This window comes from Bacillus rossius, chromosome 1, assembly GCF_032445375.1.
Source record: "Bacillus rossius redtenbacheri isolate Brsri chromosome 1, Brsri_v3, whole genome shotgun sequence".
Lineage (NCBI taxonomy): Eukaryota > Metazoa > Arthropoda > Insecta > Phasmatodea > Bacillidae > Bacillus > Bacillus rossius.
Genome location: NC_086330.1, coordinates 371,174,683 through 371,318,861, shown reverse-complemented (window position 1 = coordinate 371,318,861; position 144,179 = coordinate 371,174,683). Strand labels below are relative to the sequence as shown.

Genomic DNA, 144,179 nt, shown 5'->3' with positions numbered 1-144,179 from the left:
CCGATCCCCGATCGTAATAATCGGCCGATTTTGTTAATTTTGCCGATCATAATGATCGGCAAAACAGCCAATTATTTGAGCCGATCATTGGTCTCCTACTGCAAACTTATAACATTGAATAATTACCTATATCTAACAAATTTCCATGTTTGTTTACGGTACTTTTCGGGAAGAAAATTCAATTATTCATCGAAAAATAATAGGATTTAATAATTTAATACTAACCGCACACGAAAAAAATATACCAATAAAGTAAACAAATAGCGTATGTTTTATAAACATTGAACAGTTACATAACATACCTAAGTATCAATTTCCACGTATATTTACGGTACTTTCGGTAAAATAATTTTCCATTATAGGTACTATTTGCAAAGTTATTTATCATTTACGAACCGAAAACTATGTATTTGTTTACCATTTACGGTTAATATTACCGCAATGGCGAATGGCGACTGTTTAGGTTGGTTATGTGACGCCAGAGATTAGAGTTACGCGCGTCGCGCGACGGAAATCGTACAGATAAATAGCGCTAGTAGTCTTGTGGTTAGTCTACCTCTTCGGGAATTCATCTAATTAGTTTTTTCTCGCTAAATATGGCCTATTGAAAGTTTTGTTTAGAGAAATTAATATTCTTACCCTGTTTAGCGGGAAATAGAGCTTATTTTTCTTTTGTACAAAAACCTGGTTGATGAAGAGTTTTGTTCCCCATTTAGTGGTACAGTAGAACCTTGTTAATCCGTGACACGCTAATTCGGGAATCGGATAATCCGGGACGATTTAAAAGTGCAGAAAAAAAAGAGAATCTAAAATGTCAGAGCTTAAAATTTACGTCACGCGGGCCGGTGGCCGACAAACACTGCAAGCCATCGCGTGGGCCGTCAAACTCTGCTACGCTGTTTGTACCGACCCTTTGTGTCGCCCCCCTTTCAGCTGTCACATTTGTCACTCTTTAAACTTGAGGGGATGTCCTGACTTCTGCTTCCCGTCTCCCGTTTGTTTGAATGTTGTTTCACGTGCTGCTGAGTTACTTTCCGCCCGCCAACGCACGGCAGGCGCCTGGCGAGTGACGTGTCTGGCTGGCATTCGGCTGGTAGAATGTAGTGAGGGGGGTGGGGGGCTACCCAATATTTATGTGTGCAAGGTCAGCACGATCTTATCTTTCTCTCTTCGGCTGTTGTAAATGACCGTGAACTAATGGCTAGGCAGTGCCGTATTTTTTTAAGCCGAGACACTAATTCGAAGACGACCCTTACCGTGAACGGATTATCCAGGTTTATTATTAGTAGTATTATTTTTTTTACAGAATTTCAATTATCCGGGCATCGGCGGGTCCCAATTAACATGAATAATGGGGAGTTTACTATTTTTATCCATATGCTGCCAAGGCGCAGTAAGCCTCGGGAGATGTTACATCACATGACCTTGGCCTTAACCCAGCTGCACGCTGGTGTCTAAGAAGCTTGACAATACCTTCCGGGCTTATAATCGCTAGTCCGTGAAATTCGGTAATCCGTGATTATCTTGGTCCCGACCATTACGAATTAACGAGGTTCTACTGTATTTCGTATTCACAAATTAACTTACAATCGGGAATTATTGAAAGTTTGTTGGCGGCACTGGGGGGAATAAAATTATCATCGCTGACGTCTACCGGCACACACGGATCACAGAATGACGTAGTTGTGATTAGGTTGAAGATTTGGTTTGACCTTATTACATTTTAACGCAGTTAATTGTGTGTACGTGTGTGTGGTGATTTATAAGTAATCATGTCAATGAAAAGTAGTTTTTTCTGGGAATATTTCACCGTTTATAGTGATCCGTCAAAAGCAACGTGTAATCAGAGGTACTTGAAAGGCTCTAATCGGCTCAGAAGATCGGCAAGATCGGCAGCAGATGATCGGCATCGGCATGATCGGCAAAATAGGTGATCGGCCCAGCTCTAATTCTTTTTACCGTCAAAAGTAAATAAACGAAAAATAACGAGTGTGGTGCATCAAAGATTACTACGTATCATTTAGTATCGCAGTTGCTAAAGCTGGAACGAAATTTTCTCACTTTCTATGGAAACATTTTGTCCACAGAGTTCTATCTAGTGGTAGTCTTACGAACCTTATCCGATCAAAATGTCCGAAATGTGAACGATAAAAATGAGACGTAAAAATATTGAATTTGCTGCTATAATGTACATACGTATTTGTGTGGCGGTAATTTATTTATAAATTTGATAACATAATTAATGTACACGCGTTCGCCCATTCTTTAACTATGCAGGGAAAACTATTTTTTATTTTCACCAAACTGATCACCTTTTTTGGTTACTCTGATCACAAAATTGTAATATTTTAAGATAGTCACTTCTATTATCATTTATTGGCAGGATATTTGTAACAAAATTTATCTACTAAATAGATTCATTTCATATCCTGCATTGGCACTTTTTTTTAAAGTTATACTTCTTTAGGCAGCTTATAAAAAAATGGAGAGTGAAATTTTATGATGTGCGCGCATCAATGTAACAAAAAGTTAACAGGTTGCAGCTGCCCGCTAAACTGCTCATTAAGTCATGAAAAAAAGCTACCAACAAAATAGAAATAGAACCTCTATTAGTCGCGCATTTTGGCACGCTCGTCGCCTCTGATCACTGTTTTCATATTTATAATATTTATCCACATGTTTCTAGTTTCTACATTCACAACACCTGTTTTAGTTCCATACAAGTGCAAATTATATATGTGCTAATAAATTATAATCAGTAGTAATTAAATTGAATAGTTTGATTAATATTATTTACTGTTCGTAAATATTACGTAGTAAAAAAACTTGTGCCTTTATACTTTTTCAAGTGCTCCAATATAATTGAGGTTAACTATCCGTATGTGTTATTTATTGATATAAATTAAAATATTATTTAATATAACATTTAATAAAAATTTGTGATAAATTGATAGGTGAATATTTAATTAAGAAATAATAAATATTTATAATTAAGATTTTATAATATTAATACAAATTGTCATATACATTTATTATTCTCTAAATTTTATTAATTTAATTTTTCAAATTTAAACTGAACCATTGACTGTGTTGACTATCTTTTTCCAGCCCTTTTATTATTTTATTGTAATTAATTATTTGCATGCAATTAAAAACTATTTTTTAATGATGCCAAAGAAGTATAACTTTTCACGTGTGTACGTAAGTACTCGCACCCATTTTTTTTTTTTGGTCCGAGTAGTTAGACATGCTTATTACAAATTATTATATCGTAAGAGTACATCTATATCAGTCAAAATGATTTTTTTTTTTGTGAAATAAGTATTATAAATCATTTAAGGGTGTAATTTGTTTTATAATATGCTATCGCTATGAAAAAAATCAATAAGTATAATAAAAAAATTAAAAACAATAACACCTGAAACTCTTGTGTTGAGAATAAATAAGCTCTAAAAACCGTATACCGTTAATATTGTAATACCCCAAGTGTCTTAAAGAATAATTAAATAATAAGGTTAAAAGATTTGGAAACTTTGATTACTGGGGCCCTCAATTAATAACTATAAAAGTCAACAGAGGCGACACTAGGAGTAAACAAAGAAAATTTAGGGACTCCCTACAAATACTTGGGAGTAAAAGGATCGTTATTATATATTAAATAAATAAAAACAACTGTTACATCTATAGACTTCCTTATTTTATTAATCATTGTTCTTTCTTTTTTATAGATTAAATTTTCCTTAGTAAAGTCTGTTTTTCATTGATAAGTGATCTTATTTACATAACTCACAATTACACTTATTATATGATATTCCTTAACGTTATTTACGATAGGGCCGGCCCTGAATGTATAACAAAAATTAAAATATTTAAAAACAAGAATGAAATTAACATTGGTAACTTTAAAGGTTGTACATATAGTCCTTCCAAAACATAATATAAATTTCTTCTCCTCGAACTGCTTTTTACTGTCCGCTGTCTTAACTGGGTTACACTATTTCTGAGTTCGTGAATAAAACTATAGAATTATGCAGGTATCACCCGGGGCTGTAGGTAGACGGTGATCGAGGTAGTAGGCCTAATGATGTTGGATTCTGCGCAGGAACCGACTCCAGAGGTTCTGGCAGAGGATTTTGGTTGCCCCAAACTTGGAACCCTGTCTGAAACAGATGTCCAAATTCCAAAGAATTAGACCTGTTTCCAGACAGTATACTTAAATGGCGCAAAAGGCCAATAGAGGGAAATTAAAAGGGGGGGGATGACGTCAAGACTTACCAAAACAGGGTGTTGGTCCTGGCGCTCAGGAGAGGGAGTCTCGTCTCCGAAGACTCGAACCACGTTTCGCGGTAGCCACGGAAGTCATCATGATTAATTTAAAAAAAAAAAATAAAAAAATACTAAGTTTCTCTACTTTCAACTAAACTACTGACTGGTTAATAATTTTAGCTAGGGACTCCATCCCTCTAGTCTGAGAAGACTACATAATATACGATGTCGATGATTCGCCGAAGATCGCAGTTACAAACGGTACCAGTCAGTCAGGAGGCGCGCACCGAAGTAAGTTCAGCGCGGGATATCACCAGAATATCATAAGCGCGGGATCCCTAGAGAATGGGAGGGGGGTAGGCTCTGAGCCGAAAATTACCGAGTCCACCCGAAGGTGTCCGGCATAAAAAAATTAGATCTTACTGGAGTGACTGCGCGACTGAGGCGCTATCTTTGGGTGGCGAGAAGAAGTACTAATAAATCGACTAGTGACCGACGAGAGTGTCAAGCTAGGGGGTAATGGAGTAACCAGTGGTGCCACCTAGCGGCCTGAGACATAAGGAGGGGAAAGGTTGTCGTTACCTCCGCGCGAGCGCGGTAGTGTCGGCGCTGCCGACGCCTCACAAGTGGCATTAGTTACCACAGCCGTCGCTAGGTGTCGCTAAAGTCCAGAATCGTAACTGCGGCTGTCAAGCCTGAGATGGCCTTGACTTCGGTTAACGTACCCGTGCGGTCGTCGCCCCTAGCCACACTTCTGAGAAGAAAGTGGTGGGTGAGCAGGAGGAGGGCTTCAAAAAATGCATGGTCTGTGGGACACAAGGCCCACGGGATCCTCCTGTCGTGTCTTGCTGCTAGTGAACCCTAAACCGATTCGTGACAGAGTTAGCAGGGCTCAGCATTGCTTCACAAGCTGCTGTAGGCAAAAGTAGACCCGCGAAGAAATAAAGTTACCGGCCCCGACGTGCCTGGAGACGGGAGAAATATTAGCCAGAATGCTAGCCTAGCATGAGGCTGGGAAAGAGAATCAGCTCGCCTCTGAGAACAGAGGCTGAGGGCCTGGCCGTAAGGAAATAAGATGAGAGAAAAAAAAAAAAATATTTCCAAAAATATTTAATATTACAAAATTTTAAATAAAACGTGCCTAAATCCCTAATACACGGCACAATATGGTCCTCTGTAATATCTAGTAGCAACTGCTTGATGATAAAATATTTACTCCTTTGTCTTCCTTAAATTGTTGATACAAAATTTTATTTAAATTTTTGTGATTAAGTGCTACAAATAATTGCATTAACACAGAAATTACTTTCTATTAGTGGTGCACCGATATGGATACCGATGAATCGTAATCGGCGATTATGGGTACTTACCGATTAATCGTAATCAACGATTATCTTAACGATTACTTTGCCGATTATTTACGTCCCGGCGTAAAGTAGGTTTTTACCGTGTAATATTTTGTTACACATTTTAGGACGAAATACGGTAATATTTGTATATATTACAAAATTCATCTAACTCCGTCATATCATAATTACAGATATTTTGTTAAGTTTAATAAATCTCATTGCCTCGAACAATAAAAAATAAATTTTTCCTACACGTTTATTTACATTTTGTCTTTTGTTCTGTCTTTTTTTTAGTGGCCTTGTACATTACCTATAGCTAGAGATGGTGATTTATAGCATTTAAAATAAAACATTTAGCATTTTGAATTTGAAATTTAGCATTTTGTAGCATTTTTAAAAACAAGATTTAGCCATTTCTCTCATTTTACATTACTGAAGAAAAGTAAATTTTTAAAAAGCATTAAATAATACACATATTAATTATTAACCATCACAGAAATAAAGATCTAACACAACTACATAGATAGCCTATCTTGGCAGGTTTCCAAACAACTTTTTAGCACTTATGAGTGCAATAAATTGAATACATACTTAAAATTACAATAAATATTTTTTAGCCGTGTTCATGGCCATAGTTGATGTAGAGTGCACAAATAATGTTATTGAAACTTGTTTTTTTTTTTTCAATTTTCGCCTTCTTTTGGTTTTCGATCATGCCAGAAACCGTTGCTTGCCGTTTTACCGACTTTTTTTCTTCATCCGATTTCTCGGTGAATCTTTTTTTTTTCTTTTTTTTTTGCAGCCTGGCGTCCCTCAGATTTAATGTGCTTTTCAAGTACATCTTTTTTTTTTCCACTCCAGACGGCGATTACATAAATTGCACATTAAAATATTCGTATCACTTTCGTAGAACTGTTCATTTTTGTATTCATATATGCGATCGCGAATGGAAATTACGTTATGTCCCATTTTTACCACGAGAAATAACAGTATACAATACATTCACGAGTATGCACGTATTTGTAAATACACCACCTTCCACAGAATACACAAGAACGCGGCTTTCACGTGAAACACAGCCAGAAAATGGGCGCGGCGAAGCAGAGATGTCGCATTATGGTGGCCTAAAAACTTGTACTCTGCAAGATGACGGACACTCTTCCAGCTAGTTGTTCTTTGCTTTGTTTACAATCGCGAGGCACACTTGACCATTTTTCATTCAATATTTACGAACAATAGTGTTGTGAATGACGTGACAATAAGATACTTGTGCTGAATACGCCATAAAATGATGGTTTCTTTTGATACTGAACTGAAACAAAATACAATCGGTAAATAAATTGTGTAGAGTGAAGACGAATCTACGTTTTTTACCTTGATTTCGCATTTATCTCGGAATAGTCTAGATTTCGCATTTTATAGCGGAAAAAATATAATTTAGCATATTTTCGCATCTATTTCGCGAAAACTAAAAATAACCATCCCTACCGATAGCCAGAGACGTAAAATATATGTGGCACACAATCAAAATACCACAAAAAGTTGCAGTGGATTCTATGACAATCAATCTTTTCGGGTCGTAGTAGCGGTTCAAAATCGTAGTCCCGATACCTTCTTGTTTTTATCACTGCGTTTTACAAACTCGTTATGGGCGTCTTTGGTAACATTATCCGTTTGTTATTTGTATGTGACGTGAAAAGTGAAAAAGTATTTATAATTTTATATATTCAGTCAACATAAATAAAATCACATGTGCTAGAATTGGTTTTTAGTCATTTTTATAAATTATAGTGAGATGGCGAGTAGGGAGAAAAAAAGTTAAGTGTGGAAACATTTTTTCTATAAACTCAAGTGAAAAAATAAAGCAGCATGTTTACATTGTTAAACGGTAATTTCTTGATGCAACCTTATGTGATAGTCGATAATAATGCTAGTTTTCCGCAACAAAAACTTACCCATTGTAAATTACAATTATTAGACTGTAGTTCAAGTTGTTTACAATAACAAATATAAATAGAAGTTAATTTAATTTACACTTTGCAATGACTTAATTGTGTATTTTATATATTTTTATACTGTTATTATAACTGTATTCTCAATTTTACCTAATCTTGTTATTAAATTCACATGGGAATAAAAAATTTTGTGTGCATTATTACACCTAAAAAAATTTCTTCATTATAATCGGTAACTAAATCTGTATCTGCCGATTATTGCTCTCATAATCGGTAATCGGTAAAGTCATATTGGTGCACCACTACTTTCTATGATCCATTTACTGTATTATGTGTCTCATTGCCTCAATTACAGCAATTAAAAATTATTAAAATTGTTACATTTATTTTGTGTTTCTGTTGTAATTTGAATCAGAGTTGAACTGTTTGGGTGTATGCTCATCCTGACTGCTATTCACTTTTCTTTCAGCGTGGTCACATGTCGGCGTAGTGCTGAATACTCACCACTTAATGTGATATGCACGAATTGCTCCACCAACTTATTGTGCAAGGCTTAGATAAGCATTACTTGAGGATTTCCTGTTCTATCAGCTTATGGTGCTGTGTTCATTAGCATAAAGCACAAGGAATTTCTTATTAAATTGTCTTGTAGCAGTAACCTAGAATGAAATATCAAGTATAATATAATTATTATTAAGTTAACTTGCAAAATAAATTTTATCAGTTACATCATGCCTCAAAGTAGGTCACTTTTTTCCACAAAGGTCACTTAACTTTAAATTAAAAAATATATATATTTTTTCGTCTCTAAATTTCAATATGTCACTTTTTGCTAGTTACAAAATGTAGCATATACCAGATCGATATAATATATATTTATTTAAAATATAAGTTTAGTTTATTAATTTTTAAAAAATTGTCCGTTGCAATTGAACGGCAAGCGGAGACGTTAATTTTTCGTAATTGCTTTTCTTTATATATACGTGAACTTGTTCTCTCAATTTGTTATAAACCTGATTTTTCATTTAAAGAGTGTTTTATTGTAATTATTGTAACATTACTCGTTAAAAATACTTCATACACACTTGCTTCATTTGAATGATTCTTTGATTTTGTGATACTCAGTTCACTCAGGCGTTATGGGTAGTTCGAAAAAAAATGAGTGAAGAAAGCTTCGAAGGGAATAGAGACGAGAACTGTGCGTACGAGGTAGTTGGTGGGGTGGTGTCGGAGCAGAGGACTGCCCTGCAGGCGGCGCTGTGTTGTCTGCGCAGTACTACAACGCAGAGGTGACGGGCGTGTCGGAGCGGACGTGCGTCGTCAGGTTCACCGAGTACGGCAACTTCGAGGAAGTGTTGCAGGCCGATTGTATTCCCTTCACCGAGGTACGTGCCTGTCCCCGCCGCTTCCTGGCCAAGTGTTGCCTGCAGTACAGCTGTTGCATTCAAGTCTGAGGTCTCCAGACACGGTTGAACCATTCCACTGTCCTGCCTATCCTGCTCTAGTCTTGCATCAATTCTCCGTATTTCACCTCCTGCCTGTTCCGTCTGTCCCTCGACCCTCGGACACGCCACGAACTGCAACTCTCCCAAGCTGATCCGCATAACATTTTGATTACAACCAATGGTCCATGTTCCTCTTCCATACGACACTTCAGAAGAATTTTTTTCAATTACCTAATTTGGTTTTGTTAACATTTCACAACATTTTGTTTGTAACAACATACTGCATTATTTGTTTTTCAACCCGTTATAACATTCTCTGTTAATCTCATCACACATTGCCATACTGTTTTTTTTTGGAATGAACATATAGTTTTGTGCTTGGTTATTTTTAGATATGATTAATGATGTAAAGTAGATCTTAATTTGCTAAATACAATTTTAATTTATTTAGAAATTTAATTCAGTGAGTTTGTACAGTCATTTGATCGAACAGAACTAAGAACTACGTAGTGACGTATCTCTCCCTGTATTTGGTTTTGTCGTTTCTCGGCAGTTTAATCAACACCGAGAACTGTAAATATAGTCTGGAACCACAGAAAGCTTGACACTTTTCCCAGTGAAAATGCTTTAGACCTCCGATACGCCATGCTGTGAAGGGGACTGAAGGTAACATGTATGTGCATACCAAGCGAAACACGCACCGGTATTTCTAACTTCCCTTTAAGTCTGTGAGTAGATGCACATTGTGTGACACCAAAGCAAAGGTACGTAAATCTTTGCAAATTGCTGGATGCTGGGTGCAGTCTGTCCTTCCCTTCCCTCACCTTGTCTAGCCCGCCCAGATGGAAAGATAACGGCAACGAGAAGTGTCTCCATTGTAAACAGAAGAGTAATTCGTGCCGAAATTCCAACCACTTTTTTTGTCCCATTTCCACTAGAAGACAGGGTTGGTTGGGGGTTGATAATTTTAACTGATATAAGACCTATGGAAAAATAACATAGGCTCAGTATGCTTTTAGAACTAGTCTAAGAAGATCTAGGGTCTAACAACGTTTTTTTGTTTATTTTTTTCATGACCCATACCATTTTTGAGCCCTGCATCATTTTTGACTCAACCGTCAAATCATGTTTTTATATCCTTTCATTTTTTAATAGACTTCCATTATAATACATACATAACTTGAAAGTGCATTGGTGTGTTGCTATTGCCGCATTATTTTTTATTATTTACTTTTTCTTAATTTACCTGATTTCTTGTATGCAAAAATTTTTACCTAAAGCAATTTTTTAATAGGCGTGCCTTAATTAAATATTGACTCAGCAAAACTAGTTGTTAGTACGTATCACTTATATCTCTGTGCCTCAGGATGTCTGTACAGTGCTGCTCCAACATCTAGTGAGACGTGAAGCCATGTGCTACCTAGCGGCTGGGATTTGTTTGTGATTGAATTATGATAAAGTGGGGCACTGATAATTCATATTGAACACACAAACTCACCATGTATTAGGACATAGTTTATCTTTGGTGTGACTTGAAATTGTGTGGAAGTTAATGTTGAATTGAGAACCAATTTTTAAGGACCGAAAACAAACTGTGAACCAGACTCAATACAGGATTTGGTTTGAATTGGGGTTCGTATTAAATTGATAATATCTTGGTCAAACTTCAATCACGAATTTTTATTACTACCAAGATCAAGCAAGAGAATGCCCAAAAATATTACAAACTGAGAACCGAAGCAAACATGACCAATCTTAATAAGGTTATTTTGAATATCAAGGTCAATTGAACTTCATTAAGTTCTGCAAGATACAGTGCTCTCATCCATTTTTAGTTATATACCATTAAGACCTATACAAATTTCCAGTGTCAGAATACTAATAAAGTAACATATATTGATTTTATAATCATCTAAAGAAATAAACTCGAGTACTTCAAAAATATATACATTCTTAAGAAAATAAAGACCATTTTATCTTAAAATGTCTCATAAGCAGGAGTTTTTTAGGCTGCAATATTTTTTTAAGCATGCTTATTAATCTACTTCGCTGCACGGTTGGCTTGCAATAAAAGTCCGCTTCTTTTACACGTGTATGATAATTATTTTTTTTAGAATAAGTTGTAACCACAAAGAATTTCGAAAATTTCGTTTGTTTTTTTCTTTTGAGTTTTTGCTCTACACCAAAACCTAATTACTTTAACATAATTTTTATTCTGTAAAGTTAAAGTAAATGTTCATAAATGTTGGGTTATTTTCTGTTTACCTTTTGAAACCGAAACCGTAAACAACAAATATCGCAAGTGTTCATTCTTCTATGCTACCAAAGGACACAGATCAAGTTGACCAATGTGTTCTGAGCAGGGAGATATGGACCATCGCTCACACCACACATGACGTCAGAGGGTCATGTGGGCCAATCAGTGATCATTGTCCGTTGGACACAGGTTAGGGCATTGCAATAATAGACGGGCCCTTACTCCAGGCGCAGTCGGAACACTAGTCCCGTCATCATCGCAATTCACCGGTCGAGACCATTCACACACCCACGGAGTCCTTCATGCGCGCAACACTTGACTGTTGTCTCTGTGTCACTTTCACCTGCGGTTCAGCGCAACACATCCTAGGACACACGACTCCCGCGAAGCTCCCACCCGGTCTTTTTAAAACTTAAGTTACAAAACATCTGTAAATGGAAACCTAAATTAAATAACTGAAAATGCATTCATTAAAGTTGACACAATGCAATTACATTATAAAACTTTAATATTAAATAATTTAAAAATTTAGATTTTTTTTTCAGTAGAAGCCAATATAATTTCTAAGGTCAGGGAACTAACTGGCTACACATTGCTTTTATTATATGTCTATTAATTATTTCCATACAAAAATAAAGTTAGTTTTTCATCACCTTAAGTAAGTAGAACATCAAACTTACGTACATAAGTACAGGCACTCATTATTATTCCTTACTAAAGTTGAGGACCCAGTTTAGTTTGTATGTTGTCATGCATAATTTCCAGCTATGAAGTTATTTCTCCATACATAGGCCTAAACTAATTTTAATTACTAATAGATTATGAGTAGTTATTATTATCAAATGATAGAGGGCTAGTTACACTTATTGTATAATAGCCTAAATTATTTTAATTATTAATTTAAAAACAAGTGATGTCTTCATAGTTTTTCAGTGTGATAAGATTTGTTATACTGAAATCAAGAATTTTTATATGAAATCAGATAATTTGATTTATTTAAAAGTGTGTCCAATGCATAATGCATTATGCCAACAACACTTTTGAATCATTTAAACACTAGACTTTCCACTAGCGCAGAGTTCTAGGCACGAGATTTAACTTGCCCTGAAAGCTTCTAGCTTCTGGTGACTTTCAGTACCGTTTAATACAAACATGGCTGATATTCTTAAATTAAGGGCATCGACAGTATTTTTACATCATACTAATCACTGTACCATTTTATTTGGGCCTAAGTAAATAGGCAGAGAATTAAGTAAATATTGGTTAAGGAAAGTGTAAGCTATCAGGTTTGATTCATCATACAATTAATTAAGCGCATTGTATTTAATTTCACACGAGTGCTATTGTGCCAGGTATAAAATGGAATAGTAATTGGAGACAGACAGAACACCTTTGCCATCGTGAGTGAGCAGAAATAGGTTCACTGAAATTAAAAGATTCAGGTGGAAGAAAATGAAAGCACTAATTCCATTCGTGCTATAATTCATATGCGTCATTGCTTCAAAGCCATGCAGAAATGTTCCTTGTACATAATTTTAAATCTAAAAAAAATTTGCTTAAAAAGTTAAAAAATAAAACATTTTTGTTGTGGCAGCAGTGAAGTTCAATGCAGGTGCAAGATAAATGTTTGTTTGGTCTGCATTTGTCTGTGAACGTTAGCAGACATTAGCTTGGCCCTTGTGTGCGAAAATGAAAACTGTCACGTACAGATACTGAATGTGTATAGTGAAATTTGAGGAACAGTATAATGAAAAAAATTAGTTTACTTACTAGAGTTAAAAAATTTTTTTAACAAAGCTGTGTAACAAAATTATGTCATATTTAAATAAAATTGTTTATTTAGTGTGTTGGTGAGAACTAAGCTTTTGGCATTGGTGACGAGTGTTGGCTCTCTTTGCGAGAAGTGTGAGCTGACGGCAAACTGTTGTGTTGCTCGGTCAACCGGCCAAATGTTCTCTGTTAATAATCATGGCGTTGTTTTGTTTTTAACAGGCATTTGAAGATGTGGGTAAACTAACAAAGCCTGATGTCTTCAACTATCACCTCTGACTGCGTCGTTGCTAGCTATCTTACCGGCAGAAGATATAAAAACACATGTGTACATGGAAGTTGTGGTGTGCGTAGTATTACTAACGGCTTGTTCTGGAGCAGCTGACTTGTAGACGGGCTGAACTCTCAAGAGCCACATGCGCGTGCTCGTAGTTGTGTGTGAAGTGCGTTGGGCAGAGGCGCGCTAGAGCGCCCCGTGTCGAGGGGACCTGCCTGCAGTTTCCGTGGGCCACGTGAGCTTTGGACGGTTGCAATCTACCGAGAAGCGCTTTTCTCGATTCTTGTGGGGTGGCTTCCTTCGCGATGGTGTTTCTCGCAAAGATGTGCCGTGAAAGAGACTTGGGGCGTGCTCCAGCGCGGTCTGCGACTGCCAACAGGGGCTAAGCCTGAGGTCCGCTAGACAAGAACACACACCGGTGGTCGGCGTTGGGACATAACGATACCGTAGCATTACCTTCCCCTCCCCTCGCACTATTCTCACTTACAAGACCGACATTTCAGTCCAACCCACGGTTGCACTTTTTAATATCAACTTAAGAATTAAAAAGAGAATATACCTTCAAAGTAAAATTTTAAATCATTAGTTGTGTGTGTACCGGATACATATTATGAAATATTGTGTGACCACTATGCAAGTATCAAAGTTAGTAAATTTAAATTGCAAAGCCATTTTTTAAATTTTGCAGTTTGCAGTTAACTAATTATTTTATTTCATGATGTCTCAAATTTTGACAAACATATTGTCAACTGCAACATCTCTGTTGATAAGAAATATTTTTTTTATTATTTCCTGTAAAATGAAAAAAGTGGCACGATGAACTGCATATTTCTACGTTTGAGGAAAACTTGCTTTTGAGTGCACCTAACAGGATCCACTTCGAATAGGGAACATCAGCATCACTATCAGTCATATTTCTGACCATTTTCCGTAATGACTTAAAGTGGGTATGATTTTTAATCATAAATTTAATGTGGCGTTGATAATCCTTATCTGATTGTTACTAACATTATCTAGACGTAAGGGATACAAAAACACTGTGAGTTAATATGAAGCAGAATAAAAAAAAAGAATAGTATCTCTCCTGATCACAATTAATAATGTATTGTTTTAAATTTTTATCACTTAAATGGTGAGCTCGTTACACATTGTCAATGATAACAGTGCGGCTTTGCATTGAGCAGGGAAACCTTTTATAGCCAGTTATCATGTTTCGTATTATATTTCTTGACGTATGTTATAGTAATGATATTAAAATATTAATGCTTATGGAAATGTGTCAGGAAGGGGAACATTTTTAATGGAATCAGGAAAACTAGGAAATTAATTAAAGTAGCAAATTGGGTATCCTGCCTAAGCTTGTCTGCAGTGCTTTAACTGCATTATTGTTTCATTCTTTCATGCACTTTCATGCATAACATAACTGATCCACACTAGCGAGTGCATTTCCCTAGCCTTCAAGTTGCCCTGCCGGTGGAGTGCTTAGAGCCACTGTTGGGTTCATGGAGATTATCTTAGAATCTCATTTGCCGTTCAAACCCGCGAGATTGCGTGGGCCGTGTTTACGAACACACGGGTCTTCTTGGAACAGCGCACGGGCCATCTTCACACTGCGCTTCGGTTCCGTTGTGAGCAAGATGCTTCCAGTTTGTCGATGTAGCGCAAACCATGTAGCCTGTTGGGTTTTACTTATTGACATTCTGTGTTACTTTGCACTGTCTTCATCAAATCATCCATCTATCTTCGCATTTTAACAAAACTTAAAAAGCCTGCTCCGCCTGATGGTGCAATATTTATCTACCTCCAACTTCTGTGTCTCTTGAGAGTTTACCTGCGGCATTTTGGAACTCACTTTTTGTTACTACCATTACGTATATTTATTTGTGCTATTTATTTATTTTAAATTTTAATGTTTCTTTCTGTAGAAAAATTATGGTTGTGTTCTGTTAGTTAGGCTAAGTGAAACAAAGCAAGCAATAATATTCATCAGTACTATTTTTTTTTTAATATGATTAAATAATAAAAAATAACAGTTGTTTTATATTGAATTATTCAATTTACATTTGTTGTTTCTGTGTTTGTCTGTTCTCTCTTTATCTTTATAACATTAATATTTACTGCTCATTGAGTTTAGTTTTGCCCAGAATGTATCATGTCACTATTAAAGTACAAAAATATTTGTGCAATGTTATGTGTGGCTTCTTATTTATGTTTATAGTTGAAATTAAACATTTTTAAATTTTAACAACATGCTGCTATGTGTTTACTCTTAAAAAAATTTGCCTTGCATAAAAGAGATTAAATTCTAATTTTCAGTATTTTTGTTTTCATCATTTTCTTGTGTGTTTTTTTTTTCTTTACCTTGTTATTGTTTTGCTTTTTTAGTTATTGTTTTTTTTTCCCCACCTATTTTACCAGTCGTCACAAACAGGCAGTCTGGTAAACTGCAAAGTCCTCTGAACACCTTGGGCTTGGTGTAGTGCATTGCTCGTCCCATGTCCGCTAGTGACGGTCGACTCTGCACCGCGCTGCTGGGTTTGCAAGTCTGCAATGGTTCTCCTTCGCCTGATTCAGTTGACCCTGTGCAGTTGTGGGATCGTGTTGAGTGCCGGCTCGACGACAGTGTGCGTCTTTCAACGTGAACATTTCCAAATACATAAAGAAGTTCAAGTTGTGCCTCTGGCAGCCGAGAGGAACCGTCATTCCAGCTGTTGCCGATTGGTCGGTTGCTTGCGACCACCGTGTCTAGTCGTCAACGCAGTGTCGTTGCTGGTAGGGATGATACAGCGCTTCGATGATACAGGGTGACATTTACTACTTTTCATAATGCATTTATAATTTATTAATTTTGAAAACGTAGGACGTAATTTTTGACGTGTTTGCTCTACGTTAGTAAGTGTGACAGTATTGTCTTGTGGATGAAACACGCTAGCATTGTTTACCGCTGTGAACGTTAAGACAGTCAGTATGCAAGAATGAGTTGTGTTGTGTCGTGTCTGGTTTGGGTCCTGTGCAACTTGTCACCAGTCGAAGCTTGAGATATTCCACAGTTGCACATGCACTGTTGCACCAGTTAGGCTTGCTTCCACCAGAGAGGTCTGCATTTTGGCAGCAGTGAAGGACCAGCTACTCAGGAACTTGGCTCATCTTGAAACAGCATCACCAGTCACAGTTCAATTTTTTTTTGTATTTATAATCAAGTTATGTATTTAAATATCTTCTTTAAATTGAAAATATTTTTCTTATCTTAAGACAACAACTGGGATAAGCTTTGTTATTTTTTTTTTAATATAACAGAAGATGTAAACATTTGATTAAGAATCAATTATTTTGCTATGACGCTATGAGGCAAACATTAATCGTATGGCAGGTATTTTCTCTTGAGTTCCAGAAAGTAAATTCTGTTTGTGTGGCTCTGTGTGTGTATGCACTTTCTGTGCGTATGGTGTGTGGTCACTGCATTAAAGATTCCGGGAAAATACTGCACTTATAGTCTGCAGTTGGCAGCCCTGCTGCTCAGTTGAACACAGTAACACCACATCTGCGAGTAGCAGGAGAGGGGTGGACATGGCATAGAGGCCGGGCAAATGAGAGTGAAGGAGGCAGTAGCATGAAGACATGCTAGACACTTTGTTACAGCACTACCTTCAACCACGTGCTGATTGTGTTCCCTTTTGTGTATGAATAGCGACATTACATTCCTACAGAAATCTGGTTAGGAATGTTCAGTTCTTTGTTGCCAAAGGTGGTATCCAGTGGAACTGTGTAAGCACTCAAATTTATTTGTTAAATCTATCTGTAAGAAGTTATGAGAACTTGAAATATGCACAAAAAAAGTACTAAAATCTGTATTTTATCTAATAATAATATTAACACTGCTGTCTTTCATACACGTGAGTCCGACATACTTTCACAATATTATTTATGATTTATCTGTGGTTTTGTTATGACTTGTCTTTAAAGACATACCAAGAATAAAATCTAGTAGGTACTGCGTAGTAACTACTACACGATGCTTCAAGGTGTGAAAATCCTGGTCAAGAATTGTGAAGTTAAGAAAGAAAATATATTACAAATAAACAAATAAACAAATAAACAAATAAATTTTAATATCCTAGATTTTTGAAAAGGATAAACAATAGTTAATTGAGAAGGTGTAAGTAGTATATGAAAAGATTTTTTGTTTGGAAAAATTAGCAGAACTATCAAAAAACTTATAACCATTAAAATGGTTGCAGAACAATCACTTATTTAAATTCGAATTTGGGTTATAGTTCTGCATTCTTAACAGAATTAATTATACTAACTGTGTAAAAACAGTTAAGACTACTCACAGTTCCTTGGAATAGGGTCGAATTTGGTGGAGGAGGGGGGGATTGTAATAAACATTTTGGACCGACTGAACCGTGCTCCCCAACCTTTGCGAAATCGACAAGTTTTTATACTCAAGTGTAAATTAATCATAATAGTAGAAGTCGTCCAAAAATGAAAGGGACCCACCTACTGTTACCAAACAAATCATACAAATGGAACGATGACCGAGACGAGCGCCAAGTCAATTTGACACCACTACTTTTAGGAAAATGAAAGGATTTGTCATTAAAAGGTTTAGGTGCTGGACGTGGGCAGTAACTACAGCTCGCCAGAGGTCAGGTGGTGTGAGGCAGTGGAATGCTGTGTTATGCTTCGTCAAGGTGGTGTTGGAAGTGATGTGGCCGGAGGGGAATGCAGGTTGGATGGACGGCGGGAAGCTTTCATTTCACAGACTAGAGAGCCACACCCGAAGTTCTCAGAAGTTCATGCTCGTTTTTTTTTCCGTACCACAACAGGTGTTTTGATTTGGGATGTAGCTTACTCATACGTCATACGCCGTTCTATCTCCTTGTTTTGTCTAGAGACGTACGAGAATGTTAAATCCATATAAAACGAAACAATAACGATTCACCTGCGAACAACTCGATTGGCAGCAAGCGTGCACGATGGCACAACTTACCGCCATGATGGTTCAACAACAACTGTTGCTTCGTTGCCGGAAGCTGCAGGGCTACCTGCCTTGGCAGGCAGCCAACTTGAAAAACTTGGCGCTGCTAGCAAGCAGCGCAGGAAGTTCAAAATTGAAATGTTTCAAACACTATACACTAAATTACACACAATATTTACAAGTCCAAACATTACCGCCCGCCTTGAAATGTCCCATTTAAACAATAATATGGTAGCGGGCAGAGCTTCACCACAGGACGTTTCAAAGTTCCACTAGAAGTCTGGATAGTAGCCACTCTGGCAACACCATCTTTCCCAGGATAGAGCTCCACGATGCGCACTAAGCGCCACTGTAGAGGTGGGAGTCTGTCTTCTTTCAGGAGCACAAGTTGGTTGGCAGTGGGACTAACTCCCTGCTCGTTCCATTTCTGCCGCTGCTGGAGCGTGTGTAAATAATCCCTGTGCCAACGATGCCAAAAGTCCTGTTGGAGGCGTTCCACAAGTTGCCAACGTTGAAGGCGGTTCAGCCGTACATCCCTCAAGTTAGGCTCTGGTAATGTGACCAGTGGCTCCAGGGTTAAGAAATGGCCAGGGGTTAGAGCACTGATGTCATTGGGATCAGAACTCAAAGGGCACAGGGATCTCGAGTTTAACGTAGCTTCCACCTGCACAAGAAGGGTGTAAAGCTCTTCAAATGTGAGCACTTGTTCACCAATAACTTTACTTAAGTGAGTCTTGAATGACTTTACCCCGGCCTCCCACAAACCACCAAAATGGGGAGCAGCAGTAGGGTTGAAGTGCCACATGACACTGAGCTGGGACAACGCATCAGTGACAGCCTGCTGGTGTGGTGCCGACGACAGAAGTTGCTGAAGTTCCTTAAGACGATTGTGAGTTCCGACAAAGTTGGTCCCGCAATCACTGTAGATATCAGATGTTCTCCCACGCCTGGCAAGAAAACGTTTGTAGGCTCCAATAAATGTATCTGTGGACAGGTCTGAAGCTAGTTCTGCATGAACGGCCTTTGTCGCGCAGCAGACAAAAATACAAAGGTAACCCTTCAAAACCTTTGCCCCACGGACCCGACCAAGCTTAACCATAAAAGGACCAGCATAGTCAACTCCTACTTTAGCAAATGGTTTAACCTGTTGCACTCTCATAGAGTGAAGATCGCCCATGAGAGAGGTGCGCTTGCTACGGGTCTTTGCTTGAAACAAGGAACACAGTTACGCAAGCAGCGAGAGATGGCATCCTTATCTGCAAGAATCCAGAATTGTTCTCTAAGAGTCTGAACTCCAGGATGATGATTCTTTTCATGATAATGGTAAATAATGAGATCAATCAAATGGTGAGATTATGAAGCAGCACCAGGTGCTTCTGCTCAAACGGAACACTGGAGTGAGCTAAATGACCACCTACCCTTATCAGTCCACTGTCATCAAGAAAGGGTACTAGTTTGCGAATCTGAGGGGAAATGCACTGTCCCTTCTTCAGAGAACTTATATCCTCTTTGAAATGATGTGATTGTACCCAGAAGAGCCAAAAATGTAAAGCCTTATTCAGCTCATCAGGAGACATATTGTCAGTCTTGTGCTCTTTCAGTGACACGCGACAATTGTGGGCATATTGCAATAAGCAGCACGTGACACGCATAAACCTGGTTAGTCGACTGAATCGCGTTGCCAATTGGCCGAGATCATCAGAGGACATTACAGTGGTCAAGGTGACAGTCTTCTTTTCCATCACGGCGGGATCCACTTCCACTGCATCTGGTGACTGGGAAGGCCACTGTCTGGGTGACTCTATTAACCACGGTGGACCAGTCCACCACAAGTGATGATCCAATAGTTGAAGAGGGAAGATACCACAAGAGGCACAGTCGGCAGGATTGAACTCAGACGGTACGTGTTTCCACCAACTTGGACGGGTAAGCTCTTGGAGTTCGCTTACCCGGTTAGCTACAAAAGTCTTCAACTAATGAGGAGATGAGTTAATCCATGCTAAAACCACTTGTGAGTCTGTCCAGGCTGTGATGGAAGATACAGGTAAAATTTCTTGGTAAGTCTCAATCACATGATTGAGCACACGAGCCAACAGTAGTGCTCCACAAAGCTCCAGATAAGGTACGGTTTGGCTTTTGACTGGTGCAACCTTGGATTTACTGATCAGCAGATGAATGATGGTTCGATCATCCGGGCACACTATGCGCAGGTACACCACGGCCGCGTAACCAATCTCAGAACTATCACAGAAACCATGCAGTTGATAGGTAGAGCCTTCTGGACCCTTAATGAACCGAGCGACAGCAATAGACGACAACCGAGGGAGCTCCCGGCTAAAATGATCCCACTGAGAAGCAAGATCAGGGGGAAGGTGATCATCCCAGTCAATGGACCGGACCCACAACAGTTGCAATAGATGCTTTGCAAACATTAACAGTGGAGTAAGCCATCCGAGAGGATCAAATATTCTGGCTACGTTGGCAAGGATGCTCCTCTTCGTAACAAGACTCGAGTGGCCTCGGATTACATAGGAGAAGGTGTCCGAGACTGGGATCCATTGAAGTCCTAAGACCTTGACCACAACTTGACTCTCAGGATCCAGATCAAATGATTGGGGCATATCAACATCTTCAGGTGGAAACCAGTCTATGAGAGCTGAATGGTTGCTCATGTACTACCTCAACTTGAAGCCCCCTTTGGCAAGAAGAGCTCGAAGGTCCTTTTGGATGGCCAGAGCAGATTCAAGAGAGTCAGAACCGGTAACCACATCATCAACGTACACATCGGATTGCAAAACTCTTGAGGCAACTGGAAAGTGGTCTTTCTCATCGACCGCCAGTTGTTGAAGAGTTCGAAGGGCCAAGAACGGAGCTGAGAAGACGCCATACGTCACAGTCTTCAATCGATAATCCTGCACAGGTTCCGAATCACAAAAGCGCCAAACAATGTGTTGGTAGTCCTGGTGCTGGGGCACAACAGATATTTGATGGTACATTTGTTTAACATTTGCCGTAAACACAAAGGCATGTAGCCGAAAGTTCAACAGTAGGTCAAAAATGTCTCTTTGCAACTTGGGGCCGGTTAGCAGTGTGTCATTCAATGAGACACCAGATGAGCTCTTAGCAGACCCATAAAACACTACCCGCAGCTTCGTGGTTGAACTCTCTGGCTTCACGACACAATGGTGGGGGATATAATAAGCTGGCGCCACATTAATCTGATCATCAGGAATCTTTTCCATGTGACCCATGGCAAGATAATCTTCCATGAACTCTGAGTACATTAGTTTGAGCTTTGAGTCACCTTTCAAGCGTCTCTCTAGGCGCATCAACCTATTTATAGCTTGGGGTCTAGAGGTGCCCAACTCAGGTCTCGAGTGGTGAAATGGCAGAGACACACTATATCGGCCTTCTTCATTTCGGACGTGAGTTTCGGCAAAACATGGTTTCGCAAGAAACATCCTCAGGAGATGTGTTCTACATGTGGAAATACTTCAATTTCCCAGAACTTTCGTACAACATCATCTAATGGAGGGTAAGAAGTGAACAGTGTGACACAATGCGATGCCAGGCAGGATGGTGGAAGTTTGGTGTCCACCCTTCCCATGAGAATCCATCCCAAAACAGAGTCGAGAGCCACTGGAGACCCTTCAATCTTGCCTCCAGTTACGAGAAGAGGAAATAGGTCAGCACTAATAAGCAGGTCAACAGGACCAGGGGTGTCGAAAGAAGGATCAGCAAGCTTCAGATGAGCCACTGATAGCCGCACATCCGATGAGATTTTGGCACTCGGCAAGTTATTGGTAATGCGTGGTAACACAAATACATCCAGGGCAAACTGATCATCTGGATTGCCCACTGGGGAGATGACAACTGATGTGTAGGATTTAGCCACATTCACAGGTGTACTGGACAAACCATGTATCGGAAGATGGGCCTGTCTGCGAACCAGCCGGAGCTTTTGTAGGCACTGTTCGGTGATAAATCTGGCTTGACTGGCAGTGTCTAGCAAAGCACGTACAACACAAGGCACACCAGAACGATCGAAAATCTGTCCTTGAGCAATTGACAACAATATTGTTGTTGTTGAGGTAGGTTTAGCAACAGTTACTGCAACAGTGGAAGGATTAGAGTCAGATGATGGAGGTTCCTTGTCTGAGTTGGATGGGATGGAGTCCTCATCTGACCACTGACCCGCAAAATGCAGTATGGAATGGTGACGTGCCTTACAATGATGACATGATGACTTAGATGGGCACCAATTTGATCGATGTGATGGGGAAAGACAATTTAGACATAACTTATGCTCCTTTACTATTGCATATCGTTCCTTGGGGCTACCCTGCGAGAAGATTCGGCATGACCTAACCACATGAATGTCACTACACAAGATACAACTTTGTGACTGTGGAGAACTTACTAATGTGATTACAGACTGACCTCGAGACTGCCTCCAGCTGTTTTGGTACCCTTGAGCCGTCTGTTTGGGAACCTGATTTCCCGAACTCCTAGAACGGGAAGCTATCACAGCCTCATGAGCACGACAATGTTTTTCAAGAAAAGAAATGAAACTACTAAGAGTGGGAAACTCGTCTGTTAATGTCATTTCCCATTGTGTTTGTAAGGCAGTATCCAAACGTTTGCATAAAATGGGCAGCAGCATCAGATCCCACTGGTCTACAGGGACAGACAAGGCCTTAAGAGCAGACATTCTCTGTAATAGTGTTCAACAGTTGGCGCAATGCCTTGGGAGAGTCAGCTGATGCAGAGGGTGCTTGAAGTAAAGCCTCCACATGGACAGACACAATGAGCCTCTTGTTCTCGTACCTACCAACAAGTAGTTTCCAAGCCACATCAAAATTTACTTCAGACATGGGCAAGGCCTGAATCATGCTGAGGGGTTCACCACTGAGAGCAGTCTTCAGATAAGCCAGTTTCTCAACAGGTGAAAGGTCACTATTGTTAGCAACGAGAGTGCAAAATAGGTTGGAGAAGTTAGGCCAATGTTTAATGCTACCCTCAAAACTTGGAAGCGTAATTTTTGGTAAAGCCACCCTAGAATTGCTCACCTTGGGCCTTGACGATGTTGAGCTCTCCATCGAACACCCATCCAGGGAACTTACCTTCGCCATGACTTCAAAATATTTCTCTTCGAAATCGTCCATACGTGCCGTCAGTTCTGAGAGATCGATGTCAGAATTTTGTGTTGACCCAAGAACCACAAAATACGCCTCGAACTTATCACGGACTTGGGGTAGATCACGAACTGTGGCCCGAAACAAGCCTTGCTTAGAAACATCTTCAACAACCCTTTGAGACAGGTCGACGGCACGTTTGAGCCGAGCCTCTGCTAGGCGGATACGCACGAGTGCCGAACCTATATCAGCCATGGTCACACACAGAAGCAACGGACGAAATAACCAAAAAGGCACGACAACAAATAAATAAACACAATGACGACCAATATAACCAAAGTTAGACACAGCAAATCAAAATTTATATCCAGCAAAAACACCTAACGCAACGAAAAACATGAGCAGACGCCGATAAATAATACAACATAACCCCAACACGAGATATTCCACGGAAATAAAGAATAAATAACAGTTTCTTAGATCACAAAATCTCTGCGAATTTCTTCTAAAACACGTTGCCGAAGAGATCTTGACAATGAAAATAATCTAAATAACGAAAGTATAGCGCACGAAATAACATGGACGAAGTGTGAATGTTTACCACATGCACACGAAACACGTTTCATACAACACCAAAAAAACCAGAACTCTCCGGCCCGGAGGACCAAACGTTTTGTCTAGAGACGTACGAGACTGTAAAATCCATATAAAATGAAACAATTAATAACAACTCGATTGGCAGCAAGCGTGCATGATGGTTCAACAACAAATGTTGCTTCTTTGCCGGAAGCTGCAGGGCTACCTGCCTTGGCAGGCAGCCAACTTGAAAAACTTGGCGCTGCTAGCAAGCAGCGCGGGAAGTTCAAAATTCAAATGTTTCAAACACTATACACTAAATTACACACAATATTTTTTACAAGTCCAAACACTCCTTGTATAAACCGGTGTGGCATTAAATTTTGCGGTCGATTAGGATAGGTTAGCTACATTATTAATTACTTTAAAACATTGTGGATGTTAGGTTATATTAGGTAAGTATAGCTACATTAAAAATACTGTAAAATCATTTTATGGTTGCTTAGCAAATAACTTTTTAATATGTAGCTATCCAGGGCTAGGAAACCGTTTACATGATTTCACAGTATCTTTAATGTAGCTATGCTAACCAAATCAACCGTCCACAATGTTTTTAAGTATTTATAATGTAGCTAACCTAACCTAATTGACCATTTGATATCATGAGTTACAATGAACAAAAAAAAAACGAAGATGCACGATCGGGAGTTTGGCTCTCTCGTCTGTGAAAAGAAGGCTTCCCATGGACGGCTGCTAGCGTGTCTCCTGCTTGGGGATAAAGAGGCGCAGGGTGTTTTATTACGCTGCAATGCTACCTTTTTTTGTCAACCCACGGGGGAAAAAATAAAACTGCTTGAGGTGTAAACATAGCCAGCAGCAATTGAAAGGATGACGGAGGGGCGGGTTTGCGTCAGTCACTCTGTGTTTCTACTAAAAAAATGTCATAGCATTTCAAGATAATCAAGTCTTTATATCTTACGTTTATAGCGAGACGTTTTCTACCTTATCTATAAAAGTTCCATAGTTGTGTTTTGAGTGAAACTAACCACTTGCTGGCCAGTGTTGTGCCCTTTTTTACAACACGTATAGAGCTTTTATCAGTTTACGACAGTTTTATATTTATACTTTCTTCTTGGTAAAATTTTACTCTTCTCTCTAAAATTGGCTCTATAACGTGGTTGTTGTGTGTCTGACCAACCATGTTGAATCAGGCTTTCTGTATTAGTTTTCTATTAATTTACATCTATGATTGTAGTGGAAAATTAAAAAAAAAAAAAAATGTAAATTTTAAAAAAAATCTCAAAAATTAATTTTTCGTATCCAACCAAAAAAAACAGTCATAGCAATCCTGCAACTTTTCCCGAGTTCTGCTATCCAACACAGCAATACATTTTATTCACTTTACACAAATCTTATTACAAACATTTTTATTGATGGCCACTAATGTCACAATTAATATTGTTACGATTTCCCTGCGGGTTCGTAAAGGATAGCCCAATTAATAGATTTTATTTCACACACACAGTTTTATTTATTATCACTACTTGTCACTTACAAATAATCTTCTAAATAATTAATTACACTTAAATAAATGTCAATTCCCTGGTCACTCGTTCCGCACACCTCGCTGGGCCGCACCTCTGGCGAAACTCACGCCGCAGCACCCCTCGTGGGTCTCCGCCGCGGGACTCCGTCACCACACTCCGACGCCGCCGTCACACCCTTCGCCGAGATCCCACTCGACGACTCGCTCGCAACTTCACTCGGGACTCCGCCGCGCCCGCGACTCTATCGCCCGGAAACTCCCGACTCCACTGATCTCACTCACTCCCTGCCCTGGAACCTTCGTCCAAGGACTTCGCCCGGAAACTCCCGACTCCACTGATCTCGCTCACTCCCTGCCCTGGAACCTTCGTCCAAGGACTTCGCCCGGAAACTCCCGACTCCACTGATCTCGCTCACTCCCTGCCCTGGAACCTTCGTCCAAGGACTTCGCCACTCTGCCGCACCCGCGGCACTATCGCCCGGATCTCCGCCGCGGGAGAACTCCCCACTCCGACTCTGACTCAGACTCACTCGAAGGTTGGCCCAACCTTCTTTTATAGCCCTTGGGTTCCCGTCCAGAACAATCGGGCATGTCTCCGAGATATCGCGCGACCTTCGCCGTCGAAATGTCCAGAAACGCGTCGTGAGTCCTCGAAGGACGCGGCGGCTGCACAAAGAACGCCGATAAACGCAACAAGCATCGGGTTCCCACAAAACGCGCCGATAAACAGGCCTGAGTCCTTTTATTCCGCAGTGCGGCCTCCCTTAAGTAACTCGATCTGAGGCAGGTGCGCGCAGCGACGGTCAGGATGTCGCGAGATAGTATGGCACGAGATACCAGGGAGAGGATGCGGGTGGAAGGGGGCGCAGACAGGCCGAACGAGCGCGGCGACGCCAAGCACTGCAGCCAAGCGCGATCGTAACAATATTATAAAATTGCCAAATAATCAATTACACTTAAAAATGTTGCTTCACCAGTCACTCGTTTCTTACAATCCACACACCTCGCTGGACCGCACCTCTGGCGTAACTCTCGCCGCAGCGCCCCTCGTGGGTCTCCGTCGCCGCACTCCGCCGTCGACGACACACTTGCCTTCGCCGAGATCCCACTCGATACCTCGCTCAGAACTTCGCTTGGAACTCCGCCACGCCCGCACGCCAGTCGCGTCATTTCGCGCCGACACGACGGCAGAAATCTCTCGAAACGCGTGTCGGCGGCTCGCGTAACTCCGCAGCTGTCAGTTTTCGGATGTCAAGCTAACAGCGCCGCGCGGGAAGCTGAGGGCTGGAGGGAGGGGAAGCGGCGACCCAGGTGCGCACTGCACATCTCATGTTACGGTGGCATGTGATGCAGCCACGTGGCCTTGCTCACGTTCGTAACAATATACTACTTTTATTTTAAAAAAAAGTGTGTTAACAACTATTCACAAAATCACTTCTAAAGTGCAACTGAAATGGAGTAAAGAAAAAGGTCGACAACAGTATCAAGCGGGGTAGCATGTCCAAGAGCAAGCGACATCACAACAGTTGGTAGCCAGTGTGCAGACATGCCGGCGCCACGGAACCGTTGTCTGTGGTCTGCGTAGCCGACCTCCGTAGCGTAGTTGGATGCACACCGGCTTACGGTGCGAGGGGTTCTGGGTTCGATTCCCGGGCAAGGAATGGGTGTTAATTTACATTAAGAGAATTGATTGCTACGATTAAGGACACATTACTCTATGGCCGTGGGCTTCAGGCTGTAGGCCACTCAACGCTAAAAAAAAAAAAAAAAAAAAAAAAGTCTGCGTCTTGTACAAAACAGCACTCTTCAAGAGAAACGCAGTGCAACGTGTTATAAAATAATTTTCATAAAATTCCTTTCCAATATTTGACTAAATATTATCACGGTTCCTTCAAAAAGGGAGAAGGTGGTCATTACTATGTAGTTCTCTTCAAGATGTATTTTTTTTTTGATAAAATTGTTCTTAAATGCTGCGCAATTTGTTTTGCATTTTAAAACAAATATTAATTGTTGCAATACACCATTTATGAAACTTATTTACTCCACTGCAGCGATATGAGAGAGAGGATCAGAGGTTGCGAAGCCAGTGACGTTGCGAAGACTTGAGACTGCCACTGGAGAAGCTATCATAGCTCCGTGAGGATGGAAAATCCTTCCAGGGATGAACTTGAACCCACTGCATGCCGTAATGGAAACTAAAAATAAAAAAAACCAAATTATGGCTACTAGGATATTAAAGAAGTTTACGGCTGTATTCCGCTTAACGTTAGACGGTGAGGTTTTCAGAGGTTAGAATATGTTGATTAAAATTTAAAAGAAAAAATCCTAACATATGTCTGAGACCTTCAGAAGATAGAAAGCAAATACTAAAACACTACCAAGGCCATGAAAGGTAAAATGTGGGACTTAATCTCTATGCACTGGTTTACAGTCTGTAGATTTGGCATCAACGTGCAGAGAAATAACGTGAAGCACTTGGTCGGGCGGAGGGCAAGAGAGACAGCCTGCAGTTCAATGGACCCCGGAGTAGAGGGAGTGCTGGGTTCAGGTGTAGTTCCGGGTTTGGGCAGGAGGATAACATAGCGGTACCAGAGTGGGTGTATCGCGACCTGGACTTTAGGTGGCAGCACTGCGTAAGGGATGTAGGAAGTTTTGCGGGGGGGTGGGGGGGGGGGGCTTGTTAGAAACTGCAATGTCTTCAAGGGCTAGAGGCGAGGAACGTGAAATGGAAAGTGTGCCAGAAGTCAACCATTCGAGCACAAGGCCAAACGTAATCTCTGGTAACCACACAAAGTGGGTAATTGTGCGGAAAGACGGTGAAAAATTAGTCAAGAGGCAGTCGGGCTGAAAGGTTCCTTAAAAATGTTAACTGCATTTAATAATTTTTAAAGTTGTATCTTGATAACCGTCGCCAGTAATAACTTGAGATACTATAGTTAACAAGTCAATCTGACGGAAGTAGTGGCGGATCCAGAGGTTCACCTCGGAGGGGACACTCTAGGATTTCAGAATAGCCAGAGAAAAAATGTCTTAAAATTACTAAATTTGTATTTAATCTACTCACACTGCACATAACATCCAACCACAGACAACTGGTTTTAGGGGGGGGGGGGGCACTTGCCACTGGTGCCCCCCCTTGGATCTGCCACTGGACGGAAGGGCTATCGTGCCGTGACTGGCGGGACTAGGCGTAGGGAGAAACGGGAGGGTGTTAAGCTGGGCGTGCTGGTGTGCCTTGCAGGATGGGCTCGGGCACACGCTGCAGTCTTCTGGTGCCTTCTTCAACTCGACTCCCGCGGAGAGCCTCCCTCCCCAGCCCTACCCTCACAACCACTTCTCAGGTGAGCGGACTGAGCGGACCAGGTCTCCACTGCCGCTGGGCGCTGCAGTACGGGAGACCTAAGATGCACATAAAGTTCTGCCATTCCCGATTACACCCGAACAATTCACCTTCGGCCAACCTCGGGATTTGTTTTATTTCTGCGCAGGAAAAATAAATTCAAATATTAAAAGCGGTCGGTTAGGTTAGCTACATTAAAACACTTTAAAACACTATGGACGGTTAGTTAGGTTAGTATAGCTACATTAAAATAAACAGAGAAATATAAATATATATAAATAAACCCGAGGTTGGCCGAAGGTCAATATTCGGGCGTGTTCGGGCAGGGACAGAACTTGATGGCTTCCCCTGCAGTACGAGTGAACCTAGACCACCCCTGGTGCGGCATTGCTGTAAGGTCACGTCCTGCCCCGCTGGTGCATCACAACTAAGCTTCGGCCACACAGGGCGCTGTGCTCCCCATGTTCGCCATGTTCACTATGCGAATGAAATGAAACCAGCTGCATCTCGGTTATCACCGGCCACACCTAGCCGTTCGCACACATGTTGGTGATCCTTGCGACGTTGCCAAGTGTTTGGTTCTCTGCTGTTTTTCTAAATTTCGCTGACTTGTGCATGCGCAGAGAACCGAAAGCATCCGTTCTCGCACGGAATTGAGCTGTACGTTTTGCGTTCGCTTTTTATGAAAGTTTTGTTCCGCTCAGTATTGCGCTCATTGAAAGATTACGAAAATATCCATGTGTATGGAATAAATATATGGAAGAATGTAGAAGGCAGGATATTCAGGAAAATACCGGGCATTTGATTTCAAGGGAATGCTATCAAATTTGAGTTGTATCTATTCTGAAATGATCCATAATTTTGTTTTCGTCTTCACAAGCAACTGCTTCATCAAATTATGAAATTCTTTCATTGTTTCTTTTTAGGTTAACTTCATGAACCTATTTATTTTTACGTTCACATACTGTGAGAGCCAAAAAATATCATTGTCTGAATCGTCACTGGAATCCCACTCGATGCGTCTCTCCGACATCGCGACATAGATTATCCTGTCTGGCCGCCTGGCTCAATGAACATGGCGAACATCATGTAGCTTTCTGTTTGGTTTCGGCTTTAAAGTTAAGACTTTTTGGTTTTATTTTTAAGGGAGTTTGTTTTTTGAAACTGGAGTATTTTTGTTTTTATTTTATAAATTAGAAAATAGATAAGTAAGTGTGTTATCTATATAAAAAAAAGGTAAAGAATTACACATCTTAATACTAATTTCACTAATATAGTGCTCTTTCGACTTATACATGATCCACTTACGCAATAAAATGATTTGTAATAAGCATATATAGGGCAGAAATATTAGGAGTAAAAATAAATTGACAAATGTTTGTTTGAAAACTGTACCATCAGCAGCAAGAAAAAGATTGCGAGCTCAAATAAAACAATTTTTTTTTTTCCAAACCATCTAAATAATACATTTTGGTACAAACTTCATGCCAGATATATCATATCCATTGAATTTATTACATCAAAAGAAGAAATATTTGTGATTAAAGTTTTGTTCTAATGTTATTTAACTTCATGATTTTGGTTGCATTTCGGTGCTCTTTGGTGTACTACTTTCATTTCAGTGTTGCATGGTGCACCAACATTGTTTTTAGTGTCATTTCGGTTTTCATTGCAATCCACCATAATAATCTTGTCCCTAAAACTGATGTAATAAATTACCAAACTGATCACTTTTGATTTGAATTGCGTGAGTTGGCTAGGAACGTGGGGCATGAATACTGGCATCTAGGAAATGGGTCGTGCCAGCGGGCCATCCAAACACAACCGTGTCACTGTTAAGCCTAGTCTACAATTTCAATGTCCTAACCTGTGTCCGAAGGACACTCGTCGGTGATTGGTCCACGTGACGACCCTCTGACGCCATGCGTCATGTGGGCGAAGGTCCGAACCTACTTTGTCTGAAGACATTCGTCAATTTGAACTTTTCGTCCCAACCTGTGTCCTTTGGTAGCATTGAACAGCAACAGAACACTAACGATATTCGAGTTTCCGGTTCCCGTTTGTAAAACATGCACGAAAACAATAAAAAAAAAAATCGAAAGGCATTTACTGCGCTCTGGTGACAACTTAAGAAATCAATAGTTTCGGACGTAGGACACTACAATTGTAGACAAAACTGTTTTCCGTGCACACGCACAGGTTAGGACAATTGTAGACGGGCCTTTAGTGCCACAGTGGCTTGCGGTGCGCAGGTATCCTGGAGTTCCGGCGCGGGGGCACGCGGCCCTACGTGAAGAGCGGCGACGCGGGAGGGGCGCGCGAGCGCAAGCCTGCGCGGGTGCAGCAGCAGATGTACGTGCCGCCGGCGCAGCGCAAGTGACCCTGCCCGCCACGTAGCCCTCCCAGCGCTCTGCAGCGGCGCCCTAGGGGAGGATAAACTAACCAACCTTTTCTTTTTTTACTTGTGTTTGTTACTACGGTTCAGAAATTATAAATTATAATGTTTTTGCAGAGTGTATAATGATTTGAATATTCTGTTGTTAACCTGTTACATTAATAATACGTATTGTTACGAATGCATTGCTGCGATTTGCCGTTCGGTAAATAGCAAGTATTTTTTTATATCATAGATGAAGTCTTACACAAATCCTTTCTAAAACAATTGTAAACGTTAATAATTTTTAACTCCTTCCCTGTTCAGTATCGTGTTTGTAAACTGACTTCCTTGCATAATAAAATCTCGCATAACAAATATTATTTCTTGCAATTGTGGTTTCTTTTTGGTTTAACCATATTATGCATGACTCCATACCGACCAAAGTGCAGTCAAGACACGTTTGCGGCCACTTTTCATTTACCCACCAGAAAGTTTTTTTTTCTATGCTCACGTGTTTTGTAGTGCTTTTTGGTTGCAATGCTGCATAGTGCATGTTTTGTTGGGCATTGTCTGGAAAAGTAATGATAAACTTGGATCAGTGGTTAAAGTGAGAGTGGAACCTGAAGGTGGTATCGACTCAAACAAGTGCTGGTTATTTCGACGTTTACCTTCCCCGTTCCCCTCTCTTATGGTGCTGGACACTGGTTGGCGTAGAGCTAGGCTCAAATTAAATTGAAACAATTTAAAAAAAATACAAACATGCTCTAACAAGGTAAGAAGTAATTTTGTGCTGTTTCTCGTTTTGTTATTACTGCACATGTTGCATTTTAATTTAATCCATGGTTCTTGCAGTAAATAAGCGTACTACTACTTTCTGTCAGATTTATCAATACCAACAAACAGTTGTTAAATGTCTTTGAAACTGTTTTGCTCAAATCAATGGTTTTTACACTACACTGATTACATATCTGGGCTAGATGTACTTCCACGGAGCACAGAGGTCAATCAATACCTTGCTGTCTAATGTTTCACATTTGGGTGGTTAAAAAGGCGGACTCCGCCTTTCCACAATTTGTGTGCGTGTTTGTTGCCTGCATGCTGATAGTCATTAAGTATTATAGTTTAACTGTAATTGGCTGGGATATCATAAACACAGGTAATACCTTACACACAGCTCAACACTTGCTTCAGATATACATTATTTTCCCACATATGGGTTGCACATTTTATGCTGTTTTTTAGTTTAAAAAATGAAGTGCAATCCTTATGCAAGTTTTTCAGTTTGGGTAAAAAATTAAACTTTATAAATTCAGTGTATCAATGAGTATGTCCTGTGTTGGTTTTTAATAAATATTACATCACGAGTAAGTAAAAACAGGATGACGATTGGTCGGGAAATTCTGGAAAACCTGGAATTACCCAGGAATATTATGCTTTGGGGAAAATGTGGTAAATGCCTAGGAATGTATACACCCCTAGGGAAATTCGCTGTTCTTCGTCCATACTGTAACCTAACAATTAACGAAGTCATTGACTTTAATAGGGAAAATATATTTGATAGCTATGGCTATGAATTTTAAGATAAAAGATGCATGGGAGTGTCAGCATCGGCAGATGAAAGCATAATCTGAATCCTGACACCATTTATATTTACGTTTGTGACGCTCGGACAAACGCTTTTAGAAGGTGATGACAGAATGCAATGAATTCAGATTGTTTATCGCACATCATCCCACTTTTCTTAATATCTTTATCCTTGATGATTTCTGGTTTCTGTTTATTAAATTTTCATATGGTATATTTTTGAATAAATGTTGATATAACAGCAAAATGATTGTTTTAGTGTAAACTTAATCATGTCAGTAGTTGGGAACACTTCATATTATATACCAATATAATTGTTTCTGCAAAGTTCATTTGCTTGGAAAGTTATATGATTTGGCATCTTGTTACGATATGTTTATCCAGGTAAGCTTTGAAGCAAATTAAAGTTTAATTTATCAATGTTGTTATAACATAACTCGTTACCACCCTACATCACATTCGTACAACTGTTGATGTAACAATCAGATGTGTCAATTGTGTAAAAAAATAACTAGAGGTTACTTAATTTAACCTCGGTGTTTTTGTACTGCAGATGACATTCATTTTCATGTTGTGATGTGTTAAGTTAATATAGTTTCTGTTCGTTAAATAAATATAAATACTGATATTTTGTTATAATTTTATATTCAGTGTTGGTGAATTTTTTCGACTGAGACTAGTATTCAAAAAAGGCCAAAACAGGTCACACAGGAATGTTTTCCTTTGAGGACCAGTGGTCGAATGAAATTGACTAATGGTTACTCGCACGGTAATGCCAGTGTTCAGATAGGATTTTCTATAAATGCAGATTGTCTAATAGACAAAACCCTCGAAGCTCACAGATGTATGATGCTGTCGGCTAACTGGGTGTTATTCAGTCAGTGCCACTTACAAAGCCTATCCTCCACGCAGTATGCAGTGCACACGCTCGCTTTACAGAAGCCCACCAGGAATGCAGAACAGCCGTATCAGTCCAGTTAGATGACATTTGTCTTCGCAAGAGAAGCGATTTGGCTGTGAAGGAACTGGAAGCCAAGGAGTGTAAAATTCTCGAAGAGGTTCGTTCTGAAGCTAGTAAAATACTTGATGAACTCGCAGGTTTAAAAAAAACTGCGGATTTCGGAACTAAAGTGCTGTGCTTGCTAACGATATAGGTACGTATCTCAGAATTGATTGGATTTTATATTATTTTACATAATTGGAACTAATAATTAATAGTTTTTAAATTTTGTTTGGTATGACAAATTATTCTTCCGTACCTTTTTTTAGATAAAAACATTCCACATTTGTGCAGAAAGTGTAATTTTTTTATTTTTTTTTATTTTTAAGTGTAATGTAGTACTGCAAAGATCACATAGAAATTGGGTATAAAATTAGTTAACACATTCTGGGAAAATTGAAAATTAATATCTGGAAATGCCCAGGAATTTTGTTTTAGAATTTGATTGGTCACCCTGATAAATGTTTGGTTACATCTCAGCGAGGTGTGAAAAGCACCATGAATGGTGCCTATGTGGTACATCTGCCGCCTGCCAGAGCCCAGCCGGCACCACCAGTGCCTGACGACAGGCCCGAACTTCCAGCCCAGGCACGCCACTTCCCCATGGACATTCCCGTGATCACAACATTCTTCATTCCTGCAAGGCATTGCAGCAAAGTGAAACTAATAAATTAATGCCAGATGTTTAATATGTAGTATTATTTTTACTATCCATTTAATGCCCTTATTTTTCATTTGCTTTATAATCATTATTGGAATATGAATTGAAAAAAAAAGATATTAATAGGGAAACATACTTGCTGTCAGATGAGTCTTAACTGAGTTTATAAGCACTAATTTACAAACAGTAATTTTCAATGCATAAAAAAAAAGGAATATAAGTGTTCAATACCTGGATCTAACTGTTATAATTTTATAAGTAGGAATAAATTAAACCTAAAATATTTTAGACTACGTAAGCCATCATTTTGACCACAGCAAATAAAATTTAATTTGAAAAAAAAAAAATTTGCAATGAGTGTGACACTAATAGCCCATTAATATTACAATTTTATTAGGCTTTAGCTCCTAAAAGGTTATTTTTGTTAAAACCTATAAATGATAAGACTTTAAGAAAAAATGGTGGTTACAACAACAAAATGACTGTGGATTTTTGTGAATTTTTGTCTATAAGGGTCATAACGAAAAAATGACTGTGGATTTTTGTGGAATTTGTGGATTATTGACTATAAGGTTTATAATAATGTTGGTAGAGAATTGAAACTTGTCCTTGCATACACTAACGTACTTTAGAAACCTACACCCGATGATAACATCCATCAGATGAAATCAAGATGGCGGTCTCCACTAAATAAGATGGCTGCCTCCGGCAGACAACGATGGTATATATTTTTTATTTTGATAATAAATTTATTTTAAAGAATGTGGTGTAACGAAAAATTGTAACAGAGATGAGTGGGGTGCTCGATGACAGGTGTTCGATGACGATGTCATTGTAACAGAGGAGTGGGGTGATAGATGATGTATTCGTAATGTAGAGGAGTGGGGTGTTCGATGCATAGGTTTTTAATTAAAATTTTATTAAACAATATATTTTTTAAATTTTAATTAAATTTTTGATCATTTAATTCTGTTATAAATTTAAAGAAATTCTCATTAAAATCGGATAAGAAATATTTTCAAGATGGCGGACGAAACTCAAAATGGCGGAATGTTCTAGAAAACAAAATGACGGAATGTTCTAGAAAACAAAATGGCCGTCGGGGTCGAAGGTCAAATCCAAGATGATTGCCGGAAGTGACACAATCCAAGATGGCCGCCGGAAGTGATGTAATCCAAGATGGCCGCTGAAAGTAACGTCAACCAAGATGGCCGCCTCGAACCCCGAATCCCCCACCGCCCACTGGTGTCCCCATACATACTATATTCACCTACTTCTAGTTGAGCGAGCAAAGCATGCACGGAGCAGACAGCGAACCTCATTAACAGTCACCGTGGCCACTGGCCTTAATTAAAGTGCCCGTGACAATGAACTAGTCAGATTAGGAGAAATCCCACTAAAACAGTTCACAGAGAGACAATATGTTAATACATTTACAGTCGCCAACTTGATGCCACAATTCAAATAATTAAGTTGTTAAGCCTTAAGCACTCAATTGAAAAGGGGGCCTAACTAAGTGTGGAGGGAGGCCAGAACTTGGCATGGACTGGGGTATACGTGAATGGAGCAGATCAGGTATGCAGGGTAAATGGTTTCAGGTACACAGACATTTTATTCAAATACAAATTCAAATCAAAACATTACTTTTAACATTAATGGTAATGTTAAGTGAGAACAAGGCAAGGCCAAATACATAAATTGAGAACAATTTCTTTTTTGACAAAACGTATTTGTTAACAGTAACTTTGTGAGGTATGCCGGCTACATGGTAAACGATCCAAACAAATGACTCTCAAATGGGGCAAAGCCCAGTTGACTCGAAATAAAAGCATTGCCAAGTATGAAGTTAAATTCACATTAAGTATAATTACAAAACTACTGCAAAGTGCAGGTACAAAAAAGGGAAAGAATTTACATTATTCTTTAATAAACAAATACGTGCGACGACGTCTCAGGGGGAGACAATTACAAACAAAAACGGAAGTGAAGATGAAGTTAATTTACAGCAAAAATCCAAACTATTTTGCTAGGTGGCGGCCGAAAAGGAATTTAGACAAAATAAATTTAAGAATAAATGACTCTACATTAGGGTGAGGGCCACCGCCTCACTGACGACTCAAACCAACTTACATTTTTCCCCTGAGGTCGCACACGCACGTAGTTCAAATAGAACCTAACGGACTACATGCTAGTAGAAATACAACAGATCAGCTACCGCTGACAACTGAGCCGACTCAACAAACCAGTAGAATGAGGGCCCCCAACATGGTTGCAGCTCAATTTATAAGCTCGCTAAACAGTGCGCGCATGCGCCACTCAATGAGGAGGGGGGGGGGGTCGAGTACAAATTGAACAAACACTAGGAGGGGGGGGGAAAGGAGGGAGAAGGAGGAGGGGAGCGGAGTGCCGGAGGCCCGCGATGACGCGCGCAGTTCGAAAGTAGCGGTCCTAACCGCTACAACTCCCCTGCCCTTAAACCACGGTACCCGCCACCTTCTCCATCTTCAAGACAATGTCAATGTCACTGTTCAATTTTAGGACGAACACACAGTTATTATTAACTGTCAGTACAATATTAATACGCCGTATATAATGGCCAAGGATTCTTGAGGGATTACATAGGTCAAATACAAAGACCAAAGGGAGCATCTTCAGCGCTGAAGACTTTTCTTGATCTTCAAGGACGTCCCAGGAAAGTTCATTTTTCAAACAATTTGTTGTGACGAGCTCCATAGCTCGTATGTCGACAGGCAGACGCATCTCCGGACGCAACTGCCGCAGGCGTCCCCAAGGCAGCTGACGCCGATAGCGCCTGGCAGGCTCGACTCTTCACCTCGTACCCCTGTCGAGCGGTTTGCATGCTCACAGGGGCGAGGTCCGGGAAGCGTTATATGAACTAGCCACTGCTTGACGAGCCTTCGTAAGATTGCAAGCCACACTATCCAGCACGGCCTCCAGTGACTCGTCATCCGAGGCAGCCTCCAGGGGTGGCAGTCTCCACAGGTTAAGGAGAGGGTGGGTCAGCTCCCTACCTAGAAACGGAATTGAAGGAGAGAATCGAGTAGCGGAATGCACAGCTGAATTAAGTCCTACATTGATAAAATCCAGGTCGCTGTCCCATAGCGACTGATCATCCCTGTAGAAAGCAGTAAGAATGCTCTTAAGCACTTTATTGACTCGCTCTGATTGGTTTCCCTGGGGACAGTAAGGACTACTGTAAATAGGCTTAATGGCCCATTGAAAACACATGTCTTTGAACAGTACAGAGCGGAAGTAACGTGCGTTATCACACGTGATCATGGCAGGAGCAACAAAAAATTTCCACACCTGATCTCGCAAGGCTTTAACAATACTATTTGCTTTCATGTTCTTTAAGGGGATGAGCAACACAAATTTCGAAAAAATGTCCAGAATAACCAGAATACAATTGTTACCTTTTTTCGAACGTGTTAGGGGACCAAAAATGTCAATGTGAAGCACATGCCAGGGGGCAACAGGAGCATCAGCACAATACAAGCCCACTTTGGCACACTGCGGCAGTTTCGAGACTTTACAGTCTCGACAAGTTCGCACGTGTTTTTGAACATCAGCTCGCAATTCAGGCTAAGTTAAATGTGCACTAATTCGACGGAACGTTTTGTCGATGCCCAAATGTGCACCCAATAAGGAGTCGTGAAAATATTTCAAAACCATAGGGCGGAGGTATGCAGAAACAACAGCCTTCCTTTGCCTCCCAGATGTCCCGGTATAGTATACAACACCCTGTTCCTCAACATATGGCACGGCTTTACCGTCACTCAAATCCTTCCGGATTTGAACACACAAATGATCCTCCTGTTGACATTGATGAATAATAAAAAATGATTCCAGAAACACTTTGCAAACGAATGCACAAATCGGCTGTGTTTCATCCGCAGACGAAAAACGAGTCGCAAACTCATCAGGCGAAAACATTCGCGAAAGCGCATCTGCCACAACGTTGTCACTACCCTTAATATGATGCAGTTTGAATTTGAAGCGGGACAGTCTTAACACCCAGCGCCCTAGTTTACCGAGCTGGTTCGGATGGTTAAACAGCCAACTGAGCGCTTGATTGTCCATGAACAGATTGAATTCGTGACAATCGAGATAAGATGCGAATTTCTCGACGCCAAACAGACATGCTAAAGCTTCCTTCTCGTAAGTACCCAGACGTCGTTCCCCGTCAGTAAGTGTTCTACTGGCATAGGCAATAGGGCGCAACCTATCGTTTTCAATATGCCCCAATACAGCTCCTACCGCGATGCTTGACGCATCTACCTGGAGGGCGAACCTGCGTTGAAAGTCAGGAAGAACCAAGACAGGGGGAGAAGAGATCAAGGCCTTAAGACTGTCAAAGGCCTTCCGTTGAGGGTCGCCCCACTCAAAAACAACATTCTTTTTTCGCAACCTACTAAGCGGACCACATACCGTGGCGTAATCGGGGATGAAACGAGCATAATATCCCGTCATGCCGAGAAATCTCTGAACTCCTCTGACATTCCTAGGAGGAGGAAAGTTTACAATGGGGGAAACTTTATCGGGATCCATTATGAGTTTGCCTTGTGAGAAAGTGTAACCTAAAAATTTTACATACTCTTTTCCCAGATGAATTTTTTCGGGATTAACTGTCAAGTTAGCGGCTCTGAGACGATCAAACACCTGACACAAATGTTTCTTGTGCTGTTCCAGGTTATCACTGTAGACGATAATATCGTCAATGTAATTGAAGACTGATTTAAATTTTAAGTCGCTTAAAATATGATCAAGCACTCGGCTCATCACCTGGCTACCAAAAGACACACCCATGGGCACACGATTAAACTGAAATTGCCCCCACGGGGTAGAAAATGCGGTATATTTACGACAATCCGGATGCAACAAACATTGGTGGGAACTAGCATTTAAATCAATGACGGAAAATATGGCGGCATTCCCTAGATGTTGAAGGGCGCTCTCTACGGTTGGCCACTCGTAGCTGTCCTCCTTAATTTTATCATTCAGTTCCTTGTAAATGTGTACCAGCCGAAATTCCCCCGCTTCCTTTTTAAGGACTAAAAAGGAAGGCGAACTGAAATCGGAAACAGACGGAGCAATAACTCCTGCTTCTAGGAGTCGATCAATAATGTTTTTCAACTTTTGCAATTTGGGAGGAGAAATTTTATGTCCTTTAGCCCTAACAGGAGTCGTGTCCTCTAATAAAATTTATAGGGCATGACGTCACACCTGCCTATCCGGTTGGAAATTACGTCAGAATACCTGTTCATGACGTCAGCAATGACCGCGTCCCTACTAATGACGTCAGACTTGTCGGCGCACGACATGACGATAGGAGCGGAGTCCTGATGAATAAGTTTAATTTTACGTGCAGGATGAAAACCAAAAACCAGTTCCTGGTTAGCGACGTCTAACAAACATCGCATCTTCCCCAGAAAATCTAAACCTAGAATAAGCGGGTGACATAACCCGGGAACAACATTAAAGTGCCAGTGCCAAGAGAAACCCGCGATCTTAATGTGCATTTCAACTTCTACGTCTGACGTAACAATCACGCCGTTGGCGACACAAATTTTCACGTCAGAGCCGGTGCATACACGGCTTAACAAATGCGGATGTTTGATGCAACATGCATCGAATAATTCGGAACTAATCAAAGAACGAGTAGCACCGGAATCAATTAAAGCCGGAATATTATTTCCAAACAGACGAATGTGTACAAAATTATTGAACGAGTAATTAGCGGCTTACCTCAAGCGACGACCGTGGCGACCATTCGCATGCCCGGTCAGGGCCCGTTTCCCGGACATTGATTTCTGTAATGCCCAGTGCGCTTACAACGAAAGCATTTTCGCTGCTCACGGCTAACAGCGGGCTGCGTGCACTCAGACACCGCGTGGCCGTAAGTACAGCAGTTGGCACACCTGGGACGGTTGGAGGACGGGCCGGGCGCATTAGCCGACTCATAACGTCTGCCGGCGGCAACACTCGCCCCGACAGAGGGATCACTTACACTAGCCGCGCACTCAACTTGCCGCGTTGCGCGCACCGCGCGAGCGGGTACGGTGTTGACTTGAGACGTAAACTGAACATTAGGAGGATTGAATTTAGAATTAGAATTAGAATTAGAAACAGGAACAAAACTGTCTGGAGTGGGCTTGGAGTGAAAGTCCTCGTGATATTTTTTGACAGCTAGCAATCTATTCTCCACTTCTGAGCTCCACTTACAGAGATCTCTCAGACTGGAGGGAGGGCTAAGCATGGCGCTATGCTGTAACACTAGCGGAGACACGTTGCCGACAATAGTTTGCGTTAATTCCGCCTCAGGGAGGTTCAACTCCAGTACCTCAGCATAGGCCGCAACAGAATTAATGCATTGTAACAGGGGCTTTTCAGGCTTCTGAAACCTGAATACAAGTTCACGTTTACACGTTTATAGCACACGTGGTGGACAGGCAAACTGTAGCACAGACGTCTTGAACTGTGCGAATGTCAGATTCTGATTTACGATGTCAGTGAGCAGTGGCAAAAATGCCGCTCCACACAGGCTCAAGAGAGCTTTCAAAAACCCCGCCTCACTGACTAACTTTAAACCAGCTAAACGTGCCGCGGCACACAGAAAATCTAGAACCGCACGCGGTTCACAACTATCAACACGTGGGAGAAGTTTCAAATTAAAAAAAAAATCTTTTCATTAAATCTGGAATTATTCCCAACTGGATTAGCGGGGGTGGGGACTTGCCGAGACGGTACCTCGTCTGACGACTCCCAGGCGCCGCGCACATGCCTGACGAGCAATCCACGAAGGGTCGCCACATTTGACTCCTCCTCGAAAGGAACGGCTTCCTCCGTCAAAACCTGGATGAGGTCGTCTCTCCGCAAACGCTATGTCCACCCGGTTGCCGGAGTCCCCATGGTTCATGAAAAAAAGAACAGAAACACGTTAACACTCACAGTCCTGCAGCAGAGTTGCGCAGTTGAAAAGGGGGCCTATCAAAGTGTGTAGGGAGGCCAGAACCTGGCATGGACTGGAGTATACGTGAATGGAGCAGATCAGGTATGCGAGGTAAATGGTTTCAGGTACACAGACATTTTATTCAAATACAAATTCAAATCAAAACATTACGTTTAACATTAATGGTAATGCTAAGTGAGAACAAGGCAAGGCCAAATACATAAATTGAGAACAATTTCTTTTTTGACAAAACGTGTTTGTTAACAATAAATTTGTGAGGTATGCCGGCTACATGGTAAACGATCCAAACAACTGACTCTCAAATGGGTCAAAGCCCAGTTGATTCGAAATAAAAGCATTGCCAAGTATGAAGTTAAATTCACATTAAGTATAATTACAAAACTACTGCAAAGTGCAGGTACAAAAAAGGGAAAGAATTTACATTATTCTTTAATAAACAAATACGTGCGACGACGTCTCAGGGGGAGACAATTACAAACAAAAACGGAAGTGAAGATGAAGTTAATTTACAGCAAAAAACCAAACTATTTTTCTAGGCGGCGGCCGAAAAGGAATTTAGACAGAATAAATTTAAGAATAAATGACTCTACATTAGGGTGAGGGCCACCACCTCACTGACGACTCAAACCAACTTACATGTTTCCCCTGAGGTCGCACACGCACATAGTTCAAATAGAACCTAACAGACTACATGCTAGTAGAAATACAACAGATCAGCTTCCGCTGACAACCGAGCCGGACTCAACAAACCAGTAGAAGAGGGCCCCCAACATGGTTGCAGCTCAATTTATAAGCTCGCTAAACAGTGCGCGCATGCGCCACTCAATGAGGAGGGGGGGGGGGGGTCGAGTACAAATTGAACAAACACTAGGAGGGGGGGAAAAGGAGGGAGAAGGAGGAGGGGAGCGGAGAGCAGGAGGCCCGCGCTGACGCGCACATTTCGAAAGTAGCGGTCCTAACCGCTATACAATTACCAGGTGTTACCTTTTAATTTGGCACCTGCAATGTGTTTTTATATTATAATAGAGCAAATTAAGTTGATATAAGTTTTTGGCGCCGACTCACAAAGGAGGTGAAAGTTTCCCTCCCTTGCGAGGCGGCCATGTTAGGCAGTCTCCAACCACTCCGCGTCGGGTCAAGACGTGTGTCCGTGAGCAGTCTTCAATTTTGTTCCACCAATCTGACGTCGTACCGACCATGACCGTTAAGCCCGTGCTCCGCACCGCCAGTACCGTATCCCGTTTTCGGAGCGCGCCCCTTGCCCAGCCGGATTGAGTCAGGTGAGCACCTCGGGCGTGACCCCAATAGACATAATGAAATTTAAAGGTACGGAACCCCGAAGGCTCGAACCCATAATTCAATTAAGGGAAAAGCCATTAGTACGAAATTACTAATTACCCGACATGTAATAAGTGCATCGTAGCCACTCCGGGCGAGTACACCACGCACGGAGCAGACAACAAACCTGATTAACAGTCACCGCGGCCACTGGCCTTAATTAAAATGCCCGTGACTATGATCAAGTCAGAATAGGAGAAATCCCTCTAAAACAATTCGCAGTGGGACAATATGTTAGTAAATTTACAGTCGCCAACTTGATGTCACAATTTAAATAATTAAATACATTAAAACCATTGTTAAGCCTTAAGCACCCAATTACCAGGTGCTACATTTTAATTGGGCACCTGGAACATATTTTAACTGGTAATAGAGTATATTCAATTAATATAAATTTTTTGACACCGACTCACAAAGAAGAGAAAGTATCTCTTCCTTGTGAGGCGGCCATGTTCGGCAGTCTCCAACAACTCCGCGCCGGGAACAGACGTGTGTCCGTGGGCAGCATTCAAGTTTCTTTCATTGATTATTTTTATTCTGTACTAAATCTTCACATTTAAAACGTTTTATTAATTCATCGCTGCCCACGTCGACTCGGCGCGTATTTTGCGGAACCGGGCCAATCCCGACCGTCTTCATCGTGATACCACGCTGCGTAGCGTATCACTCACGTAAGTGTTTCGCCGAACTTAGGAGCCCGCTCATCGAGCTCCCCCCCCCCCCCTGCACCCGTTAACTTTCGGCGCTGGCCGTCTCCAGCGAGCATCGACCCATGTCCCGCGAGACTGCCGCAGTAACCATTGTCACGTAGTGTTGTGTTTTTTTTCTTGTTAACTGTGTAACCGCTAGACGTCGCCAAGTGTTAGTGAGAATTTTTGTACCGGGACTGAACCGCGGAGCGGACTTGTAGAGTGTACCGTGTACCCACATGGACCCCCGGTGCAACTCACAAATTAAATGTATGCTCACCAACTCGTATACGATCATTTTCCGTAATCTCCCGTCATCCACACGGCCGAGCGGCCTTCACAGCCAGGGAGAACCATTCAGGTTACATTCAAGCCGTGTACCTGGCGGGGCACGCGGGTGCAGAGTACCCACGACTCAACATCAACGGCCTATCAGCCCGCTAGCCTGACGCCCCTCCGGACAAGAGCATCGCGACGCCCGTAGCGCCCGTCAGGTACCCCCCTGGACCTTTCATAGAGGTCGGGTGACGGCAAATGGCGCCCTTGTGTTGGGCCTAACTACAGCCAGAAATCACGAAAAATGCACCAAGTTCAGACAAAGGGGACAGAAGACGGCCATTTTGGACGCGCGTTGTGGAATTTGGTGCTCAGAGGAGCAGTGACAAAGGGACCACCCGGAAGAGAGCGTCACCGCCCGCGCCGACCCTCGCCAACTTTCACTTTCACTCCCACCCCTCCCCTTTGGCCTTTCAGCGAACATCCTCGCCCGTGCACCCCCCCCTCTTCCATCACATCCTCGTGCTCTCCGCTTTGTGCGGCTATCCGGGCGCTATCGGCCGCCGCTACACACGGCTATCCGCATCCCCCCTTCGCAGTGGCCAGTCTCGGCTCTCCCTTTTGTGCGGCTGTCCGGGCGCCTCTCGGCCAGCGGCCCGATACAGCGCGCGACCCAACCCCCCTCTCTACTCACCAACCGCCGGGAGAATGTTTGTCAACAGAGCCACGTGCGCGCGCGGGCTAGATATCCACATCAAAGCCCCTCGCAACGCGATGGCGGACAGGATCAAGACCGAAGATCTTCTGGAACTGTGGCACAACAGCACGGAGACACAGGCACAGGCGAGAACACCACCAGTGAACAACACCCCCTTGCTGGTCCACCACACACCGGCGACCCCCGCACCACCGACCACCCGCGCCAGCGACTGGAGCTCGCACACCGACCACGCGACTCATGTGCCAGAGACGACCGAGGCCAAATGCGCGTGGTACGCCCTGGAGGACCTGACACGAGCCCTGCTACCCAGCAGAGTGACTCTGCCGGAGTTCACCGGAGCCCCGCATGAGGATCCGAGGGATTTCCTGAGGCTGTGCGAAGTGCGTCTAATCGGGTGCCGGATGCACCAGTCTGAATGGACAGAGCGGGTTAGCGATCAGCTACGAGGGACCGCCCGGAGCTGGTGGAGCATGTGGGGCAGATTCGCAATGCCGTGGAGCGAATTCGCGAACGAGTTCAGCCACCGATTCGACACCGGGTCGCCCCGTGTCGAGTGTTCCGCCCACTTCTATGGGACACGGCAGAGGTACGACGAAGCAGTCGAGGCGTTCATAGCCACGAAAATTAGACTGTTCCACCGCATCTCACCCGGCACCGACCTGTCCGGGGCCCTGCCCGTCTGCACGAGCTTGATGAGAGACGAGCTACAACCTTTCCTGCGCCGCTACCATGCCGGTGACGTAGCAGATTACGTGCAGAAAGCTCGCGAGACAGAGCGCAACTTTCAGCGGGCCTGCAAGAGCGGCCCCGCCGTGAACGCCCGAGGTAATGACAGCCCACCGGAAGCCCGGCAGAACACGGAATCACGGGACACGGCCCCATACCAGCCCAGAGGACCACGAGCCTTTGGGGCACCGCCATCTTGGTGGTTGGAGCGACCGCCGCAGGACGCCATGGCACGGGAACACGTCCCTCTGTGTCGCTTGGGGTGCCCGCGTGGCGAACGTCACTGGCACAGTGAGTGCCCGCAGGAATTCCGGGCGGTGCGACCCGCCACGCCGCCGCGCCAGGAGGCGCACGTGAGACCACCCCCGCCGCAACGCACCAGCCCGCCGGCCCCAGGTATGGGGCGCCCTCCCCCCGCACCCGCCCACAGCCACACGCTCGGAGAGGGACACGCCCTCCCGACCTTGGGACAGCTGGGCCGCCCGCTGGACAACTTGTTCCGCATCCCCGTGGAGGTCAACGGACGGCGGGCCGCCGCGCTTGTCGACACCGGAGCGAGCGATGTTTTCGTGCGGCCCTCGTTCGTGCCCACAGGCGCGTTACGACCGGGCGGCGGTGAGCTACGCCTGGCCACCACGACGCACACCAGGCGGATGCTGGGACACGCTGAGATCGCGGTGAGTACCAGAGAATTGGACAGTTGTGTATCCGCAGTGGTAGTACAGGATTTATGCAAGGAGGTGGTGCTGGGACTCCCCTGGCTAGCCCAGCAAGAAACGGTCTTGGAGCTGGGACCTCCCCACCTCAACCTGGGATGGGTGGAGAGATATGTATTGTACGCACTAGAACAGATGCCCCTCCACCAGGACACAGTACTGACCCTAGCGGACGTACGCCGTGACGTTCTTCCACCTACCAGGCTGAAGTAAACAATGTCCTCACCGCCCGACCCGAGGTGTTTGCTTGGGACGGACCCTTAAGGCAGACCATCGTCGCCGAACACCACATCCCCACTCTAACCGATGACCCAGTGTTTGACCCACCTTGTGGCTACGGGTTCCCCGAGCAGCTGACCATCCGGGAGCAGGAGAACGAGATGATGCACAGCAGGGTCATCGAGCCATCACACAGCCGGTACAATGCGTGCATTGTGCTGGCCACCAGGAAAGATGGGACCAACTGGTTCTGCGTGTTTTCCATCTGTTAAACACCATGACCCTAAGCGCCCCGCCCTTCCAGATTATCGTCGAGGCAGCCGTAGCCGGCTTAGGAAGGACCCAGTTCTTCAGCACCCTAGACCTCGAGCCCCGCTACTGGCAGGTGGCCATACGAAGCAGGGACCAGGAGAAGACGGCATTCATGGTGCCAGATGGGTGGAGGTTCCAGTTCCGAGTCATGCCGTTTGGTCTGAAGTACACCCCTTCCACCTTCCAGTGCATGATGATCCGAGTGCTAGAAGGCTACATCGGGCAGTTCGCCCTAGTGTACCTAGACGACATCATCATATATTCGGAGAATTGAGAGGACCACTGCCGCCATCTGGCCTTGGTTATGGAGTGGTTGGCCACACACCACCTGAAAGCCAATCCAGCCAAATGCCATCTCGCAGCCACCGAGGTCGACTTTCTGGGCCACGTAGTCAACGCAAAGAGGAACCGAGCCCAACTAGGTCACCTCCAACAGATCGCGATGGCAGAAGTCCCGCGCACCCTGAAGCAGTTGCAGCGCTTCATCAGGTTACTAAACTGGCTCAGAAATTACATTCCAAACTTTTTCCAAGTCATTGCTCCCCTGAGAGACCTGTTTTCACCCCAAGTCCGCTACCACTGGGGCATGCCCGCTCAGGCGGCGTTTGAGGCTGTAAAAGGCGTATTCACGCGGTGCCACACTCTGGCTCGCATTGACCCCAAGCGCCCACTTGTCCTCCAGATGGACGCAAGCGCCCTGGGCACCAGAGCCGGGGTGTACCAGGTAGACGACCACAGGGAGCGGCAGGTGGTGGACTACACCAGCGCAATGTTCGGCTCAGCGGAGATGTTGTACCACACCAACGAGCAGTAGTGCTTAGCGGTAGTGTGGGCCATGATAAAATACCGCCCACACCTGGAGGGCAGGTATTTCACTCTTCGCACCGACATCCACTGCCTAACCTGGCTCCACAGTATGCAGGGGAGGAAGGGGAAGCTGATCTGTTGGGCGCTGCTCCTGCAGTCATTTGACTTCACGGTAGAGCACATGCCATGCGTAAAAAACCAGCTCCCTTACCTGCTCTCGCGCGAGCCAGACTGAGTCGGGAGGTGCTGGATGAAGAGGAGTGGGATGAGATCCTGCCCTCCATCCATGCCAGCAAAACTCCCGGCGTGCTCCATACCTGTAACCACCTCACAATCAACATGGAGGGGGCTGAAACACCGCGCAGCATCAAGGCCGACCTAGAGTGGCATGTTCTCGCGGCGCAGTACCGATCACCGGATGCCGATCGCCGGAGCGAACTAGCGCACGGAGGAGGCCACCCGTCCTGGTAGGTCCGGGACCACCGGGTCCTGAATAAGTCGCCGGGGGAGATGGACGGGTGGAAGATGTACGTGCCGCCAGAGGAGCGCGACGCAGCACTGCGATTTTACCACGACCATGACCTCGCTGGACATCCGGGATCAGACCAAACCCAGAGAGCCGTCTGCCAGTACTACCACTTGGCAGGGTTGAACTGGGATGTCCGGGTCTACGTCCGGGAGTGTGAGACCTACCAGCGCCGCAATGCCCGTCGAGGCGACGGCACCCAACAGCAGCAGCTGCGCCTGCCGTCAGCACCGTTCCAGACGCTCGCGCTAGATGTGATGGTACTAGTGACTGACAAGTTAACCCGTTGGACTGAAACCTACCCTTGCGGCAACACACGGGCGGCCATCATAATCGACGTCCTGACGCGCGAGTTCCTAACTTGGTTCGGCTACCCGGAGTCCTTCCTGACGGACAATGGCAGCCAGTTCTTGGGGGCCCGGTGGAGAGTGTGGTGCCAAGAGGCACACATAAACCACCACACCACACCCTCCTACCACCCCAAGGCCAACCCGACCGAGCGCCGGAACCAAGATCTGAATGTCCAACTGTGGCTGCGCCTAGAGGAGGACTAAACCCAGTGGGACCACAATGTTGCCGACACACTGTTCTGCATCTGACGGCGCGTGAATGCGGCCACTGGGATGACTCCTGTGGAAATGACCCAGGGGTGTAACCTGTCACTTCCCGGCGAGTTGGAACCCACGGCATTCCGCATCCGGAAGAACACCAGGAGGAGCGCAACCAACGACGTGGCCCAAGCGTGACAAGCACACTACAGCCAGGAGATAACGCCACAGACTGCACGACCACCGGCATAACTGCGGGCTGGCGACCGGGTGTACGCTCGGGCATACCCCCTGTCGGCAGCGCTGTGCAACTACTGTGGCGGACTCGCCCCCTACTGGGAGGGCCCCTACACCATGACACGGCGCCTAGGGACGACATCCTACATGGTGGACCTAGGCGACCACCGCGTACAGAAAATCCACAAAGACCACCTGCGAGTGGCGACGACCCCCGGGGAACTACTCCCAATTTAACCCGACCAAGGGGACCCGGCCGACGGGCCAGACACACCTCCCGACGCACTCCCTCCCAGAGGACTCGAACGACCGCGAGAGACAGCCGAGGATGCCACTCCGGAAGGGCAGGAACACTTCGCCAACGGAGGACTGGAAGCAGACACCCCATCTGACCTCTGCGTGGCACCCTGTCCTGCAGCAACCACGACACGAGGGGAGGCCCTCGAGAGTGAGACCCCTCGAGGCAAGAGGAGCCCGCGAGGACATACACCAGTTCGCGCTGGCAGAGAAGGGGCCGGCCTCGCCGTGGCCTGGTGCCAGGTAATAGAGGTCGCGGGCGAAGACTCCGGGGACCCTGCTGGAGAGTCCCCTAGTCCGGAGCCCATAATTTCCGACCTGGATGAGGCCGAGGCGGAATCGCCCCCGAGCCCGAAGAGGGGCGGTTGGGGACAAGCAGGCCAACGTGGCCGGGACCGGAAAATACGGGACCTGGAGGGAATATTAGGTGAGGAGGAAGAATGGTAGGCAGTTCGAAGGATAACTGGGTGTTGACTGTTCCACGAGCCCCTTTTATTGTCGCTTAGAGAGCCTGCCGCAGCCTGGTGGACCCGTCGCGGAACGAGCGCCCTCCCCGCTACGACCCGGACTTCCGGAAGAAAGTCTCGTCCGTTAACACGTCCCGACACAAACTGGGAAGTTTCTCTCGTAACAATGGCGGCGATTAAGGTTGCTCCGTAAAGTTGCGCAACGCGTGCGCGGTCCGTCATGTAAAAGTCTCGTACTGACTGCGAGGTTCGGCGGTCGGTAACTCCGCGTACGCGGTCTATGACGTTCGTCTGGTGACGTCCCGGAAAACTCGTAAGACTCAATATGGTGAACTATACAACGGATGCTGCTCGGCTGCAGCGACAACCCGTGATGTTACACTGTCGTCGGTCCACGAGCTGAGAAGACGCGCCTCACGAGCAGAGCGGAGCGGCATGCACGTCTGCTCTCGATCGCGCCCAGAACACCACTGCCCTTCCCCGTCCGCCAGCGGACCAAGGCCCGCGGGCTGCGGAGGAGGGAAGGAGAAATCGGCCGGCGTGGGAGAGGCCCACCCCGCGACGCGCCAGGCTGCGATTACATTACTAGCACGGCGAAACACTTGAGAAAAATCACAGAATATTTACACAACTTAGCGAGACATTAATCAAAAGCGAATTTACACATCAGTTAATTAGTTACGATTACAAAATATACATAATTATTGAGGCTCGCGACCATTTAAAAATACATAACAGCAGAATTATTTATAACACTGAAAGAAGCCCACTGGCATGCTAGAGCGCACGCGGGTGCCTCCCTGACCATCGCACTACACAGATGGTGCACTGGGGAGACAAAACTCCCTCAGGCCCACGTCGGTGGCCAGGTACGGCCTCTGCATCTGGGAGGGTACGACGACTGTCGTCAATACATATATATATATAATTTAACCAAAAATTTCTTTAGGTATTTGTAGATATTTATGTTAAAGTAAATATTGCTTCTTTAACTAAACATTATTTGTGTTTTAATTATTTAATTCACTTTAGATTTATTATTTATTTGGGAGTTAGATATTTTTTTTTTACCTTAAAATTTTAACAGAATTCGTTTTACTATTTTTAGTTTTCAATTTTTAATAAATTTTTTTAATATTTCCATGGCATCGAATAAAACCATATAGTAATTTATCTGAATTCAAGATGTTTAAAAAGCAAATACGGAAACCAGTTTGTGTTGACAAATGCCTGAGGTTATTCTCATAGCAGGTTTTGCTGTTTTTAAAGGTGTTTTTAAATTTAACATTTGGACTCTTAAATTAAAATTACCCGCTTTATTTCCTGTGTTTTTTTCTTCTTTTAAATAAAGTTGGCCATAATATTTCTGAACTGAAAATGTAAGACCTAACCTTTGGTGGACTATCTTTTTGGAGGAAGGGGATTTTGGACACGTTGGTTATCTGGTTGGTTGCATACAGGATAGGAATAAGTCGAGTTGGTAAGGAGATGAGGGAGTACAGGTTTATGGTGTGTCTTTGCAGAAGGACCTAGGTTCGGGGAAACAGAAGCATCGGTCGGTGAAGAAGGGAAGGAAGTCACTAGATCTACGTGGGAGATTGTCGAAAAGAACAGGAATGGTGTTAAGTCCAAGGCATACCCCACGTTTGTCAGGCCGATGCTGCAGGAAGTGGTGATACGAGAGTTTGGAAGATGCAGGGTAGGGCAATGGGTATGTGTTGAAGGTAGGGGGAAATAGGGTGAGAATCATAGGTTTGATTGTGGTGATCAGGGATTGCAGGAGAAGGTGGTAGTAAGGCTGTTCACGGGTTGGTGGCTATGGGGAGCATGTTGCACGGGGATGACTGACAGAGAATGGACTACACTGGGTGTAGAGTCGAAAAAGAAAGATTGAAGCGCTCATTCCTGGTAAGGACAGGGGGAATGGAATGTCTTGAGGAGAAGTTTTTTGAAGGTTTTAGGGTGAGAGATCTTAGAAGGAGCCTAAGGGGTACAGGTGGCTGAAATAGGGGGAGGATTCCTTGTACCAGTTGGAAGCTCTGCTGCAGCAAACGTTCATGTCAACTGTCATATTGTTCGATTGTTGCATGTCATCAATATGCCATACCTAGTTAACAAAACCTATTTCATTTGAAGGTATACATGGCGAAAACATTGACAGTATTTTCTCTTTGGTCGTATGTTATGGTCTGCATTTCGTGATTTGTAAATTTCATAAAGCAGTATATGTATACACATATACACACATATGTGTCTAAAATAAAATAATTTTATCCAATATGAGTGTTTTTTTTTTTAAATTACCAAATTCCAACTAATCAGATTGTGGGCAAGGCTTTGTCATTTGTGGGGCTTAAGACTTCAAAAATGTGTAAAAGAACTTCTGAAACCCTTTTATTTCCACAATTTGTAATTAAAATTTAAAGGTATGCTTTTAAAGCTGATTTAACATATCTGGGAGTGGATGAGTCACCGCCTCTAAGATATGCTAGTGGGAGCGCTGGATAGGCCGGCTGTTATCACAGTAGCCCCTGATTGGTGGAACTCAAGTGATCCTTAAAACTGCATGATTTTAAACATCACAAATAAATTAAATGTTATTAATTAAACAGAAAAGTAAATAATATTCATCCTCAAAATGTTTAAGGGGCACCTTAGTTTGTGTGTGCATTGATTTTGGGGGGAAGATTACTATTTCCTAAGTGATGATGGGATAAAAATATATAGAGCTACTACATTTCCTTTTGGAATACATTTTAAATTACATAATACTGATATTAATTTATTCTTTAAATCTCTTTAAGTATTTACTTTTTAAAACTATTACTTAATATTTCTCTCTGTAGCAAATAAGTAAATACCTACTAAGGTAACATTTTATTTCATCATCTTTCATATGTAACTGGAGGAGGCTGGAAAAAAGTATATAAAGGTCAAAATTCAAATGTAAAATAAAAACAGCACGGACTTAAATGTTGGCTTGAACATTGTTGGTTTTATGTTCTGAAAGCTATTTTGTTAAAGAAGCAACTCAGTCAGAGCAGTTAGTGCGATTCTCTACAAAACTAAACACTATTAGCTTTATTTAGAAAAGGATGTGAATTCTTTATGACCTGTTAAAAGGACATCAAAAACAAATATGTATATATAAATGCTGATATTGATACAGTGATGTTAAAAGGCATTGAGTGTATGAACAGTAAGGCCTTGCTAGATTGACCATTTTGGTTTTCAGAATTGGGGAGCACATGTTTACATTTTACCTAAACACAAATAAAATAAATTTATTTGAAGTTGAATTTTTCTGTAATTTAGACTTTTAATAAAGGATGTGTGTTCAGTTTTTTTTTATTAATTGCTTTTTCTGTAACTTCTCTTTCTTATATTGGTTTATATTATCTCTTACAATGCATGTATCCACGCTTCAAAATACTTTCCAAACATAAATTAAAAACATAGAAACATTTCTTGAGCTATTGAACAAGTAGTTGTGAAGTTTCCTTGTTTCAAACATGTGTTACAAGCAGACGGCACGGACCACGGTGACACGTCCTGACGTGCAGTGCCGTGCTGTCGTGGGCGATGTAACAGTTGTGCGTTGCCCGTCTGTCTTCTTAGCCGTGCGCTGCGCCCGTGCGGCCGCGCGGGCGGTCACCGAGATGAGCGTGCTGAGGAAGGCTCTCAGCATGTGTGCCGTGCAGCGGGACGAGTCGGCAGGGGGCACGGCCACGCACCAGCCGCGGTTGCCTGCGTCGGAGAAGTGGTGGCTGGACGGTAGCGTTCCCGCCTTCCCGGTCGATCCCGCCAAGGTGAGGATCTCCGAGGGACGCCATGTGGCAGTGTTCTGCGAGTGCTAGGTCAGGAGGCCAGGGGGGTCAGGGGTCAGTACCATCCTACCATGGAGGCCACCGAGTGGCAAACATGACGGAGCGGCATGCACTGGTGGGTTTTCTTGTTGGTGCTCCTTTTTTCCACACCTACGCATTCTGCTCTGCTCCAATTTTTTTCATCTCATCACCTCTCATCGTCCTGATCCTACTGTGACAATATTGTCTGTTGTCTGTTGTCGTCGCACCCTCCACCGTGGTTTAGCAGTCAGTTTCCTCTTCGTGTTTACTTTGTTCTATTGCAGACATCATGTGCCTGTTGAAACATGAGCCGAGTTGTACCTGTGTCGTCATCTTAATCCTGCTGAGATAAGGTTATTAACTTCATTTATCACGGTCCTTTCATTTCTATCTGTAAAGGTTCAGTGATAAAGAATTTGACAGTGGAAATGTTGTTTCACTTTCTTAATGCTAATATGTGATAGCAACATAATTACTGTGAAGTGTGAAAACTAATGCTTAATCTGTTTGATTCTGACGTTTGCGACAATGTTGATTGGTCGCCAGCAGGAAGCAGGAAGTAACCTGTTGCAGGTGAAGATCATCAAAGAGCCGAGCGAGTTCTACGACACGCTGCTGGAGAAGTGCTCGACGGCGGAGCACAGGATCACGTTGGCATCCCTGTACCTGGGGACCGGCAGCTTGGAGCGCAAGCTGGTACGTGGCCGTGCTGCCAGCTGCTCTGCCGTAGCATAGCCGCAACGTAACCGAGGCTGAGAGAGTCGACGAAGAAACATGGCTCATCACTTTGCAATAACCAAACATTATTTTCGTTTTTCAATTACATTTTGTGAGCTTTTATTAGACATTAAAATTTGGTTAATTAAATCAAATATAAATATTTTCCAATGTCCTATATATTAGCTTTTTTTTTCTTTATCATTAACTTTGCTTTAGTAATAAAAAACTCAAGGAGTGAAATTAATCCTTTTAGGTTTTTACTATCATGTAATTATTTTGTGCAGTTTTAGTTTGATAAGATTCTGCCAGTCACACTTGCGTACTGCAAAGGTCATTGGAAGAGAATATTTGGTTTTTAACAACTTTAAAATGCAGAATAAATAGTGATGATATAGTGTTTGGTATACAATGGATAATAGTTATCGGCCATAACAGACAAGGGAAGGAATTTGAATCTTGTTAAGAAGGTGGTAGCCATTGCTGTGCAAGGCTAGTAGGTGTTTGCGTTGTGAAATCGAATAGCCCAATACCCTCCAGACTCCTACGACGAGAGGCTGATAGAAAAACAGATAATCCTTGTTCTACTACAAAGATGCAAGAAACAGAGGCCAGGGGCGTATGCAGGGGTTGGTTATATCCGCCTCCCCAAAATACTAAGAATTCCATTGTTCTCAACGTAAAAGGAAAGAATTTAAAAGAAAAACAGGAGGGCCAAAGTTGTTCTGTTACACTACCCCCCCCCCCCCCCCCCCCCTCCCAGACATATTTCCCGAAATGAAATTCTGGGTATGTTCCTGGCAAGAATGCGGCTTAATTGGTGAAAACAGTTGTGTTGTCAATGTGAAAACATGGGGAATCAAATCAAACACCTTTATGTTTATTAATTTCAGAAAACATCAACACTTGATATGACATGGCTACAAGGACTAAGGGATACAATACAAAGAGAAGTAGGGCTTGAGAAGTTGCACATATTTGTAGTTAATCTCAGAAACATTAACATAAAGAATAACAACGCTAACAAGGAATTTGAATTACATAAACTTATATAAGAAAAATTTTAAGCTTGAAGGCTCATGAGTAATCAGGACCACAATGCAAGTTTAAGTGCTAAACCGGACTTCAAAAAAGGTTACAAGTCGTTTTGCATAGATTGGTGAACAAGCTATAGTCAGAATAAGTACGTTGTTCAGGGCAGTACATACAGTGATGCTCAGCACTCAGAGGTAAGTAACTTAGGTGAGAATAGCCTAAACAACAAAGTGACACAGCAACGCTATCCCTTCAACTTGAACTAAAAACAGCGTTGATGAGGGCTGACGAGGCCTTAAGACTGACGAGGAAACAGTTTGTTGCACAGTGGCTTCAGGATGCTCTCTGATAGGAGTAACATGGCGAAAATAGAACAAGGCACGCAAGTTGAACCAAAAACAGAAATTTAGACAGTGGCAGCCGAAACCGTCAATTCAGTAGAGATTACAAACGCTAAATCTACATTGCAGATGCGGCCACTTCACCCCAACAAAAAGAGGTTACAATTTAAAAATGTGCCCATGACTCACCCCGAATACCCGCATACTCGCTGGGACACTCGCAGATCGGTATTCCTTCGCAAGCCGCTCACCGGAAGCCAGGTCGGGCTTGCGAAACAGGCTGTTGCACATGCTCTAACAGCAAAGGAGGGAGAAGTAAGGGGGAAGGAAGGGGGAGAAGGAATGGAAGGGGAACCAAGGTAAGGCGGAGTGGGAGTGGAAGGGGAAAGAAAGGGGTGGGGTACGAGGGAAAGAGGCACGAGGATTGAGTTGCAGTGTCTTCATTGTTGAATAGTTCAAAGTGATATCACATACAAGGTGGGGTGTCAAACCTCTAGCATGCCATCCTGATTATGGTCTATCATTGATTCCAAAAATCACCGCAGGCAAATGTTTGTCCTTTTCAATGATCGTGGCTGAGTCCATTCCCATTTCCCAGTACCCATTTTTTGTTTTTTTTTTTTTTAATTTTCTGTCTTGAAACCATGTTGGCGATGAGATGTAAAACCATGCACAGTAAAATGTAACCTAAACCTAGTGATTATATAGCTTCTAGATCGTGAGGTTCTGCGACCTCGTCTTTCCTCCACCAGAAAGTGTTTAGCTTTGCACTATTTCATCTGTATTGAGAGGATGCAGAATGTAAATTTGTAATCCTACATAGTAGATGACAGCTTGTACTGATCCTGTGTGCCAGCGACGTCGCCAGTGAAGACGGCACGGCTTGTCTTCGGCGCCACTTGGAGCGCAACCACACATCTGTCAGCTGGTTTCAAGAGCAAGGAAGTACTCAAAACTAGAGCACAGTTCTTTTCCCGTTGCAGAGTAGAGAATCCTTGGTTTAGTGAAGACAGGCGTGTGTGAACCATGGGCGTCGCAACCGGGGGGGGGGGGGGGGGAAACACGCCCCCCTCCCAATAATAAAAGTCTTCAATTTCGTCCCCTCCAATAATATATTTAGTTTCGTAGTTATATTAAAAATATGATTTCTGTGATAGAACCCATATGTTGTGCATGGTGCATTTAGTCCAATCGTGGTAATGTGAGCATTTTTTAATTCGTTCTTCGTGTCAAATCAAAATCAGGTCCGATACCGAATGCAGATATTTTAACTGTGTTTTTACAAATTTGTTCTTTGAAAATATTTTTTAGAAAAAATAAATTATATATTGCAACCAACTATAATTAAAATATTTAGGAAAGAAAAATGCCTAAAAACCACCTTTTTGCACCTTCAAACCCCAAATTTTCCCGGAAACCCCGCTTTTTTCCCCCCCAGAGCATGGACATTCCCCAACAACTAAATCAATTGAAGTCCCCCCCAAAAAACTATGTCCTTGCGACGCCCGTGTGGGGAGTCTCCGTGCCTGCGGCAGGTGGACGCCCTGCAGGACCGCCTGGAACGGACGGCCGGACGGCTGCGCCTGACCGTGCTGCTGGACCACACGCGCGGCTCCCGGGACCGCCCCAACTCGCGCCACGTGCTCCTGCCCCTGCTGGCCCAGTTCCAGCCGTGCTGCCGGGTGAGCCCTCGCGCGCCCTGCTTCTGTCGCCTCGGCCTGTGCTCGCGTGTTCTGTTTCTTTAAATGGCAACAACGCTGCATTTTTAGTTGAGAATGTTTTCTGTCTTTTATATTATGTAGGTATTCATTTATGTTCAAAATAATGCTATAAATATTTTGTAGTAGAGTACGGTATTTAAGAGAGAACAAGTCGTACACCGAGGATAATAGGGCCACATCTGAAAAAAAAATTTTTTTACATTTTTGTATATTTGTAATGTCTATGGCTATATCTATTCGGTATAACAAGGCCATATATGTAGTACAATAAATATTCACCTGAGATGAGATATGTCCTTATTACATTTTAAATTTGTAAAACAGAAATCAGAATAATACAGCCACATGTTGACATGTGGTGTTATTTTTCGTACAGCTGAGGGTGGGTTGGAATACACCATGGCCATATTTTGACTTGTGCCATAGAAACAGTGACGACATTATGCACTTCCTGATTGCTGAGGCTAAGAATAAACTTTCAAGTATTCACTCTCCTGTAAAGTTTAGTTTTTTTGAGATGTGGCCCTATTATTCTCAGTGTGCGAAGTGACAGAATGATTGAATGTATGCTGCCTTGTATTTAAAAAACTTAGTTGTTATAATTTGTAACTTTCAAGTGTATTAATGAAAATATTACCTTATTACTGACGTGATGATGTCTTGTAAATCGATGAACGCCGGCTGCACGCACGCTCAAAAAATTGTCACGTTCCGCCTGAGCCGAGCGTGCAAGAACCGGCCAACCACCGCGCGAGAGAATCTTCTATAATATCAAACAGATTGAGGCGGGCTTCTTTTTAACTAATTGTTTGTGACTATATTTAAGCAAATTATTTAAATTAAATTTGCAAAAAACTGTAAATAATATTTGAAAATTAAAAAGTATGCAATTTTTCATCAATGTTTTGTTATGACGTCATCACGTAAAATTATCGTCCGTAAACCGACTTTACAGACAACCGCCTTTTTTTTTTATAATGTATTAGGTTCCGGCACTAGAATGATGGTCAGCACGAGGTGGTTGCTGGGTGAGTGTCGTGAGAGCAGCGGTGTGTGTGTGTCGGCAGGTGTGCCTGTACCACACGCCTCTCCTGCGGCGGCCGTGGCGCTGGCTGCTCCCGCCGCGCTACAACGAGCTGCTGGGCCTGCAGCACATGAAGCTGTACTTGTTCGACGACTGCGTCATCTTCAGCGGGTGCGTGCTTCCACCCGTGTCTGTCCGCCCTCTGGGGGGTTTCTTACTGGTTCGTGTCTCCACGGCCGCGAGTGTGAAGTCAGCCCGACACACGCATCCTGTTTTCGGGATACACCTGGATGAGACACAGCCTACTTACTAATGATTTTTAACAGTTGACATTACATGGGAAATTTTCTACAAGAATTTGACGTTATTGAATAGTGAAAATTGTGTATCTGAGTTTACAAAGTTATACTAGTCCAAAAGAACAAAGGACTTATCCATATCTGGATATAATTTTTTAGTGAGAAAAGAACTTTCGTGTTACATTTTACAATATTTTTTTTTTGTTTCGCTGAAGAAAGGCAGCAATCGCGCGACCTTGTGACCGCTCGGTTGTCGCACCGCCGGTAGAACACCGTCGGGAGGGGGCAGAGGCGTGCCCTGTTGAGAAGGGAGGTGCTTGACGTTGCTGCCATCAGGAACAGTGTCGCTATTTAATTCTTGCCTTGAAAAGGCTTACCGCATAGTTTCCTAAGCGTGCTGCAGTTTTGCGTTAGTGACCTGAAGGTTATCACATGATGTGTGTGCCGCTACAATAAACAGCGAATCCATATGCAACTAAAATAGAAATGTTTAAATATGTCAGCCAGCTCAGTGTTAATGTATTTTATAAGTGTAACACTAGTAGTGTGTACTGTTACACTCATACAGAGTATTTTACGTTAATTGTTTTGGTTAATGAGCATCAAAATTGTAATTATGTTTATGGTATAAAATTAGTACTGTGATATGTAGAAACAAATTTTGCTCTATGGCACCTGATATATCTTTGGGTAAAAAAGAAAGAAAACGGTTGTTGTTAGATGTAATGGAGAGGAGGAAAAACAGAAGAAAATAAAAAGTGTTCATTTGAAATTGTGATGATTATTTTATAAAAGATATAAATTGTTATAAACTTGGTGTTCCAGACTATATCAATAAGGACATTTATTACTCACTCAGTGGTCTGAAAGTAAGTGGTATTATGCTCGTTACGTAAGTAGCTAAGCCGGCGCAGAAAATTTTAATATTCATCGAACCAATGTAATAAATTTAAATAGTTACTGCTGAAACCACTACAAGTGGTTGTACCCTGTGATGGAACTAGAGCCCTGCTTGCAGCGCCAACCTGAGCCACGACTACTTCACGAACCGGCAGGACCGCTACGTGGTGGTGGAGGGCAGCCGGCCACTGGCGGACTTCTACCACGGCCTGGTGGGGCGCGTCTGCGACTTCTCCCTGCGGCTGGACGCGGCCGACCGCGAGAGCCTGAGCCCGGGCTGGACCTTGCACCCGTACCGCGGCAGTCGGCGCGCCTTCGTCGCCGCCGCCGCCGCGCACGTGCGCCAGTTCTACCAGGGTGCCGCGCGGTGTTCCCGGGAGCTCCCCGCCGCGCCAGGTGGGTCTCCCGCTCACCGCTGGGCTCCTGTGTTCACTAGACGGCACGGTAGTGCATGTTGTCGTTTATATTTGTATTAGGGGTGTGTGGGATCCTGACTTTCCCCACTGGGAAGGAATAATATTACACGCTGTGTTTTCGGGAATAAAAACATTTTTCACGTTCAGAAAATTCTAGCTTCTATCGACATCAACAATGGGCTATTTGAATTAGAAACAAAGATATGTGATACTGGTTTATGGTTTTTGAAATATAACACTTGAAGAAACTATTTAATAATCTCAAGTCTCAACGTAATCCGATAAAAAAAAATTTCCTGAAGTTTATACACTAGAGCTCTAATTTTACGAACTCCGGATTTAACGAAGCAGCAATTTTTCGAGTAAATTCTCAGGAACTGTTGAGAAATCTGAAATTTTGACACCAAAATATAAATAACCAGAAAAAATTAGTAAAAATTAGCAATGAAAGCTTATCAAAATGTTATTTTTTAACGCACAGCATATATTTTGTGCGGGTTGTAATACTCGCAGTTACATTCCTATAAGAACAAGAAAAAAAATTGGGCATTCCGCTTAAAAATTCGCGTGAAACTCATCCAGCTAGGCTGGCAGCAGCAGCGTCATTATGACATCATTGTGTTGTTGTATGGCTTACCCCTCCCTCAAGGCTAAAGCTCATCCCTCCCAGAAACACAGCCTATCCTGTCTTCCCCTTCTTCCTTCCCCCCATACAACCTTCCCTTGAGAACCTCTCAACATATCCGCACCCCCACCCCACCTCCCTTACCCATCTGCGATGAAAACTAAAACACCATTCCCGGTAAAAGGAATATTTTTAAGCCAACGCTACAGCCATTTACTGTTATTAAACAATGCATCAGTTCTTATGACAAGACATTAATTTTTTTTAAAAGCATGGACTAGATTCACTTTGTTTATTAGTCACACAGCAGTATTTCTGCTGGAAAGTCACAAACTTGTATATTTCTTGGATTGAAAATATTAGCAGGGCCCTAAAAATATATATTTTACCGCAAATGAACTATACTCACCTTTCCCTCCATGTTCCAACATTTCCAGCACGTGACGCATAGCAACCGCAACCATGTGCAGTGTGAGAGGATAAAGAAGAGCAATTGAGTAGTAACTTCCTCCCCCTACGGCTATTCGCTGGCAAACCCATAGTTACCTAACACATGTTCTGTTCCTCACATCTGCAGGGTAGGTTCGCCAGTAAACAGGGCTCAAAAATGGCTTAAGTGACACAGTTTGAAGGCAGGATGAGCAGTTTTTCAAATAAGCTTTTTCAACTAGCTAGGCAAACAAATAATTCCCCGATGGCTTTCAAAAATTAGTTGGTTTCTTGCACTAAAATGTACAGTGTTTTCATGAGCGTGTTTGTCGTTGCAGCGCTGTGTATTTTTTAACGGCGAGCTGCTGAAGGAAAACGTATAGCTAAGGGAAAATGCCTAGAAATGCAAGGCAGGATACTTTTGTTGCTCTTTTCACCCCTTTTTCATCTCTCCTGTAAATATTGGTTACTGGCTTGTACTTGGTCAGAATTAATAAAACAGGGGAGGAGAAAAGTATCAGCGGGGGCGATATAAGCGGGTAGAGGAGGACGAATACATGGTTAACTTGTTTATTTCACGGGATAACTGTCTAACATCATTTAAGCTTGATCGCAGAGTCTCGTGTCTGTAGTAGAAGAGGTGTTTCACTGTTGTGCGGCGACTGGAGAATACGCAGGACACTGCTTGTTCTCTGTACACTTCAAAGAGATTGTGGGTTTGAGACCAGGGCAGAGCAGTGACTGGTAGAAAAGTTGAGGCTCAGATAACGGCTGGTGAGGATGCTGATGAGGACGTGTGACGTGTGCTGCGCGCCGAGGCAGGCGCGGAGACGTGGGTGCTGGCGCTGGTGGAGATGGGCCAGCTGGGCGTGCACTGCGACAGCGTGCTGACACGGCGCGTCCTGGAGAGCGCGGCGCACGGCTCCACCGTGCACCTGGCCACCGGCTACTTCAACCTCCCCGGCACGTACACGGAGGTGATCCTGCAGCGCTCCCTCGCCAGCTACCACGTCCTCATGGCGCACCCCAGTGTGAGTGTTTCGCACCCTGGGAGTAGTGAGGCTCCAGACCGTGACTGCGCGAACTCACCGTAAAACCTTATATTTACAATAACGACTGATTATGTGAGAACTCACCGTAAAACCTTGTATTTACAATAACGACTGATTATGTGACTGTGTGAGAACTCACCGTAAAACCTTGTATTTACAATAACGTCTAATTATGTGACTGTGTGAGAACTCACCGTAAAACCTTGTATTTACAATAACGACTGATTATGTGACTGTGTGAGAACTCACCGTAAAACCTTGTATTTACAATAACGACTGATTATGTGACTGTGTGAGAACTCACCGTAAAACCTTGTATTTACAATAACGTCTGATTATGTGACTGTGTGAGAACTCACCGTAAAACCTTGTATTTACAATAACGACTGATTATGTGACTGTGTGAGAACTCACCGTAAAACCTTTTATTTACAATAACGACTGATTATGTGACTGTGTGAGAACTCACCGTAAAACCTTGTCTTTACAATGACGACTGATTTGTGACTGTGTGAGAACTCACCGTAAAACCTTGTATTTACAATAACGACTGATTATGTGACTGTGTGAGAACTCACCGTAAAACCTTGTATTTACAATAACGACTGATTATGTGGCTGTGTGAGAACTCACCGTAAAACCTTGTATTTACAATAACGACTGATTATGTGGCTGTGTGAGAACTCACCGTAAAACCTTGTATTTACAATAACGACTGATTATGTGACTGTGTGAGAACTCACCGTAAAACCTTGTTTTTACAATAACGACTGATTATGTGACTGTGTGAGAACTCACCGTAAAACATTGTCTTTACAATGACGACTGATTTGTGACTGTGTGAGAACTCACCGTAAAACCTTGTCTTTACAATGACGACTGATTTGTGACTGTGTGAGAACTCACCGTAAAACCTTGTATTTACAATAACGACTGATTATGTGACTGTGTGAGAACTCACCGTAAAACCTTGTATTTACAATAACGACTGATTATGTGGCTGTGTGAGAACTCACCGTAAAACCTTGTATTTACAATAACGACTGATTATGTGGCTGTGTGAGAACTCACCGTAAAACCTTGTATTTACAATAACGACTGATTATGTGGCTGTGTGAGAACTCACTGTAAAACCTTGTTTTTACAATAACGACTGATTATGTGACTGTGTGAGAACTCACCGTAAAACCTTGTATTTACAATAACGACTGATTATGTGACTGTGTGAGAACTCACCGTAACACCTTATATTTACAATGACGACTGAATATGGGACTGTGTGAGAACTGACCATAAAACCTTATATTTACAATAAGGACTGATTATGTGGCTGTGTGAGAACTCACCGTAAAACCTTATATTTACAATAACGACTGATTATGTGGCTGTGTGAGAACTCACCGTAAAACCTTGTATTTACAATAACGACTGATTATGTGACTGTGTGAGAACTCACCGTAAAACCTTGTATTTACAATAACGACTGATTATGTGACTGTGTGAGAACTCACCGTAACACCTTATATTTACAATGACGACTGAATATGGGACTGTGTGTGAACTTACCATAAAACCTTATATTTACAATAAGGACTGAATATGGGACTGTGTGAGAACTCACCATAAAACCTTATATTTACAATAAGGACTGATTATGTGGCTGTGTGAGAACTCACCGTAAAACTTTATATTTACAATAACGACTGATTATGTGACTGTGTGAGAACTCACCGTAAACCTCATATGTACACTAATGACTGATTATGTGACTGTGTGAGAACTCACTGTAAAACCTTGTATTTACAATAACGACTGTTTATGTTGCTGTGTGAGAACTCACCGTAAAACCTTGTTTTTACAATAACGACTGATTATGTGACTGTGTTAGAACTCACCGTAAAACCTTGTATTTACAATAATGACTGATTATGGGACTGTGTGAGAACTCACCGTAAAACCTTGTATTTACAATAACGACTGATTATGTGACTGTGTGAGAACTCACCGTAACACTTTATATTTACTATGGCGACTGAATATGGGACTGTGTGAGAACTCACCGTAAAACTTTATATTTACAATAACGACTGATTATGTGACTATGTGAGAACTAACCGTAATACATTAAATTTACAATAACAACTGATTATTCTAACATTCAAAAACTAACAGTTTGATTAATAGAATTGAAGTTCCTGCCCTTCAAAGGACAACCTTGATTTTAAAATATCCTTAGTTGTAAAACAATGTGACCTTAAATATACTTTAGCTTAGACTTTAACGTGAATTGGAATCTCAAATACAAGTGTCTTAGAAAAAGTCAACTTTGACCTGTAATAAGGTAAAGGCTTATAAGATTGTGACTGTATTTATTTTTGTCTATATCAACACAATGGTTGTAACCAATGACAATGAGATGCTTTATTTTTTTTTTTTTTTCAAAAGACATGAGTTTCAGGAACACATAAAAATCAAATGAACTATTACTATAGGAGTTAAATTTTTTTTTTTATGTATCAAAATATTTTGTAATACAGAGAAAATGCACAATCCAGCATGCACAGTCTTCTAAGAATGTGCATTAGCATATGGAACATTTGTAGAGTTGCAAGCCTTTGTAGCCTTAGCTGTCGTGATACCACCATTGTTTGCACACACTACATTGTGTCCAGTTCTCAGTACCGTAATAGGTTCTTCATAGACTTTGTCACAGCCAGGACAGTTCATATTCCCAACCTCTACTTCAGCTGTCACAACAGAGGTCATTGATGCTACTGAAGGGCCATCATAAGAAAGAGTGGGCTATGAAGCTGTTGAAATGTTTTAACAACTCTACGAAAAGTTCATTATTTAAAAAGCTAGTTTTACAAATCATTGGTAATGTTCTTTCAGTAAATAGCTTTGGTCTCATTCGTTCCCTTGCAAACATGATAGCGGGAGAATCAAAAATTCCCCCAACTCATGCTGCATACTGCAGTCGCTGGCTGTCCTTTCTTTCTGGATGTCATTTTATGGATACATAATTTTCTTTTCTTTTGGGGATATTACCTTTAGGACATATTTGGATGTAGTCAAGATACTTGACTCATCCATGTTAAATTTATGATGAGCTGCAAACTTTTTCCCTACATACACTGTTACACCCCACACCACCTCAGCTAGCTCAAAATACTGGGCCTAAAGTGGACATTCACAAATACATACATACTTGCATAAAGCATTTGGGTGCCAAAAAATCATGTTATTTCCAAAGAAATGTTACTGCCAACAATTAGTTTACTGAAGTAATGTCTCTCGGACACAAACTGATATTAACTGTTTTTATTAGCATTTTCAAATATTCACAAGTCATCACGGCGGCCATTTCAAAGCCAAGCGAACAAGTGCAGGTAGAGTTAACAAACAAGTCGCACATAACCTCTTTACTGATTTCAAGGCAAACACGTCGACTGTTCGCAGGTTCTGAAGGATTAATATTAGAACCTTTAAAGATAGTTTGTAGTTGCACACGAACTCACGGTACAGGCCAAAGGATCACATCCTCGGAAAAAAGACAACGTTCACTCAATTCTTGTTGTGGGCTAAATATCTGCGACTGTGGTCAGAAAATTCTAGTTGAAAAGTTCCAAAAACAAAAAAAGAAAGTAGATTGTATCAGGTAGTATCCAGATCACAACCACAAAATTTACTCTAAACGCACATACGTAAACACATAATACGTGAGCCAACGACCGGCACACGGATCTCTTGGTACCTCGTTCAGACGCTGAGTAACTAGGCTACATGCAAATGTGCACCATCCGGAGGAAGTGGCAGGTGCATGACCTTTCCAGCCAATCACAGCACCTCCCTCACATAAACATCGCAGTATACAATTTCCCAACCCTTGCACCGAGGCTATTTCGGCAAAAATTACGCCAAGGAAAAAATCACAGTTCCGGTGACATAAATTTTAACCAATAAAAAAAAAACAACTGGAACAAATACCAGCCAATACTGGCGCATGGCATGACAACAGCACTGAGTCCTTTCTCACGGTTACCAAACTCTTTGTCTCTCTCTGACTATCGCACACCGGGCAGACTATGTACCTGCTCGCCTTCAGACAAAGACTAATGGCAAGAACAACAAAAATACGAAATAAAACTGCGTTAACTTGTCATTTTGAACAAAGCAAAAACAAAAAAATCTTTATTAAATACGTGAACGCTCATAAAAACGTACTTTCACAAACAAACAGATAAGAACAAGGCCTAGGGGCTTAATCACCATAAAGCAAGTAGATTGTCAGAAAACCTTTAAAAAAATCATGAAAAAATTTAAATTATGATTATGAAATATTTATGATTTTAAAACATTTGGCGAGCGCAGTAATACCGGTACTTCCTGAAAAGAATAATAAGCTGTCATTTAAATATCAGAAAACCTAACAGATGTACTGAACATGATGGGACTCCATAACAAGTTGTTAATTAAACCGTTTAACAAGTGGGGAGGGCAGTAACCTGGGTTGTTACAATACATTGGTCTATTTATTATAAAATTGCTCACATAAAATTTTATTGAAACCTGTTGATTTTCCAAGGCTACATTCTTTGGAGTATACATAACGGTAGGTTCTGCTTCTTGCAGAGTAAACGCAAACGTGAGAGCAGTTCCCTGGAAGCAAAGGCAAAAGTAAATTGGTAACTTCACGCTTTAACCTTGTCTCAACAAAAAAAATGAAGTTATAAAATAAGTAAAATTCTATATTATATGACTGTGAGAAAGCATAAGTTTAATAACATAAAAAAAACATTAAATATATATTTTTATAATAATGCTCATACACCAATTTCAATCAGTTTTCATGATTTTACATTTTTTTCCTGGCGTTAAATAGGATTTTTTTTTAAGTAAATATAAATTACCTGAATTATTTCCTAACCTTTCATAAACTCTTAACACTCTTGAAGGGATGTCTGCAAGAAAAAAGTCTCTTTGTTATAAATATAAACTATTTCCATGGAATGAAATTTTCTCTAAGATCGCACAATCATAACTGCCTCTGCATAGTTCAACGAATTCACCAAGCCTTCATCAAGCCAACAGTTGGCAGTTCACATATTAGGTTAGGGGTTCATCTTACAACAGGATTTCATAACATAAAGATAACCTAATTGAAATTTTTACTTGGTAAATTATCATTCAATCATATTTAGCAATCACATTCACACTGAGTAGTGACTCTTGAGCTTCTTCTCATGAAAGAATATGGCCAGTCAGCAGTGCAGCCAACAATAAAATAAAAGGTGAATGTGCAATCAGTGTCTTTACATTACATGAGGACTAATAATAGATGACAGGCTTGAACTCTCAAATAAATTAATTACCTTTAGGGTATATTATACATTTTCCTGTTTTACAAAAGTTCAGCCTTTCAAAGTCTTGAATAAATTTGTTTATTATTTAGCCTTTTTTTTTCATAACTATACACAGAAAATTTGAGTAAATTAAATTTTCCAACTGAACAATTAATCTGCAGTACGCATCCTGCGAGAGATAAGCACCACATATCACGCTGGCAGTCACAGTGAGCATTTTGAGCTACCAGACATCGCTGCTGGGAGTCGTTGCCAGCCGTATGGTCGGCACTTTCAGCGACATAGTACCTTAAAAATTGGAATTAAATTACTTGCTTGAAACAACTTTTTAAGACATTGTGTTGAAATAATGACTTGTATTTTTCCTTCTATAACGAGGTAGATTTTCTAAATGTGCGAACTTTGTTGTAGGACTTCCCACAATCATACCTGTATGTAGGAGAATAGAGCTGTGTTTGAATGTTTATGAACAGCTATTAGGTTACTTCTTGAACAAATCGTAACTGTTAATATTATAAATAGTGATATCCCAGTTAGCATCAAACGCTTTATCCACTACGTTTACAATCCAAACATCTTCAGTTCTACACTCAACTTTCTACCACGCTTCTTCCAAACACATCCTCCACACTAGTACTTCCTCTCTCGCTCACTTGTTCTCAGGATTGCCAACTCTCACAGTAACTGAAGTGTTTGTTCACCCACAATATGGCGCGCATTATTCCAAACACCACCAATGATTGCACTCTTTTACTTGGATTGCACTGCAACGACAAGACACGTTTTTTTACTAACATGAGGTAACAACAACACAACAACAACTGACTGTAGAAAAAACGTCACTTCCGGGCGCCAGATGGACCACCTGTTAAAACCGAAAAGTCCTCAACTTCCAGGCAGGCTGGCCAACGTGACAGTTTTGTTCTTTTCTTCAGGCACTGCACTATTTACACTAAACATGAGGAGTGAATTACGCGAGTGTGTGCTATGTGTGGTAGGCCAACGGGTTCCTGGGCGCTCGGGGACCGGCGGGAGCCGTCCCGACGGCCTACCGGCTGCTGGCCGGAGCGTTCCTGCGCGCGGTGGTGGCGGCGGGGCAGGAGGCACGGGTGTGCCTGTGGGAGTACCGGCGCGCGGGCTGGACCTACCACGGCAAGGGCCTGTGGTACTCGCGGCCCGGCGAGCACGCGCCTTGCCTGTCGCTGGTCGGCTCCTCCAACATGGGTGAGTGCACGCATGAAAAAAATTGGTTGTCTGTAAAGTCGGTTTACGGACGATCAGTTTAACGTGACGTCATAACAAAACATCGATGGAATGATTGCATACTTTTATGAATAAAATCGGATCATTTTTATTGAATTATCACTATTTTGTATGAATACAAAGAAGGAGTGAAATTAAATCTACAATTTAATTGATAAATTTACTTATTATTTACACTCATTAATTCAAATATGTTTATTACTTTAAAGAAGAGATTATTTTAACTATAACGTTTATACATGCTTGCTAATTAACTTCTTCCAATCTGTGTTATGCTGTTAAGGATAGCACGATGATAGGAAAAGTAGGAAACGAATGGGAGTGTTTCAAGTTTAATGTGCCTCGAAAAAGTCAAATCGATGGTTGTTCCAATTGAGTGGAAGAGAGACAGATGCGGCGTAAGCGTACAATGAGCGTAACGGGACACAGCGTAATGGGACAATGTGCATAATGGGACACTTTTTTGTGCGTGCAGCTGGCGTTCATCGATTTATTAGACGTCACGTCAAAAAATACATAAATAATCGCAAAAGGATTTGAATGTAAATAATTTACCCAGGCACAAATTGGTATTGAATCAAAGTAAAAAAATAAAACTAAACCCCAATAACATTTAGTTAATGAACATTTTCTGCACTTTACACTTATATTTAATGATGTAATCCTGTATTTGTGCTTGTCCCATGTTTGGTTGAGTTTCTCAGTTGTTGCTGATTACGAGTGTCTTTGTGGGGTTATATGCACACTGAGGATCATTTAAGTCAGAAAATATTATTCAATGTAATAATTTAGCACTTAACAGAATATCTATTCGTAACTTCTGCATCCGAAACATTTTTGTCTTGCAGTAGTCAAACTAACGTAGGTGGAAACACAAGCTATTCTTTCAAAAAGCTGATAACTCTTGTAATTGGCCGCTTAAATTTTTTTTTTGATATGTTGCAATAGTTTTTGACATTTACAATAAATACCTAATTCTTTTGTGACATTTCAATTTATAATTTTTGTAGTTGCAGTAAAAACCTGTTGTCACTCCTCACGGTTCTCGGAAATAGGGTCGTAATAAACATTTAGGACAATTTGACAAAACAAACTTCCCCTCCCCCACCCCATAGGTCAAAATATGCCATTTTTTGCACCGAGTTAGTATTCTGTCGGAAAATATAATAAACAGAGCTATCAAGACGAACCTTGCTTGCTGCAGCTAGAACACAAGTGAGGAGGGGTGGCCATGCTTCCGGACAGAAGATGTGTATGTCTACTTGAGAAACATGCCACAGTTAAACGAGTCATTTGTTATGTTTGTAGCCTTATGTTTCTACCAGATCAGTAAAGGTTTCCTTTGCCACATTTTGAACGAAATTTGTACAGTGTTGTTTTACAGATGTGTATAAAGTCTTATCTAGTATATCCTGTTTCTGAACTGTTTTGATACATTTTTACTCTCTTCTCCGTCAACTAAAGTATACTAATGATGTGGTTGAGTCTGGCAAACTATGTTAAATTTTTTTTTTTTCTGTATTAGTTATCTCTTAATTTAATCACCTAATGTAATGTAAAATAAGAAAACCCTCCCGTGAATAACCTTAAAAAACCCTTAAAATATAGGGATATTATTTCTGCAAACAAAAAAGAATAATTTAGTAACCCTTAATCATTTCCCGAATTACGGGATCTGATCTACTCATTGTACACTAATTATATGTCCATGTAATGTAATATAAAAAAAACAGCGCTGCCGCCAACTATTCACAAAATCAAGCCTAAAACGCAATCAAATCGGAGTAAAAAGTAACTACAAACAGTAATCAAAACCAATAGAGACACAAAACCGCGCAAATGGAAGTCATAATGCAGAAGCAGACAAAAAGGGTAGCGTGACCAAGAGTAAGTGATAATTATAACACTGTGAAATCACAATGACTGGACGTCATGCAGGCACTGCGGTACCGTTATGTGCCTGAGGAGGGAGGGCGGGAGGGGTGTCTACTGCACCACGTGCAGTACTGCGCTCGCCATAACCGCAGGGCAACTCTCTTCAAGCAAATTTACAACCAATTTTCTTCAATTTTCAACTTAAAAAATAATAATACGTACAATGTTCCTCAAAAAGGGGTAAGAGAGGGTGGTCGTAACAGCAGAGTCGTAACAATATGGTTTCATGTATTTCCTATGGGCATTATTATTTTTAAATATTAATATATTGTATAGTATATACTGTATAAAATATTTATAAACTATCCAAAAAAAATTTATTAGTAAGTACTCATGATTTTATTTTATTGCATGTATGCATATTTACATAAGTTATTCCTATAGCAACACTCAATGTCAGCTCCAGCAGGTAGACCCAGGCCAACCTTAGAAATAAGGTTTTTTATAAAAATACACAATTCAAATTAAACCATCGGTATATTTTGAAAACTGTAAGAAAGGTAAATCTTATTTTCATAATAAATTGTAATCACCTGTCCTTTTGAGAACGTAAGTTTGTAATTAAATGAATCTATACTTTCGCCAGTAACGTACGAGTTGTGTTGTAATATTCACTTTATATTAATACAAGTTTAATCTTAACAAATATTTGTGACTTTTATAGATATTAGAGTGTATTTTGGTGGTACATATAATTATAGGTTTATTTATAATAATTCTAATGATTAAAATACGTGCTATATTTATTGTACTTCAGAGAGCAATAAATTACCCCTAGAAAGCCACTAAACTTACCATTTTGCAATTTTAATTTTCAAAGTTTACCGGACCTCTCCTTGATAGGGGGGGGGGGGGGGGGCAAACCCCCGGGTGGAGCCTGGACTCCCAAAACTGTGCATACTTCCCTGTGTTGTAGTCCGGGCCTACCCGAAAGAGCCGCCCCTAGGCAACACAGCTTACATACTCGTAGTTTACATTCTGTGGCCTCAGGACGGCTCAGATGCAACTGCCGCTGGTTGCGTAGCTACGTTTTCTGCACCGAAATGTGAAGGTTACGTTTTCTCAGAATTTGTGTTCTCGTTTCGTGTAGAGGGACTACCTGAAAGTTAATGTTGGAGTCGCCCCTTGGAAGCATTGCTTACATACTCGTAGTTCACATTCTGTGGCCTCGGGACGGCTCAGATGCAACTGCCGCTGGTTGCGTAGCTACGTTTTCTGCACCGAAATGTGAAGTTACGTTTTCTCAGAATTTGTGTCCTCGTTTCGTGTAGTTGGGTGATGGAAAAGTGCCGTGTGTGTGCAGGCGCGCGCTCCGTGCAGCGGGACCTGGAGAGCCAGGCGGGGCTGGTCACGGCTGACCCCGAGCTGCGTGCCCGCCTGGCCGACGAGCGCGACAGCCTCTTCGCGCGCGGCACGCCATTCCCCCCGCGCTGCGCCGGCCCCAAGGCCCCGCTCTGGGTGTCGGCCGTCGTCCGCTGCTTCCCCCACTTCTTCTGAGCGCTGCCTGGGGCGAACTGTTGTCAGCTACCTTTTCTCTAGTCAAGTGAATGTCGAATTGCTTTACGTGTCTCCGGAAAAGTTACATTTATGTTGGTTTTTGTTTCCGTCATTAAAATTTATTGTTCTTTGAATGATTCCGGTTGTTACCACTCATCACCTCCGGCTAGCTCAAAATTAGGTGGTGTGTAAACATGACAGGTTAGTAACGAACGGGTCACGATGAAATTCTCATGCAACGTTTCATGTATTATCTTTTGTTTTTTTTATTTACTTAAAATCAAAATACCAACCGAACAAACAAAAAAAAATGTAAATGTACATCCAAAAAAGATATAACACGGAGCCATCGCCCGACCACGCCCGGACAGTGACTAATATACAGCCTTCCTTCCCTTTGTGCAGGCAGTGTTCTGGGCTCGCTGAAGTAATTCTCAGCCAATCACGGCGCATGGCAACAGAAACCTCCACGAAATTATTACTTCCATTCCCACGACGCAGCAATTTTGTCTCTCTCTCACACTCCTGTGACAGTGACTCAAACGCCTAGCGTGTGAAACAAAGCCTCGGTCGTGAAAATAACGAAGGAGGATTACGTCAGCATGCCTTCCCACACCTAGAAGCCAGCAAAAAAAATTACTTCAAAAATAAATTTATACCTTTTAAAAAAAAATTTGGTTGTCTGTAACGTTGGTTTACGGACGATAGTTTAACGTGACGTCATAACAAAACATTGATGAAATGATTGCATACTTTTATGAATAAAATTGAATCATTTTTATTGAATTATCACTATTTTGTATGGATACAAAGAAGGAGTGAAATGAAATCTACAATTTAATTGATAAATTTACTTTTATTTGCACTCATTAATTCAAATATGTTTATTACTTTAACGAAGAGATTATTTTAACTATAACTTTTATACATGTTTGCTATTTAACTTCTTCCAATCTGTGTTATTCTGTTAAGGATAGGACGATGATAGGAAAAGTAGGAAACGAATGGGAGTGTTCAAAGTTTAATGTGCCTCGAAAAAGTCAAACCAAGGTTGTTCCAATCGAGTGGAAGAGAGATAGATGCGGCACAAGCGTACAATGAGCGTAATGGGACACAGCGTAACGGGACACTTTTTCGTGCGTGCAGCCGGCATTCATCGATTTATTAGACGTCACATCAATAAAGACAATGAACCCGTTGAATTACGTTCACAATAACTTCTAAAAGGAAAAACTTTACATCTAACCTGAAATAAGACAAAAAATTTATAACAAATTATTATTACTGGATTGCATGGGGAAGGCTGTAATCTGGGTTGTTACATGGTTATTGGGAAAATTTATATAAAATGTTTTTTTTTTGGACATACGCCATTGCTCTGGTTATCCTGTACGTCATAGATAAACCCCAATAATAAAAAATATAAAGATGAATATGCAAACACACAGATCAAGCCAGAATCAGCAGACTTCAAAAAGGTTAAATGCATAGATCGCACAGAGAATTCTGTGAAAGTAATTGGTCAGAAGAAATGTCAAAGCTAGACAAACAAAGTGATTTGACGAAGACGAGACAGTTGCAACAAGAACAGTAAATAAAGACAAAACTGACCTTTGAAACACAGCGATGAATAAATGAATCCAAAGTAACAACATAACCGAGATACACAGGTAAAACCCATGTATGTGATTAAACATGTATTTTGACTGATTGTCTTCTGAGTGTTTGCACTGTCATCATTGAGGTGCAGTGTAACCAGCAATGGTGTGTGTGTCCAGCAAACTAAAAAATGAATATTTTATACTGCCGTCGTCCCGGTAACGGAGGCTGCGTTAGCGGGTGAGCCTAGTAAGGAAGTCGGCTGGTATACTGTTCGGTCCGGATGGGCGCCAGGCTAGCTTGCAGCTAGGCCACGGTGGGTGTGGGTCGTCAGCCCCTGTGCAGCTTACTAGGCTCGCCGGCGGTGCGGAGTTCGCGTCCGGAAAACACTCACATATCTCACTATTCGCGTCTCACGTCTCGCGGTCTCACGTCTCCCGGAGTCTCACAGGGTTACACTTCCGTCCTTGGTCGCGCGCGGGCGAAGACTGACTAGTGATGGTGACTGCGCGGAGGAGGGGTGTGAGGGTGCATTCCGCCAGCGGGGGCTGGTGCTGGCGGGGTGGGGACCGGGCTTTACTGCCCACGGAGGTACGATGTCAAATGCCCCCCCCTGGAGAAGACCGGTCTTACCCCGCGCTCTGGCCCCCGCGGCGTGTTTGCACCCTCACTGCTGGCAGCAGGTCCAGGTGGGCGGCGCCTGTGAGAGCCACCGCTGGTAGGGTCTGCGCTCTGCTTCCCCCTGTGTCCCTCGCGGTGTACCTGGCGGCGGCGTCTCCAGACGAGGGCCCTTGGGATGTTTCCCATGTGGTATGCCTCCAGGTACCTGGGTGGCCGTTGTACTCGGCGGGGGTGGTCAGGTCGACCGTCTCCTGCCCGACTCCCCAGAGGTTTTGGGCTGTCATTGGTCTTTACGGTGGTTACCCCATATTCGGGTTGCCCCCGCGTTTGTTGCAGATGGCTTGGACTCCTTTCCTGCGCTGGGCTTCCTACCGAAGGGCCCATCTGTGGGTCCAGTGATGCAATTGTTTCTCTCTCCGGGCCGATTTGGACTGACAATGAACGGTAGGGCACCCTCTCCCGCTCAGGGATACCTGGTGACATGTCTGTATTGTTGGTTTCAGCTGCCTGATAGCACTGGGGACTCCCTGTTTTGCCACCGGGCCATGGGCAGCTCGGGTTTTGGCCTCTTGGTCCGGGTGTTGTGGGCCGGTCTCCTGCATAGTCCTCCACGAAGGGGGGGGGGGGGGGGGTGACTGTCGGTGTGGTCCGATGGGTGGTTCTTCATCCGGATCGCTCACATACATTGTGAAGGTGGCTCCTTCTAGGGGTGCAAGGTGGCCCCAGGCACTGCGAGTGGGCGACTCCAGTGTTTCTGGGTCTAGCTCCTCCGGCTCAGTCACGACTGGTAGGGTGGGCGGCATGCCATCAGCTTCGGGCTCAGATTCCTCTGCTGAGACATCTGTGATGCTGAATTGCCCCAGGTTTTCTTGTTGAGGCTGCGGTCGGCACGGGGTTTGTACGTCGGGTAGTTCGCTATTCCTCCCAGCGGAGGGTGTTTGCGGTTCATCCGGTTCCCCCTGTGACCTCGTGTCGATGGATGGGCAGTTGGGAGTCGGTGTCCCCGGGAGCCTGTCTCCTGGGAGTGGGGCGAGTCGTAGGTCATCCCGGTGTATTTTCTTCACTCGGCGCCCGCCTAGGCATACCTGGTATGTCATCTGGCCGAGCTGTTTCTGAACGGTGTAGGGCCCGCCCCATCGCGGGGCTAACCCCGCGCAGTAATTGCGAGGGGCAGCTGACAACGGGTAGACCCGGACATAGACTTGATCCCCGGCCCGCACCCCAGGAGGGGGTTGATTTGTTATAGGTGTGATCTCCTGCGCGTATGCCCATTGCCTCTGGCGTGCGCCCTCGTGTGCGAGGTTGCGACGCTGGGCCCGTTCCTCCAAATCTTCCGCTGTGTGTGGAACCCAATGAGTGGTCCACTCCCCGGGTAGTGGCAGGTTGCGCCCCTGGACCATCTCGGCGGGTGTCATACCGGTGGCGGCGTTCGTCCGGCGCCGGACACAAAAGAGTGCGTCTGTGAGGTGTTGGTCCCACTGGGCATGGTCCTGGCCCAAACGGATGCGGAGTTGCCCTTTCAGCTCCTGGTTCCTGCATTCTGTGGGGTTGGCCCGCGGGTGGTAGGCAGGTGTAGTGTGGTGCCGGATTTATTGCTCTCCACACCAGGCTTTCCAACACCGGCTCAGGAACTGACTGGCATTGTCCGTGAGAACCGACTGTGGGTAGCCCCAGCGTGGCAGGAACTCTGTGCTCAAGATCTTGGTGATCGTGGCCGCCCGCACGTTCCGACATGGGTAGGCCTCCGTCCAGCGTGTAAAGAGGTCGGTATCTACGAGGATGAAGCGGTGTCCTCTAGGAGTTCGTGGGTAGGGGCCCATCACGTCGAGCGCTAGTGTTTGGAATGCCTTGGTGGGCTCACGGGGCTGCTGTTGTTCCTCCCCATCTCGTCTTCGAGCCTTCCGCGACTGGCATATCTCACACTCACGCACATAATCTCGTACATCGCGGGTGACTCCGGGCCAGTGGTAGAACTGACCCACTGCCCGTCGTGTTTGGTCAGTACCTGGGTGGCCGGCCAAGTCATGGTCATGGTGGAAACGTAGCACAGCCTCCCGTGCCTCGGGTGGTACATATGTTTTCCACTCGACCTGTTCCCCGGGTGCTCGGTTCATCAATGTCCCGTCCTGGGTACTCCAGGTCTCCTGATCTCCTTCGGTCACCTGCTGGCGTCGACGGGCAGCTTCTGGTGAGACTTCTTGTGCCTCTAGTACCCGTCGGTGGACGTCGTTCGAGGTACACGGAGGATCGCCCTCTTCCAGTGTGTCGGCTGTGATCCGAGTGCAAGTCGCATCTGGGTGAGGTAGCCTGTCTCGGCTGTTGGGGGGCAACATGTCTTCCCACTCTTCTGGGTCGATCAGCTCATTGCGCTCGTCCGGCTCACGGGACTACAGGTCGGGCAGCTGGTTGTCTGCTCCGGGGACGTGTTTGACGTTGAAGTCGAAGGATTGTAATAACAACGCCCACCGGATCAGTTTGCCCTTCCTTCCCTGCATTGTATGCAACCAGGTTAGGCACTGGTTGTCTGTGCGAAGTGTGAAGGACTTCCCTTCCAAGTGTGGGCGGTACTTCTTCATCGCCTACACCACAGCCAGGCACTCCTGCTCGTTACTATGATAACGATGTTCTGCCGAGCCGAACTTCGCGCTGGCATAATCTATAACTTGCCGACCCCCATGCTGGTCCAGGTGGAACAGCATGGCCCCCTACCCCCAGGGTACTGGCGTCGGTCTGCAAGTACAAATGACGCTCTGGGTCGACCCGTGCCAGAGTATGGCATTGTGTGAACACCATTTTGACCTGGCTGAATGCTTTCTGAGCAATTGCATCCCACTGGTAGCGGTGTTGTGGGGACAGGAGGTCAGTCAGGGGGGCAATGACGTGAGAGAAGTTCGGTACATAACTCCTCAGCCAGTTGACGAGGCCGATGAACCGCTGCAATTGCTTGCGGGTCCGGGGAACCTCGGCCTCTGCGATTTTCTGCAGGTGGCTGGGCTGTGGGCGGTTACCTGCTGCGTCCACGACGTGTCCCAGGAATTCGACTTCTGAAGCGCCGATGTGGCATTTGAGCGGAGCTACCGTTAAGTGGTGAGTGGCCAGCCGCTCCAGGACGAGTGCTAGGTGTTGGACATGGTCTTCCCATGTCTCAGAAAACACAATGACATCGTCCAGGTAGGCCATGGCAAACTCCCCAAATAGCCCTCCAGCACTCGTGTCATCATTTCCTGGAATGTTGCAGGCGCGCACTTAAGGCCGAAAGGCATGTCTCTAAACTGGAAGCGCCACCCATCCGGGATGGTGAAGGCTGTCTTTTCCCTGTCCCCGTGCCGTATGGGCACCTGCCAGTAGCCGGCCTTCAGGTCAAGGGTGCTGAACACCTTGGCCCATCCTAGCCCAGCTAAGGCGGCCTCGACACTGATCTGAGGGGGGGAGCACTGACGGTGATGGCGTTCAGGGGCCGGAAGTCGACGCAAAACCGTAATGAGCCATCCTTCTTGGGGGCCAACACCACACAGAAATTGTAGTGACTACTGGATGGCTCGATGACGCCATCTTGCAGCATCTCTGACACCTGCTCCCGGATGGCACGCTGCTCCCTGAAGCCATACCCCCTAGGTGGCTGGTATATAGGTCGATCATGGGTGGTGGGGATCTGGTGTTCCGCTACTGTGGTGCGTCGGAGTGGGCTGGCCGTGGCGAACACACCCTGCCTCTCGCAGAGTACCTGTTCGATGGCGGCTTGATACTGTAGGGGGACATCGTGGTGTAACTGTCTCAGAGTCAGCGGCTCACTAGGTGGTTCAGGTGTGAAGCCTATGCCATACACTGTGAACTGTTTCTGTATTCCCACGTGGACGCGGGCTGACTTTAGCTCCACTACAGCATCATGTGCTGCTAGCCATGGTTGTCCCAGGACAAGGGCCTCGTGTAAATCCTCCACAACAAGGGCAGTCACTGTGGTAGTAAGGTCCCGAAGGCTTACCTCAATCTCCGCCTGGCCCACCGTCACTCCTGGTCGTGTGGTGGTCGCTAGACGCAGCTCCGCATGGTGAGGCCGGAGTGCCCCTGGTGGTACGAGGCTCGGGGTGATGAACACATGGCTGGCGCCTGTGTCCACCAGCGCTGCGGCCGGCCGGCCATTCACCTCCACCGGTATGTGCAGCAGGTGGTCTTGCAGTTGGAACAGCTGGCCCAGGGTTGGCCTGGGGCCAGTTGTGCTCCCAGTAGCCAGTGGTGCCCCCAGTGGTGGGGCAGTTGGTGCCCGGGAGAGTGTTGTGGCAGGTGGTGCCGATGATGTTAATGGTGCTGGGTCTGTGGTAGGTGGTGCCGGCATGGCTGGTGGTGCGGATGGTGGTCTTGTGGGGGGCGGGCTCCTTAGTTCCGCGCCCCCGGTGGCCCGTTTCCCGATGAGGTTGTCGTCGGGTGCTGGCGTTGTGATGGAGGGAGGGGGCACTCACGATGCCAGTGGTATGTTCTCCGCTGGGAAAGCCTCGTTGGCACTGTGGTGGCCGGTCATATTCACGTGGCTGCGAGTGTTCACGGTAGCCCTGTGAGTTGAGTGCCATTGGTGGTGCTGTCGCACCCTCGATGGCCCGCTGTCGTCTGGGCGGGGTTTGCCACTCGGTTGTCCTGACTGGTTGGTTTGTCGGCCGGCTGCACTGTGTTGTGAAGTGGCTGCTGTTTGCCCGCTCTGGGGCTGGTGCACCTCGCCGCCAGATTTTCTGCAAGTTCTTCTCCGTGGCCACTGCCTGCTGCACGTAGTCTTCTACTGAGAGGTGTTGGCTGTTGTGGAGAAAAGGCTGGAGCTCATCACGTAGCAGTGAGGTGATGGTCGGGAGCGCAGATGTCAGCTCCGTGTTTGGGGCGATCCGCCGAAACAACTGTACTTTGTGGGCGATGAACAGCTCCACTTGCTCCCCGTCCCGCTGCTGTTCCCCGTAGAATTGGGACGTGCAGAGTACTATTGCTTGGCTGGTGTTAAACCGCCGTGTGAGCCGGTCCACGGCATGTCGAACTGGCCCCAAAGGCTCCACCACTGCTGTGCAGCGCCTCGTAGCTGTTCGCTCGTCCGTTGCGCCTACTCGTCAACCGGTACCCTCGCTCGCGCCAAGCGTACGTTGCACTGTCGCAGGAAGGCCCTTGTGTCTTCGTGTGATAGTCCGCTGAACTCCGGTAGCGTGGTCCTTCCGGTACTCATCTCCACATGTGGTGCTGCTACCCATGGTGGGCTCAGGTCGACCAGTGGTGAGTACTGTTGCACGGGCGTCTGTTTGGAGCCGCACTGAGCGCAGATTTTACATAGGGTTGGTTTCGTATCGACGGGTGGTGTCCCGGTGGAGGGGTTACCAGTGTTTGGGTTTCCTTGGGTTGGTTGCCAAGGAAGTGGTGGCTTCACCTGTCTCCCCTCTCCAGATGGGGTTCCCTGGTATGTCCCATGCGTTGGCCACGGTCTCACATTTGGTTGGGACTTTTCCCATGTCCGGTGCACACAGGCACGTGTTGTGCCATGGTAATGTTCCCGTCAGTAGATCCATGTTTTTTGGCAAGGAGCATTTCGCACAGAAGATGGTCATTGTGTGGGGTAACATTGTGTTGGTGTTACTATCAGATCTGAGGTGATGGTCAGTCGAAAATGTTTAATAAAATGTTTAAATTAATTTTACATTGGAATCTTTAAGAATCAAAACTAATGGAGTGGTGTCTGGTGTTTGTTTTGATCGTAGTTGTTTGTTACATGGTCGTGCACGTGCACTCTGAAACGAGGGGAGGCGTGGTGGCCCCTTGCCCGGACGACCGCACAAAGAGGAGAGTGATAACTCCGGTGGGGGGGGGGGGGGAAGTGGGAGGTTAGGTCGTGCTGTAGTTGTCTGCGCGCGCAGCGTCGAGGAAGGAGTGTGGGACGCTGCCCGGACAATCGCACAAAAGGGAGGGCGATAGCTGCCCGGACAATCACACAAAAGGGAGGGCAATAGCTGCCCGGACGATCGCACAAAAGGGTGGGCGATAGCTGCCCGGACGATCGCGCAAAGAGAAGGGCGATAGCTCCGACAGGTATTGGGTCGTGACGCAGGCCAGCTGCGTCGCTCGCTCCGCTGGAAAGTTGCGAGGGTGGGGAGGGATGCTCTTTGTTCGCTGCGCTGGTCGCGCCGGCCTGTCTGACCCTAATCACGTCGCGCGCACGAAATGGCCGTTTCCCGCATACCACTCAGCTTGGATGTTGAAAAGTTGCTGTAGAACACTGAAATTTTCTTGATTTTTGCCACACGCAGGGGCGCCAAATGCTGAAGTCCCGGTAACGGAGGCTGCGTTAGCGGGTGAGCCTAGTAGGGAAGTCGGCTGGTATACTGTTCGGTCCGGATGGGCGCCAGGCTAGCTTGCAGCTAGGCCACGGTGGGTGTGGATCGTCAGCCCCTGTGCAGCTCACTAGGCTCGCCGGCGGTGCGGAGTTCGCGTCCGGAAAACACTCACATACCTCACTATTCGCGTCTCACGTCTCGCGGTCTCACGTCTCCCGGAGTCTCACAGGGTTACACTTCCGTCCTTGGTCGCGCGCGGGCGAAGACTGACTAGTGATGGTGACTGCGCGGAGGAGGGGTGTGAGGGTGCATTCCGCCAGCGGGGGCTGGTGCTGGCGGGGTGGGGACCGGGCTTTACTGCCCACGGAGGTACGATGTCAATACGTGTACAGGTTGCTGGGCTTTAAAAAATCAGAAAATTTCAGCATATTTGAAAACATCAGGGAAAGCTGTAAAGTATCAGGGAATGTGCAAACTTTGCGTGGCATGTCCGTGGTTCAGGCATCCAGAGGGAGCTATCCCATTGCCCCGCCGTCATCTACACATCACAATGTGTGTAGGGGCCAACATGTCCAAGTCAGAATACTGATACAGTTGCTGTTTGTATTCTTAAGATCTCTTGTTATAAAATAATCTATTACCAGCTTAAAAAAAAGTGTTGGTACTAAAAAAATTACTAAATGCTTCCATACAATGTTGATTATAACTTAGATCCATGACGCCTAACTTCACTCTTTACGAGAGTTAGGTATCTGTTTTTAAACTAATCCAAGGGCCAAATCTACATTCACACTAGAACCCCGATTTTACAAACCACAGATTCAACGAAGCAGCAATTATATTAAAACATTCTCAGAAACCATACTTAATCAATTTAATTTCTTACTTGTAGTATACATATAATAAACAAGAATCCAGGTTAATATTTTAAAATCTTAAGTACATTTAACATATTTGCTGCAAATAAAACCTATAGAACTTTTTCAACTTATTACCATAATTGGGGAAACACAAAGCTCAGTAACATATAAATACAGTGAAGCATCTTGAAATGATTGTACAATATATAATTTTTTTTATAAATAATGTACAGTGTTGTTAAGTAACGAATTACAAGTAATCGGATTACTTGTAACGATTACTTTTCAAGTAATTTATACTTGTAAAGAATTACATTTAAAAAATGTAATTCGTACTTGTAATCGGAATACATAACATTAATTGTAATCGATACATTAAGGTAATCGATACTTTATATTTACTTGCCGTTACTTTTATTCTCGGAACGTATAATGAATACAATTAAGAACAAGAAGATCATACACTTTTGTATTAGTAAAGTTTATAATTTTACGCTTGTAGTGCTACGATCGTATGCACAACATCTATGATCAAAAATGAAGATCCATAGTGACTTGCAGTGTCTCCAACATTACCCTATCCTAAAATCTGCATTTTTAAAATTTAACACATCGCTACCGTCAAGTGCTCCCGTTGAGCGTCTTTTTAGTGTTGGTAAAGATGTTTTTGCCATCAAGAGAGGGAATCTATCTGATGAGAACTTTAAAATGCAATTGTTTCGTAAGGTCAATTCCAAAATTTAAAGTGTGTTACTTTTATTACAGGTAGCTACTTGTATGAAGTCTTTTGATGTTATTCAAGCAAGTTTGTACTCAAATATTATTCATTTAATTAAAGATAATAAATTTAATCATTACATGAAATCTTTTTTTTAACAAAACATATATGTATGTTTATTAATGTAACAAAGTGTAAAAAAAATTGAAGCGTAGGTCAGTTTTAAAATGGTAGCGGAAAGTAATTGTAATTGTAATTTTACTGATTACTTCTATATAAAGTGAATTTTACTTGTAATTAGTTACATTATCACCACAGTAATTGTAATTGAGCCCAATTACTTTTTCCGAGTACTTTTAACAACACTGATAATGTATAACTTTCAATAAATGCTATTAAGTACATATACTAATGCTATCTATTTTCTATCTCTAACCCATGTTGATAATTCCATTTTAAAATGTTTAAAATTTGCCTATGAGGATAAATAAGCAAGGAACTGTATAGGACGTATTATGATAATGGGTCAAAACTCTGGTAATTGTTGGGGAGGCTAAGAGACTTGAGCTTGATGAAACTTCCTGTTTTGAGTTGGCAGCATCTGCCAAAAAACACCAATTCATTTTCATTCTACCAGGGAATCAGAAATAAGAAAGAGGTATGTTATTATTATTATTTCAACAGGTGGCAGCACTTGCCTAAAAAACAGCATTTATCCAGCATTTCATTTTTATTCTACCAGGGAATCAGAAACATGAAAGAGGTATGTTATTTCAACAGGTGGCAGCAATTGCCCAAAATACAGCATTTATCCAGACATTTAATTTTCGTTCTACCAGGGAATCAGAAACAAGAAAGAGGTATGTTATTATTATTTCAACATGTGGCAGCAATTGCCTTAAAAACAGCATTTATCCAGCCATTTCATTTTCATTCCACCAGGGAATCAGAAACAAGAAAGAGGTATGTTATTATTATTATTTCAACAGGTGGCAGCACTTGCCCAAAATACAGCATTTATCAAGCCATTTCATTTTTTATTCTACCAGGAAATCAGAAACAAGAAAGAGGTATGTTATTATTATTTCAACAGGTGGCAGCACTTGCCCAAAATACAGCATTTATCAAGCCATTTCATTTTCATTCTACTAGGGAATCAGAAACAAGAAAGAGGTATGTTATTATTATTTCAACAGGTGGCAGCACTTGCCCAAAATACAGCATTTATCAAGCCATTTCATTTTCATTCTACTAGGGAATCAGAAACAAGAAAGAGGTATGTTATTATTATTTCAACAGGTGGCAGCACTTGCCCAAAATACAGCAATTATCCAGCCATTTCATTTTCATTCTACCAGGGAATCAGAAACAAGAAAGAGGTATGTTATTATTATTTCAACAGGTGGCAGCACTTGCCCAAAATACAGCCATTTCATTTTCATTCTACCAGGGAATCAGGCCGACCTCCGTAGCGTAGTCGGATGCACACTGACTTACGGTGTGAGGGGTTCTGGGTTCGAGTCCCGGGTAAGGCATGGGTGTAAAATTTACATGATGGTAATTGATTGCCGATGATGATTGCACTACGATACGTTGACCAATTTGCTTACTGAGGTTTGCTTGATTTGACATATGATTACGATTTGCATTACGACGCATTACCCTATGGCTGCTGGTGTAACCGCTGAAGGCCACCCTAAATAAAAAAAATAAAAAATACCAGGGAATCATAAACAAGAAAGAGGTATGTTATTATTATTTCAACAGGTGGCAGCACTTGCCCAAAAAACAGCATTTCATTTTTATTCTACCAGGGAATCAGAAACATGAAAGAGGTATGTTATTTCAACAGGTGGCAGCAATTGCCTAAAAAACAGCATTTATCCAGCCATTTCATTTTCATTCTACCAGGGAATCAGAAACAAGGAAGATGTATGTTATTATTTCAACATGTGGCAGCACTTGCCCAAAATACAGCATTTGTCCAGCCATTTCATGTTCATTCTACCAGGGAATCAAAAAAATTACTTTTTTATTTTTTGAGTGCTCAAATAACAGCATATGTTCAAAACAAGCACCTGACCAGGAAGTTATAAATGTAAAGGAGATTAGTGCACTAGTTTTCATCTACTCATTTTATCCATTTAAATACTTTCTTGAATTAATGGCTTTTATTGCGTCATTCTATTTATTCTTAATGGAGTCAGTAGCCGAGAACAAGATTTAGCAATAAATTTACTATAAAATGAAAGATGGTAACTGCCGAACACGTAGGGATGCCAGCCAGTTGTTCACGTTTGTCAACCAGGCAGTAACATGCCTGGAAACATTTTCAGCCTTGCAATCTTCTATCGTGTGTTTAAATGTGGACAGAATGAGATTGACATGTGTCCTGGATTCAAGGATGCTGCGAACAAGGGCAGGGAGACCTCACAGGACATGACTCGTACGTGGAGCCTAGATGCTCACCTGGACGTCAAGAAGGTTTAGCTTCGACCGTCACTGATGCCCCAAATGCAGCCATGCAGCCAGACGAGCTCAGGCTCCACTGGTAGTCCTGGCCTTGAGTCACGTCTGGGAGGGGGTTAGAACCACTTTTCCCACTGTTTGCTTTCAAATTATTTCCACTTGTTAATGGGAATAATATTTTTAATAGGTGATACATTCCACCTCTCCCCCCTCTGCACGCTCTCACTGCCACAATCACTTCCTTCTGCATGGACAGTGTTGCCACCGCGCTTGGCGGACCACTTAATTGGCCACGACTGATAACGTAGGTGCCAATCCCCAGGCTTAGTGTAGGTAGCCACGAGACATTGGGCGAACTACTGGGTATGGAAGGGTGTGGCATGAAAGAACTTGCTTTATCTCGTTTCCTGTTCATTCAACTTTTAAATGCTGTTACTATGAAGCGATACGGTACAAACTCATGCACCTTGTAACTTATAATTTGTACTCTTTTACAGTGTTTAAATTACAGTACATTCATTAAGAAACAACAGATTAGTTTTATGTTTCACACAACTGCCTGTGACAAGAAACTACCCCAGCATTATTAGTGCAATCAATGGAGAGTGGAGAAATTCAAACTGCTTGGGCATTAGAGATGTATATCAACCCAGAATCACCGAGGGCAGTTCTGATATGAAGAAAGCAGTGGAAAACCACAAAGTTACGCTTTTATTTGATGAAACTACCGTCAAGAAGGGACAATGTGATGTCATTATTTTTAATTTGTGTTCTTGCTTTTACCAGTGGCCAAAAGTTGCTTGTGGGTCATGTAAAAGAACTGGACAGAGCAAATTGCAAACAGTTTACACACGCAATTTTATAAATTGTCCTCAACTTAACATCACATTTGAAAATACAGTTGCTTTTGTAACTCTGCATGATATATGTTGGAGGAGTTTCATAAGTTGGACACACTGGATAGAACATGTCATGAAGTTAGGTAATGTAATGGTGACTGTTGTTGTTATGTAGTACAACAGAATATGTAAGAAGTTATTAAAGTGTTGGAAGTAATGTAAACCCTGAAAGGGTTCTGTAAACAGTGCTAAATATGTTGATATAATAAACACATGGTATAGAAGACAAAAGTGGTTATGAACTTAAACAATATGTATGACCAAATGTGTACTCTCTTTAAAGATTGTATTTTTTTGAGAAAATGCTTCATGTTCAGTGCTGGGCGCACCAATTAAATCTCATAGCAAGTTTTTGGAGCTTCTCTTTGTCATAGCTGAAAACATTTTTTTAGTAATGTCAAACATGTAATTTTTTTTATACAAGAAAAACGAAGGAACATATCTGCCACATATCTGAGGGAAAAAAAAATCCAAATATTCCCAGCACCAGTTATGATGATGTGGAATTCCTGGTTCCATTCTGTTGAATATATTGTAGAATAGTTGGATGATCTTATAATCAATGGAGAAAATAGTGGTGTCTTGACAGACTATTTTAAGAACTTGAGTAACTGCCAGCTCGCAATAATTCTGTGCTCTGCTGAATTTATCACGGACCATGGTAAGAAACTCACAGAAAACACCTTGTAACTTGAAGGTTCTAAATAGACTATCAACATAATTTAGTGCCATCAATATAAATACGTATTTTTATAAGAAATTCAATGGAAAAATAAATTTCAAAACTAAACCATTTTTGCCGGTAATTTTTGTTATTATTTTAAACACAGCTATATCATTTTTTTTCACCAAAATTTTATACTTTTTTTTACCTATTTACAATGGCAAATTTTTATTTACCACTTATGGTGGCCCTACTAATAGAATTCATCGGAAAACTTACTATGAAATCAACAGTTTAGATATTTTTTAAGAAGCGTGGTTTAAGTAGTAGTGAGGTGTGAGGGATACAGTTAGGCTTTGTCTGTTTATCTAGCATTCCACTACTTAACTGTTAAGTTTTATTTTAAAAACTAGTTTTGCATGCAATGAACATTTCAGTTTGTCTTCTTACTAATAGGAAGTAGTTTTTAATAAAATAATTCCAAAATAGGGGCAAGCAACTATTCTTGCTGTTGAAGAATTATGTCTTTTGTGACCTATGTTATTATTTGCTATTTTAACATACAATAACAATTATTCTAGAGCCAAAACTTCATAGAATAAGAAAGAGTTTTATTGTCTGATTTTGACTGGTTTAGAGAATGATACAATGTTCATGCCAAGCAAACAATATTGCATGACTTCATGCTATGTTCATGTAGGCTGGATACAATGTAATGCCTGTTTAAAGAAAAAAATTATGATAAGAGAATAAAAAAAAATTACAAGGTTTTTTTTCCAGAAACATGTGTCTTTGAATGAGATAGAGCACTTGAATTTTTGCTACATTATGAAAATTAGGTAGATACAACTTTAAGTACTAAAGTAGGTCTTTCATCGGCATACACTGAATATGAATAGAGGTGTAAATGTTACAATCATTCCTTATAGTTAAGAACGGTTTTGCCTTGAAACCAAAATGGTATAAGCATAAAGCTTTAAATTAACATAAACAGTCTTAGAATTTGGTATGAAAATGTTGCTGACTCCCTCTTGCTTCAAGTACATATATGCAGCTTAACATGAAGAAACAATTACAGATGGATGTCCTCTGTAGAATTGTAGAATCTTTCTTCCTCTAATACATATGTTGAGCAAATGAAATTATAACAAACATAAGTAAGATGCCCGAAACTGTTTTAGTGCACGGCTTTCCCTTTGTTAATAGCTTGCTGTTCTTTTACAAGAGGCATTCAGGTAGAAGAAGGGAAAAGTTGGAGGTACAGTCAGTTCCTATTGCTGGATCACAAAAATGTAAAACTCAGACTGTATGTGCATTCCTCTCTCCTGCCTGCTAGCATTAATGGCATAATGGGCGAATGTCTTTTTGCCCTTTTTTGATCAGCCACGCACGACGCACATAACTGCCGGTAGCAGTTCCGTGAGCAGTCAAGTGTGAGGTTACGTTGGAAATGAGTGATCACATTTAGATCTATTCAAGTTTTCTTCTCTATGATATATTTTGAAGTAAAGTGATCACTGGGCTGGCATTACTTATGAGTTATGAATGACTCTATGCAGTGTGTATACTCTCTCAACAGTTGAACGAACAAACAGAAAATTAAATATATTGGCTTAAGATGTTACTAAAAATAAATCTCACAAAATCTTTTGATTTCCCAAACCTGACCTGAGGCCTGAAAACTTTTACATACTCACTGTTTGCTATTTTGTATACACGTATTAAGCCTTTAAAAAAAAATCTTTAAATTTACTTAATTTTACGAAGCTTTACACACACCTATAAACATTTTAACATTAAAGATTATAGTTTAAAAATGGTAAAAAGTCTCGACAAACATGTTCGTATCATAGATAGATCTTCATCTTCCAAGGATGTGCCTGTATCTGTCCAAACAACTGTCACATGAAGGTTTTTTAAGTGCACGGTATGCTAATATATTAAATATATAGGCTATGTACCACTTTTTTTTACAAAGGTCGTGATGTTCGGAACTTTAACGACTCCACACAGCGCAATTGGCTGCTGTGAACATTAAATATGTCTGGTTTCCCATATTTCTCACTAAACCATTGGACTTGCATGTACGTGCGCAATATGCGCAAACAACGCATCTCACATTCCGCTAGTTCAAACCGGCTCGTGATAATCATACAAGCGTGCGTGATAATTGCAAACAGGAAATTTTTTAAGCATTTATTTTATTTTAGCACAAACAAAAAATTGAAAAACACTACTTCAAGTAACATACTCATGTAACATCACTCTGATGGGTCATATAAAGTGGTAACATAACTACTAACAGTAATTACCCATTGTGTGTATAAACTTATTGTTTTTTTTTGATAATGCAGACCAAACACATCCGCATGGCCCACGCCTGCCGTGCCAGCAGGCACGCGAGAATCACACCGAAACATGGCCTACAGTTAAGCTTTTTATTTCACAATGTCTATATCTTCAAAGTTTGACAAACAAATGAACACTCATCATATCCTTACTAAACATTACAGCTTCAAGTTTACTTTTTACACATGCTAGTATTATTAACAGCTAAAATTAACTACTCCTGACAATGTACAAGTATATCTCCTTTTAAACAAAACAATAACTTTTTTATACAGAAACATATTGCACAGTGCGATGTCACAAGCACGTGATTCTGCAAGGCTCGCGCCAATCAGAACCGACAGGAGAGCCTGAGCAACCTTTCCCTTCATGCTGAGTGAAGCCACGGCCAGAGCTAAATTACCGAACCATGACACATTCACGTGCACTAGCAAAACATGCCTTGTGTTTCTCCGGTACACTACGTAAGTATTTCAAGACAATGATATGTACAAGTGTATAGATAGATGTTGAACCAACGCTCCAACCACAGAAAGTTGCGGGAGGCTCTTAAAGAGACATGTTACGATGAACTGATTTATCGTTACTACGCCGTGCACGAGGATTCCTGTCGGCCGATTGGCGACGCAAGCCACGCACCGTTCGGCAAACAACTCCATACAAAATGCTTACATACAAAAACAACCAATCACAAGTTGGCAACACGTTCACGCAGCTCTTGTAGCACGTACGTTTGTAGTTCTGCTTTCGCGAGGTTAACAGCTGGTTTAGTTCCATACTTACACCATGGGGAAAAAAAAAAATTCGGCAAAAAACAATGGATTAAAGGATTTGCACGACTACATAAATTGCTTTTCACTAAATCTGATATACTATATATAACTACAACCTGGCACTACGAGCAACTGTGCGGCCGGTCCACTCCCGCACAGCTGACCCCCGAGATGACACCAGAGCTCGCGGCACGAGGCAGCGACTACGATAAGGGACGGGAGAACAGAACCAACACTCTCCCAACGATAGCAACAGTAACTTGCTCTTGCTTCTAAGATTGTTTAAAGTGACTTCCAACAAAGCAAAAAAAATGGATTAAAATGTACAAACTTTTTGTGTTATTGAAACTAAATTTAAAAAAATTATTTATATTGTGATCATAGTTATTTTTTTGTAATTTTCCATAAGTCGAATTAACTAATTTACTGCATTGAATTACCACATGAACTTCCTACTTGGCGTCTGCTGCCTGTACTTTGTTATTGGTTTACAGAAAGATAAACAACAAATGTGTTAACCCTGCCTTATCTGCTCTTGTGCATGTTCAGAAATAGTCTACAAAACATTCCAATAAGTGCTTTAAATACTTTAACTCAAAATAAAAGTTTGGATCTTTACTTTCTAGAGCCATGCCACATTCGCCCCAGCACACACTTACCGCTTCATGCCAAACCGGTGGTATAGTGACACCCCGGAACTACAGCAACAACATCTGCAGTATGTGCACATTTTTATTTATACCAGTCTAAAAGTATGGTCCACGTTATACATCTTTATTCCATAGTCTAGTTACTTTCGCGCATAAAGTACTTTATAGTTTACTACCAATATGGATCTCTATCCTGTGCAGCAAACAGTATATAAGGGCATAAGTGCTTAATGCAAGGCAACTCGAAAGCAGTGGCAGTCTTAAAAATCCACTGAATTTTTTTTGTGTGCACATGGTGGTATGGGTGATTGCAACAGCCCAGCAACAAATGTGTTGTTTCAAACATATTGTGCACTTACAGATGAGTTCTTTTTCGTTAACAACCACACCAAAGAAGATTCTCAACAGATAAAGAAAGTAATTAGGATTCGTATTGTTTCTATTATTTAAAAATGTCAAAAAGAAAACACGAGTTGAGAATGAGTTTACTCCTTGCAATCAATATTCTATTAGTAAAAATTGGTTAAGGCTTTAATTTCAAATTGATATCTTTCGGCTCAAATGCACTCGACAGTACTTGCACTCAACTCGTTACACATACTGGTATACGAGTGGTTTGAGAGAAACGGAGCAAAATAGAAAACTACAAATACGGTACAACCCCGACTCGCAGTCCAGCCAAAAGCAAGCTCCAAACATGTCCAACATTGGCTCACAGAAACCAATAAAACCTTTTGTACAACACTCACAGCGATACATTTGTCATTTAGAAAATTAATTTGTCTACATGCCAACATCAGACAGTGAAACCAGATTTGTGATTTCCATGCACACACACCATACTTAATAAAGCGAAGAATACCTGAACAGCATTTTCCAACAAGCTGTCTTATTGGCTTAGCACATTTTAACTCTGAATATTCCTTTGATTTACATATAACTTGGTTTATTTGTAATATCAAAACCATTGATCACATTATAATAGTGATGTTTGTATCCGAACATTAGTTTTACTCCACAGGTTCACTTAGTAATCTAAAACAAGTAATTTCAAAACAGTAATATTCTATAAACTTAAAACAAAACAAACTCATTTATTTGTTTAATAGTTAAAATGCCTACAAACAGTAAGAGACTCAGGGATGTCAATGTTCTAGCAAAAGCCAAACATGCTTCTTTCAGCGAACAACATTTACAATATCTGCTGTGCCTGGGAGCAGTTTAGAACCACCACGTAAGTGGTCTGTCTGCGTGCGTGCGACTCGGGTCTGGCGACAGAAGTGTCACACTTGTGTGGTCTTGGGTCCGTTCCTTTAACAACTACCTCATTTTTCCAAGTATGTTAACAAATTAGTGGTTTCTATCCCTTAATAAACACATTATACTCTACCAAAGCTAGTACAATATCATCATTAAGTCATAACTTAAAAAAAATATTACATATGAATAAATGATTACACATCTGCATTTACAATTACATTATGATAAATAAAATTTGCAAACATGGGAAGATAGAAAAATAACCCCAAGACAATTCAGCCGCAAGTACTTGCAGGCTGTCGTAGGAAGACAGTTTTGCTCGGAAGTGCAGTCGTGACAGTCATTTGGTTGGACTAGTTTCCCAGGACGATGATCACAGCTGTGCATCCGAGCTAAACTATTTTCTTCCTGTTGTTCATTCTTAAAGAGCATTTGACTACCGACACAGAACGTAGTTTCATTTCCGTTACCCAACATCCTTGCATGACACGTTTGAACAGACTTGTCTTTAATTAACTCTTTCACGTGATAAATCAAAGTTATAAAAAAATCTAATTTTACAAACATTAGCAATATACTTTTATGCAGTGGTGAAATGCATGCAGTGAGTTCACATACAAATAGGTACAGCGTAACCAGCTACTACGGAAGTATATCTCGCTTGTAAACCTTGACGTTTCTACACAGTGGAAGAATCGACTTCGATCCCAAAATCAGAACCAACCCCACATCAGACTGTCGCTTCTGGGGCACAAACTGAAGAACAACTAGCATGTGACAACTGTCAATATTTTCACCTACAAGAGACACACACACACACACACACACAATGTACATGGCTACAAGCTACACACTCAGCATGTACTTCTAGCGCGTTTTAAAAAAATCCTACAGCATGCCGTTCCCACCTGCTACGAAGGCCTGACCTTGTCAAGACGAGCCAAGGTTAAGTACTAACGAATAAGGCATTACTGTTGTACTCTTCAGCAAGCTGGGTGTCCATCGCCCGCGTCACTCCCCCTTCCTGGCGATCATTTGTTGAACGAAAACAGGATGATGCACACAAACTACGCAGTTACAACGTACACACTCGCGAGGCAAGGTTAGCAACAGAAGCAGCATCCCTCCCATCAGCAGACGGCCTCAGGCCGAGTGGAGAGCAAACTCCCCCGGAAGTCTCGGCACATGCATCGGCTAATGACCATTCCGCAGGTGGACGAGCACATTGTCACATTCACCCCTGTCACCTGTCACCAGTCACCAGTGGAACCTTTCTGCAGCCAGCACTGCTATCGCCACACTACTCACCTTGGCAACTATTTCACGTTTATTTGCAATCTGTTTTTGCACAAACTGGGAGGAAAAATAACCTTTGAACTATGCGGGATGCCAGCTTTCAAGACATTTTTAGAGTTTGGTAATTTTTTTTTCTTCAAAGCCCTGCAAGCTTAGTCAAAATAAGAAATTTTTACATGTATTTATGTATCTGAAAACGTCACTGTAGTGAATATCTAGGCCACCAACCAAGCTGTGGGTAAAACTTTCCTGTGATAACAATTACAGTCACTGCCTCACGTACACGCATCGCTGGGAGAAGAATGCCTTGTGCGCGATGGACACAGAGAACTCGGTGCGAGTACCAGTGTCACGCTCAGCGCTTCCGAGTTGCTGTCTAAATTAGCATAACAACACCAGGTAGGGTCCCTCAAGTCTTCATCCAACCAGGGTTGTACACAGCGCGAATGCACTAATGACGACTTTCCAGAAGAACATTCTTCCTTTGAATTTCAGATACAGAATAAAGGTAAGGTTTTGTGTTGTAACATTATGCCAAGAATTCACAGGGGACAAGACCTGGCAATCTTGGTTTTACAAATGCACCACAGCTGCCCCATGTTCAGTTTGGACCTGGCTGTGTGTCCTGCTGGGCTCATCTTGGACTGGAGTACGTAGTGGTCATTGGTTATGGTTGCCAGCTCACAAACAACTGGTCATTTTCTTCCGTGTAAAAGCCCGGGAAGATGATATTATTTTTCGGCTAAATAACTCAAATTTAAAACTATTGCAAAATACTAAGAACTGCACGATGGAAGGGACTTACAGCTGCAATCAACAAATGTTTAGAAATGTAAAAGTATCATCAGAGATCAATCAGGTGTGTTTTAATTGTAATGAATGAGTGTTACGAAAAGTCATTTCTGAAACGGTTATCTCTGGCATTAATGAAGGCTTCAGAAGAAGACGAAATCGGTGGTTCTTTGAAATATTGATAATGGCTGGTGCGATGCTGCAGGTTACTCAACTATGTCTTGCAACAGGACTTGTTGAGAGGGAGACAAACTATGCATTTACTCATAATTATCCACCTTAAGCATCTGATTCATTTTCTCCTATTGCAAGGATCCACTGTATTCACAGCTGACACACAACAGAAACGAGACAGCACACACAGCTTCTTCCAAAAATTTTTCACTCAAACAAACCAACAATATGTATGTCGCTGGATGGCGCGTCAAAGCAACGCTGACCATGCCGTAGGAGACGCTGATGATCACCTGAGAGCTTGGAAAAACACGTTCTGCAAACATACGCTGTGATTTCATGTTGTCACCAAGGAATTTATTTTGTAACCAAATAAAAATTAACTGAAATTTACAATTCGAGTAGAGTGAAAGGGAAAATGTTGAGCACATAAGTAAACAACAAACAATTACACACAGATATCGGAGATGGTATTACCTACATCTTAACACGCAGCCACTACGAAGATAAACTAGATACATTTCATAAAGTTATTTACCAAACTGGACTTGCAGATGGTCCTAGGTAGTTTTGAATCATATAAAGGAAAACCATTTCAAACATTTCTTCAATTGTTATAAACTTAATTTTATGTACATAAAACCATTATTCAATTCATTTAAATAAAATAATGCAAAACAAACACATTTGACAGTAAAAATACCACATTCACTTGTATAAACCTATACATACCAGACATGGAAAAGAGCATTAATAATTCTGGATTATACTATTAATTCAAATATTAAAAAAGAACAAATGTATATACGCAAAGTGGATTGTAAAAATTATTATATTGTCTCATTAATTACATTTTATCAACAAACATCTCAATTTAAAAAAATATAGCTTGGACAGCGATTAAAATTAATGATAGGACAATACATTCTTGATACCACATTATCAGCTGATATCAAAGGTATCTACAAAGGAAGCGTCCGAGAAAATAATAGCACAGACACCACCACACAGTGTAAATTTTTTTTCTTTATTTTATTAACCTTCTTCACATTTTCAATTTTTTTCCCAGATTCCTTTCTAAAAAGAGTACGAAAGATATTTTTTTTACTGTGGTTGTTAAACTTGAATTTGTAGCATTATTTTTAATGATGAGCCCATCAAATCCTCGAATATCATTAAATATTTTATTTGGATTAGAAGTATTTCATTAATAAAAAAAAATTAATAAATAATTTGAGGAGAAAATCAATAATTCAGATACTAGCTACCTACATAAGAAGTTGACAAGGGCTACATTATTTATCTCTACCCTTGTTATCAAAGAAATGTTTGTAATGTGTCAGATACCAGCTGCAATGCTGTGAGAGTGTTTTTTTTTAGCAGGAATGATGGATGGATTCCACTTTTTCCTGGTTCACGGTTTGGTTCCAGATCTTAAATATAGTTCTCAAATCTATGTTAACCTCGACACAATTTCCAGCCACACCAAACATAAACTATGTCATAATACTTGGTGAGTTTGTTTGTTCAAATTGAACTTTATCATAATTCAATCACAAACAAATCCCAGCCCCTAGGTAGCACATGGCTTCACGTCTCACTAGATGTTGGGGCAGCACTGTTCAGACTGCCTGTGGCATAGCAATATCTAGTGATACGTACTAACAACTAGTTTTGCTGAGTCAATATTTAATTAAGGCACACCTATCAAATAATTGCTTGAGAAAAAAAAATCTGCATACAGAAATCAGGTAAATTAAGAAAAATTAAGTAATAAAAACTAATGCAGCAACAGCAACACACTAATGCAATTGCATGTTATGTATGTCTTATAATGGGCACGGGAAGTAACCCTCAAGTTAACATAAGTGTACCTTTATTAATATATGTTTGTTGAGTTAAATCAAGTGTAGTGCTGCGAAAGTTGTAGCAAATACCTACGGTTAGTATCGATAACTGTAAATCATGGTGTATTAAAATATTGGGTCTGTGTAACATTTCCATAGGTCTACTTTTAGTTGAAATGAACATCCCTATCTCAAATTGAAAAGATGGACTAAAAAACGTATGGATCTCGGCACAAAGATGTCTCTAGCTTACATTCTGTTAATTCCTGCCAGTGTTAACTTTCCTTCTGGGCGGGTGTCCTAAAAGGAAGTGTCCACACAAACCCTCAATATCATTTCCCATTTTCTAGGACCAAAATTTCAAATTTCCCTAGCTATATTAAAAAATATATACATATTTTGCAATTTTCTGAAAGAAATAATGACAATACAGCCTCCACCATTCCCATAGATAGCTAAGAATTATATAATAATAAAAATTTTCAAATAAAATCTGGCATACATCATTTTATAGTGTGTATGACTGTACACTTAAAACACCCTCTGAAGAAAAAAAAAAAAGCTTTTACAGTCTGGGTGATGGCAGACTGGAATACAAAAATTTTCCCCTCAAATTATTGTCACTGGGGAATTTCCATGACTTTTCCAGGATATCAAGTACAGTCCCTACCAACTCCGACTTTCCTGACCTTCCAGAATGTGGCCAACCAGATGGAAGGTTTACCGACATTTTGGCACCGCCTGTATCTCACCGGGAAAGGTTCTCTGTGGGTTGGTTTGTAGAGAACCGGCGGGACCAACCAGAGACATCACTATTTAGCACTCCAAGAAAAAAAAAGTTCATATCCTAAACAAGTACATATGCTTTTTATTAGAAAATAAATTTAGAACGAGTTAAACTAATTTTTTTTATATTTAATGTATTATTTTATCACTGACTCTTGAGATCTAGATTGGGATTCAAGGCACATTTCTAAGAATCATATTTAAATTTCAGATTTCAGAAAAAGAGGATTTGAATTTGACGCATCACAAATTAATTAAAATATTAAAACCATGTGACATTTAAATTTATTGAAAATGCTTCCCCAAGGAAATTAGCATCAACTAAAATGATAATTATTTTTTCACAAATAAAAAACAAAACAAAACCACATTTTGAAATTTAAAAAAGGGTGCAAGAAGTGGTATCTTCGAGATGCCAGAACTGTCCACACACGAGGCCAAGGATGCATGAGACTGGAGAGGCGATAGTACTGATCTGACTCGCACGCAACTAGCGTAATTAAGAAGCCACAGGCTCTGCCCCCAAACAGCGTCACTCGGCCCATCTCACCGCAGCGCCGCCTGGGACTGCTGGCAAGCTGTCCTGGTGGTCTCACACGGTGGCGAGCCTCGATAAGTTAGACTGCAGTGATCCTTTGTCCCTTCTAGGTTTCCTTCTGTTCATGGAACGTTACGGTAAGGTTTCAGGGCCGACCAAGCTTCTCTGAACTGTGGTCGTCGACTCAACACCGGTCCCTCACTGTCAGTACCACTGTTGCCAGATTTACACCATAGAGCCAAACATTTCAGACACAACTTTGAAGTGCTTAAAAAAAATTATGCCGTCTTTAATAAATATTTCTGAAAAAAATCTGTTTTATTGTATGCTGTAAAAAAGAAATTATATTTAAATGAGAATTTGGAAAATAATGCATATTCTGGTTGCATTTTTCACCAAAAGCATAATATATTTTTTTTTTTACTAAATATAAGGCAGAACCAAAAGTTGCCGGCTTAGTTTTAAATTCCGTTAACTTTTTTTTAAAATTTAATATTTACGTTTGGCAGTGTTCATGAACAGCAAGCACATGATTTAATGGAATGCCTGAAATTTATAAGGTGCTATTCTCTCGTATGAAAAAATTGGCACTTAGTATAGAATTAAGAGTTTTTAGAATAACTACAACTGAAATACTGTCAATAGACACTACTTTATAGTCATAAAAAGATATGAAAAAAATATAGTTCAGTAATTTTTAAAACTTTATATACTTAACAATGGCCTAAATATAAGCATTATGATTAATTATTGGAACATAACTAATCCATGTGGCTAACTAGCATCACTATTGGCAACAGAGGGCGATATTTTCTCCGGACTGCAAACTAGAAGCGAGATGATCCATAGCTACAGGGGAGGCATCTACTGTTTGTCCATTTACCGACTACAGACTTACAGCGATCATAAGTTTACTTCAATTTTGGTGCCAAGAGAAAAACAGTAGCATCTTACTTTCATATAGTTTCATATAGTTCTTCCACTTAATTGCAGATTCAAGTCTACACTGTAACCATTAACTAACCGGTAGCTCAAATGGTTTGTTCGCAACTTATTTAAACAATTTTTTCAGTTTCTGGGTTGAAGCAATATTTGTTTTGAATCATCAACTTTTGATATTGATTGTTTCAGTGGGACCAATTTCAGCAGTTTCCAACATCATAGTCGACTACGAATATTGGTGTGTTCGACCAACAAGGTTTTATGACTGTCGTAAGCCGACATCATAACTTTTAATACGACTATAGCTGTTGAATGACATAAGAGAAAGTGTTTATGCCCAAACCACTGATATTTTAAAAACAAATATTTAGTAACCTATCAAATTAAAATATTTTGCATCTCACCTATTTGTGCTTAGCTGCTATGATTGCTATATTATCTACATATATGTACTACATAAAATGTCTTTGTAAAACCTATATCATTCATGCCATCAATTTTGGTCTTCAAGGAAAAGAAATGCACATACTAACTTCAATATGAAGAAAATATTACCTGCTATTATTTGTTACGAATGAGTTACCTTAGTAACAGAGCTAATTATAAAGTTTTTTTTATGCTTACAAGCATGTGCTCAATGAAATTTAGTTATTGAAAAGTTTTTGGATCCTTTGAGAAACTTGACATTTTTAATGCTTTAAATATTTTGTTTAGTTTGCAGGTCGTGTTGCAGGATTCCTGTCCATACGCTAATCTTCCAAAGTCAACAACTTGCTGGTAAACATTTTAAAACAGATGAGTAACAACCCAGTAAATAAAAAAAAAATAAAAATAAAAAAATTGTAAAAGAAAACTGCAGTTTACAGAATTAAAAATCTAACAAAACTCTACATTGTCTGCATTTGGATATAGTTTAAGGATGTTGTACATTCATACTCATACACTGTACCTTGGCTCACAAGAAACGAGTTGTTACTGAAAGCTCAGCTGTCTTCGCCTACCAGTCACTAATTTTTAAATGTTACTGAAGTAACTCAATAGACTGGGGAATAACTTCTTTAAAAATACAAAACAAATGAAACACTTGATTCACTGGAATAAAGTGATCTACGCATAGCTGTGCCTATTTATTTATATTTAAAAAAAATGCCTACTAGTGCGTAAATTTACGCAAAAATGTGGGTTATGCTAAGCGAAATGCCATTGGCAAAATATAGAAATGTGGATGCCCAAACAGCTGTCAATGTCTTTGAGAGGATAAAATAATAGGTGGAGTGAAAGGAATTATGGTTCCGGTTCTCGGTTCCGCCGGTTCTCAGTACATTAACCAGCATCGCAAACCACAAATATAATGTTGGTACCAGTACCGGTGCCGGTATTTTCGGAAAGCATAACAGCTAATACTTTCCTCGGTAAAATGCTGTGGTATAAATTCCGTGCTGTAAAGAATTTTTTAAAGCTTTTGAATTAATTTTGATATCAACAATTTGTAATATTTTCTTTAAGTCTACCTCCATTCTGATTTGTGGGTTTCAGACGTGGTTTTGGCTCTGGAACTGTTAGTATTTGGGCAGAGCAATATTATTTTTTATACACGTTAGTACCCAGCTGGGGGTGGGTATTGTGACCTTTGGCTGAAAGTGATGAGCAAAGGCGACCAACACGCACACGGCTTTTAACTTTACTTCAAGCGCAATGAGACAAATGAATGGTAAGTATATCTTTGATAATTGCAGGCGACACCCACAAAGGGCAGTCACCCCTCCCTCCCTCCACCCTCTTGACACGCCCATATTGAAAGATACCGCCGGCAGAAGTGTCTGAGCAAATAAATAAACAAATGAATGAATGAAAAAAAAAGTTTTTGTGCCGAGATTCCGACCCTTTTGTCCCTCTTTTCACTAGCAGCCAGGGATCACCATTTCAAATAAAAGGTAGACTTATAGAAAAATAACACGGGCTTAATATACTTTTAAAACTCTATCAAAAAATTAACTGACATGATTTAAAGTTGTCTTTCAGCACTCAAAACAAAAACTTCCTCTGTTCTGTCCACTTGCCCTACCTCTAACAGCCTTCAAGGCAACACGACCGGTACTTTACACAGTCTCTCTGTCTCTCTCATTCCTCCAGCGATGCGAAGGCTGGCCGAGTTTTCCCATCACTCCCACCCCCTTCTCCCGAAAGATGTTTTTCCCTTCGTATGCCCTTCTGACATGCCTGGTCTCTCAAGCATTCAGCACTTCCACCCCAGTCAACTACATTTTTAAAGCCACGGATTTCCAAGCCAAACGACTCAATGACAATAATAATCCCATTATTCTGAAGAATTGGCTTTTGCAAGACAAAGGGTCCTTTCATTACTTCATGGATATAACTATCTATTCACTTTTATTGAATAAGTATTAAAAATAGCTTACCTCAAAATATTTTTTTTAAGTGGAATTATTTTTTTAATATAATTTTTAATGTTCACAGGATGTTGGAGATGCAGTGCAATGAAGCAACTAAGCTACCCAGGGGCTAAGCGACTTGTTTGTGGTCTAATTATGGTACAGTAAGGTCGCTGATGAGTCACATTTAACAACTTCACTATTTATTAGGGTATACTGTATCTTTGGTGCGACTTGAAATTGTGTGGAGGTTAAGATGAAACTGAGAGCTGAGAAATGATTTTTAGGAACTGGAACCGAACCGAGAACCGGGGAAAAAAAAGTAGAACAACACATCACTACTAAATAAAAATGGCTGACAATCCCTAGCCTTTAACGAGCACTAGCAGTGCTCATGGTACGAGCAAGAAACACGTGAGGCAGAGCCTGCTGCTCTACTACTAGCTTCTTGATTCAGGACGTAGTCCACTTCTTGTTAATATTTAACTAAGGCACCCTTGCTTTTCATTTATTTTACTATCTCCAGATTAGATTACAACACAAATATTTACAGTGGGCAGTTCTGTGGTCTTTAGAGTTGCTTGTGACATCAACGATGACAACGCCATTCAAGAAGAAAATTATTAACTCTAGTGACTCAGCTAGCACTGCCTTTTTTTAAAACACAACATTCTACAGATATGTGCAAAAAAAAAAGCACATTTTCCAAGTTTAATCTCAAGACGAAAACCATGTTCTACGACGTGTGTTTGGTGGACACATCAAATCGGTGAGCAAAACATCTAAACATACACATATTGCAACATCAAATCAAGTGATTATATACACCGCAGCGTCACCCCGCGGTTGCCAAGTGTCGCAGAATTACAACTCCGGGAGCCTCCAGCATCCACTCTAAGCCAAAGTGCAGAGGTAAATATGGTATTTAGTACACAAAAAATATGTTTGCTTTACAAAATCATTTCACCACCACAAGCAGAGAATGTCCTAAGTGTTACAACAACCAAACAAAAAGTCATTTAATTTTCATGACTATGAATTAAAACCAAGCACACACAAGCGTTTACACGTACAATTCATAATTTGTAAAAAATTTGACGCTGGTCGCTCTCCTGCTCGGACTGACCTTCGCGTGCACCGGAGAAGACCTCCCGCACGCGTGCGGAACAAGCTACTGCCCACTGAGCAGACATCCGGCTCGGCCCGAGCACCGCCGAGCCGGGTCTGCCACCCAGACTGCAGTCCGCGCTCCGACACACGTCCACACTCCAGTCGAGTGCTCCAATTTAGTGATGGCTCGAATCGATCCTTCCAATAAGAATCATGATCAAAAGAATAAAAATTTGAAACCAAAAAATTTTCCAATTCTTATTCGACAATCGGTTTTTATAGTAGATTCATTAGTCACCACAGATACTGTTCCAAACATCCTGTGCTTAGAACATCTTGTGTGCTTCAGTTAATGATACTTTTTTTTTATCTACGTAATTATAAGGATTAGTTAACTTATCTAACTAAACATGAGTGTCCACGGCAGTTTAAACCAAACCTGTCGTACTGAAAGAATGTTCCGCTACGGTAGGACAGACGTGAACGACTGGCGGGGGTGGGGCGTGGGGCAGAGGAGGAGGGGGGGGGGGGGCAACTACGCATGCGACTGCTGTGCAGGTGAGAGACCACGACAGGGAGGCGTGCGGTCAGATCCGGGAGGGCGCGCATCACTTCTCGCCATCCAGCCGCTGGGCATCCAGGCGCGCCTTCTTGCCGTCCTCTGTCTCGTCGAGCGCGCCACCGTCGTCCGAGTCGGGCGGCGAGGCGTGCCTCTTGACGCCCTGCTCCAGCCCGCCGCCGCCCGGCGTCATGAAGGTGCCGCTGCAAGCACGCCCCGGCCCATTGGCACTCGTGCAACAGTAACACAGGGGCCAGCACAGAGAAACTCCTTTAAGACATGTTTTCAAGCTGCCTGTGTAACGCGTGTGAAAATGTAGCCTCTCCGCTCGAGGCAAACCCTTCTCTGGAGAATTCCCAAGGGAGTGGCTCGGTATATTTCCTTACCAGGGAAACGAGTAAAATCCATGAAGATATTGGTATGTCGCATACTCCAAATTTAATCCCTAGAATGTGGCTCAAAGAAGAGTTGTCAAATCAGTATAAAATATTGATATTCAAAACATAAACATAAAAAAGAAAACCTATCCAAACAAAATTAATTTGGTGCAATTTAAGTACGTATGTAACTATAAAAAAAATCATTATCATAAAGGCACGGAATCCATAATGGAATTATTATTCGCCATTTGCACATTAAGATTTGTATAGAACTTTCGGGTTGTGCATACTGACTGCAACTGCTACCATTTCGGAATGGTCAAAAAATCTTGGTTAAGAATCAATTGTTGTTTAATTCAAGATATCCTTGCACTTATAGCGCTAACTGGTTAAAACTGATGCCTGCATATGGTGTATGCGTATGCACATATTCAAATATTGATAGCAGGCAGTTTGCCAATTGCAAGTAACGCACACACTCCATCTCGTGCCGAGTAAACTACATTTGATAACCAGCAACCGTTCTTTCATGGTTAGTGTTTACTACAACGACCATAGTTATCGAGATGCTACGATAGTTCCGTCTTGCATTCGGGTTGTGATTTTTCTTGTTAATTTCAAATACGAATATCAAATTATAATAGTGAGAATGAGAAATAGAATACCATTAAAAATATTTTTCACATCATGTAACAACTTCTGGAAAATTAGACAAATAATACTAAAGTAAAAGGTTGGTGAAGTTAAGTCAGCTACAGTATATATGGAAGATAATGTTAAAAATATTTATATTATGATTTCAGTTCATAGTCACTATATTTTACAGAACCTGCTACTCTATATATTGATTCAGAACATTTTCCCGAACAGCAAAATCCAATGAAATTCAATGCAATAAATTTTAACATAAAATGTGAATTTATTTTTTTTAAAATACTGTACTCCCAAATTAGTGATTAAATGAGCTCATATTTACATATTCACACCCTAGTTATCACGAGTTTTCATTGTTAACAGCCCAGGTTAATTGTATTTTAGTTCATCAATAATATAAACATAAATTTGCTCATTTCACCTGGAATCTTAAATCATTATTTATATATTTTTTAAAAAACATTTTTGAGCCACAACATCTGTTTGTCATAAGATACATACAGCAAGTAAGCTGTTACTATATCACAAGGTGTTAGAATGGTTCATACATCATTGAAATTATGGTATTCACTTATTTTAATGGCCATCACAATGAAGTGTCATTGTTTTTTCTGCTGTGTTGTAGGCCATGGTTGTAGACAATTTTTTTCCCACTTTTGGTGCGTTTGACGAAATAAATACAAATTATATTTTGTTTTCAAGTTTAAAATTTCATATATGCTGTGTTTTGAATCGTTTACGTGATTTTTTTGTTTGTATTCAGCAAGACAATAGTAGCAGTAGTAAAAAATAAACTTTTTGAATACTTGTTGGATGTTTAAAACATTGCTTATTATTAGAGACACAGAAATTTTGTGAATCGCGATATCGCGAAATAACACCGTAATTTACCTTAATTCGTGACAAAACACCAAAATCGCACAGCATCGAGAAATAAAACTGATATTAATATTTTGAGTATTTTGTGCGAAGATAATAATTGGATTCTGGCTAATGAATTAGACCACCCATGCAAGACATCGCGAAAAACAAGTAAACACGACGTTGACGGCACATCGCCATTTTTCTAAGTTCCAACATGGCCGCTTTGTAGTAATGAAAGTAAATAATGACTTACAGTATTCCCGTCACGTAATCATGAAAATTTGAAACAAAAGCAGTAACTGCAATCATAAACAAATTAAAAAGAGAAAAACGTACTTGAACATACCCCGAACAATGGGTTTCGATAAATACTCGCGCTAAGTAAATTCGCGTCACGCGAGTTCGGCTATACTAGCCGGCTGGTTGTTATTTTCGTTCAAAACGTGGGGAAGGAACTTGTGTGGATCAGGTAGAAAACATTCGGCTATAAACGAAAGATATAAGAACAATGCTATCCTGAAATGCTGTGACATGGTTTTTGGAGTAGATAATCACAGCGACAGACCGAAAGGATGCGCTCCCGCCCTTGCCGTCAGCGATATTTATTTTGACAGCTCAAGCAATTATCTTTTCCATGTCCTTTCACAGCGTAAAAAATAAAAAAAAAATAAAAAAACCCCGTTGGAATGCACATGGAAAAGTAGCTATGCAGTAAAATAAATATATTTACGGCCCTGCTAAATTTTTATATTCAATAAAATTCGAGGAAATAGTGATTTTTCAGCAGAAACTGCCGTGTGACTAATAAACATATTGTATCATAATAACTTAAACTTATGAAGTATTTATTAACGGCGAAGGACAGTCGTATAAGCCCATAAAAATATTTATTTTACAGAGAATGGACTATATAGCCTGGCTTTTGACGCACGCGGTGTGAGAGGGGAGGAGGATGCTGACAGTTTCTCACGCAGAAGGTTGAAATAAGGGAGAGAATGTGTTGAAATGTTAGTTGGAAAAAAAAAAAAAGGGGGGGGGGGGGGTGTTTTTACATGGTTTGTGGCTCTGGGAGGGATGAGCCTTGAAGAATTAGCAGGGGATGGGAGAGGTAAGCGTCGCGTCACGTCACGTATGACGTCAAGCCGCCGCTACCGCCAGCCTGGCCGGAAGAGTTTCTTACGCTCTCGCAGAAGCTACCACAGTGGCTTTTCGTGCTGGCGGGTAAGATAACATTACAGCTGAGACGGCTTTTCGTGCGATAGTGGACACGCCGAGCTCGGCTAGACACTGCCGCGTGGACAGTCTAGAGGGGTGGTATCTATTTTTAGCCGTCTTTTGTATGCCTGCCTGCTTACAATACAGCTCTTGCCAAGATAAACGTGAACTCATAGCACCCAACAAAGTGTAACAGACTTGTTTTTCAGCGGATTTTACTCAAATTTTCGACTTTCTCTGCTCAAATTTTTCACGGTTTCTCAAAAAACGGTCGTATAAACGGAATGGACGCATCAGAGAAGGGTCACATTGGCGGGATTTTACTGTATTATTGAAGGTTCGACAGTCCTGAAACGAGTAGTTTCAGAACAGTTACGAGATGCACACACACAGACTGTTGATCTGTGTCAAATTCTTTGTTCACTTAAAGCAGAATATCCTGAATTTGCAACATTTGCTTTAAAATAACTATGGTTGCCTCCAACCAATGTTGATTCAGAGAGGTCTTTTTCTACATATGCTTGCATAGTTAGCGACAGAAGAAGAAATCTCAAACCAGAAAATGCTGAAGTCTATACAATGGTGTCTTTCAACTAAACATTGTTATTTTAGATTGAAATATTGCTTTCCAATTGGGACATATGAAACTGTATTTACTATTAATTAACAATTACAAAGACATACGCTTAATATTAAGCAATGCCCTGCAGTTGTAAACCAGCCTATTAAAGTTTTTTTTTTTTTTTAATCTAGGTGACATGTAAAGTGAAATGCTCAAATACGTGTAGTTTATTTGTACAGGAATCTTACTTATTTATGTTTATTAGTAAAATTCCATATGTATAGTTAATACATTCTTTTAAAATTTGTGATGTCGTTTGAATATGTAGTTCATAAAACCATTCTCAAAAGTTAAACATGAAAAACCAAAACAGCGAAATAAAACCGAAATTTGATTTTTTCAAAACGAAATTTAGGGAAAAATAAAACCACTTTTACGGGACTCTACTTATTGTTCACGTTACTGATTATGAAGTCCACTAAAACATGAATTATTAGTTAGTTTGAATTATTAGTATTTCAAGTTGAATAGAATACGAATAATTAATTTTTTTGTAATCGAAATTTTGAATATATGCACAGGCCTAGTCTTAACAGTTTCACTGCATTATGAGAATATCATCTCAGTCTCTGGCCTAACCTGCCATTTACTATGAGATTCTATTACAAGCACTAAAAAGAATAGGAATTATGAAACATGAATGTTGTCATGTTGACTTCTCAGCTGTAGTGGTTGACACTTGCCCAATCACTGCTAGTCTTTAACTCAATAATAACTAACCCATAGTCATAGTTAAAGAACATTCATAAAAATGAAATGAAAACCAAAATTTGTACCCATAGACTGTATCTATCACTACTGAGGCAGGCATGCGTATTGGTAATTGCGTCACTGGCTCATCACACACCAGCTCTGATGCCGCGATAGTAGTTGAATGTCGCTGGATATAATTGATCTAGTGGCGTGAGTTTCGATGTATGTGTTTCTTTCTTTGTTACACAAACAACACCATTTAAATTGAATTGATCTTTTTTTAGCAAATAAAATAAAAATTTCACAGAAAACAATTTTTCCCACAGAAAACATGCCTTTTTTTAAGAATGCGCCCTGATTTTGTACAAACATGATATCCTCCTCCTTTCTCTATTTATAACTTACAATCATAAATTCAATAAAGAATATTTTTAGTGTGTTTTTTTTCAACAATAATATTCTAAACTTACAAAAACCAAAAATTTTTCTATTCACTCATTTGCAAAAAAAAAAAAAAATTATTGCTATTTGTGAACTGTCGATCATGGAACGCTCAAATGGGCTTTAATAAACCTACAAATCAAATCTGATTGAATATTTCAAATTTTTTGCTATTTAACAAGTAATAAATTAAAACGTGCGAGTAAGTATCGGAAAGCAGACGAGAGCGCAGCGAGCGTACCTGTAGTTGTACGCGGCCTGCACGATGACGGGCGCGGGGGTGAAGGTCGTGGGCGACAGGGAGCGCTCCTCCTTCACGCTCACCAGCGCCGCCGTGTTGCCCGGCACCAGGTACTTCTCTGCAACACGCGCAACGCCCGGGCCGTGAGTCTCACGCTCCGAGCGCCGGTGCCCTCAACGCCTCTCCCCTCCAGGCAAACCCCTCCCAAGGGAGCGGCTCCGTCACTTTTCTTACCAGGGAAACTAGTTAAATCCACGAAAATCTTGGTATGTCGTATACTCCAAGTTTAATCCCTAAAATGTGGCTCAAAGAAGATTTGTCAGTTTAGTATAAAATGTTGATATTCAAAACATAAACACAAAAAAGAAAACCTACCCAAACAATATTCATTTGGTGCAATTTAAGTACGTAACTATAAAAAAAAATCATTATCATTAAGGCACGGAATCAATAATGGAATTATTATTTGCCATTTGCATATTAAGATTTGTATAGAATTTCAATTCCATGGTTGTGCATACTGACTGCAACTGCTACCATTACGGAATGGTCGGAAAATCTTGGTTAAGAGGCCGTGTCAGTAAATGTTTATTTCCAATATTCTGCTCTAGAAGTTCTCTCTTTTAACAGTGAGATTTAGTGGCTTTTTCAACCGAAGGAACTGTAGCCGCAGCGCGTGATAAAGCTACTATACCCTTATCACAGGATTAGTGGGAAGGTTGACAGCTCGAGTTTACTCGACGAAAAATGTATCTGGTTCCTCGACAATCTGAGAGGATGACAATCTGACTGGCGGCTCACTAGGAAATTGCGGATGCAGGGATTCAGAATCAAGAAACCTCACTTATACAACTATGATATGAGTCGAATCTAAAAATTTTAATACTTTAAACGTATCGGAATACAATTAATCTTCAAACATGTGGTAATTATTCTTTATCTGGATGTAATAGTCCGTGATAAATAATGTTAGTTGACATTAAAAAGTATACGAAATTCATCATGTAACGTTTTAAAAGGATAATAACATAAATGCATATGCTTAGATATTGCATATGCATCACACACAATCTAAATACAATCTCACTTAAGTCAGACTACCTAATTTTTTACAATGCACCATCATACAGTTTAACAGAGGTAGGTGAACCTCTTATCGACGTTGTTTCAAAGAATTTAAATTTACAAATATTATACTATTTATCTTAATACGATATGTAGCCTACCTTTATGAATACGAACTTACAAAAAAATTATTGAATTTATCACATTACACTTTAACATTACACAAGACTAAAACACTAACAAAACTTAATTTTATACATTGCTGTAGCATATTAGAAGACGAAATAACTCACAAGACTAACATTAAGAGGGCTGCATTACAAATTTACTTTACAGAGAAGAAAATATCCTTTCAAGATATTTCATTACCTCATTCATTACATAATACTGCCGTTGATGTGATCGTAGATATAAAGTATTTAAAAAATATATTCCATTATGTTCATGTAAATATTTTGAAAACGTTATTGCTTAAAGATGCTCATTATTTAAATAATAACGAATCTTTTACTTTTATGTACTGAACAAACAAAATACTTATAAGTTAATAAGAATAAGCTTAGTTGAGTAACATCTTCAATTTGTATTGAATTCAATGTACATATCGAAAATCATGTACAATGAATGCAACAGATTGAATTCAATAAATATTTGATCTTGTGAAACGGCCATAATATTGATGTAGATTAGGGACCGGAAAAATTCGCGGTTTCGACGGCCTTCAGGATAGACTGCACATTCCCCTGTACACTCGGGCAAATAACGGCAGTTCATTTGCTGCTGACTTGTTAGTCGTCTCAGCTTGTTTGTCTGTGATTCGATCCTTCTTTGGTTGGTGTTTTATAATTGGTTGAGATTCGTCCAGATGAACAGTAAGCCAATAGCAAAATCATCTAAAAGGTATATGTATTTGACTTCTAGCCTATCGCCGAATGAATCCGCGAATTTTTCCGGTCTCTATTAATTTAGATGCTCACATGCATCGTGAGAGTCTGTATAAAGCCTATTACAATTCTATAAGTATACATTAAAATGCTTTTAAAATATACATGTGTAATATAATTAAAACTTGTTTAAGTAAGATCATCACAAAAAAAATGAAAATCCTTCAACAGTAGGTGATGTTTTATAAGATTTTAACAAAACACACTTACAATAAGAGAATACTAATCATACCACATAATTCAACACAAAATATACATTCCAGTAGGCGCTACGTAAAAACAACTTCTATTTTTATGCTGATAACTCTGCATTGTTTTATATATATCATTATTTCTAACTTTTAATATTCTCTACACATTAACTGAAATTACTTATTTACAGAGTCTTGGCTAATGTTGGTCTGTACCACATACAGTTCGTACGATATCTCTACGCAAAACACATACAGTTCATTATTAGTAATATCAATTATATTTCATGAACATAATGAAATTAGTATAGGCCCTAGGTTGTTCACTGTTAATTGAGTACTTCTGAAGTATTTTCATTGTGAGTTAACATACATACCAAATGCCATTCTTCCAGTAAAGTTACAAAGAAGACAACAAGATAATATAAATATGTATGTAGTACCATATTTTAAACCCCTATTAAATGAATAATAACTCAATCTCTATTCTGGACTATTAAGTAATAATTTTTATTAATGTTATTTATAACTTAAATAAAATGACAACTAACAAATTAGTAAAAAAATATAATTACGTGCGATATAGTGTGACATTTGTACTTGGACGGCAAACGAATATAATAAAATGTCTATGACAATGTTAACTTTACTCATTATTATGGAAAGAAACAAAATGGGCAGATAAGCATATTCTACGCTGACATTTAAAAATGCTCAATTTAAAATGAACATTCCAAGAAAATTTATTTTATATCACCACAAAAAATCAAACTGCGGCATCATTTTCCCGATGACAAACAAAAAAGTTGTATGGTCGCGAATAATACATTCGTATGGCGTCACATCAGCGGAATATTCCCTTGGCATAAATGTGTGAATTCTGTGGCACTAATGGAGAAGTAAACCTTCGCTCGAACACAAAAACAAATGAACGAACAGCTTTTTTTTTTTTTGATAAGATGTGTAATCGGAGACCCCTGGGGTGGTTGAAGAGTGTCAGGTCGGTCGCCAGACCAGATAGTAAAAGCTCAGGGGCTGAGGATAGAAAAGGCATATCTCCAAATTATTAAGTATAAATGTTGTCATGTAATAGTTAAAGACTTGATTACACCCAGGTTTATAAACCCATCATGATCATGAAGACACTGATCGGAAGGTAATATGCAATACATTTCAATGGCGTTTTCAGTTTTTGCTAAATAATTATAAATATAAGCAAAATTTCAATGTATCTGGACAAATCAAAATATTGATAATATTATTTTCATCACAGAAATAATATATGATATGATAAATAAATTTGAAAAAAGCGGTTATGTTAAATGTATTGTATACTTTCAGTAGGCAAAATTTCCGGCCCCTACCTCTTATAGACTTTGAGAAAAACTGCCTTTTAAAATAACATTGATATAGATAGGAGCGCAAATTTGTGACACGGCCTCTTAAGAATCAATTGTGGTTTAATTCAAGATATCCTTGCACTTATAGCGCTAATCGATAGTAACTTTTTTTTTGCGGAATGTTATACAAATATTACGCGTCCGTTATTTATACGACTCAAAAGATTTTAATGATTAATCTTGAGCAAAAGCTTTTATTTTTCCGTAGTTTGTGTAAAACGATGGTGCGTTTTATGTTTCACACTTGAAATTTTGGTGCATTGTAGACGTTATAACTGTTATAAGGAAGATAAATTTACATGCTGCCATTCAACGGAGTGGGAGAAATGAATTTATTATGAGAAAAATTTAGAATGCGTGAATTTCTTGGATGAATTTGCGTGAATTTCTTCCTGCACGTCAAACCCTATCAACAAAAAATACTAACAATTTCTACTTTTAATTATTTTATACCAACATAATAAAGTTCTAAATAAAAATCATTTGTTCTAGTAGTAACTCAGAAAACTTTCTTAGAAATCACTGTCCACACAATGTGTTCAGGAACTTTCAGCCTGCTAATAATTTGAAAACAAAATAATAATTACAGCCCATATTTTGTATCATAAGAAATGGGAACTTGGGCAAGACAGGTCACTACACCTGCTGGTGTCTCGAGAAGACACGCCTCACGGGACGGAGTCGGAACACAACAAGGAGGGGTCGGTGGAGGTATTTAAGGCTAAAGGCTGAGGAAAAACCCTGTCAGTTTACTCTGCTGAAACCACAATTACAATCTCCGCAGTCAAGCGGAGTCTTCGGTCACCAATTGATGACACTGCGACGTGACTACTTCTGGTCGAGATGACAGCAGCATGCGAGGAGGGAGAGGCAAAGCAGAAAGGACAAGGATCAACACCTAGTGCTCTGCCCCACCACGGCTGGCACGCCCCACATTGTAGCTCGCAACCGACAGTCCAGCAAGTGGCCTCACGTCACACTTAATGGCTAAGATTCTAGGACTGTTGTGATACCTCCGTTTCAGATACCAATTCCAGATACCTCGATACAACTACTATACCCTGATACCACCACTGAAACCTGATACGTTAATCAACATTTACAATCACTTGCTACTCTAAAATAATAAATAGGTAATTTCAAAATAATTTTTAATAAATTTGTTCGAAAATGAATTTTTTTTCTCCAAATATCATTCAAAGCAAGTTAACTGAATTTGTGCACCACTAAGTTATATGAGGCATGTTCAGAAGGTTTATGTATTGTGTGTGACCATAACAGACTATGTTTTTTTTTCCAGGTTGGCAACTTAAGTGGTAGAGGGCGATCTCCTGACCAGAGCGAGCATCGCAGGAACACAGTAGTACGTGAACTCACGTTGTAGCGTCCAGTTGCGTGAAAGATGTCGGTAAGAAATCCTGCCAAATGTGAGCCATGTGCATCGATCCACTTCCTACTTGGGGAACAAATAACACCTACCAAATTTTTTTTTTTTGCGAATCCAAATGGTTTGCGCCGAAGGTGTTATAAATCAAATACATGTTTTTAAGTGGTGTAGAACTATGACCAAGCCAACAATAAAAATATTAAAAAGAAAGGGGGTTGTCTGTAAAGTCGGTTTACGGACAATAATGTTACGTGATAACGTCATAAGAAAACATTGATGAAAAATTGCATACTTTTTAATTTTCAAATATTATTTACAGTTATTGCAAATTTAAAATAATAATTTGTTTAAATATAATCACGAACAACTAGTTAAAAAGCTCATCTCAACCTGTTTGATATTATAGAAGATTTTCTCGCACAGTGGTTGGCCGGTTCTTGCACGCTCGGCTCAGGCGGAACGTGACAATTTTTTGTGCGTGCAGCCAGCGTTCATCGATTTAAAGTACAAATTGTATCTTTTCCTATATCTCTGATACCTAGGCAGTTACTTTGGTAGCGGCCTATATCCGATACCAGTATCAGTTATCGGAACAGCCCTAAAGATATGTTCTATTAATGTGGACACCTTACAAATGTGTAAAAAAAAATTAGGTGTTACGTTTCTTACTTTCCAGGAAAAGAGAAAAAAAACAGATGAAATTTCCCGGGCAGACCTCGCCAGGACAACGGTAGCACGGACTCACCTTCGCACGCCACCTCCCCCCCCACGCCGTTGGTGACGACGGTGATCTGCTGGGCCGGCAGCATGATGCGGGACTTGCCGACCAGCGCCACCTGGGGGTGCTGCCCCACCAGCCCGCTCACGAAGGTCACCCCTGCGCACACGCACGCATGCGCTCGTTCCGAACACTGCGGTCCCGTCCTCCTCACGCACACCACGAGAACAAGGCTCATGCCTGAAGTCATCACATGATTCCCAGTGGACAGCAACATGTTCACATTTGCTTTTATAATAACTTTGCAGCACGTTTCACCAAGAATTGTTTAATTTTGAATCATGCAAACAATTTCGTATTTTAAATCGTAAAGAGACAAATAAACTTAATACATATAAAACTGATTAACTCATAAACAGAAGCAAACTTTTCTGTAAATAATATTATTTGCTGTTTTTGTCATAAAAAATTAATTTCACTATAAAAAAAAATCACATACCTATATTAACTCACATTCATAAGTTAGTAACACTATGTGACATTTTAAATTTTTTGGAATGATGTTTTTAGACTGTAAGGTGATTTTAGAAGTATTTTTTTTTTATTCTGAAGTCAAATATGATTTTCCTTTTTCTGTATCATGTAAGGTTTTTATACAATTCAATTTTGAGTTTTTTTTCAAGAGGCCTGAACAAGCGTTTTCAGATGCTAAATTGCACATAACTTCTTTAATACTTTGTTTATAATGACGATTGTGGCACATAATTGAGATAACAATGTAAATGAATTATTAAAACTGAAACCATTAAAAAAATTGTTACATTGCAAGAGAGAAAATTGCTGAAAACTCAAATTTAAGTTGGTTTTCACCAATTTTCTCTCTTGTAGCGTAATATTTTTGAACGGTTTCCCTTTTCATCGTCTACGCTGATTTCACTTCAAGATCTCTCTGACACGGGTTGAAACTTCTGTTCCTCGATTGTCTTCTTTCAGCAGTGCCATCTCTTTTAAGCATGAAACAGTAGTCCATCATCTTTATATCACACCTTCCCTGGTATCTCTTTTCCATGTCCTTTACATCCTGGTGAAAACATTCTCCTTGTTCTTCACTGAGATCGCCGAGATTCGCAAGGAAAAAATTAATATGTGAATGTAAGAAGTTAAGTTTCACACTCACGTTACATCCTAAATTCACGAATTCCTCCAACATTTCTTTAAACATGCTTATATACTCTGGATGATTTTTATTACCAAAAAGGTTGGCCACATCTTCTTTAAAAGAAACCCAGGCCTTTTTTTCTACAGGATTCATTGTATTTTCGAACATACTGTCTCATTAATTTTCTGATCTGCTGTCCCACAAAGACGCCTTCTTTCAGTTTATCATAAGATATTTTCAGAAATTTCATTACAAAATACTTAGACAAGCAGCCACCTTCTTTTAGAAGTGCTTTAGTGAACAGCTTCATTAATCCGAGTTTAATGTGAAGAGGAGATATTAGTACCTTGCTGTGTTGAACCAGTGGAACATTTATTATGTTCTGTGAACCGGGTTGTAGGGTTTTTCTTTTGGGCCAGTCTGTCTGCTTCCTGTGTTTGTCTTTGGCTCTGCTGTTCCATTCACAGATACAACACGTCATTTTTGTGTAGCCAGATTGTAGACCACGTAGCATACCAACCACTTTTAAATCACCACAAATTGTCCAAGAATGATTTTCATATTTCACACATTTTAGCAGAATTTTGAGATTTTCATGTGTTTCCTTGAGATGCACTGAATGTGCAGTGACTACTATTGGATTTGAGTCTATAAATAACCTCTACTCACTTGGATTGTGACGTTAAAGAAATTCAATAAACCCTCAATATCATAACAATAAACCAGTCTCTCTTCTTCTTTAAAGAATTTTATTAATTCCTTCTCTAGAGTCCTATACCAAGAGAACAAAACTCCTGGTAGTAAAAGATTTTTTGCTTTCAATCTTGATCCAAGCTATTGAGCAGCATTCCTTGTCAGATACAAGTTACAAGTTGAATCGTTAAGTTCATTTTGAGTGAATAATTTTGGCGCAGAATTTTCTTCGGACTTGTAATCATCAGCATTATCACATTCATTTTCTAAAATGCTCTGCTGTAGCACTTTTTCGAGAACGGGAAGTGGAAATGGGATAGAAAGAGATTCACAATATATAACTGGTTGTATGGCCTAAAGAATGTTCGGATATTGTATGTCCTTTGTTTTTGCGTTATGACCTTGAACTGTACAATCATTAGAATTACCAATTTAAAATGTAGCTAACAACCTCACCATCCAAAAAGTGCTATGAAGAAGCATTTCGATGTTAGTTAACTTTTTCTTTTATTTCTTGAAACCTAGATTTGGATTAAAGGGGTGGACTAAGCCACTCTTTGAGATTCAGATTCGAGAACATTGGGATTTGACCCATCACTATGACTGGATTTGATATTTGTTTGCATTTTAAGAAATTTTCCTACTGATAAAACATGCTACAGTGGAGTCCCGCTAATCTGAAATAATTTGGTCAAGACCTGTTCAGATTACCATATTTTAGGATTAGCAGAATAATAGCTGTAATGCAACAGCATGTAGTAAAAAGGTTTCACAAGCATTAAGTCATGGTGTAACACAGCCTATAACACTTTAAAAAGTAAAAAATCACTTACCGTGTTTTATCGCATAATCGTCTCACATTTTATACTAAAATCAAGTTTGAAAAATAGGGGTGCGACATTTATGCGGATTTTTTTTTTGTTAAGTAAAGTTATTCATAAAAACAAAACCCATTCATGGAAAGTACGTTTATTTAAAAAGTAGTTTATACGTCAAACAATTTAAATTAAAAAGTGATGCAACAAAAACCTTTCTTCAACTTAAAATGGAAAAACAAAATCTGTGACCCAAATGCGAGCCTGAACTAACGTACAACTATCGTCGTAGTAGACACGTACCACAAAAGAGTGCGGGCCATCAAATGTAGTTAACTCAGCACTCCACAGAAAGCGCGCGTTGCATGCAAACCGCGAGATATCGATATTCGACTACATGTGCGCGCTCTTTACAGGAAGCAACTTAACCAAACATGAATGATGCCAACTAGCGCTGGCTACATTTTTGTAAGTGGTACACCGTGGCGACGCAAACCAACAGATAAAGGTTTATAACATTTAAAAACATTGTTAAAAGAAAATACACACATCAGACAACTTCATATTTCTTATTAATCAAATCGGTAAGTGGCAATGTCAGAATAAATATTAGATTTCTGCTTTAAAACATATTGTTTTATACGGAAAAAAATACCCACATAAAGCGAACGGAATCTAATAGCGGGACCAAAAACATCATGAAATGTTTATGCGAGAGGTTTTTTTTAATCCAAAATTTGGGGCCCTGACATGCAGGTGCGACGATTATGCAACAAAAGACATGTTGGTGATTGGGTCCAGTGCTGTGATCAGGATTTTGCTCGGGGGGGGAGGGTCAGGCAGAAGGCTAGGGCCTTTCCGGGGGGCCTGGGGGGTATTCCATACCCCCCCAGCTAGGCGGGGGGGTCCGGTGGTCCTCCCCCGGGAAATTTTTGAAAAATACGTGTTCAATATTGCTGATTTAGGCTATCTAAAAATACTGTTTAATTAAACATTTATGCTTGTGTCATTGGATTAATTTTAATATCATACTAAATATTTATTTTTTTCATTTTATGAATTTAATATTAAAATATTTTTAGCCCTGGGAGGGGGGGGGGGGGGGGGGGTTCCGGTCCCGCCCCCTAGGCACGCCCCCGGGGCGGGTGGCCGGGGGGGTTACCGTGGTGCGGCGGGGAGACGGTGGCGGGCGGGGCCTCCACGTACTGCTCGGGGGCCGGGGAGCCCTCGCGCGACAGAGACTCCGGCGTGATGAGGCCGCTCATGCCCACGTGGCTGGGCGAGGCCGGCGCGCTCCTGCAACACGGCGCGCCCCGGCTCAGCCACGGCCATCCCCTGCCCGTGCGACGTCCCACACTTCAGCTCAAATACAATCATTTTTTTTCATGTACCACATTGACCCAAAAATAATCCTGCTGATTTTTTACCAAAAAAAAAAAAAAAAAATGCTGAAACTAACTGTAGGGATCACATTACAACAGAAAACTTGTACTACCTTGCCAGAGGAAAACAGCCGAGTTGAAAAACTACACGCTCCGCCACTTGTGCCACTTTGGAGCGGGGCTTCCTGAACGTCTGCACGGGCGTGACAGACGAGAGATGCGGGATAAAGGAGGGGGTGCAAACACTGGGTTCTCTCTGCTTATCTTCACTAGGGCTGTTGGGGAAGGCAACCCCCCCATCTATCACCCTCACAGACAACCACCAACCACTGGATATCTCCACCGGATACATAACCACATTCTTTGCTTTCTGAACAGCAGCTGCTGCTTTTGAACTAGTCATAAAACACAATTAATTTTTCCAACTGCGGATTGGTGTTTCAAAAGAAAGCCCGGTAAATCACTCAACAGACAAAAGAGGCAACGGAAAACGTCTAGTAAATATGGAATAAATTAAATAATTTAAAAAAATTTCAAGTGGCATGTACTTTGATTGCGATTTTCACTCTATAGTCTTTTTCAAAAAGTTTGGGGTTGCACTATATTCAGTTTCACACTATTTTTCAGGTAAATACAGTATACAGTAGAATCCCGCCGATGCAACCCCCCTCTGATGCGTCCATTCCGTTTATACGACCGTTTTTTGAGAAACCATGAAAAATTTGAGCAGAGAAAGTCGAAAATTTGAGTAAAATCGGCTGAAAAACAAGTCTGTTACACTTTGTTGGGCGCTATGTATTCACGTTTATCTTGGCGAGCGCTGTACTGCAATCAGGCAGGCATACAAAAGATGGCTAAAAATAGATACCACCCCTCTAGACTGCCCACGCTATACAGTACCAGTAAACTGCGCGCATCACCTGATAGCATCTACGTGCGCGTATATTGCTGTCCCGGTCCCGTGCCTTTGTCTTGCGACTGGTTAGTGTGATGTGATCTTGCCAGCTGAATCTCAGGTGTCACTGGCCACACAAAGCTGTGTTCACTGAGTTAACGACGTCGCCAGGTGTTTGGTTCTCTGCTATTTTTCTATAACATCGCTGACTTCGCACATGCGCAGCTAAACAAAAAAAAAAGTGTGGAATTATGCTATACACCTTGGACTTGCATACCCCGAACAATGGGTTCCAATAAATACTCACACTAAGTGAACTCGCGTCACGCGAGTTCGGCTATGCTAGCCGGCTGGTGGTTATTTTCGTTCAAAACGTGGCGAAGGAACTTGTGTGGATCAGGTAGAAAACATTCGGCTATAAACGAAAGATATAAGAACAATGCTATCCTGAAATGCTGCGACATGTTTGGAGTAGATAATCACAGCGACAGACCGACAGGATGGTGTCAGCGATGTTTATTTTGACAGCTCAAGCAATTATCTTTTCCACGGCCCTTCACAGCGTAAAAAAAAAAAAAAAAAAAAACCCACACACACACACACACACATAATATTGGAATGCAGACGGAAAAGTAGCTATGCAGTAAAATAAATATATTTACGGCCCTGCTAAATTTTTCTATTCGATAAAATTTGTGGTATTAGTGATTTTTCAGCAGAAACTGCTGTGTGACTAATAAACAAATTGTATCATAATAACTTAGAAAGTATTTATTAACGGCGAAGGACAGTCGTATAAGCCCATAAAAATATTTATATTACCGAGAATGGACTGTACAACCTGGCTTTTGACGCACGCGGTGTGCGAGGGGAGGAGGATGCTGACAGTTTCTCACGCAGAAGGTTGAAATAAGGGAGGGAATGTGTTGAAATGTTAGTTGGAAAAAAAAAAAAAAAAGGGGGGGGGGGGGTAATGTTTTTACATGGTTTGTGGCTCTGGGAGGGATGAGCCTTGAAGAATTAGCAGGGGATGGGAGAGGTAAGCGTCGCGTCACGTCACGTATGACGTCAAGCCGCCGCTACCGCCAGCCTGGCCGGACGAGTTTCTTACGCTCTCGCAGAAGCTACCACAGCGGCTTTTCGTGAGGGCGGGTAAGATAACATGACAGCTGAGACGTCTTTTCGTGCGATAGTGGATGCGCCGAGCTCGGCTAAACACTGCCCAAGCGGCATTCACACGATGTATCCGACGATGCGGTGACACCCAGAATTCTCTATTGCGACCATTCCGTTTATAAGTCCGTTTTTCCGGGAACCGTGAGGGGTCGCATCAGCGGGATTCTACTGTATATATTTTTTGGTGAAATCATCCCAAGTTGTACGTATCATGAACTCACTGGTAGCATGAGCCACAATACTGCCAGTCTGCTAGTGACAGCTACGAGGCTGCAGGACAGGGGGACTGGGGGGACGGGACTTGCCTGGAGGACAGGCCGAAGGGCGTGCGGAAGCAGGGCACGCCCCGCTGGCGGCGCCGCCGGAACGCCTGCTCTATCAGCTTGCCCTCAGACTGCGGGTCGATGCGCCAGAACGAGCCCTTGCCCGGCTCCTCCTGCGACCGCGGCACCTTGATGAAGTAGCGGTTCAGGGACAGGTTGTGTCTGATCGAGTTCTGAAACACACCGGCGCGGCTCCCATGACCAGTGCACCGCCCACAACCGACACTAACTTCTGGAACATGAGGTGCACATGTGCAACGTCTTTTGATACAACCACCAACCGATAGGTGATTGTTAATCTTACTAAAAACGACAACATTTAATCCTATTTAGCGCAACGTTGTAGCGTTGGAAGCCCTTACCTTTTTAACCTATGAAACATTGGCATAAACACTTAATTTTATAATATATTTTGATCATTTTCAGTACTTGTTTAGGTTTTTGGTTCCAATGTAAATACGTAATGGCTGATCGAATGTTTCAGAAATGGTCATATTTTAGCAATGTGATGTTATGCTCTTATTTCTCATTCGTTCATATTTTTGAGTATGCCTGTTTATTTACTTAATTTAAATTTTAAATGCAGCTAAAAGTCATTATTACCTGTTTGGATGGTTGGTTAAGTTTTCAGGTGTAGTTGTATATTTCTTTATTGTTTTGCTATCGATTGTCTGAAAGCATGATGATGCAATGTGATGGAAAATTACATCAGTGTTAGAGAGAGAAAGAGAGAGGCAGGTGTGCCCTGATATATGAGAGAAAGAGAGACAGGAACGGTAGTTCCCCGCCGAGCGTGGGAACTCTAGGACAATAGTATCATAAAAATTGGCAAGAGAGAGAGAAGTTATATGCACGCAGAATTTTTTTACGTCTTGTAACTTGTGCTTTGATTGAATGATTTTGGAAAGTGTTTTTTAAGCCTGTATGTGACTGGTTGTGTGGAGTCATGTGACCTCCTTTGTGAATGGAGATAGTCATGTTGTGATTGTGGTACTGAATAGTCACGGTTGGGCAATGGCTCAAAATTATATAATTATGTAGTTGAAAAGTAAATTTTGCAGCTGCGGTGAGGGCAGCGCTGATTGTTAAATATTTTTGGACTTTTTATCTAGAATTCATTGACTGCAGTTTTTGGTGTTAAGTCCATAATGAGGCAAATGTGAGTAGTTTCATCAAGTTTGAAAAACTTTGGTTTGTAAAAGTTTGTGTGAAATCACAGGATTTAATAGCAGTAATAAATAATCTTTTTGTCTGACATTTTGGTACCATTTTAAAGTAAATTGTTTTCTTGAAGCAACAAACCTTGTTTTTGGAAGTTTTGTGTACAATCTGGAACCGCGTTACGGTCGAAAGATGGCGCCCTTTGTGAATTTTTGGCAAAGGAAAATAAAAAGCAGTAAAATTCAGTCATTATTCTCCAGAGACTTTATTTTCATCATGAATCGTTTAGCGCAATGTTCCTATGAAACATGAACAGTATTTTCAAACCCAAAAAATTCTAAAAGTGATTTGCATGTATGTGCAATTCAAATATTGAGCAAGCTGGGAGGTCTGGGTTGTAACAACATGTGTATCATAGGATTGAGATTAACTAACATTATTTATACATACCAACATGAGAAATAAATATTCATAGGTGGCAATCTTTTAGGTGACAAGACATAAACTTGCACTTTACTTGCTTTTTCCCCTTCAGACTTTTAGGCATTTGAAAGTAAGGAACACACCCTGATTCATTCGCCGTATTCTTTTCTATGCAAGTTGGTTATCCTGCAACCAATCATTGTGTTTATATTTTTTACCATTTGTTGACCAAAAAATATACTTGTACGGAATCTCAAAGAAAAAAAAAATAATATTATGCTAGTTAACGACATTAAAGTATGTATATTTTTATGATTTTACTTTATTCTGCGTATGAGGTTACTTTGATTTTTTTTTGGTACGTGATCCCAGGTTGAAATATGTTTTTGTGAGCAATTTTTAAGATTAATAATTATAACCTACTCTCACTTTTCATTTAATTAATGTCACAATATTTAGTAGGCTTTGTTTATATCGTGCCAGAGACAAACTGAAAGAAAAGAGTTCGCACGTGAGCGAAATGGTTTTCTTTACAATGTGCGAACTCTTTTCTTTCAGTTTGTCTTTGGCGCGATGTAAACAAAGCCTACTAAATGTTGTGAAATTATATAAATTGACAAAAATCTTATTTTGCAAATTAAATAATCGCATAATCTTATCAAATTAGTGTATTGTCATTGGTCCTCGATAAATCTACAAAGTTTGAATGAAATCTGGCCGTTTAAAGTGGGTCAAAATCGCACCCAAAGGAGTCGGTCACAAACATACAAAAAAACAAACAAACATACAGGTGAAGCTAATATAAAGCGTGTAAAAACCTCTGCCTCTTTTCAGGTTAACACAGTATTTTACATTCCTGTGTTGCACATTAAGGAACTCAAATTTAATATTGTAATTATTTAAATGTTTTCGCAGGCCGTCTAGGCACTGCAACTGCCTCGAGCTACTGTCTCATTATGTTGTCTATGATTAAAAAGTTTATTTCTGCCGTTCATAACTACAGTTACTAAAATTGCAATTTCACAAAATAAGAGTCACGGGCGCACGTACCTGCCAGCCCTTGTCGGCAGTGCGGTAGTACGGGTAGTTCTTGGTGATGTACGAGTAGATGCCGCTGAGCGTCAACTGCTTGTCCTGGGCCGACGCTATGGCCTGTACGATCAGCTGCGCGTACGAGTACGGAGGCTTGGAGTCGTCCTACACACCAGCAAACACAAAACACTTTGCAGCTTCTGTTTTCGCTTAATAAATTTTTTTTTCTTTACTCAAATATGGCAACTTTAGATTATCTTTGTACAAAATAATTTTTTCGTGTACACAACATGTAGAAACCAAAAGCTGTCGATATCATATTACTTCACATTTAACGGAGGCTTGGAGTCGTCCTACACACCAGCAAGCACAAAACACTTTGCAGCTTCTGTTTTCGCTCAAATTTTTTTTTTTTTTACTCAAATACAGCAACTTTAGATTATTTTTGTATAAAATAATTTTTTTTTGTGTACACAACATGTAGAAAACTAAAAGCTGTCAATATCATATTACCTACTTCACATTTCACCCTTAAAACCGAATAAAAAATGTTTTCCAATAATACTGCTGGTAGAAATTAAACCTACAATGTTAATAATATATTGGAATCACTAGCCGCGATGTTGATGTGCTTTGCTGGAGGCAAGAGCGACGCACCTTGGGCGGGCTGTAGGGCTCGGACACGGGCGGAGGACAGGTGGTGCCGTTGGTGCCCGCCGCCGGGTGGAGGCGCTTGTTGCTGGTGTCTGGCTGGTGGTTGTCCGCGCTCTGCTCCATCTGGGTGACCAGCGCCCCGTGGCTGCAAGCACGCCCGCCTCAGTGCGCACTCTCGCCACTCACAGTGTGCACCCTCACCACCCACGACTCCACTCACAGTGCGCACTCTCACCACTCACAGTGCGCACTATCGCCACTCACGTCTCCACTCACAGTGCGCACTCTCGCCACTCACTGTGCGCACTCTCGCCACTCACGTCTCCACTCACAGTGCGCACTCTCGCCACTCACAGTGCGCACCCTCACCACCCACGACTCCACTCACAGTGCGCACTCTCGCCACTCACTGTGCGCACTCTCGCCACTCACGTCTCCACTCACAGTGCGCACTCTCGCCACTCACTGTGCGCACTCTCGCCACTCACGTCTCCACTCACAGTGCGCACTCTCGCCACTCACAGTGCGCACCCTCACCACCCACGACTCCACTCACAGTGCGCACTCTCACCACTCACGTCTCCACTCACAGTGCGCACTCTCAACACTCACAGTGCGCACTCTCGCCACTCACATCTCCACTCACAGTGCGCACTCTCGCCACTCACTGTGCACACTCTCGCCACTCACGTCTTCACTCACAGTGCGCACTCTCACCACTCACGTCTACACTCACAGTGCGCACTCTCACCACTCACATCTCCTCTCACAGTGCGCACTCTCACCACTACCGTCTCCACTCACAGTGCGCACTCTCGCCACTCACATCTCCACTCACAGTGCGCACTCTCACCACTCACGTCTACACTCACGGTGTGCACTCTCACCACTCACGTCTCCACTCACAGTGCGCACTCTCACCACTCACGTCTCCACTCACAGTGCGCACTCTCACCACTCACATCTCTACTCACAGTGCGCACTCTTACCACTCACGTCTCCACTCACAGTGCACACTCTCACCACTCAGTGCGCACTCTCACCACTCACGTCTCCACTCACAGTACGCACTCTCGCCACTCACGTCTCCACTCACAGTGCGCACTCTCACCACTCATTTCTCCACTCACAGGCTGACTGCCACGCACTGTCTACATTCGTCACATCCGAGCTAATTACTACACACAAGCACAACACATTTTTAATTGCAAGTTGATATTAAAATAAATGCTTCTTTTCATTTAGTAATTCACGTCTCATTAACTTTATTTTACTAGCACAGTAATCAGTTAAAAATTATAAATTATTTCACAAATTAATTCCAACATTTGTAATCCACAAAACTCAAAGGTTATTAATAGGAACTAGGGGCATTCTATGTCACATCATCCAGGGGTGTCCACCCCACCATCTCAGATTTGGATGAAAATTGGCACACGGTATCTTCAGACAAATATAAGAACCCATATTTTTCAATTTTTTGAATTATAGCTCTATCTTGGAATTTAAAGCCCTTCTAAGTTTCCCTCTGTTAATGTGGACAAGTCAAGTGATACATCTTGCTTCTACTTACATTTGTAACAACAGTTATTAATGTAGAATTGTGAAATTCACCATGTTTATTCAGAATTTTACATCGATTTCAAATATCACTCATAAAATGTAATTAAATGCCCAGATTTACATGCAATTTATGTTAAAAGTGGAAACAAATGAATTACCAAAATTTTTAAAAAACATCTGTTTGGTAATCTTATTATAACTTTTTTTCTCTTAAACTTTACAATCTCGGGCTAGGTCCCATTAAAAAGAGAACCAAATTTGTTACAAAATGGTGAAATAAACCCTCACCCCACCTAAAGAAATGTTTTGGTGGATAGTACTTTTGTTAACTGTACATATATACAGTACATAAGTTTATATAAATAAAATAAAATGACAATTACAGTAAATGTTAAGCCTGCAAGCTGTGCTCATGAAAATTAATTTTTTTTACAAAACCTGTGTCACTTGATGTTGTACATACCTGAAGCAGCCTACTTTAAGTTCTTTTCAATGTAATCTATGAAGAAGCTGATTCCATTTTGACGATTTTGATGTATTTTTTCTCTCGCTCATGGAGGTCAGTTTATAATGAACCCTTCTAACCTGAGTCTCAAGTTCTAGAACATCAACAGTGCAAAGAATGTTGACTAATGGCACCTAGCTTGAATCTTCCTGGCCATAATTATGATGTTCTGGCCAGTAAAAAAGTTTAGCTGGCCAGGGAGGATGCATAAACTTAATCATTGCATCTTCATCTTTTTCAAGCACTAAACAAATATAACATTTATCATAAACTGAACACACATACAAATTGTTTTTAATTTTTAGTTTTAGATAGTGGGATGAACTAGTGCAAGGATCTTGTTCCAGGCACAGTTGTGAATTCTGAGAAATGCTTGTTAAGCTTTTCAGGATTTTTCTAAATTCATGGCACTTAAAAGAAGGATTGGATTCTGGTGTATTGAGCAAATACAGACCGGATGTGTTCTGGTGACCAACTGTGACAAACCATTTCGGCAGCAGCTCACAGGTTACAGAAAATACTACTTACCACAAGGAAATTTCTCTCTGTATGATGTGTGTAGTTCTTTAAGATTGCAGAGTATTAGGCACTTTGGTTCATAAACATTTTTGTGTACACGAACCTTATCTTTGGCACCTGGCATTAGTCTGCTGTTTTCATCTGCTTGATAAAAATTGGTAACTTTTTCAACAACGCCAGCAGAAATTTTTCGACCTTGCAAAGACTCAGGATATGAAAGAATTTCTTTTTCTTTCACCAACTGGCTAGATTTTCTTGCTATGTACTCGGAAACATTGAATTCTGTTGAAATTTTTTTTCGTGACCAGGAATTAGGTGCAACTGATGAATGTGTAACGTCTCCCTTATCGATGTTGCATATTTAAATTTTTCTTTTATCTGACTGATTAGAAAATTATGTCACTTGCATTCCTGGTAATAACTGACTCTTCAGGTAAGTCTTCATCAGTACTTCCTTCAGACTGGAATTCATCTTCTTTTAGTCATCTTTTAGTTACATGTATTTGCATTTGTAACACATATAATTAGTTCTACGTTATATTTTTTAATGAATGTGGTAATATGTATAATAAAGTACACAAAGTGCAGTTTTGCAAGGTTGTTTCATCAAATAAGAGCAAACAGAGATCACAAACTAGCAAAACACTCAAAACATACAAATAAAACCCAAGTAAAGAGTGGGAATTGAGATGGTGAAGAGAATGATGGAATGACAGCAAGGAAAAGCAAAACATCAGATCAGTGGCTCAAGTTACAAACAAGACGAGAAGTCTAGATTATAAACTTAAGCCACATTCACAGCAAAAAAAAAAAAAAAAACATGCAAGCAGGAACGAGAACTGGTAGGAAAAGAAAGATGTGTAGTCAAAGAAAGCATTACAAGTAAGATGAGAAGAAAAGTAATCTCATTGGCTGGAAGGTGTACGAGGAAAGAACACGGAGGAGAGGTCGGTGGAGAGATGCACAGACAGGATGCACGGATCGAAGCACAGGAGAAGAGAGGTGGTTCAAGGTAACATCACGGAGAGGTTAGTGGCCAGAGGCACAGACAGGATGCACGGATTGAAGCACAGAACACAGGCAGTCGTAGGTAACATAACGGAGGAGAGGTTGGTGGAGAGATGCACAGACAGGATCCACAGGTCAAAGAGAAGACAGGCGATAGCAGGAAGACATCACGGAGGAGAGGTCGGTGGCCAGAAGCACGGATGGAAGCACGGGAGAAGACAGGCGGTCGCAGGAAGACAGGGGAAGCTGCGCAGCATACCTGTCGTCCTGGCAGCTGGATGTCGTCACCGTGATGGTGTTGACGACAGAGTGCGGACCACCCCCAGCACCGCTCGCCACGGCCGCAGCATATGCCGCTACCATCTGCAGGTCCGTGCTCACATTGCGGCGGCTGTGGCCGCTTCGGGGGCTAGCCGGGCACGAGTTGGCAGCGCTGCCGACAACACAGCCCGCTGTAGCCATGAACCTCACTGCCAGCACGTGCGTTCTCAACCCTACCGCCAGCCTACCAGACACTGAGCTGCAGCCGACCAAATTCCATCATCCATCCTCCAATGATTTGGAATACGAACCAGAATTAAATTGCCTAGCAAGAAACTAGCCATAATGACTACTCTGTACCAGCAGCAGTAATCTTTCAAAGACCAACTAGACAACTGTCGTGTTGCACTATATAATCATTTAAGGACCAGAGGTACCAGCAGGGACCCTCTCGGAGGTACCTGATGGTGCCGGTGGGCGAGGGGAAGGGACTGCTGAAGCCCGCCTCCTGGTCGGGGATGTTGATGCGCAGGGGGGGCAGGGGAGCCCGCGTCTTGGCCGGGGACGGCTGCTGCACCGTCACTGGGGGGTCGGCCTCATCCACCAGCGACTGGAACACCAGCCGGATGTTGGTGCTTGGGAAGCGGAACGTGCACCTGAAACACGCACACGCCTCCTTACCGTCTGCGTGCCGTTGCTGGTCCCCAGCTACAACATCGCTCGACAGAGGCCTGCCGCTCATCTTCTTTATGGCTGCTCTGCGTTATTACTAGGGGGAAGGCATTTTTCGCATAAAGATCTGAACGCCTATTAGACTGCGAGAAGGTATATACCCGCACCAGCGGTTTCTCCCTTGTGATTGGCGGCCGTCTGCGAGAGAAGTCCGTTGCCTTGTCTGACCGGGACACTCAGGATACGTTTACTTCCGCACTGAATCACTGTGATTGGTGTTGTTACAATTGATATGTACCTGGGAGAAACTCACCCCCAATCACGAAACACAGACGATGCTATAGTGTTTTAACTTTCATCTAGTCTTGAAATCTTTTTCGCGAAATCTGCATGCCCCTAGTTATTACCTTACCTGTCACACACCTGGGTGAAAATGTAAGACATTACATTATTAAATTCGAATAATGAGTTACTAATAAAATTTTGCTGGAAAGTCAGGGAACACAAAACATATTCCCAAACATTTACACCTTGTGACAGCAAAACCACCTACAACCACCGGGAGAAAACAATAACTGTAAATCGTCATAAGACACACTGGTCCATGCCCACCGACATTGTTCAGTCTCCAGAGCCCGATCCCCGCCCTGTTGAGTCATTAACGTCGCACGGAAGTGTACTAGCTGTGGCCTTACATCTGAATAATCCTTCTGTGCACATCAATCATCATATTGTATATTTGTTAGAACGCTGAGACAGAAAGCTGCAGTGTCTAGTCCGTGGCTGCACGGACCAGCGAGACCAGCACCGCGCAAGGCTCAGCAGCTGTGACTGCGACAGTAACAGTAGCCCGCTCACCAAGCCCTGTCGCCTGAACACGCGACACAGTCCTGCGTGCTGCTATGGGACATAAAGCTGCCAAGACATTATTGTTCTTGTGAAGTGACAAACATCATCAACATGGGCATTTGGTAGCTTTGCATGCATTTTTTTTTAATCCATTATAATATTAAGGATTGTAAAAAAAACATTCTTGGTTTGGTTTAAAGCATTAATATCACATTTACAAAAAGCCAAATTTTTGGGAAATGAAGCTTTATTTTCTTTCCATGAATACGTTCCCGAACCTAGCTGCTGGTGGCAAGTCACGGGACGGGGTGAGCCTGACTTGCAAGCCATCCCCACCAGTAGCAGCCTTGTGACAAGCCAAAGGCTGCAGCCCATGTGGCAGGGAATATTCACAAGGGTGTGTCCAAGAGAGATGGGACAAGACATCTACAAACTCATTGTGAAGCCAAGAATCACACTAGTCAGACCTTTAAGTGATTTCTTTGAATTAAATTATAATGGTTGTTTGAATAAACAAAAGGCAACTGAATACTGTGTCTTGAACAGTTTTCTGTCCATTAAGCTTGTATCAGTTATTTGTCACAACTCATTATGAGCCCGGCAATCAGCAGAGGGGAAATGCCCAACTCATTTCTTCTTCTTGTTCTGTATACCCTTGGTGTCCAAAGCCAGGTAACCACTATACCTCATGCTTATCTTATTCTTTCACTTGGCAAGTAGCCAATAATAGAAAAACACATACATGGTCTGTGCTGGATGTTTAGGGGCACAAAAGGATAATGTCTCGACAAAGGCATCTAAAGAACGAGTTGAATGATACAAGACTACCAATGTGATTCTACTACAAAAATATTTCTGTAATAATGCGACCAATCTTTGGATTCGCAATGTGATAGACATAATTTCAGCTTAGCATCTCACTGACATGAAGGTCTTTTAGACAGGGTATTCACATAAACCTGTAATAAAATCTGCCTGACATTCCATGGCCCTGGCCCCTGACTAATTTTTAAAAATAATTGATCTATTTGACAATTTTCTGAAATAAATAAAAATGACCCAGCCTCCACCATCCCCAACACTGGCCTAACTCAAACAGATCCTAGAATATGCCATTTTATAGTGTTTATGACTATGCACAAAAACACAATTTAAAAAGAAATGCTGTCTGGATGAACAGACTGGAAAATGACATTTTCCCCTAAAACTACTATCGCTGGGAATATTCATTACTTTTCCAGGATCTCAAGTAAATTCCGACTTTCCCTGACTTTCCAGAATGTGGACGCGCTGCTAGAGTCTGTTTGTACCTGATGACAGGACCAGATGCCAGTTCCCAAAATGTCGCAACTGTTTTTTTGTCATAGGAAACTTACTGTGTTCTTTTATGTTGTTCGTAAAATCTGCTTATCTTCATCGTTGTGCTCGTATATTTACTGCATTGTCCGGATTTTGTTGTCTACCTGCATTTACCGTTGTCGAAACTGTCTCGTCGTTGTAAACCCACTGTGTTCGTCTGTGCTTGTTATTATTTTTTCCATGAGTAAATTCCTTCCAGGGAATTCTTGTGCTGTTTCAAATTCAAGTTTGAGTGCACTCGTCTGTGCTGTCGCCGTTACGTTATCCATAATACCTGTTAGTTTCATCGTTGGGTCCATCTGTTCGGACATCAGCTGATTTAGGCTCGTTCTCTGTGGGTTTATGTTTTCATTTTTTTAATTCTTCATTTGCATTCTTGAATTTTTCCCGTGACAAACAGTGAAAAACTGCAATGGTGTGTTCCAAGAAATTGTATTAAATCAGCTAGAGACCGTGTCACACAACAACAGTCTGAGACATCAAGAGGAGGAATTGCCAGCAGCCTGCAGCAAGGAATTATTCCAGCATTTTCGCGTCGTGATTTCGGGAAATTATGGAAAACCGATATCAGGACGGCCGCACTCAGGATTTGAACCCGGGTCGTCCCTCCAGTGTCGTACCACTCTGCCACCTCGCTCCACGGTACGGTAAATCCAAGTCTGCTACTTTGTGCTGTCTGCATGATCCCTAGGACTTGAATACCGTTGCCATCCACAGCGACGCGACAACTTTCACATGAAACTTCAGTTCTTTCCACACATTTCATACGCTGTCATCTCCATCTAGCTCTTCTAAGAAATAAACCTGCGCAATTTTCCTTTTGCACTGCATCTTTAAAATCATTTCAGGCAAAACCATAATAATTTATTTTCCATGTTAGTTTTAGAGTTGTCTTAAAAGTAACCAGTCAATGATATACAGGAATAAACAATGCAACAGCTTGCAAAAAATCTAGTTGTTTGAATAATTACTTCAAAATTTTTTTAGCTTTACTGCCTTTCTTCCAGTCTAGTAGACAGCAATAAGCCCTTCATCTAGGCTTCACTGGCCCAGCAGCATGGCTTCTGCATTACATACACCGGCTCCTTGAGTTCCACTGGGACCCAACTACTGTTTCAACACGGCGGTTATGAAAATTAACAGACTTGAATCTTTAATAGAATGTACAGAACTAATCGGAGCAGCAACACGCAGGGTCAGATGAAATGATAGCGCCGTCGCAAGTCCCAACTTTGGGTTTCTGTACAGATATATAAGTTATTTTTCTTTGTAATACAGATATACTGAAACCTAATGCACTGTGGACTCGTCAATGCTATGTATTACTGCTTCTTTCAACTAACATTAACTTGCAGAGTCTGCACGGCTGCTGAGCCAAGTGTGCTTGCAGGGTTTGTCGAGCGTCCAGTAGAATGTCCATTCCCTGTGGTTCACTACGAGTCACGGATACCCTAAGAACGGGGGTGAACGCCTGTGTGATCAGCCGCCCGGCTCGGGAATGACATAAGTGGAGGACTCGCGAATCACGAGTACACGCAGCAGCCATTGTGTTCCCGGCTCGCCTTCTGGCTGCGTGCACGCCAGACTTCCCCGGCGACCCAGCAGGGAACGAGGCACCACGCCCTTGAGACGTCCGTGCTCTCTGTGCCACTATCCGCGGTGCCCAGAAAATTGTCTTTCGAGTCCCGGGCACAACAGTTTCAATGCACATCTTCACGAAGATTATATTTACCTTTCAACTCATTTCTTAGTATCTTGGTTTTCAAATCACTAACGAACTGCGTTTTGTTAACTCTATTATGTTTTCAGTAAAATAGGCTACCAAATTATTTAACTGTAAGTTCTGGTTTACTGGAAGCCACTTCACTGTAGGTCCAGCCCATGTGGATGTTATTCTTCAGCTGCGTTCTTGGTGGCTTTTTTTTTATAAAGTAAATTATTAATATTGTGTAATGATAAATTTTTTTTTATTAAAGTTGTAATAAATTTAATTGGGGGATTCATCAGACAGTAAAACATTAAAACTCAGGAATATTGGGTAAGGACTCACCGTGGCATCAGGAGTGACTCTGGGAATTGCGGAAAGCTAAAATCACGGCAGACATACCAGAATCCAAACATGGGTTCTCCTAAACGCAAGTCCAACTAATCGTTGTGCCTTCTTGCTCTGTTTTGTTGCTGGACTGATTCGGTAGTTATCACCAAATAACTACCAAATCACCACGCAACTGAGTTAAACCAAACATTTTCCAAGCAGCTAACATACCAGCAAGTCTACGTTCGTATTTGCCAGTCAAATTGACCTAACGTACTGTCACACTGTTACCATCTAAAACTTGTACCACAACTTTAAAAGTGACAGTAACTACATCGTACAATCCACTAGACCGGCCGTTCCCGGCCCAAGAGCTTCACTTGAGTGCTTGAAACTTTCCACGACATTGGAAATGGCTTGCAAACAACTTATGTTGTTGTCAAACGTTTTATTATGGCAGATTCACGTGTAGTTGAGTGTTCATGATTATGTTTTACAAATTTCTTTGACCATTACACTGTAATTTAGTTAAATTTTTTTTTTTTATTATTTACAGTAAAATAAGACCCAGAACGGTATGATACTAGTTGCAAATATAGTGTGGAAGTTGAAGGGACATGTCTTCTTCAGGCATGAGTATCTTGGAACCAGTAACTCACTCAGCAATGATAATTACCAGTAGCGTGGCCATCAGCACCACTCGGGATACGAGTCTGGCCCCAAACCAAAAGGTTTTCCCACCCTCACCTAAATATTTATACACGAACATAATAATTTATTTTTCTAGCACAAAACAAAAGTGGCCCAATTTTCTCCAGATTTGACTTATCTGTACAATAACCAAACAAAAAAATGCTCAAGAAGAAGATATACTCTCCAGTTTTAAGAAAATATTGTGTATCTTTAAAACAGTTACTTGCATAACTGTGGAAATTATAGTTTTGCAATCTTTTCAAAGACGTAAAGACGGTTCAATTACTAACACAAATGCCATAAATCTGAATCTGAAATATAAAATATTACGACTAGCCTTGGTTACGGATCCTTTTGACTGTATATGATGTGTAAAAAAACATTAAGATCAACCCTTGGACACATGCTGCAACGATTCTGGATTCAGTTCTGTGAAAGCAGCCAATCCTCGTTGGGCAGTTCCCCTTCAGAACTTCTTTGCTACTATTTCATTTGTTTTTTTCTGTTTCCTTGTCACTGGTACATTTGAACCACAGCTTTTATCATAACAAGGCATAATACCTCCATAAAAACCACATGCAGCATGAAATACGTCTACTGAAAGATGTGCCCATCAAAGTGTCAAATTCACTGGAAGCAACAAAAACCCCTGAGACACAACAGACTCTTCTTTCAGAATCCTGAATGACAACTCACTAATTATGAAGATGCTGCACTTCACAAGCACTTCCATGAAAAAGAATAACACTAGTATAATGAAAGAAACAATGCATTAGCAAAAATGCTTTCTCCCAAACATCCATCCCCAGCTATATAGAATATACTACTATTGAGTTGTGGACATAATTAACTTTCCACAATAACCTAAACTAACCCAAAAATTTTATCAGACTATCCCTCAAGGATCTGCTCACTAATTTGGCTGTGAGTACTAAAATTACATTTAAAGTCTCCAGTTTTAGATTAAATACAGGCCCTGACCTACATGTGAATTTTAAAACTATGCACAGTATCTCGTAGGCCTAAACAGGGTGGTGGTGTGATCAGAGGACTTTTATCTGAACAAACTAGAAAAGCTGCATCAACGATGCATCAATCTCAGGCGAGAATATGTTAAATAAATGAGTCATTTCACAACTCTGGCTCTCTTCTTTCTAGACAGAGCCAGAAATTTATCAGCCTTCTCTAATCCCATACCAGGGGTGGTTCAAATTTTGGAAGTGGGCAAGGTTTCGTGGGCTAATTTGTAACTTGTATGGTGTTTTTTGTGTCAACAAATCCAAATCTACATTATTCATGAATTTTATGCCATTTTGGTTAATGTTTTGAGAATATTATACATATATACACACACACACAGTCATACATACAAACACATTCAAAGGGGAGGAGATTTCACATGATTCTTTGGTAATATATTTCATTTCTTGGGTCTGGAGAAGACAAAATTTTTATGAAAACGTGTTCCTATTTATTTGCAATGAACACGACCCTTTAGACTACCTGCAGGGTGTGTGTGACTGAAAGAAACATAGCTCTGAGTAAAGTGTATCTCAAAATTTGGATTACTTAAATTATTACCATTGTAGCACTGTACAACCAACACAAGTATCATTGCCTTGTTTATCATGAATTAACATTTTACCTCGAATTTGTCACTTAACATTCTCCATAGCAGTAGTGGCGCGTGTCTCTTGTAAATAGGGTTGCATAGCTTGCAAGGAACAAAATAATGTATCATGGATTAAGAAATTATGGTATAATACACTAAATTGATAAATTCTCTCTTCTGGTGATTTTCTTCATTGAATCTCAAATATTACGAATATAATGGCTTTGAGTTGTCTGCTGATTAAGCCAGCAAATGTAAACAAAATTCTTAATAGCTACATGTGTTGGAAGCTTTAAAGTTTGGCTTCATCCTCCATATTAAATTTTTTGTCTTTTTGATCACTGCAGATTTTCATAAGGAAACTAACCAAAAAAAATTTGACTATACAAGAAATTAAGTATCTGTTAACCAGCTGTGGAATTTTAGAAAGAGAACTTCTCATGAGTGACCACATGAAGCAATAGTTGAACAAAAATTAGAAATTATAAATATTTGTTTTTACTTTTTACAAATGGCAGATCACAAGCAACTTATGATGATGAAATTCAATATAGAAAACCAAATGCAATGTTTATATAAGGGAACATTTGAATAAATTGGCCCAGATAAAAAAATTATGGCATAAAAATAAGGTAAAACATTATGGGTGGATAGCTTTAAGTGAAATGTTAAAAAACTATCTGCACAGTTATTGCTTTCGTATTAAATTAAGTACTATGAATAAAAATATTTACAATAGGATTGGAAATTATCATTTACGAGGTCTATGAACACCAAATGAAAGTCAGCTCTTTAACAAACAAATTTCAGCTTTACGATCAACTACAAAGAAAAATGAACACAATTTGCACTTTGTTTGCAAACAGCAGACAGAGAAAACCAATTCAGATGTTCTCTTTACACCCAAAGATCTAAGTTTTTTTTTTCCACTTCATAAATATCACTCTTGAATACTATTCTGAAGAATTCTCTATTTTGATTATGTAATTAGAACTATGCTAAGATAAGAGGTTGTACTGCCAATCAGTTTTTATTTACTTTCATTTTCAGAGACAAACCAAAACATACTAGAATTTTAAGCCCTGGAACGTTTAAACTGATTGAGGCCATGTGTATGTGGTGTTATTTTTGTCAGAAAATGTATTTCTTCAATTTAGTAAAACCTCACAAATTATACACATTAATAAACTAGTAATATTTCTCAATAAGTGCAGTCAACATACACTTGCGCCAGCGGAAACACAACAAATGCAAGGAAACGTCACGGGCCACGCTACTAAATATGCTCCCGCGCAAGAGCAGTGACCTTGCTTCAGACTGTGCGCCAAGTCGCTACCCCTTCCTCCTCTAACACACACGCCGGAACAGTGACGCAGCATGCTACGATACCTGCTGCCGATTAAAACTCTTGACACATAAGTAACATGCGTCTATTTTCCACCTAGCAAAGCTATATCGTCATAACAATCAGAGCAATCAGCATTTGTATGTACGTACGTTTGTATGTGGCTTTGTCCAATGATAACTTTCGAACAGTTGATCACAGAGTTTCATAAAATTTGATGGTAGGCAGACATGGCCCATGGAATTTTTAAGTTTATGTATTAAAAAAAACAGTCAAGAGGTTATTGATATATTTAATAAATACATAAGCAGCTCTGAAAATCAAACAAATTACTTTAATTTCTTGCTTGGAATCCATAGGGTTCCTGATACTGCATGCATCAAAGTGAACTAAAGAACATAACAAGAAATTAAATGTAACGGAAAAAAAAACTACTAATTCTGTAAGAATGTATTTAATATGTTAACTATGAAAAAAAATTTTTCTTCAGTTATCTACATTTTGTATTATTTTGTTTGTAGTTTGTTGATTGCATTGTACATATTAATTATTAGTTAGGATGGTATTATTTTACTTCAAATTGCTTCCTAGGTTTGTTCTGATAACAAGTACCTCAGTAGGAACTAACTTTGAAGTATGTACTTGCTTGCACTAAAAACGTAACTCACTAGGGCTCAGTTCGGGACAAAATACTTATAATTTTAGTTAATTGCAATAACATTTGCTGTTTACCAAGTTAATTACTTACTGGATATTCACTTCAGGGTTGGGGGATCACGTGAAATTGTGCCTCCAATGCAGTAACAGCCACTGCTCAATAGTATACAACATTCACTCTTTCTTATTGCTGATACATGCTCAATGTTTCTTTACACAAGGCATCAAAACATTGAATTTTTCAAAATGACTTCCGCTCACTAATTCTGCATTATATATATATTTTTTTTCTTTTTCTAGAATGAGCACACCCAAGTAGACCAAGTCACCATGATGCCTACCTTTTCCTTGCTGGCGACTAACTTATGCCTGAAAACAATTGGCACACTTGTACAGGAACTGCTGGGTCCAAGAAACCTGGACGGTATTTAAATTGCAATAATTTAACTCTAATTACTGAAGCTGTACAAAGTTTCCATATTAGATATTGTGCATGGTGCCTGTCAGAGATTTTGTAGAGCCCTGTTATTGACTTGAGTTATCTTTACAAGTGAGTACTTCTGTAACAAGATATTTAAAGGGAAAAATATTGAATGTTATCTTTGGATTAATTTTCATAGGAGTGTGTTATCTTGATCAATTTCTATTTACTTAGCAGTGAGGAAGTGATTCCTAGCTAGTGTGGTGGGACACAGCACAAACCTATGCAGGTTCAAAATGGCCCACACGCCATTGGCTGTCCGCCACTCGCCTGTACGACTTAGCATTGGCCAAGCAGGACAACGCTGTACAACACATTACCACTGCAGAAGCAACAAACTGACACAGGAACCAAGCCACTGTAGTACTGATGAACAGGCACTTTTCCTGATTTTAAATATATTATATATTTTATGATTAATTATATGTGGTTAACATAAAAGGTCAAATTATAAAGTTTTTTTTAATGTAGTATCTAAAAATGAGTAGGGGAGAGTGGGGGAAATCCGCCACCTGGGGGAAATCCGCCACCCATAGAATCAGACGAGGTGTGCATGCTGGAGTGAAGTGAATTGGTGCGAGATCTAGCGGAAGGAGTTTGAAACATGTTGTGTTAGCGTCCGGTGCGGTTCTTGCTGCGTGGTTTTTTTATCGACGATAAATAGTTTTTTCTGTGTTTTCATATAATTTCTGGACTCGATTTGTAGCAAGGTAAGTGGAGTTAAATATTAACTGACACATGTAGTTATATTATAATGTTAAATACTTACTATAGTAAGTAATTTAACATATTTGTTTGTGTTCATAGTTATTTAGGTTATGTGTAAAAATGGCACAAAACGACTGATACAAAATGGGGCAATACCGCCACTCCTGCATGGGGCAATGGCGCCATGGTGGCGATATTACCCCTATACAATTTTGCAAGTAACATATCCTTTATTATTATTTTTCAGATGCCACGGACTAGGAAGAGGAGAACTGAAAAAGCAAAATGGTCAGAGGAAAGTTTGAAGGAAGCTATTGATGCTGTGAAGAAGGGTAAGTCAGTGAAAAGTACTGCAAACCAGTATAACATTCCCAGGTCAACATTAAGAGACCGATTGAAAACAAACTTAACAGAAAAACCAACCCTGGGAAGAAAGCCACTATTTACAGCGGAACAAGAAAAACAAATAACTGATCATGTTTTATTGCTATCAAGGTTGTTTTTCGGTATTTCTATTACTGAACTTCGACGTTTGGCGTTTGATATAGCAGAGGCAAATGAAATGCAACACACCTTCAATAAGGAAACTAAATTAGCTGGCCCAGATTGGGTTTATGGTTTCTTGAACAGAAACCCGTCAATCAGTCTGCGAAAACCAGAACCTACCAGCCTAAATAGAATTTCAGGATTCAACAAGGTTGAAGTAGATCTTTTCTTCAAAAATATGGAAACAGTACAAGAAAAATTTCATTTCCCAGCATCCAGAATATATAATGTGGATGAGACCGGTATATCCACGGTACATAAACCAGGAAAGATTCTGGGACCTAAAGGCCAGAAGCAAGTGGGAGCAGTAACAAGTTGGGAGAGAGGAAAAAATGTAACAGTAGTTTGCACTGTGAGTGCTACCGGAAATTACATTCCACCCATGTTAATTTTTCCACGCCAGCGAATGTCACCACAGTTACAGAAAGGAGGACCACGTGATGCAATTTATGCAAGTTCCAAGAATGGGTGGATCAATGAAGATCTATTTATGGATTGGCTACAGCACTTCCAAAAGCACACTCGACCAACTATCGAAGATCCTGTCTTACTTATTCTTGACAACCACTCCAGCCACAAATCGTACAGGGTGTATTCGTTATGCAGAAAGAATTATATACATATTGTGTCACTTCCACCCCATTCGTCTCATCGACTACAACCCTTGGATATCTGTTTTTATGGCCCTCTTAAGAATGCTTTCAACAAGGAATGTGAACTCTAGATGAAAACTCACAGCAGCGAGAACCTAAAAATCACACCATACGAACTGGCAGAAATTTTTAACCGAGCCTACATTCGTGTTGCTACACTGGAGAAAGGGGTCACTGGATTTTTAACAGCAGGAATTTATCCATTGAATCCCACCAAATTTGGAGAAGATGATTTCATTGCTACACGTGAAGTTAATTCAACAGTTTGCATTCAAGATGGTGAAGAAGAGCCGCAAATTTCATCTAGTCCTATTCCTACGGCTACATCACATCAACCTCCAGTATCAGAATCAACATGCCAAGATAACACAGATATGGAGACGGAGCCTCTACCTTCCACATCTGGAGGAAAAAATGAAGTAAGTCAACCTCCTTTATTGCGCCACACTGTGGGCCTAGTTGAAAAAATCTCTCCAATTCCTAAACCATGTTCATCAAAATCGGTTGGTATAAGGGCCTCAAGAAAGCAGCACTCTGAGATCATCACTTCGAGTCCAATGAAGGCTTACTTTGACGAAATCACTAAGAAGAAATTGATAAAAAGAGTATCTAATGTCACAGATGAGAGGAAAAAAAGGAAGTCATCCAGCAAACACTCAGGAAAGAAGGTCATGAAGACATGCAGAAGAGGGCTTATGTTGGAATCATCATCGTCTTCAAACGAGGAAGACATAGATGAAAAAAAATTGTGTGATGACAATGAGGATGATGATATAGACCCAGTGCAGTTTGGTGATGATTTCAACGTGTGCGTTATATGCAACGAATTCGGAAAAAATAACGAATTATGGTTCTGCTGTACGCTTTGTTCCCGATGGGCCCATTCAGAATGCAGTGGCTATGAATCAGCTAAAGACTATATATGTGACTTTTATTAATTTCTCTATTGTATCCTAATGGGTGGCTATGGATCAGCTAAAGCATGAGTAGGTTTACTTTTGTTCTTTGTCGTAGTGTATCCTTGTAAGTGTACATGTAAGTTATAGCTTAAACACTTCAATGTTTTAATAAATAATGTCTTCTTTACAAACAATATAAATATCTCAAATGAGTGGCGGAATTACCCCGAGTAGCGGGATAATACCGCCGTTCGCCGAATCGTAATTACATACAAATTACAAATAGAAGACTTATTTCTAAGCTCTTGAACTGTTAGCATTGTGTACTAAGATCCCCAACAGTCAGGTATAAGTGTTTATTTCCAGCCTATCGTCATTCGGTTGATGGCTATCTTATGTTTTCCTTAAGGTGGCGCCATTCCCCCATCTTCCCCTAATTTTATTATTTAGATTCTTTAATCATTTAGTGACTGGAGTGGACTAATGTCTGAATCTAAATGTAAAGAGCAAAAAATTTCTGTTACCTTATTATAAAATTTAGGTTTCCCTGAAAATGTGCCAGGGGTTGTTGCTTTTCATATTTGGTCAGATATGCATTAAACACAAAAGCCACTAGGTAACTTGAACATCATCAAACAAGTTGAAATATACTTTTTGGGTCAATTCTATTATTCGATACCAGATTCCTATTGGTTGAGAATCATGGAGGGGAAATAGAATGACAACACGGACGCTGGCCAATTATTATGAACTGAATGGTGGAACGAAGGAAAATATAACGCCCCCAAGCTAACAATGTATCCCGTGAGGGGAAGTGTCGTGACACCTCCTCCAGTCCCCTCCCTGAGTAACACACTACAGGCGGGAGCGGTACACTCAGTGAAAACTGTTGTGGACCTACGTCAATAACACAGCCACTATGTTAGCTGATTTCACGTTTCGTTCCACCTATTTCCTACATATTCAAGTGAAATACGTTTGTTATAGCATACACATCCGCAGAATTAGAATATTTAATTAATACACTTGTACTTACAACTGCCTAGTTCAGACACTCGAAGCCTGAAAGTGCACCATCCGAGGATCTTCCACCACTGTCATCACTGGAACTGTCAGTATCTTCACAAACATCGCTTTCACTTTCCCTGTCACCGTTTAGACGTATTATAAATTTTTCCATTTCCTCTTCAATGCAGTGGTCGTTTTTCCAGTACTCCTCTTCTTCTCGTTTAACATGTGACACAGCTGCCGTCCAGTCGTTTTCACAAATGCTGTTAATGGCTTCTTCTGTCAACATTTGTATATGGTCGGCTTTTTGTGAAACGTTTTTGTCCGACACACGAGATTTCACAATGTTCCAGATGTATTCAATTGCATTTAAATTACAATGATACGGTGGCAACCTGACTACTTCGTGACCATGTCTTTCAAGGATGTTGTCCACACGATATTTCAGAGACGGGCGTTGGCACTTGACGATGTTAAGTAATTCTGACTTTGTCATGTCTTCTTCATAAGCAATGTTGTTGCTATTCAGCCACTCTTCAATTTGCGCCTTGCGCGATGCCACAGTCGGGACTTTATTAATCTGCACTGAATGGTAGGATGCATTATCCATTACAACCATGCAATGTGTGGGAAGATTAGGTATAAGACGTTCAAGTACCCACTTGGAAAAGTTATCATAATTCATCTCATCGTGATAATCTCCGCTTTTACATTTGGATTTGAAGATTAAGAATGTGCCAGGAACAAAACCTGAAACCGAACCAGCGTGCACAATAATCCATCTGTGTGCTGCTCTGTCGTTCTTAAGTACACCCTGCGTATCTGGATCTTGCCAGCATTTGCTCACAGTGTATGCTGCATGTATCCATGTTTCATCAACATATACAACTGGTAATTTATTCTCACCTAAACTGTCATTCTCCCTCATTCGTCGCAAATACCTTCCCCTCCAAGCGACAATATCTGTCCTTTCCATCAATACTAGTCTCTTGTCTTTGCATTTCTTAAATCGGAAGCCAATCTGTTTTAATATTTTCCGCAACGTTTCTCTACTTCCAGCAAAATCGATTTCTTTCCGCAATACATACAGTACTGTAATTTTTTCAATGTTGGCACTTCCTTTCGATAGGCATAAAAGTTTTGAACTGTACGTCGAACAACACACAAATATATATATTGTTCCCACAGATTTTCCAGTCGCAGCTGCAGCTCGTTTTGTAGCATTTTCGATGGGATGTGCGTGTTTTCCAGCAAGCTTCTCTGCATCAAAATATGAAATAACATTTCCTATAATTTCACGTGCTTGACTATGAATAGTCGGACACGTTATCCTAGATGATGCCATTATTGTATAACGTTATTAATGCATACATTCCACTCGATAGTTGATAACGCAAGCAGCAACCTTACATTCCAATTCGCGAACTCACACGTTAACCACGCCGGATGAACTGACGTGTTCACTTGTCACGCATCGCTGACTGTACTTGGCGATAGCCGGCTCGCCACCTGCTGCTCGTCACCGATTGGCCAGGTCAGCTACTTACTCTGTCTCTCTCGCGCGTGACCGCATTCTTTCGAGATACATTGTTATCTTGGCCGAGTTATATAGCACGTAGTACTGGCAACAGCAAAAGACAAAATAGCATTGTGGAAAAAAAAATTTAATGATTAGTGTGAGTTTTGGAGCGATGGTAGCAGTTGGTTAAATGCTGATTGAATTAATACGTAGAATTGAATATCATTAAAAAATGAATAAAAAAGTACACAATAAGCATTAAGTAAGTGGTAATAAGACATTTATTGGACATGTGGGGTAATGAGCGTAGCAGTCACGAGAGAAGAGGAAAGTCGTGTTTGTTTATATTGAAACAGTATAACAGTACAGGGTAGAGAGAGAATGTGTGGTTGTGATTGTAGAAGTGACCAGGGAAGTGATGGTTCAAGTTTTGCGATAACAAATAAATTAAAAGGGAGGAATGGCAAATTGGTGTAAATTTATAATCTACTATTATTGCCATAATGCTGAGAAAGGTAAATGTTTTTTTTTATAGCTTTTGAAATGTTTGTAATGTGTAATTTTATGTGAATTTTATTTGATGTGTTAGGTGAGAGGTGTGTTTCATTTGCTTTGATTGAGTGAACCATAAACGTTATTACGTAATGTAAAAATGGCTCGTTTTTCTGTACGTTAGTAGTGCAATCGTTGAAGTGATAATTACAAAGCAATAGATTTTGTGTGCATAGGTCAAACAGTAAAATTTTTTTGCATAATTATTTTAGTACATTATAGGTTGAGGATATCGTAAAAGAGACTAAATAAAATTCTATAAGCCCTAGTTTGTTTTGTGAAAGTGGTATTTCATTTGCATAAAATAAGAATTTACATTATTAAAAATTTGTGATATTGTGAAATAGAAAATAGGCCCACCTGGTCTGGTCTATTTTGTGATAACACAAGTTAAATAATTAGCTTGATGAAAATTCTAAATATTTTAATCAGTATCGTGAAGTAAAATACAGTCCCACCCGGTCTATTCTATTTTGCGAGACTGGTATTTAATTATCTGAAAGTGAGACTTTTTGAAATTTTTTTTTTTTTTTTCTGTATTGTAAAGTAGAATACAGTCCCGCCCGGTCTATTATGTTTTATGATACCACAATATCGCAAAATAGACAAGAGCTGTGGGGATTATAGTCTAGTTTACGTTACTGAAAAAGCATACTAGTGAAAAAAATGAAATACATGGAAAATAGTGTGTTTATTGTTCCCCACCCATATCCCTGAACTTGTCCCGAAAGAAAGTAGGGGTGGTAATGACGTATGGTATGCAATGCCATCTTGGTGACGTCATTAATAATGTTATGGTATCGCCAACTAGTCACTACTTTTTTAGTTTGTATGCAATAACAAAACAACAAAACATATACCACTAGGCCTAATAGATCTGAAACAGCAAATGGCAATAGATGAGCAAAATTACAACTGGTTCCAGAGTTGAGTAGTTGATGCTCAAGATTCAGATCTATTTTTGTAGAATTGTGTGTCAAACTTATGAGACTCAGTTGGTTCTCAATATTATACAGCTCTGATGTAGGTGATCCACAATGTCAACTGTGCAGCATTATGCTACTATTACATAGTCTTGGATATCATCATTCCTGTTCAAAATTATATGTTTACTTAATTGCTTGATAATTCCAGATTTTTGATGTGATTATTGAATTCCTTAGTTTTTCCCTGCTCCCCTGTCTGTGGCAACCCAGTTTTTTTTTTTAAATAAAACTAATAAATTGTTACTCTCAGCCTAACAAAGGCCAGGCACCTTATCATCAGATGATTATTTGGTGAGCACAAGAGGCAAAGAGTTTAAAAATTTCTACTAAACAAAGTACCACATAATTATGTACAATACTTATACAAAGTCCCTGAAAAAATAAACATAAAGCAATGAAAACTTTATTATATTAAAGCACATTGTTAAATGTACATAAAATAAAACAACTACAAAACTCTAAAAATAAAAAATAAAAAAAAATTCAGAAAATAAGAAAATATTTATAACATTAAAAAATTAATAACCGGTTACTTTAATATTTTAATTACATTTTCATTATGTGTCTTATAGATCACGTCCAAACACCGTACTGACCTACTAAGGATATGCAGTATTGCATCATGGAAGAATCTCATTATTACCAGTAAGATCTCAACGAACAATTTGTAGCAATAAAAATTCTCAAGCCTCTGTTTACTTCTTTACCGCATTTTCAACGTAGCTTGCCGCACACTACCCATCAAATATGTTGACAAATTATTGTCACTTATTTAAGCAAATTCTACAAGTTGAATGAAAACAAAACTCTACAACAGCACTAAAGAATAGCAGAAGACATAATAAGTTAAGTGCAACGGCCTTCAGAAAATCAAACAAATCTCGATTCGTTCCTTATACAACCTGACCTACACTGCTTGCGAACCCATGTTGTTTACAAAACCGTCATGCTTCTACTTACGTTTTCGGCAATTGTAGCGAAGGGGCTCCTTTTCTTTGAAAAACTCCGTCTACAAACACTCCATTTTTCCCATTGCACAGCATAAAAAAGTGAGGGTGGTCGAAATATATTTCAATATGTTTACGTGATATAAAACTTGAGTGTCCCATGTTTACATCGACCTCGCCTCGCGAACTGTTTCTGCCTATAGTAATCCTCTTCTGCCGCACCATATACTCGAATTCTCGACCTTCTAATCGTGCAATTGGAGTCCCCTTCGTTTCTGGACTCCATTGAAGTTTTGATGGACTAGCTGGAGCCGATTTTAGGGCTAAAAGTGCCCAAGCATCGCTCTCTTGCGTCCGTGAATGTGCAGACATCACTCGGTGAATATGGCTTCCTATCGGAGCCGATGAAGATCGTAGCTACGGATGTTTACCCACAATCCAAAACGTGGGTGGCATGAAAACACATGACTATCGACTTTCGTGTTTTGTTGTTACTTCAGGAATGGTCGTATAAAAAAATATGATCGAAATGCCCTGTGCCTCTTTATTGAGCACAAAATTATAATAATACAGTAATTTTTGTTTTACCTATTTGGAACAAATTAGGAATAAAATTATCAATGTATGACGTTAAATAAAGAAAATATTTGTTTTATAACCTAAACATGAACATAAATTTCATTTTCAGCCAATACCCAAACTTTAATAGAAAAAAAAAATAAATACGTCAGATCTTAAGTAAACAAATAAAGTATCAAGGAAAATAAACAAATTACGTTGGGTTGAATGACAAGGCGCATTTTTGTCGTTAAAAAAACATATTTG

General features: G+C 41.2%; 3 protein-coding genes across 9 annotated transcripts in view; 2 read left to right on the top strand and 1 right to left on the bottom strand.

Moving 5' to 3' along the window:
* LOC134528477 (tudor domain-containing protein 3) overlaps nt 1-15,632 on the top strand; it is a 78,668-nt gene extending 63,036 nt beyond the window's left edge. The window contains exons 12-13 of the mRNA XM_063362125.1: nt 8,845-8,955; nt 13,265-15,632. Coding sequence (XP_063218195.1) covers nt 8,845-8,955; nt 13,265-13,321 — 168 coding nt within the window. The 3' untranslated portion in view covers nt 13,322-15,632. The remainder of the gene's footprint in view (nt 1-8,844; nt 8,956-13,264) is intronic.
* A 34,945-nt stretch (nt 15,633-50,577) lies between these two features.
* LOC134528459 (CDP-diacylglycerol--glycerol-3-phosphate 3-phosphatidyltransferase, mitochondrial) lies at nt 50,578-71,988 on the top strand. Of its 7 annotated transcripts, XM_063362087.1 has the most exons (10): nt 50,715-50,834; nt 50,913-51,100; nt 53,008-53,198; nt 53,811-53,933; nt 56,866-57,012; nt 58,119-58,246; nt 59,393-59,670; nt 61,567-61,775; nt 68,158-68,383; nt 71,661-71,988. In XM_063362087.1, the coding sequence occupies exons 2-10, from the start codon at nt 51,082-51,084 to the stop codon at nt 71,852-71,854; spliced, it is 1,515 nt and encodes a 504-aa protein (XP_063218157.1). In that variant the 5' UTR covers nt 50,715-50,834; nt 50,913-51,081; the 3' UTR covers nt 71,855-71,988. The 7 variants fall into 7 exon arrangements, with proteins under 7 accessions (XP_063218155.1, XP_063218156.1, XP_063218157.1 ...); XM_063362085.1 differs by lacking the exons at nt 50,715-50,834; nt 50,913-51,100 and adding an exon at nt 50,578-50,658; XM_063362086.1 differs by lacking the exons at nt 50,715-50,834; nt 50,913-51,100 and adding an exon at nt 50,582-50,658 and having other exon boundaries at nt 56,881-57,012.
* Nucleotides 71,989-86,570: 14,582 nt separating this feature from the next.
* Nucleotides 86,571-143,858, bottom strand: LOC134528458 (forkhead box protein K1). The gene is made up of 10 exons (XM_063362082.1): nt 143,368-143,858; nt 126,295-126,489; nt 125,832-126,005; nt 121,981-122,122; nt 121,342-121,488; nt 118,690-118,880; nt 116,094-116,227; nt 112,292-112,423; nt 106,560-106,677; nt 86,571-101,652 (listed from the first exon to the last, which is right to left on the bottom strand). The coding sequence occupies exons 1-10, from the start codon at nt 143,724-143,726 to the stop codon at nt 101,499-101,501; spliced, it is 1,746 nt and encodes a 581-aa protein (XP_063218152.1). The 5' UTR covers nt 143,727-143,858; the 3' UTR covers nt 86,571-101,498.
* Between the last annotated feature and the right edge of the window lie 321 nt (nt 143,859-144,179).

What these genes read in the sequence shown, in the direction of transcription:
- LOC134528459 (XM_063362085.1), top strand. Translation starts at nt 50,616, where the DNA reads ATGCCTGAGGTTATTCTCATAGCAGGTTTTGCTGTTTTTAAAG. An exon ending in GCAGCTTGGAGCGCAAGCTG is followed by an intron (nt 53,934 to 56,865) that starts GTACGTGGCCGT and finishes TGCCTGCGGCAG; the next exon opens with GTGGACGCCCTGCAGGACCG. An exon ending in AGTTCCAGCCGTGCTGCCGG is followed by an intron (nt 57,013 to 58,118) that starts GTGAGCCCTCGC and finishes GTGTGTCGGCAG; the next exon opens with GTGTGCCTGTACCACACGCC.
- LOC134528458 (XM_063362082.1), bottom strand. Translation starts at nt 143,726, where the DNA reads ATGTCTGCACATTCACGGACGCAAGAGAGCGATGCTTGGGCACTTTTA. An exon ending in AGCCCTACAGCCCGCCCAAG is followed by an intron (nt 121,489 to 121,980) that starts GTGCGTCGCTCT and finishes GCTGGTGTGTAG; the next exon opens with GACGACTCCAAGCCTCCGTA. An exon ending in CTGCCGACAAGGGCTGGCAG is followed by an intron (nt 118,881 to 121,341) that starts GTACGTGCGCCC and finishes GGTGTGTTTCAG; the next exon opens with AACTCGATCAGACACAACCT.